This window comes from Ammospiza caudacuta, chromosome 8, assembly GCF_027887145.1.
Source record: "Ammospiza caudacuta isolate bAmmCau1 chromosome 8, bAmmCau1.pri, whole genome shotgun sequence".
Classification (NCBI taxonomy): Eukaryota; Metazoa; Chordata; class Aves; order Passeriformes; family Passerellidae; genus Ammospiza; species Ammospiza caudacuta.
In genome coordinates this window covers 34,839,574-34,960,003 of record NC_080600.1, presented here as the reverse complement: position 1 = coordinate 34,960,003, position 120,430 = coordinate 34,839,574, and the positions used below count along the sequence as shown (strand labels likewise).

The 120,430-nt window shown below is 43.1% G+C and overlaps 3 protein-coding genes across 5 annotated transcripts; 2 read left to right on the top strand and 1 right to left on the bottom strand.

Moving 5' to 3' along the window:
• Positions 1 to 6,955: 6,955 nt before the first annotated feature.
• On the top strand, positions 6,956 to 45,463 carry OSBPL11 (oxysterol binding protein like 11). Its single transcript, XM_058809283.1, has 13 exons — positions 6,956 to 7,166; positions 21,713 to 21,781; positions 22,840 to 23,015; positions 23,803 to 23,882; positions 24,667 to 24,849; positions 28,529 to 28,730; positions 32,508 to 32,653; positions 34,643 to 34,783; positions 36,789 to 37,287; positions 38,744 to 38,930; positions 41,533 to 41,715; positions 42,312 to 42,465; positions 43,793 to 45,463. The coding sequence occupies exons 1-13, from the start codon at positions 7,021 to 7,023 to the stop codon at positions 43,868 to 43,870; spliced, it is 2,244 nt and encodes a 747-aa protein (XP_058665266.1). The 5' UTR covers positions 6,956 to 7,020; the 3' UTR covers positions 43,871 to 45,463.
• Positions 45,464 to 48,828: 3,365 nt separating this feature from the next.
• Positions 48,829 to 78,886, bottom strand: LOC131560739 (TGF-beta receptor type-2-like). Its single transcript, XM_058809670.1, has 7 exons — positions 78,760 to 78,886; positions 60,269 to 60,419; positions 58,333 to 58,535; positions 54,553 to 55,352; positions 54,299 to 54,440; positions 52,992 to 53,119; positions 48,829 to 49,241 (listed from the first exon to the last, which is right to left on the bottom strand). The coding sequence occupies exons 1-7, from the start codon at positions 78,809 to 78,811 to the stop codon at positions 49,029 to 49,031; spliced, it is 1,689 nt and encodes a 562-aa protein (XP_058665653.1). The 5' UTR covers positions 78,812 to 78,886; the 3' UTR covers positions 48,829 to 49,028.
• An 8,475-nt stretch (positions 78,887 to 87,361) lies between these two features.
• SNX4 (sorting nexin 4) lies at positions 87,362 to 120,058 on the top strand. Of its 3 annotated transcripts, none has more exons than XM_058809295.1 (14): positions 87,362 to 87,556; positions 88,511 to 88,626; positions 97,017 to 97,155; positions 97,233 to 97,382; positions 98,366 to 98,413; positions 102,433 to 102,488; positions 107,001 to 107,073; positions 108,574 to 108,635; positions 110,112 to 110,177; positions 114,018 to 114,107; positions 115,329 to 115,428; positions 116,181 to 116,326; positions 117,714 to 117,828; positions 118,171 to 120,058. In XM_058809295.1, exons 1-14 carry the CDS (start codon positions 87,362 to 87,364, stop codon positions 118,216 to 118,218), a joined length of 1,404 nt encoding a protein of 467 aa, XP_058665278.1. In that variant the 3' UTR covers positions 118,219 to 120,058. The 3 variants fall into 3 exon arrangements, with proteins under 3 accessions (XP_058665278.1, XP_058665279.1, XP_058665280.1); XM_058809296.1 differs by having other exon boundaries at positions 87,399 to 87,556; positions 97,254 to 97,382; XM_058809297.1 differs by lacking the exon at positions 87,362 to 87,556 and adding an exon at positions 87,580 to 87,723.
• Positions 120,059 to 120,430: the final 372 nt, after the last annotated feature.

The window sequence follows — 120,430 nt, the reverse complement described above, 5'->3', positions numbered from 1 at the left end:
CAAGGTACTTAGCAGAAAATGAGACTGGAATTTAGCTGTATAGAAATCTACATAATTCCAAGCAATTTAAGGAATTCAAGCAGAACAGAATGAGAGGCCAGTTGTAAACCATCTGTACTCTTCAGGGCTTTCTGTAATCCAAAAGAGAAAGTCTTCAGGGCAAGAAATAGGACTACAGCAGAACTGAAAAATGCATTTGACAGAAGAGAAACAGTATTGGTAACTTAATTTTCTGTAAAACAAATATCAAACCCCAGGCAACAGACCAACAAAGACTTTGCAGAATCCAAGTATACCCACTCTGTAGGCAGCACAGGCTGCAACAAAGAGGAAGGATATAAATTGGAAATTAAGAAGCAAATCAGAATCAGCTAGAGAATGCAGGTAGGAGATCTGGTGGTGAGAACAGCTCAGTATCAGCATCCCTCAAACAGAGCTTAAATGGAAACACAGCAGTCAAATTATTGACTATGTAGGTTTGCCTACAAAAATTACCAAGTGCTTTGGCTTGGTTTCCAAACTGAATTTGTTAACATGATACACCTGGAAATGGCACTTGGGACTGGGATAACAAGCACCTAAATATGATAATGGAGATCTACAGCAGATGGAGAGATACACATGTTGCCATAGAAACTGTGCAGGAAAAGTGTGTAGGAGTAAAGCATGGCACAGAAAAGCATCTGGGGGAGAGGGCTGATGACTGAAGAGCTGAACTTACTCAGCAGCTCTTAAGGTTAGATGACACATTAATGAAAATAGTTATTTTTCAGGATGTAGACAATCAGAGAGGAAAGGAGTCCTAACAATGAGCTGCAGAACGACTGAAGGCTGCAGTGCCATGTTGTGCCATAGCATGGGGCAGAAAAAGCCTCTAGAGAAAGGTTGGAGATGGCCATGAGATGGATGAGAGCTGGGAAGCCCCTCAACCAGAACCTCAGCAGGTGCCCCCTGTGCCTGCTGAGCATACCCAGACCCAAGGGGTGACAAGGGCATGTGCATTCCTTGGACTCCTCTCCCAGCAGCAAGTCCATGGAGGGTGACCCAGCCCGGCTTACTCGGAACCTGCACAGAACCTCTTGGGTGCTCCCACAGAGCTACAGGGCGGACTTCTCTGTGAGGGACTCACATGTGGCTACTTCCTTGAAGAAACCAGGCCCTAAGCAGACAAATGTGTATTTTTGAATTCCAGAATTCCCACACAAAGAGCTTGAGTATGGGGAATATCTGGAGGAAGCTCCTGCTGTACTCCATTGGGGTGAGTGACGTGGCATGAAAGATCTCCTTGAGCTCAGGGAGAGGAGTCAGCTGGGCATTGTTGAGGCAAGGCAGAAGGCAAATCCTCCCATGGAGCAGAAGGACCAGACAGAGGTGACAGGGTCCAGCTGCTGCCCTTTGTGCTAGAACAGCTGCACTCAGCCACAGTGGCCTGTGAGGCAGCACCCCGAGCTCCCTTTCTGCTCACAAGTTGGAGAGAAAAGGGCAGGGAGGCATCCCTGTGTGGCTTGAGCAAGCAGAGGGTTAGCTCTTGGAAAAGACCCAGGACACACATCCAGCTGTCAGCAGCTCCCTCACATGGAAAGCCATGCATGCTGGGAAGTGATTCAAGGGCAGGAAAAGAGATTGAAACACGGGGCTCATCAATGGTGTGCCTGTAGAAATGTCTCAAACTCTGAATGTAACATGGTTATCTCCTGCTGCTGCTGCTGAGCTGCATCTCTAGGACAAGCTTTAGCCTGTGTGGGGAGTTGGGAGTCCTCCAGGACAGGGTAAGTGCTTTGAGGGTCCCAGGTGGTGGGGCTGGGTGGTGGGCAGATGTTTGGGTCTGAAATACGAAAGACAATGTGAACGTGCAGATTGCAGTTTGCTGGGGTGGAGCGGGATGGGGTGGTGTGGGTATCGCTCTTGTGTGGTGGCTGCAGGGCAGTGTTCCTTCTGACACCTCTGCAGCTCCATGGCTGCAGGGCAGTGTTCCTTCTGACACCTCTGCAGCTCCATGGCTGCAGGGCAGCGTTCCTTCTGACACCTCTGCAGCTCCATGGCTGCAGGGCAGTTCCTTCTGACACCTCTGCAGCTCCATGGCTGCAGGGCAGCGTTCCTTCTGACACCTCTGCAGCTCCATGGCTGCAGGGCAGCATTCCTTCCTGAAACTTCTGCAGCTCCATGGCTGCATCATGAGGATGACAGCTCCAAGATGTGGCAAGATGCATTCTCTGCATACAGAAGAATTAAAGAAAAATTACACAGGCAGCAACTCCAAAGAAGCCTCTCCAGAGGGAGATGTGAGGTCCTTCAGTCCTGTTCTTCACTGAGTTCTCAGGGCACAGTCCTTTCTTTGGAGGATGTCTCCCAAAGAGGAAGCTACTGGCATTACGCTCCCAACTTCCAGCCACACCAAGCCTTTGCTGCCCCTGTTTCCATTTCCATGTCAGCATTGTGTGGGGTTGAGGTAATGCTGGACCCTGGAGCATGACTCAGTGCAAAGTCACACTGTGTGCTGCTCTAAATGAAGCCAAATGTGTGAAGAACGTGAGTGGGTTGTGGGCAGGGATGGAAACTTTGTAAGCAATGTAAGCTGCTGACATGTGTGAGTGTGCTGCTTTCAGCTGGACCTGGATTACAGCAGGATATGACACATAGGGGCTGATAGAGAAGAGCAAGGAAATCTGGGGATGGCTGACAGTGATTGAAAAAAGATTTTGACTCCTTAAGACTTCAGAAGATCAGATGTCCAAAGCAGGAATCAAGGCTTCATACATGTTAAATAGCAAAACCAGAGACCCAGGGACTCAGTCATGCCTCTAAAACTCCAAAATTAAGACGTTATGTCAGAATAGATTCACAGTGTGAAGTACTCTGGTGGGTGAAATAGTTTGTGTTTCATTCACCTGACCTTACCAGCCATTTTCACCTACAGTCAGGAGAATACAGACATGTGCTCAATGTGTTGAGGGAGAAAGGCTAAACAGCCTTTTAAACCAAATTTCCTTTCTTGTTCTTGTGTCATGGAATCTACAGTTTTAGGAGGTAGGTATTGTTTATACTTAGCAAGAATAGGAAGTTCTTTCCTGTTTATTATCCAGAAGAGACCAGAAACATTGTTTTCCAGGCCAGTAACACAGTATCAGTTGCCTTGAGAAAGAATTTAACCTCAAGAACAACTGTACGATTAAAAAGTGCAGATATGAAGCTCCATCAGTGCTTTTCTGTCATTTTCTCATTGCTTGGGAGCTCCCCCAGTTCAGCAATGATTATGAAAAGTTGCACTTCTCATGCAGTAAAGGCAGGCTGCATTTCTGGCATTCCTTTCCCAGGACTGATGCCATTCTCCCAGATGCCTGTAGAGGATGTAGTTCCCTTAGCAGACAGGAGCAGTAAGAGTTTTGTCTTCTGTGACCCAGCTACCAGAGGCAGATCCAGATTTAAGACTGTTAAATTTGGTCTGATTCTAAGATACTAACCCAGGGAAAAAAAGTCCTGAATTAGACAAAAAAAGAGAGAGTGATAAAAAACTTGTATAATTTTATATATCTGTTTTTTTAATTTGCACTTTTATTTTAAGCATGCAAACTATGCTGAAATTCAGAGCTTTAACTCTCTGAACCTTGCTCTGAAGACACAATACTCATCTGAAGAAAGCTAAGCTAAGCATGTTTAGTGGCTTTAAACTGAAAGAGAATAAGTTTAGATTAGATATTAGAAAGAAGTTCTTGACTGAGAGAGTAGTGAGGCACTGGCACAGGCTGCCCAGAGAAGCTGTGGATGCTCCATCCCTGAAAGTGTCCAAGGTCAGGTTGGAGCAACCTGATCTAATGGAAAGTGTCCCTGCCCATGGCAGTGGGGTGGAATAAGATATCTTTAAGGTTGCTTCTAACCCAGGCCATTCTATGATTCCAAACATAGCCAGACTATAAACTTTGAAAGAAATAAACAAGAATTGTTTTAGTGTTGATCCTGGGAAGTCTCCTGAAATTAACAAAACGTTTAGTTGTGGGAAATTTGCTTGAGCTATGATAAAATACAACCTACTTCAGCTACTAACCATATTTGGGCCTACAAGGATTGATTTGACAAATGTCAATAAACATTTGCTATCCTATTCACGTGCTCCTCCTCCAGATGTGCAGCTCTTCCTCATCTCCTCCTCCAGAGCCAGGAATCCCAGGCAGGCAGGGCACAGCTGTGGAGCCCCAGGACTCACCTCTGCTGCTCTCCCCAGGGCCAGGCTGGCATCTGGGTCATTGTGAGCCACGAAATTGTGGCAGGGGAAGGAGACTGAGAGCAGCGAGCTGAGCACAAGCTATAATTAGCAACATCCTAAACTAAGGAGAAAAGGCAGATCACACTGTGTAAGCCCTCAGCAAGCGTGGTGTAGCTGTCAGCCTTTCTGTGCTATTCAGCATTTTGTCAATGCCATCTTACGAGAGCCTCTGGTACTGCACATGCAGCACCTTTTGTAAGACAAAAAAGTAAAGTAATGGGGGGAGCAAACCTGAGCTTACCATGCTCAGGGACCAAACTCTGAGGGGCTGCAGAATTATCACTAAGGATTGCTGGCCTGTCTGGGGTGTTGGAAACGTTCTGGGTGGAGGAACACCATACTAACCACCTGTGATGGTTACAAAGGCCAGGCACAGGGGAAGCTATGTCTCTGCTGGGACTGGTTGTCCTTGAGCAGGAGGGAAATAAAACACACAATTGGAACTCTTGCCTGAGTTACTTTTGCTTCAGAATTTTCCAGGAAAATGTCAGGGTTATAGGCATACATTATGATACCATGCAATTATATATCTTCAATTAAAGTTTCAAGGGATTGCCAGAGCAGGAAGCAATGTGTTTGGAGAGCAGTTTTGGCCATTTTTTTTTTTTTTCTTTGATAGACAATGTTGCTCTGCTGGTCTGCTCACTTGTAGATTCCCACGAAAAAAATGCAGGGGAAACCCAGTTTTTTTTTTTATCTGCAGTGACAAACATGCTCCTAAAAAGGTAGAAGTGGAGAATTCTATGTCTGTGCACTGGTGGTATCTCCTGTCCCTCTAAGAGAGATTCTAGGCATAGATGCAACAGGCAGTCCACACTGGTCTCCTGGAGGAGACTGTGTGTGTGATTGGCAGGGAGGGAGTGATATGGGTTAGTTTAGAACCAGATTAAAGTTTATAAATATATTTTAAAGATATAGTGCTCATAGTGGGCCATCATCATTTGCTGGCCCAAGGTCAAAGTGTTTTGATTGTCATTGGGAAAGCTGAAACATGGTGGTAGGAGGTAGGAAGGCCAGGGCAGCTTTCATGGGGTAAAAAGTTGCTACCACAGGGGTGCTGTAAGTAAATAAACTATTTGTCTGAAAAATGCTCTCCTTTATATTTTTGCTTCTATGTATGATTCTCACACTGGGAATTTTTAGCATCTTTTGCAACACAGTTGTTTACAGTATTGTAAGTGTATAGTAAGAGCTGGAGAGTGGAGGAGGGAGTTTGGATGAGATGAGGATTGGCCTCACTAACCACAGTCATGTCTGGTTCTGCCTTCCTCTTCTTCATATGCAGATTAATTAAAGTCAGAATGAGGATCCTCTGCCCCTGATTTTAAAAAATAATACAGCTGCAGTCAGCGAGGCTGTGATTGACCAAAAGCCATGACTGGTCTGAAAGATTTCACAGAGCCAGACCAAGCTCTCCCAGTTAGATGCTGGCATTCCATGAAAGAAAAATACAGTAATTGGAGGAAGAAAAGGAGGGAAAAAATGTGTTTTCTCTCGAGGATGTGTTGTGGCATTGCTCAGTGCATGAAGTGCTAGGTTTGACCCTGCTCTGTGGGTCTCAAGCAGGATCCCAGCTGTCACATCCCTTCTTGTGTATGGCACAGCTTGGATCCCTCACTCAGCCCACTCTTATTTTGCAGGGAGAATTCCTGCAGCCCTTATGTGGGAAGATGACTGGAGGTAAGAAGATCACTGTATGGAAATTATAGTGGAAAATAAGGTTGCTGCTTGCTGGGTGGAATGTGGTGAGCATCCCACACACAATCTAAGGAGGTCTTAGCAGAGGTTGGAGGGGGCTGGAGACACTGCAGCCAGGCTCTGGCAAAACCCTTGCAGAGGAGGGAACTCGGTGTTACTTTCTAGCTGATAATCCACACAACAGCTGAAAACCAAGGGAGAAAAAGGAAGATGTGCCATTGTTGAATCAGCACCTGTGGTAAAATCACTCTCCTTGGACTGAAACAGATCTCTATCGCTGGCACTATTGTGATACCCACCCAAAGGTGCGAGCACCTCTCGTTGAGGTGTATGACTAAAGTCACTCGTGCTCCACCTGAATGTGGAGAAATAGTGAAAAGTTATATAAGGTAGGAATATAAAGAAAATAATATGGAAGTATGTAAGTTAAGAAATGGAGAGAAGTTAGGGAAGACTCCATTGTGACTTCTGGGATGAGATGGTGGGTGAACCTGCTTTCTCCCCCTCAGGGAAGCCTATAAGGTAAGAACCGATATGATTTTCTCAACCTAACTTTCGTGAGCGATTAGAGCTTGTTAGTATGTTGCTCTGAATTCGCGTACTGCTTTGAACACGTTTGTGCGGTCAGATACTATCACCGGCAATCCTTGACCCTTAACCCGCCACAATTTTACTGTTACTCCGTAACCTGTTAACGGGAGTCCTCTCGGAGCGCTGACAGCCTGATCACTTATTAACGCTTTGAGGAAATCTCTCCTTTTTGGCGTCAAACGCGAGTTTCATTCCGCTCCGAGGGTGTGCGAGCGCTGCCCGCACTAAAGATGGCGGCGGCGCTGACCCGGAAGGGGCGGTGGGGCCGGGCCGGGTGAGGGAGCGGGAGGGCGGGATCGCCCATCCCGGCGCGGCCGTGCGGGAGCCCGGCCAGCCCAGCGCGGCCAGCCCGGCCCAGCCGAGCGGGGCGTGGGGGTGCCGGCGGCCGCCGCCATCGCAGCCCGCATGGGGCAGGCTCGCTCCGTGCGCCGGGGCCGGGGGCGCCGCTGAGGGGCGGCAGCCGCGGCGCCATGCAGGGCGCGGACCCGGCGGCGGCCATGAAGGGGCCGGAGGGCGAGGGCAAGACGGAGCCGCTGCCGGCGGCGGCGGGGCAGAGCAGCGGCGGCGGCGGCAGGAGCGGCGGCGGCCGCGGCGCCAACAAGGGCTGGCAGTACAGGTGGGCGTGAGGCGCGGTGAGGGGCGGCGGGCCCGGAGCTGCCCAGCCGGGTGGGCGGCGTGGCTGCCCCGGCTGCGGCAGCAATGGAACCCCCCCGGCACCGCCGGGGCGCGGCACGGGGGACGCGGCTGCCTCGGTCCCTGTGCCCACCATCGCTGGGGTGCCCGTGGGCGGGCGGCTCCCGCTCTCCATCCGCACGGAGCTGCCGGGGGATGATGTGCCTTTGCTTCTGCCTCTCAGATCCTCTTTTCCCCTCGCAGAACGTGGAGACCTGTTTAAAGTTGCTGGAGGCGCTTCACCCCTTTCCAGTCTTTCCAAAAAACGCCAAACTTTGTGCCGAGTTTTAGATGTTTTTAAAGAACTTAATGGCAGTCATTAATTTTTTTAATTGATGATCTCTGTTAGTTGCTGAGTGTGCACGGAGTTTCATTCTTATCTAACTTGTTTTAAGAACGGCGTTGCTTAGCATAAATCAGAGTGATTACTCAGGTTCAGCAAGTCAGCAGAAGGGAGCAGGGAAAGCCGGAGAAGCTGAGCTCACGGCTTTAGTTTGAATTATTTGCCTGTGTGTTCGGAGACTTGAGGGTTTCCATATGCTTTTTTCCTGCTGTGCTTTCTGTTTGAACACGTTCCCCCTCACACGCTGGTAGCGGGCTCCACAGCATCACCCGCGAGGTTCCCGGCTCTCTCCGCCTTGGCTGGAGTTCTGCCATGTTGCTGTTGAAAATGCTGCTGTTGTGTGAAGTTCGCACACTTCTCCTTCAAATGGAGACTCTCCAGAGCCGTCATCTGCCAGCCCAGATGGACTGGCTCGCTGTTTGCTGCGTGTGGGGACCGCAGAGCCGGAGCGTGCTGCAGCCGGACGGAGGGACCGGGGTGACCCCGGGACACGGGCACCCAGGGCCGGGATGGGCAGGCACCGAGCGCCCCGGAGCTTTGGGAACAGCGCGGTCATCGCTGAGAATCTGGGTCATGAGTATTTCACTTTTCTGGTGACTAGTGCCGGAAAGAGAAGTGGTGATTTCAGGGTGAATATTTCAGGCTGTTAAGTCCGGAAAACTAATTATTAGATGTAGCTATTGGCTGTTTTAAGCACTGTTTTTCCGGTTGCTTTTTAAAGTCTGTGTTCGAGTAGAACTGAATTTTCTAATGGAAATTGCTGTTACTATAATCAAGCACACACTATGAGACACAGGAGTTAGTTTATGCAATCACAATGGAAATATTTTATATTTTTATGTGGAATTGGAGGCAGTGGAAGGGATGAGATGCCTGATTTGCCTGGATGTCTTTTTAGCTATACTTTTTAGCTATACTAGTGTTTTTGATGGTGGTCACTGGTCAGTGCTGTCCAGTGAAATTCCACTTTATAAAATTATCCATCCAATTGCTTTGTTTCTTCCTTCAGTGCTACGGCTTGTATGGCAAAAATTGAACTGACCCCAAGTATTAGCCATTTTCATGGCTTGACAGCTCTAAGTGGGATACTTTTCCTTGTAGCTATCAATATCTGGTTTAATTTGCTCTAAAACTTTAGTGCAGTTTATTTTTTCATTCTAGATCATTTGGAGAAACTTAGTGTACTAATTCTATTACTGTGGACACTTGAGATACCTCACTGTTAATCTCTGCTGTGTTTGGGATCAATTATTTACTCCTACATTTGTCTCTCTATCTAATTACCCTCAAAATATCACCTTTTCCCCCTGTCTCCTAGAAAGCCCTCCTGAATGAGATGCTGTAGCTTAGTTTTCACTTTATAAATTACTTTTGTGCTAAAATATATTTGACAAAAGACAAACTCCCCAGTGATAAATCAGTGTCTAACATACAGGTTTCAGAAACAGATTTTCTGGGAACTTTTGGTGGAAGTTTGGTATTTTAACTTTCCTAGCACAGAGTTTGGGCAATGTGTGGTCTCACAGATTGGCAGGAGTAGGATCATGGGGTACTTGCTCTCCACAGACCACATCTGGTGCAGAAGTTTAGCTGTTTGGTGAAGCAGCTGGTCAAAACAGCTGTAGCAGAGTTGTCAGACAGTGGGACAACAGGTACTTGGTACTCCAGTGCTCCAAGTGGGAAATTGAGACTATGGATAAAAAATAAACCTCCAAGACTGCTGGAACCTTAAATAATGAAAACTGAATTTCTCAGAGAGGTGCAAGGTCACGTATACTTGGCATAAATTGAGTATCTAGAAAATGAAAAAAAATTAAGCAGGAAGCCTGACTTTATATTTCTGTAGGGGAATAATAGGGAGATTTTTAAATAGCTGTGGTAGAGCTAGATCAGATATTTATCATAGTGGAGAAGTGGCAACCAGAGGCTGCCAGACACTTCAGATGATGTGGAGATGGAGCTGGATCTCCTGTCAAACTTCATGCTTGTAGCCTGTGCATTGGTGAGTTTGGGCAGCCAGCATAGCAGTGGCTCTTCTGAAATTTGTGAGGGGTTGGTTTCTGCTGAGGATAGGAAGATGATTTTTTTTATTTTTAATTTACTTAGTAGAAGTTAAGAGTTCTTGAGAAACTGCTCTTTCAGCCATCTGACAGGAAGTGATCTTGTTTTCTTGTGAATGTATGATCAGGTCAGAGTGTGTCTGAGAACAACCAACCATTGGCTTCATTTTCCTGACAGGGGCAGGAACAGCCTGAGTGTAAACTTGCATTTCAGTGGATAAAGAGAGCCCCAGAGGCTCTGCTACACACTAAATTCTTTAACCCTGTCTTCATTTAGAGAAACAATTACCAGGAGGTAAGACTTCTGAATATCTTCAGATTGCTGTAAGATTACTTGATGAAGTAGTTTAAGATGATATTATTTTCTGTATTTTCAGCAGTAACCAAGCTGTGAAGTAAGTACAGCCTCACCCACAGAATTACTTGCACTCAGCAGTTCTGCCTTACCTTATGACCATGTTCATTTGGTTTTGCCTTGCTCTGGGTTAAATGAACAAGAGTGCTTTCAAAGCAGTGAGGGAAAGGAGGCAGGTTGGGCTGGTACTTCTGCAACATGTGATTTGTAATCATTCAAATAACATAAAAATTTCACAATCAGAATGCAGAATCTTCTATGAGCTGAAGGGAGAGCTGATCAGAACATGTGCCAGGGAAGTGTAACCAGTCCTGTCAGCCTGGCTTGAGGGGCTTTCAGATTTTAATAATTTTGAGAGAAGTGAGTGGCAATCACATGTTCTTATTTATCTACAAAATGAAATGTTCAAAGCACTGTAGTTGACTAGAGAAACAAGATTGTCTTTCCCACTTGGAGACATGATAATATGCTGTCCTCTTATGCTTTTCTTAGTGGTTCTGCTCTCAAATATGTAGATCAATTCTGCTATTAAAACTATTCCCAGCATTTCTTCCCCTGCTATTAGAAATACAGGTAAAGTTTTCATGAATTTCCCAAATTATTGCTGATTTTGAAGCTTACAAGTTATATTATATTTAAAACCTATTTGCTTTTTCACTTCTGCTTGTATTTTTTAGATAGCTGTCTCTGTTCCTTATTTTTCAAATGGTTTTAGCATCTCTTTGCTATGGATTTAGCCATGTATAGTTATAAAATGCTGCAGATTGTGTCTTTTGCTCTTTGTTTAAGGAAGTGAGTTGCCTTTTTTTAGTTGTTTCTGAGAGTTTGCCTGAGTGCTGCAAGGTTACTCACAATTGTCAGTTAGTTTAGAAAACCATTTGGATGAAAGTAGCTTCAAGGAGTAAATTTCCTAGACTAATAGTAATTTTTTTACTTTTTTTTTTTCTTGCTAGGTGTGACAATGGCCAGTAAGAGGATTCCTCATGCTGGGTGGCTTCTGCTTGTCATTAATTAATTTATTAAGTTAGACAGATTCTCTTGCAGAATTACTCCGTGTGGCTTTGGGCTGGAGTAGGAGGCTGAGAAAAAGAGCAGAGAGAAACTTTTGCCAAAGGGTAACACTAAATGTTTTTTGGATGCAAATGGATAACAAATTTTAAACAAGTAAAATGGTTGCCAGTCTTTTTTTTTTTTGTGGGTTTTAGGGCTTTTTCAGTTGACACTATGCAAATCTCTTCATAAATCCTAAAAAAAGGGGAGTAAACAGTTACTGACCTTAATTCAGTCTACTGTGCTTGAGCAGGCCAGCATGTGACAATGTAGCAGAAGAACTGGTAACTGAAACAAGTGAATATATTTTAATTCTGCGTTTTGAGATGATCATGAACACTTTTTCATAAAATCATCCAGTAGGAAATGTGTTTTAAAGGCAGTGCTCATTTTTCTAAGTTTGATCCCAGTTCCTGTTGAGGATGACTAACAAGGCTTTGCACTTCAAACACACGTGCAATGAAAGAAGCAAAGCATGTGAAGCTGAGCTAGGCTGTGGAAGCATTTGGTTCTCATTTGTGCTGTCTTGCAAAAATGATCTAATTAGTAATAGTAAAGGGAAAAGTATCTTGAAACTGACACAGTACTGATCCTTGTGTTGGGGGTGTCCCAGTGTCAGTCTTAGTTGCAAGGAGATGTACTGAGTGTTCCTAGTTTCTCTGTGTTTCTTGTTCAAGAAGTTTTGATCTTGGGAGGATAAATTTCATCTGTTTGGTCATTAAAGCTGGAACCAGCTTGGTAGAAGCAGATGCAGGAGGTGATGGCAGCTCAGTGTTCAACAACATTTGCAAACCTCTCCCTTGCTGGTCCTCTGTTCTTGTCTGGGAATCAAGTCCTTGCTTAGGCTGCAGGAGGGTGCTGTGTGCTGACCTCATCAACTGGCTCCTGAGAGCAGGCCAGAATTTAGGCTATGCTCCCTGTTGCTTGCTAAGTAGAAGAAATGTCCCAAACCTTCATGAAAATGTTAGTGTCATCCCAGGACAGTTCTCTCTAACACTGGTACCCCAAGTGCTTCCTTTTTATTACCCATCTCCCTTGTTCTGGCTTTTATTTTTACATTGCTTGAAACAAAATTCTTTGGGATTCTAGGTGGAGTTTGTGTATATTTGCTGGAATCAATTGCTGTAACTCCCTTCTTTGTGGTGCACAGCTGCAGAGGGACAGAGGCTGTAATTTTGTGGTGTCACTCCCAGATGGGAGGCCTGGCAAGGCCTGCTCCTGTTTTGATTTTCCCCTGCTCTTGCAGCTCACTTCCTCAGTATCTCACTGTTGTAAGAACCTACTGGCATTGTCACATTGGGGTGCCACCTCCCAAGGGAGATGATATTTGTAGTGGCATCTTTTGGCTTGGCTGGTGGCTCTGATGCCTGTGTCAAAGTGAGTCATGACCTTCCTTATTTCTGTTTCTGGTGATGTGTGGAGATACCTCAGCACTGCAGGACCTTCACAAAGCCCATGCTGCTCTCTTTGTTACTGGTCCTTTGAGGTGTGGTTTGGAGTGCTGAAAAGATGATTTTCTCAAGTGGTTGCTGTGAAATTCAGAATTTATTTTTGCAATTTTGTATGTTCCTTTTATTACTAAAACTCAGATTAGGAGTGCTGTCACATTTGTTTGATATGCTGGAGGGAGCTGGCTGAAAAATCTGGTGCCTGAATTTCTTTATCCTCATTTGACTCTTTGCTTAAAGAGTATATCGTGCTCCTAACACTAATTTAGAAATTCTGCACTTCACATAATTTGCTCATTAGAATAGACAAGAAGCTCATATTGAAAATGATCAGGCAGTTACATCCATCTCAGGATGCATTCTGTGTTATTAAAATATTAAGGTCATCTTTTACCAAACTGATTTTACAGTTGCTAAAGCCCCAGGCACTTTTTAAAAGGCAGGTGAGCCCTTCATGTTCACACATGTATTTAAACTTGGATAATTGGTGTTGGAGCAGATGTGTCATAAATTCAGAGAAGCAAATCTTGATGTGAGGGGTAGTCAGTGGATACAGTTGGGGAAACAAGTTTGGGTAATTTAAGCAGCTTCATGTTGGCTGATGTTCTAGTAGGGAATGTGAGCCCAATTCCTGAGCCAGGTGGCAAGGTCTGGGGTTCCTTCTCCAGCCCTGTGGCTCCTCAATGAGTGACTATCAAGAGTCCTTCTCTTGCTTCTCACAGCCTCTCCATGTTGGACAGACAGGGGTGTCACATGTGGGAGTTGGTTCTGGCATCCAGTGTACTTATCTTCATAGTGGGATGTTCACTTAGAGTTCAAATTAAGCTAAAATGGAGAAGCACCAATTTTTGGGTAGTGTCTAAATACCAACTAATTTGTGCTGTCCATGGAGTAGATTTCTGCAGGGATTAATGGCTGTTACAAATATCTATCTTTCACTAAGTGCAAAGAGTATTTTTCAACTTCACCTTTTCTAATGTAATTATGTAGCAGCCAGTTAATTAACCACAGTACAACATTAACATCCTGCTGTGCCACACGCTTTCTCTCCCCAGAGAAAAGATGGAAAACAAACTGCCTGTGCATGACCTGATCACATTGCTTACTGCAGAAGCAGAAAGCAGCAGCTGCTGCTGTTACCTTATCCTGGGAAGGCTCCTGAGCTGTACTCATCGTTCTGTGGAAATCAAGGCACAAGTGCAGTGAGCCCTGTTTACTCACAGACCTTGGTGCCCTCTGATCACCTGCCAGCACTGGTGAATTCTTGTGGGGTCTGGCTGTCCCCTGGCCGTGCTGCCAGACAACTTTCTGCTTAGGGTGCTTTCAAAGCTTGCACCTTTTCAGATTTTCTCTCCTGTGTGTGTTAATGCTAAAATGGGAGGGGAGGGCAGGCTGAAGCTGGGTAGGAGAAATGCTGCTCCTTTGGGTGTGTTAAGCTGCCAATCTTGTATTTGTCAGCTTGCTCTGGAGCTTTTTGCTGTGGGTAAGCATTTTTCCCTTTTTGCTTTCAGTTGTGAATTCCAGAGTTTTCAAGGAGGCTGGAAATCTTTGAAGTCTTGGTTAATATTTAGATAGTGTCAAATTAGTTTCCCAAAGAGCCTGTTTTGCCCTGAGAAAGTTGGTTGCTTTCATTGCACATTGTTGTATCAGAAAGCAAGAGATCAGCTGGGCAGAACTGCAGGATGCTGCATAAAGGAGCTGGTTTCTGACCCTGGCTCTGACTTCCTTTGTGGTAATAGTCATATATTATTCAAACTGCTTTTCCCTGGTGATCACTAACTGTGTTCCCCTTTTTCTTGGAGGACTATTTTTGGAACAGTTTGCTCTGATTTTGCAAAACTTTTGCAGGGTCACAGTTGCAGCTGAAATCAGCAGAACCCATGATTTGAATGTACGAATAAAATAAAAATTGGACTTAATCTGTTTCAAAATTAGGCAGAAAATTCATTGTGCTTCAGTTCCCTATATCCAAATGGAATTATAATATTTTTGTCCTCTTACTGTTCAGTGCACAAGTCCTTCATAAATGTCCATAGCAAGCACAAGAAAACCACGAGGGAACTCATTATTAGAGCTTGAGTGCCAAATGCATAGTACCTCCTACTCATTGCACCATGAAAAGGAGCACTTTTGAATAATTCCTTGTCTGGGAATCACCCTTCCCTTCAAGCACCAAACAAGAAAGTAGCCCTGCTCTCTTTATATATGGTGATAGTCATAGGTGGTTAATGTGTATGCTTTCTTATTTAGAGTTTAAATCTTCCTGGTGTCCTCCACCTCAATTTTAATGTAAGAGTATTTTTGCTTAATTTCTCTGTGTTCAAGATTTATGGAATAATTTGTGTTGAGATGGGCCTCTGGGAAATCTCTCATTCTCCTGCTCAGAGCTTCAGAGTTAGAAGATGTATTTCAGTGTTGCTTTTAATTGTTTGCCAGCTAGACTTTAAACTACTGGCCATTGCTTCTTGAGTCTGGTGGTCCACACAGGCTTTTGCTTATATTTATGAATATTTAGATAACATCAATTGACAATAGGCTATTTAAGTGTGTGCTTATTTACTTGGAAAGTGATAATAATTATTATCCTCAGTATTTAACCTGAAATGTTGCAAATAATATTTCAAAAATAATTGCAAAGCAAGAGGCTCATCTGAGGTAGCTGATCCTATTTACCTTCCATTTCAGAGTTTTATTGCTGCAGAGTCCAGAATGGCAATGTGTAATTGTTAATATAATCTTTTAAAAATGCATACTCACAAATACTCACATCTCAAGACTGCAAGGGCATATATGACATTTCTGGTAGGATAAGAACTGCTAGACTAGAAGAGAGCAGAATGCCTTGGGATGGAAGGTGTAGTAAGCTGAACCATGTTGGACTGTGCCAAAGAATGACTGAAGATACAGAGGTTTGCTCCACCAGTCTCTGTGGATGTGTTTACCAGGATCCACTGCTTTGCCAGGTATCACAGGCAGCACATTGTCCAAAACTGCAAAGGTGCTCACCCATCACTGTTTGCCTTGTATATATTATATCAGCATTGTTCAATGGGCAGAGCAGTTTTAATTTGACTGATTGAGCTTTCTGAAGCTAGATTTTGTGAGAATTTTGGGTTTGGTAACAGTAATGTGTGAAACTGCATTATAAATGGTAGCAAAGCTGCAGACAACCTCTCCAGAGGCATTAAGGGGAGAGCTCAGACCTTTTGAGGTCCTTGTTTTTTGTATGCTCCAGCTCTAAAATGATACTGGCTAAATCTACAGTTTGTTTTCCACTGATATCATTGCAGCAAAATCTTCTGGATTGGCTACTGACTCTTTGGTGCAGCTTCAGTTCTGTTCTGCTGATGCAAATCCACAAATAAATTGTCCATAAGTGGAGTTCTTGCTGACTTGGGGTGTTCACCTGTGTGTGAGACGAACTGCTGAGCTGAATGTCACTGCAATTTTTTCTAGGCAGATGTATTGTAAGAGATAGAGAGCTCTGTAAATTATAAAGTAGCTAAACAATCAGTTTTATAGTCATTATGTGAGAACAATTTTGCTACTTATTAATTAAATATTGTCTCTCTTCTTCTTCTTGCTGGACCACAAAAGTGTTACAGTAGTTTGATTTGTATGTATTAATGCTGAAAAGAGGAGAATGGAATACAAATTTAGTTAAGATTATTTGAAAAAAAACCAAAAACTGTTAGCTTGATTTATCATTCTCCTTGAGAGCTAGTATTGATAGAGGTTGAGGTGCCAGAACAAGTGTTGAGAGCAAGGGTTGGGGTTGGGGAGGAGCCCCTCACCCCAGGGTGGGGAGGCTGGGCTGCACTATGGGAATCAAGGACAGCTGATGGCTCATTTTGGCTCTGCCACACGTTTTCTTTGTGGAAACCCCATGCTGCTCTTCCAATGCTTGTCTGTATTCCCAAGGATTTACAGGAGTGCATGTGGAGAGAAGTTTTTATATCTAATGAGGGGGTGTGCGTTGCTGCATACTTGGAGCCAAGTGGTGTTCTGAAGTATCCTCATGGTCTGCTGTTGATGTTCTTGTCATGGTGTTGGACCTCTTTTCCTTGCACTTGTTTCTGGTCTCTAAATTTCTAATTGAGTAGTCAAACACATGAGCTGAAGAGCAGGAGCTTTGCTGCCACTTCACAGCTCACTATAGAGCACTGCTGGTGAGTTGCACAGCAAGGATGGTTGGTTTTCCTTTCTTCCAGAAGCTGTTTGGAAAAGCAGAGGTAATTGATTGATGCTTCTGCCTTACCTTGGGTTTACTGGGGAGCATTCTCCTGCACCACAGAGCTGTGGAGTTGGAGTGTGCTGAACTGGGTGGTGGTTTCTTGCAGTTGCAGAAGATATGCCTGCAGTGTTCAATGCTGACATAGCTGTTGGGATTTTTTTCCCCTTCTCCACTGCCTACCCCTCTGTGTAAGGAAAAGGGAAATCAGTGCACTGTAGATAAGCACTTTGCAGTGCCCAGTGAGGAAAAAGCAAGCCATTGCCAACAGTGAACCTGTGAGCAAACAGAGATGAGCAAGTTCAGTGAAAATGGTCACTTTTTCCAAACTGTAATTGAAATCACTCATTGGTTTGCACTGTTACAAGCCTCATTTCTTTTTTTTTTTTTTTTAATGCTTTGCCAGCTTTTAATATGAAGACACTCTTGCACCAGGGGTTTGCATCTTGCTGTGAGCTCAGTAGAAAGGAGCATCTTCCCTTGGCCAAGATCCAAAGGCACTGTCATAACAATGGTCGTGGCAGCTCTGGAGGCAGGATCAAAATCTTCTGGAGGCTGGATCCGCCTTCAGGAGCCCTCCCTGACATCTTCATGGGCTCCAGAGTCCTGGCCATCCTTCCTGCTGGCAGCAAATCCACACATACTCAGCTGCTGCTTGAAGTCAGGCCTTACGCACGTCAGTGGGGAAGCCTTTGGCCGCTGTGTTTGCTCTTCAGGCAGCTGTTGGGTCTGGAGAGACTTGGCTGCTCAAAGCATCCCACGTGGTGCTGTCTGGGTCCCAGCAGAATTGAAATCATCTGAAGGGCAGTCTTGGAACTGTTCTGTAGCTGCTTTGCTGTTGGGTGTAATTTTTGTGCCACTGTGAGGTTTTTTTTCCTGTGGGGCTTTCATGGCAACCTGCCCATGAAGGGTATGGAAAAAGGTTGGCAAAGCCTTTTGCATTTTTTTTTAATTGCTGCTGCTTCTCAGAGAAAATGTTGGCCCAGGTGTGAGCCTGAGTGTCTTGGCAGAAGCTCCTGAAAGACGTCATTGTGGGACTACTGTTCCTCTGTATCTGCGTCCAAAGCTCGGGTGCTGCACATAAACAGGATGCAGGGGAATTTGGCCTGATTGTCACTGTCTTCTTTCTTCCCTGGGACAGGAGACCACCCTGCAAGGCACTGTCAGCTGCTGCAACTTAGGAAAGGACAAGTAAAACCAGAGAAGGATAAATAAGCTAACAGTGATCCTTTGTGAATCTTTTGTTCCTATTATTTTTTTTAGTAGCATGTAGATATGTAGAAATCTGGCTTGTGGTAAACATCCCTTTGATGTAAGGGATGGATAATTTTGTGGGAAGAATATGAACTGATGTGTAATTGTTCACAGATGTCTGTCATTTGCTTAAATGGACAGTCTCAGTCCATCTCACAGTGTTTATAAACTAAAATATTGTGATAAATGGACAGTCAAGTTCAATGGTGTTCAGCCTTTGGGAAAAAACCCCAGATTTTGGGAGGTGGTAGATGTTGCTGGGCTAGAGTTCAGATGTTGTTCTGAACTGAAAAGTATGTGTTCTGCATACCTCTTTTCTGGATTGTAATTTGTATAATACCCTCACTTAAAGTAGTCCAGAAAAAGTTAATCTTTTTTTTTTTCATGTCCTTAAGACTGTGATCCGTCTGTTGCAACATTTCCTTTCTTTGACAGGACATGTGAATTTCAACAGAACTAGGCCCTTTAGGGATTGTTGACTCATGGTGCTGAGCTGTTGCTATTCCTCTGACAATCTGAGACTGTGGTGAGCATTTTAAATAGCAACAACAGCATCTTGGCTATGGAAAGACACACGTAGCCACAGGTACAGGTACGTGCATGTAGGCAGCAGTGTGACTGCAGAGGGATTCTGAAAATCAGGAAAGATCCCAAGGGAGCCAGCCCTCACTGTCAGCCTTAAGCTGCTCAGTGTTGTGTGCCAAGTTCACTTTTGAAATCTGTTTTCTAGAAGTCAAAAACCCATATGTTGGGAATTTTGGAGGCTTTTGAAGTAGACTGGTGACTTTGAGACAGGTTTGCCAGCACTATTACCATGAAACAGCAGTAGGAGCTTACTCATATTTTATGAACTGTGGTTTTCTGTGAGCAGAGCCAGTGCTTGAACCTCAACCTCTTGTTCTCAAGTCTACCATTTTACAAGGATTCTGCAGTGCTCTGTAGAGCTTGGCTGTGAGTTCCATACTAGTGAAATGTTACTGGGTTTTCTTTGGGTTGGGTGTGCTTTTGTATTTTTTTTTAGTGCTAACTGCCTTACATCACTGCTTTAGGAACAACAAATATCTTGGTTTAACTCTTGCTGTGGAGGCACTAACCTTAAAATTCTTGAAGAAGTGCTTTAGTTACAATCCCTGGCCTTGTTCATAAATAATACTGAGAATATTTTTCTGTATTCACACATGCAGAAGATTAGGAGGTTAACTGTAGTTCTGTCATCTGTTTATGTATAGAATTTATAGAAAAGTAAATTTATAGAATTTACTTTTTTGTTGATTGCAGTTTGCAGAGTGGGTTTAGATTTGTTCAGTGTATATAATTTTCACTTATTTAAAAATAAGCCTTTGTTCAAATGGTGGAATATTAATTCTCAGTCACTTTCTTGGACTTCCATGGGGCAGTGTTTTCAAAGCCTTGCAGCTGAGCCCTCTGGGACTGATGAGGCTAGAGATATAAATTACTGAAGAGGAGGCATTTGGAGATGTTTGGGTCCAGACAAAGTGAAAATCCAAGTGGAAAGGAACATGCAGATGATGGGAAAATGTATTGGTAATTTAATGTGGAACTACATCCCCAGAAGAGCTGCACTCCCTTCTCCAGTGTGTTTTTCTGCATGACAAAGTCAGCTATTTTATCTGTCACACCCAAAAAACCAACCCAGAGGTCAAATTATTTTAATCAAAGGCTATTTAATTTACCCTTGTCAGATGAATGGACTTCCATAAGTCATACATAAAGTCCTGCTGCATTCACTGCAGTCTGAATTTACCTTTCTGATGTTTCTTGGATTCTTTAGAGGTACCTGTGATTTGGGGAACATTGGTTAATGGGGGTGCAGTGGCTGTACCCTGAATGTGCAGGGCTGTGTGCAGTGTGTCACTGAAAAGCAAGGGTGTAGCTTGCATTCACTGGAGCTGAAAAACAATTATCTGTGACTAGGGACAATTTTCAGATGAGTAAAACCCAAGCTCATGCATTTTTATGACTATGCAATCTCATAATTTTCAGCTAAATGAAGACAGTGAGCAAGTCTAAACTGTACTTCCCTTGTTTGCCAATAATAACAAATAAGAGGCATCTGCAGAGGATGAGTTTGATTATGTCTCCTTTAGCTTCTCTGTACATTTAAAATATACAACACCCTCTGCTCTCCTTGGTTTTATTTTAATCTCTAGTACCACTTAATGAGCTATTAGAAATTAAATTCCTAGATAGTCCTGCTGGCTGCTCTCCATTGCAGGATATGACTGCAATACTGATTGTTGCTGTAATAGCTAGGACGCATATTTTTTGCTTTTAAAAGTAACATTTAAAATCAGCACCTTGTTTTTTTTCTTTAAAAAATGTATATTCTTGTATCTCTTGGCTTGTGTTATATCACTGAATGGCAGTGATTTACTGTGTGGCTGTTTTCATTAGTGTCACTCTAAATGACTTCTTTGAAACAGTGTAACATGTTATATTTATCAAACTGTCAGATTTCTAATTAATCTGCTGTCTATAAATGAGGTATAGGCAGCAGCTTCAGCTGTTACTTAGAATTTACCCCAGTACTTAGCCCAGTTATCTTTGCAACTAAAACCCACTAAGGGAGATGATCCCTTGGCTCTCATAGTCCTGTTTTCCCCACTTTTCCCCTTTTGCTGACATGGGGCTACTTTATCCATTTAACAACTAAGAGAGATTGCTGCTGCTCCAATGGACTCTGAATAATTTCATTTACTCTTCAACCTACTACAGCCTACAGAAAATTTAAATAAGATTAGAAACAAATTTATTTTGGAGAAGCAAATAGTGTCTGATATTTGGGTCATTGTTTCAATTCTTCTTTGTAATAATAGGAGCTTTTTTCTCAGGCTGGATCTGAGTTGTCTATCAAGAGTGTGTTCTTAAGTGTGGGGTTATGTCCTATTGTGGGGTGAGGGCATTGAGGTGGCATTTCTAGATTTTTGGGAACATACAGCATAAAGTGGGTCTTAAAACTGTGGTCTTAAATTGAGTAATTTGTAGTCATGGCACTTGTAAGCCTTATTTAGGGCAATTGATTTTCAGAAATGGAAATGTATTTTGCCCATAGTGATATTATATCTCCATGTCAAGTGCCTTTGGTGGACTCTCATTTTTGGTGGGTGTTGCAAGTCAAATCTTTGAAGGAGAAACTGCTGGATTTTCCTGTCAGGCCCAAGGAGATGTTTTGGCTTCTGGTTTAGGTCTCAGAGTGTGTTGATGTGACCTGCACTTGCATGTTGTGTTCTGTAGGACATCTGTTCCGGAGCATGGCTGTGTAGGGGAAGGACACAAGGGATTAATAACACCACACTGATGTAGGAGTAGCTACAGACTGTTTAGCTTGGTGGCTGCAGTCCAGGGCTCTGTTAATAAACTAGTGAAAGTTAATTTTGTCTAGGAGTCCAAAAGTATAAAATCTGTTGTGAAGAGATAGCAGGAGCCAGAAGCAGCATGGGTACAAAGTCTTTAATTACCTGAAACTTGTAAAAATGTGCCTAGAAGTGCCTGTTGAATTGGTGCAGCTAATTATGGTTTGAAATTATTTGGGATTCAATATGTCTGGTTAAATTGTCATAAGAAACTATTTTAGGAACAATGCTGGAAAATCTTTAAAGTATAGCTATTAAATTGATAGTGCTATTCTAAAAATGAACATTAAAATTCATCTCCTGAGAATAAAGATGGTCAGAAGGATCTAAAATACATTTAGCATTGTCTGATTGCTTTTCTGTCTCTTTTTATAGTGATCACATGGAAAATATTTGTGGCTACTTAATGAAATACACCAACCTTGTCACTGGCTGGCAATATCGGTAAGTCTTTTATGGTGCTTTTTAGTGATGGTGGTGTCTGCAGCATCCAAATGAACATGTTTCAGATTTTTTAAATAATACTTAGAATTCCCTTTTTCTAGTAGGAAAACTTTATGCAAGAATCTTATGCTTTTCTCAATATAGATTAAGCTAATGTGTAGATGAATAATATTTGTATTAAGGCATGAGTATAAAAAAGGCATAGGCAATATAAAGCAGTAACTCATTTAGTGGCTTATAACTATGTTTGTATGTGTAAAAAGCATTAGGTTTTTTCTCCTTTTCCATTAAAAACATTGTCTTTGTGTTTTCTGCTGAGTCTTCACCTTTGTGCCAAATAATGCTATCGCTTAAAAAAAATAAGACTTCATTATTGTAAATTCTAATTCAAGCAGGCTTTTCTCTTTGCTGAGGATGTCGTCTCCCCTGGAATAACTTGATTTTCTGTGTCAGGTGAAATTCTCTGGTCAGGTATCATGCTGTTCCTAGAGTAGCACAGTGCAACCAAATTAATGTTGGAGAGAAAAGTCCTTAGTGTACCACACTGTGCCACCTGTGCTGCCCCTGGCATGGAGTGACTCATGTCAATGTACTCAGCATTAAACTCAAGTGAAAGTTGAAGCATAATGTCCAGTTCCATTAAAAAAAAATAAAAATCTGGCATTGCTTCAGTTTCATGGTTTTGCATCTCAGCTCCTTTGTATCTGGGGCTGTTTTACTTTTAATGTATGTAGTTTAAAGATTTATTAAGCCCTAATGCTTTGGGATATAATTTTTGATTCCTTTATTTATGATAATGTTCTTCTGTGAGTATGTTGTTCTGTTGTGCAATCCCTGTGCTGTAAGAGAAAAAATGCCAAGAAATTAATTTTTCTGCCATCTTGGGGACAAAATTCACAGGTTTAGGGTTTTTCTGACACAAGTCTTTTAGTCCCAATCTCATCTGTGCAAATTGTGATGAGAGTATTGACTTTTCCCAGTACCACCACCTGCACATAAAAAAGAAAAAGGAAAAGGAACTGTTTTTATTTAGTGTATTTGCTTTGCTATCCTTGCAGGTATTTTGTGTTAAACAATGATGCTGGCCTGCTGGAGTACTTTGTGAATGAGCAGTCTAGACACCTGAAGCCCAGAGGCACCCTGCAGCTGGCTGGAGCTGTCATCTCCCCCAGTGATGAAGACTCTCACACCTTCACAGTCAATGCAGCCAGTGGGGAGCAGTACAAACTAAGAGGTAGGACCTGGATGCTTGGGCAGGGCATCCTTCCTCTAGGGGACAGTCCTGGCTCTCACCTGGGGCTGCTTGGCTGCAGGGCCAAAGAGAGAGGGCCTGGTTGGCAAAGTGCTGCCATGAAAATCATGTGCAAGACTTCCATCCCACTGTTGAGCTAGAAATGGTCTGTATTTATTAGCTAGAAATGGTCTGTCTTTATGGATAACTCCATAATGTTTGGGTTTCATGACCTTCAGAAGATTTCATATGTGTAGAATGGAGTTTAATCTTCATGTGTACTGTCCTTTCATTGCACTGATTCAAAGTTTTCTAAATCATTGTAGGCAGCAATACTGTGGTGATGCTCACAGAAAATCTAATTATTCAGATTGTGAGCCACCTTATGGTGGTTATAAAAGCCTGTTCTCTGATTTTGAAAACTGCAGAAATCTAGGCTAATAACTTTGAGTATTTCTTCCCTTGAGGACTTGCTGTAATTTTCTAATTTGGAGTACCTTACTCTTATTGCAGGAAAATGTTTCATGTTGTTAGATTACAATATTTGTGAGGGTAGTTGTGGTTTGTTGATGTTTTAAAATTAATTTTGTAACACTAAAAATAGCATAAAGAAAAAAGAAAGCATATACTATTTATGTTAAACTTAACATTATAATTATTACAGGCAAATGAGTTTTAGATTAAAATTACTTTGCACTTAGTCTTGTGATTTTTAAGAATGAAGCAGGTTTTCTTGCCCATACTTTGAAATATCTTCATTTAACAGAATCCTTTTGGTTTGCTTTATTAGCTACAGATGCTAAAGAGCGGCAGCACTGGGTTAGCAGGCTACAGATATGCACCCAGCATCACACAGAGGCCATTGGAAAGGTATGACTGGTGCTCTCATGGGCAAAAATCTGCCTGGTGGTAGGAGTATTGCAAATACAACTTCAGTGTTATTGAAGCCCTTCCTTTTTGGGAATGGTTCCTTTTTTTTTGGTTTTTTTTTTTTTTTTTTTTTTTTTTTTTTTTTTTTTTTTTTTCCCAACCCCTTACTTTTTTTTTTTCTAAAAACCACTCAGCAGCCCACAGATAAATTTAGGGTGAATTCCCATGTTTGAGAAAAAAGTCCTCAGCACTTTGTCTGAGTACTGTAGTTTCCCTTTGCTAACCATGTATGGATATATGTATAGTGTATTTTACAGAACCTCCTGATTGCCATAACACCTGTTCTGATACCTGAATAAAATCTTGCTTTTAAGTTACAATCAGCTGATTTTGTTGTAAGAGATAAGTAGAACTAATAGCTCTGAATGAAATTCCATTCTTTTAAATGTCAGCTCTATCCCGCAGGATCTATTAGGAGTCATTTTCTGGTGCTGTTGCAGATCAAGGACTGATTTTCAAGTCAGAGAAGTGATAGTTACTGATCCATCTCGTTTCACAGATTGTTCTTAATTAGACTATAAAAGAGGGCAGCTAGAAGCAGACAGCGGAAAATATTTAGCATTTGCTACTAATGCATTATTAGGGCTGTGACATCTTTCTTTACTGTATAAAAAAATTAAACATTTATTATTATAAATGTTCTGCTGTATCTTTCACGTTAGAACATTTGCTGGTTATTAGGATTAATTGTAAATGTTTCTCAATATGCTTGTTTATTCACTAGAACAACCCTCCTCTGAAATCTCGCAGCTTCTCTCTTGCATCCCAAGGAAGTGCCAACTCTCCTGGTGTGCAGAGAAGACCCAGTCAAAATGCAGTTTCCTTCTTCAATGTTGGACATCACAGATTGCCAACAGGAAAAAGAGTTCCCATTATGCAGCCAGATCACCTTGTGGATGTTAGAGAGGTTTGTATGCTTTAAATTCCCTTGCAGTTTTTTGAGAGTGCTGTGGTGTTATTTCTAAGTTTGTGAAGAAACCTGCTGTTCTTAGTTGGATATATTGTCAGTAGCATGTCCTAAGCTATTATTGCACAGCTGTGTGAGGATAAATAGCTGATCCTAGCTAATTGTAGAAGTAAAGGGTGAATATTTGATGTATATTTTTTATTTTGTACTTTGCAATGGGATCCAGATGCTGAAGGTAGAACCACATTCTCGTCTTTGCAAGTCCTAGCACTACAAGTGACAAGGGAATATCCTTATGGGATATAACATCACATACTATGATTCTATTGTACACTTTTCTTCCCTTGTCCAGCTATAGAAGAGCTGACTAAGCTTGTATCTCTTATGACCAGGGAGAAGTTGGTAATGATTGATATTTCAAAATGCTAATACCATTTTCTGCTATGCTGATTCATTTAGACAAATTTTCTAGGGATGGGTGTGACTAAACACAGAGCAATTCAGATGCCTGGGTTTTTTTCACCATATGTTTAGGTGTAGTGTATTTTGGGAGAAAAATCCAGAAATAATTACCTTTCCATCTTGGCTGACAGAACAGACTGATACTGGCTGATTTTAACTTGTGAATATATCCAGGGTGGATCTTGCCTATCTAAAGATAATGCATTGCAAGCCTGTGTTACTTAGTGGTGGTATTAATGTTAATAAGTATTTTAATGTTAACTGTAGTTAGTGTGGTGTGACATATTTCTAGGCAAAAATAAATTTCTAATGGAGAGCTTTTTAATTTAGCAAATAAAGATACAGGAAGCAGGAATAGCTAGAAATTGAACTTAGAAAAATTGGAATAGAAGAATACTGTATAATATGAGCCTCATTAACCTTAAAATATGTGGCTGAACACTGTGGTAAGTTCCCCAGTAACTGGGCGTTGCAGGTACTTTCGTTGGTATGGCATGCTGTCATTGTGCCTTGATTTATATCAGCTATTGTGGTGTAATTATTCAGGAGTTTACACAAGGTGATTGCCTCTTTAAACCTTGGGGTCTGTGAATCTCTCTCCACAGCAGATTGTTCTTGCAGATGCCTTGCAAAAGGGTAATTGCTACCATCCTGTTTTTATCCTCTTAGAGCACTAAAGTCTCCTATAGTGCTAATGCAGAGACGTGTGAAGTGCTGCTAGGTACTCAGGAAAATCAAAATGTTTCCAAAATGGCTTTTTTACTTTTTGAATTTTCCAACATCATTATGGCATACAAAATTTCAGGGAGGAAAGAGGAGTATGTGTGAACTGGAGCACTGAAGCAGTGGCTTGTGTCCTGTAACTGGAATAAAGTGGAATGACTTTTCTTGGCATTGCAAAGAGCGCAGGAAGCTCTTCATGCTCTCCTGATTGCTACTGAATTTGGTGGCACAGCATTACTATTTATCAACTTAAAAACTTTAGACTTGTACAGATGAAGAATCCTCAGTAGTGCTGACTCTTCTGAGTGTTAGTTTGCTTTCCTTTTTTAAGCTAAAATGCTTCTTGGATACAATGCCTACTTTTTTTGTAGATATTATTAAAATACTGAAGGGCAGGTGTGTGCCTGTTACCCCTGAGCATGGTACAGCTTGAGCACTTAGAAATTAATTTTGAAAAGCTGTGGGAAGAGCAACTTCTTTCAAAGAATATACTACAATTTTACCTTCTTTCATTTCCCCATGAATGGCACTATATCTGAGTCTCCCTTGGCAGTCCCTTTCCCTTTACCTGCCCCTTGTTCTTGGCTGAATGTCATGATGCTGACATGGTTACTGTGCAAAGCAGGAGGTTTAAGAAGGTCTTTTTGCTAACTTGCACTAAATGCAGGTGTCTGTGTGTTTGCAAATGAAAACAATGGCCTTGTATTTTTCCAAGATTTTGACTTTTTAGTCACTGTGCTTTTATTTTCCTGCGCTATTTTTTTTCCCAGTGCTGAGTGTAGAACTAAGAAAAACCTTAAGACTGTTCAAAGTGTGTCCTTTGAAAGGGAAGATGTGCCTTTTTAAACTTCATAGTTAAGCATAGCATGGTTTGTCCTATTGTCTGGTCCTGGAATGAAGTGCTTGGGGCCTGCCACATGGTGAATTACTAACAGTAAAGGTCACCAGAAGGATTGTGGTGATTTGTCAACTGATTATCTGTGGGGTTTTTGTGGGAGTTTCTTTTTAAGCCAGCACACTTTTTCAGAGTTGGAAAAAAAGTGCACAGAAAGGCTTTTATCACACTTGTGACTGGAGAAAAATGAGACACATGTTGTGATAGCAGCTGGTGTGTTTGCATAGGCAAAGCTATCTATAACTAAATGTTTTAGTAGCTTTCTGCCCTGCTGCTCTTGGTATATGCTAAGGCTGACTCTGCACAGTTAACACCAGTTTTAAAGAGCCACTGCTTTGTAAATTCACACCTTGGAATGCTATGGAGCCAAGCCCTTAAAAGTTCCAAAGATCATGTACTATGAACTTGGGTGAATACACGTTCCTTAAGTATTGCATAAAATCTTAAAGCAGTTCCTGGAAGGGATTGCAGGTAGTAGTACTGAAAAAAAAGTCAGTCAGATAGTGATTAGGAATTAAATAATTGGAGTGAAAAAGCTACCTAGTGGCATAGCAGTTAAATGCATTTCTTTAAAGGCTTTTTAAAGGAATTCTGCTGCTGCTCTGCTAAATCAATCTGTCCTTGCATTTACCTTCACTACCAGAACACACAATGATTGCAGGCAGTGCTTGTTCCTCCACAGAAAGGGGACTAGCATGTGTAAGATGTTGTTTTCATCCCTGGGATTCAAAATCAGGTAATATTTTGTTTCTGTGAAAATAGAGAGGGAAGTGCTGCTTGATGGCTGGTGTGCTTTGCCCCTGTACCTCATGAGGGCAGATTCTGTGATTTAGGTGTGTGGACTTCTGTGATTCAGGTGTGTGAAGGAGGAAAGGAGCTTGGGAAGAGAGCAAGGGGAACAATGACAACAGCACAGGACAGCTGCAATTTGAACACTGAATGAAGGTGAAAATCCTGCTGGCTTTTCTTCCCTCCTTGCAAAGTTAATGCTGAGATGGTGATAATCAGTGTGGTGTCAATGCAGGCAATAAATGAAGATCCTTTTTGGTTTGAGCCAAAATGAGGAATACAGATCTTCTCTGTTAAAATACTGCACCTCTGATTGCAGGGAGTGAAAAAAGTCTTTGATGCCCGCAGACAGTAGATCCTATTCCAGGCTGTGCAGAGCACAGAGCTTAATTACTTCTCACACAGAGTGCATGTGGGTGATGCCTTAGGATTTTAGCTTTCATATTTTTCATATATTTGTAATCCTGCAATTCCCCTCTCACCCCCATCCCTATCAACTGGGCATGAAAGTGTTTGATATTTACTGCAACAAGTGTCTTATTCAAATTCATCTTTGCCTTTCTTTTTAAAGTCACTTTGATATTCTTTTGCTTGTTAATAAAGTGCCATGTATTTTTGTGAGTAGATTCACCATGCATTTAATGACTCTGTAGTAGTAGTTCTCAGAGTCAAGAGGAAAAAGTACAGGTAATTTTACACATATCTGTTACCTTGTAGTTTTATTATCGTCCCAAAACCTGTGTGAGCACAGCTGAGCAGGTATCACACAACACTTCTACCACCTGATAAGTGACTTGTTTTGTTTGACAGATGATGTCTCAGGCTGAGGGCCAGCAGAGAGACTTGATCAGGAGCATAGAATGCCTTCCTGCCTCCGGTCACCTTACATCCTTGGATCAGGACCTATTGATGCTCAAAGCAACTTCCATGGCAACCATGAACTGCTTAAATGACTGTTTCCATATTCTCCAGTTACAGCATGCTTCTCAACAAAAGGGCTCCTTACCAGCAGGTGGGTATAGGTGCTCACAGAGAGCAGAACTCTGGTTCAAGTACAGCAAATACAAATCCTTTCCTGGCAGAAGTGTTCATTCCACTAACACATGGGCAAAGGAAACTGCCGACTGTCTGGTTTCTTGTGTATTTTTCCAGACCCCAGCTTGTGTTGGGTGGAACTCTGTGCATGTTGAATATATATTTTTTAAGCATTTGTTCTGTCAGGAAGTCTGTGGCAGCAGCTGCATCGATGTAACATCTAATTGTTGTACAACATCTCACAACACAAACTATGTAAGGCACCCCAACACAGAGACTGCCCTTGGGATATAATTGTAATAGTGGAGAGGGAATTTGATGACATTGCAGATTCTGCAATGTGTTCGCTACATCTCTGCCAAATGCCATGCTTTTTTAATTCTTTTTTTGCACACTGAATACCTGTTATTGGTATTTACATGTGTGTAGCTTCCATTTCCAGTTAAGCATTAAAATGCAAAACTCTAAATTTGCACTGATTTTTACTGTTACTATTTAAATATCAGTATTCTTGTTTTGAGTTACTGCCTTAGTCTAAGCCATGGTCTAAGGAGAAGTGTTGTATTCTATTCTGAGGCCAGAATGGACTTGTAAGTAAATGAAAACTGCTTAAAGGTTGGGAAAAAATAGAAAATCTCTTCTAATAAACTACTCAATAAACTACCTCAATAAGCAAACAAAAACCCCCTAAACCCTACTGCTCATCAGTGTGGAATATGTGCATTCAGGCAGCAGACAAATATGTTGCCATGTCTGCACAATTGATCACTTCAATGCAAGTAAGAGCTTAATGGAATTGTTCTACCTGATTCATGTGCTGTGTATGGAATTGAATGTGGTTGTGGTTGTTTGTAAGTTCTTCTGCATCTTATTGTGCCTTTTTTCATGTGTTTGCTTTGTGGCTTTTTGTGAGGTTTGTAGGATTTTCAAATGCTTCTCTTGCACAACAGATCAGTAGATGTAGTAAGTGTCTAACAAAGAACACACATAAATTGTCTCTCTCCTTATCTATCCCATATTCCTCTGATATTTGTGGTGCCTACTTTGCCTTGGCATATTATTTCTGAGCTGTAATTAATTTAATTTCCAAGATTAAAAAAATACTACACAAAAGTATTAAAACTATATTAAAAGTGTTTCTGATTCTGAAATCACCAGTGGCATTAAAAGAGAATATATGAATAGATTGATTTAGTTTTTTTGCTGTATTTCAGTTCAAAGTTTCATTTTAAACCCAAAAAACTGGATGGCAATTCTTGAGATATTTGTCTGAACTCTGAAGTTATGCTGGAAGAACTCTTCCTGTTCTCTGTGAATTTTTTCACTGTTGATGCGTAACTGTGGGAGATGCACATCAGAAGTATTTTTATTTTGGCATTTTCACATATGCACTACTAAAGTGGTTTTTTGACTTGTATTTGGGGACATAAGTAGGGTCCTATGAGGACCACTGTAATAATTTAAGAAGATAATTTTGGTTTGGGGATTTTTTGACAAGTGATGTAGGTTTTTAATTTTTTAAACCATGCAGGGAAAAGCTTTAATTCACTGTCTGCTATTCAGCTGGTATCTGCCTGTTATGGCTGAATCTAAAAATACTGCTTGAACATGTCCAAATCTTGAAGATTTCCAGTGATATCCTGGGGGGATGGATGGAGAAGAGAGGATCAGCAGATTGGATGATGCATTACTGGGGCCAGAGTTAAAAGAGACCATTAAAAGAATGCATGTGTCTTTCTGCAGCCTTCCATCTCCCTCCTGCTGTGGCCTTTCTCAAGACACTGCAATACATTTGTTCCTTTCAAGGATTGCCAAGAACTTTTAAAAATTATGTATTTTTAAATCCATTTAGCTTAGATTTCTCCTCTTGACTAAGGAGGGATACTTCTGGTTCAACTGATGCAACCAGGCTTAAAAATCAAGGACTAGAAATACTGTAAGAATGCCAGTTTACTATAGATTATTAGATGACAAAAAAAGAACAACCAACAAACAAAAAAATAAAGCAATCAAAAGACTGAAAATACTGCCCCAACACATCAAAGTGTGTTCCGAATCACAAACTTAAAGATGAACAAGAAAGTTCCACCTATTAGCTTTTGTGCAACAGCAATTTGCAACTCTTGAAGAAAAATGTAGGAAGTGAAAACTCAAGAGGTCTGCAGTGTGCCAGGGAGGAAGTGCTGACAACTGTTTGAAAAGCAATTGGTGAGGACTGTAGGGGGAGGAGGATGTCACAAGTAAGGAGAATGGCTTGTGCCTATGCAAAACAGCTGAGAGCAGATTTGTATATGCTGTTCCAGTGGAAGAGAAGTCTTAAGGTGGTATCTTGTCCATTCACAAGGATTCAGACACAGGTAGTAGCTCAAATCTTTCAAAAAACCCCTCCTAACAGCAAAAAATAAAGAGAAAATGTAACAAATAAGGTTATTTTAGGTGTAGCTGATAGAAAATATTAAAGGGAGGCTGTTGGGTAAATTCAAGCTAATACAGAGGCAGAGAGTGTGGATGAAATGCAGCCTAGAACATGCAGTTAGAGATTAGCATGTTGAAAGTTACAGCTTAGAAAGCAGATGTCATGGAGAGGTTTTTAAGACAAGTAAAATCTTTTCAAAAAGATATGATAGCAGCACTTTGAGCATCTTATTTTTTTTTTACTTTGAAACTTCTCTTTAAATAACTTTAATTTGGTATGGTCAGGAATTCTTGTTTCTTGTGATGTAGTGGATTAATGAGTGACGGATGATGAAAATAAGCTGCCTGGCTGTGGAAAAGTTGTCTCATATAGCAAAGCTGGACTTTTTTCCTGTGTTTTCCTGGTGGAAATGCTGCTGTTAATCTGAATTAAGCTTACTCTGCCTGTTTTGGTTGAGGATGTGACCTAGTTGCAGGTAGCAGGGATCTGGAAATAAAGGATTGTGTATCATATGGGAAGAGACAACAGACACCTTAGGTGTCTTACTATAGCACAGGGAACTGCTATCTCGTGGTAGAAATTCAGGTTTCCTGGTAATTTCTGTGTTTGCAACCCTGCCAAGATGGTTTGTCAGTTTGTGTATTCTTGAGTAAAAACTGATTGGAATCACCTGTACATTTATTGCCCTTTGAAAAAGAATGGAACATTTGTATTATTAATGAGGAACCCGACCCGTTCTGATAAATTAACTGGGAGTAACTAGAGATGCTGGAATCATCAGGTGGGTAATAGCTTTCCAAGCCCTGCAGGTTTGTTTTTTTCTTTTTTTTTTTGACAGCTATTATTTATTCAACAGTGTGTGCCTGCCTTCTCTGCAGCTGAGAAAAGGCAAGCACCCTCTCCAGAGAAAACAGTGGCAACAAAACTTCTGCTTTTGGTCTTTTTAGTGTATGACAGAGCTGGGTTTTAGAAGCTGATAAGTGGAAAGCTGTTTTTAATTTTGGTACCAGCTAAAGAGAAGTGTAAGGGCTGCTTAACATTCCCATGATACCAGGCTCCTCCTGTAGTGTCTGATTACGCCTTTCATGACACCAACTAGTTTCTCCAGTCCAAGTTGCATGTATTACAGCTCGCCAATCCCAGTGTTTGTGCTAATGATCACTGAAGGTGGTGTCTCATTGCACCACCTTTGTTTCGTGGCTGCTGGAGGCATTGGCTGCAGGAGGAATTGGCTGCTTTTGGCTTATTCCACAAGAAATAGTTCTTTTGTTGGAAAGTGCTGTTTGCTGACCTTGCAGAGGATGAGCAAGCTTCAGCGCAAACTTTCCTTTGCTTCAGGAACGACAATCAGTTGGTTGGAACCGAAGATATCCCTGGCAAACCACTTCAAAAATGGAGCAGCTCAGAATTTCCCAGCAGAGATAAACAAGGCAGCATCTGTCAGAGAAGAGCAGTCCATTGCAGAGCCCTGCCAGCTAACAAGGGTAAGGTAATGTGACATCCCATTTCTGCGGGGAATTATTTGGAGGAATACCTGTAAATGTTTCAGTTGTGTTATGTGGAAGCGATTTAACGGCAGCTGCTCTCATACTTAAGGTTAGTTGTGTAGGAGGAGGAGTGAGGACAGTTGCAGTAAGTGAAACTCTCTACCTTGTTTATTCAACAGATTTTTGCTGCTTTATGTAACTTGTTGTCAAGTGGAGGGAGCCAGTTGGGGTGGTAATGCAAGGCAATGAAATAGGGTTTTTGCACTTCATTATTTACTTGTTTTAGATGAAATGCAAGGGAATACTGCCTAAATAAAATTCGTGACACTCTCAAAATAGTCCCAAGAAGAACTGCCTAAGCAGACAAAAGACAAAATTGCTGGTCTTCAGCTATTACGTTTCCCTTTCTTTTCTAGGTCTTGTTGCATCTGTTTTTCTTAATCTGAGCAACTCTCATCATTTGACTGTGGGGTGTCTTAGTACATTTGAAATACAGTTACAGTCTGTATCATTTTCAGCTACAGTCTGTATCATTATAACTGACAAAATGGATTTGAATTGCAAAACAGTGAAGTAAAAAACCAGCAGGGATTATGAAGACGAGCATGTTTTCCTAACTAAGCTAGAAAATCATAATTACATCCTCTTTATGCTAGTTGGTTTCACACAGTTGTTTGGCTGAGACTGTGTAACTGTGAAAAGATAATGTGCTGTTTTATATCTCTGCAATAGCACTGGGCTGTCTTAAAGCAAAATTGAAATGGAAAGAATTATTATCAATTGCTATAGTTTATAGATTTTTAAATGGGTCAGAGTAGTTTCTACTAAGTTAAAAAAAGAAAAGATGAAACAAAACTAGGAGCTTTCAACTAAATCACTTAATTCCTTCCTTTCAGTAATTAAGGCAGTCACAGTTTGAGTACGTCATGTATCTGAGGTGTGACAGGTGTTATCACTCCCTGTAGGTATTTTCAACTCCCTTATTTCTGAGGGCAGAACAGCATTCTTGCAAAGGAGTCACCTGTGTGATACTGCACTTGTCATCAGGATTTGAGCCCTGTGTGAGGGCTTGGCCCCATGCTTTTGGTGATTGACTGTTGATAAATCTGCCTTGAGCCAGGGCAGCTGCTCCAGGACAAAGGCTTTGCTTAGGCAAAGGCAAATTGCTGCCTTCCCGTGGCATCCAGTGCCTCTCCCCTCTGCATTTGCCTCCCTCCAGCTGTTTGTCCAGGAGGATGCAGCTCAGAGCCCTAGCAGTGCCAGCATCCCTCCTGCCTGAAGTGCTTGGCTTTCTGCTTGTGCTGTGGTGGTTGTTAAAACAGTGCAGATATAATTTCTAGTCTGCCTGCTTTAGTTACACAGACAGGAGCGCCTGCAGTGTGTGTGTATGCCTGGAGTTTTGTAATTTTATTGATGCTGCTTTTAAAAAGTTACTTTTTTTCTTTCACTTTTACATATTTCCCCTCACTGCAACATGATAATGCTTGTGCAGCCCAGCTTGCAGATGCCAAGTGTGATGGTAGTCAGGGAACTCAGAACTACAGTCTGATACAGCCCTTGGAGTAGTGAGGGGCAGCACTGGAAAGGCTGAAGTGGTGTGGAGGTGGAGGGGGTTGTTGAGGTAGTTGGAATTGCTGCTAGCTTTTGGTTTGCTGTTTCTGTATGTGTGTTACATGCTTGACATTCTGTGAAGTCACAAAACTTACAGGAATTTCTTTTAAGCTTTTTTCTTTTTTCCATGACCCATATGAGAGAGGGTGAGAAATCTGAGCCTGAATCCTCCAGATGGAATCTGCATTGAGTTATCTTCATATCCATTCAAATTCTTCAGCTGTTTATCTTGGGTGTAGATTCCATTGTGTACCTCTCTGCAGGGGTTTATTTAGCCTTTTTTCGTATATAGATAGTTAAATACAATATGAAGTCCTTTTTGAATACTGTCTGGCCAGTCACATCTTTGAGCAAAGTTTATGGCTCTTATTCCAGGAACCTGAAGAAATAAATCCAGATGAGGAGCTGGAGGATATCTGTGATGATAAGGAAGATGACCTAGGAGCAGTGGAAGAGCAGCGCAGCGTTATCTTGCATCTTTTGTCTCAGCTGAAACTTGGCATGGACTTAACAAGAGTAAGTAACTGAAGTGTGAGAATTGGCTGCAGTAAAAGTGAGGCATCATTTAAAACTCAACTCCTGTATTGAGCAGTATTGAGTTCAATGTGAAACTGTGGCCAGTAGCAACATCAGGTCCCAATATCTGATGTCCCAGGTTGAGACAGGTTTAGGTGAAATGTGCTGACTCTATCTTTTTTATTACCTTCTCCTTGTGTTTTCTACTGTGCTTCTGCTGCCTTTCCTGTGATGGCCTGTCTTCTTTCCAGTGTTTGAACCTTAGTCTTTTCATGCTGTTTTCTTCAGCCTTCTTATATTTCTTTCTGCTTTCTTTCCATGATCTCTTTTCTATCTTGATAATGCTTTTTCACACAACATGTATAACCCTACACCTGTGTCCATGCTGCTTCTGAAAAGAAGTTTTCTTTTGGTTCCCCCATCTATCTTTGGATGCCTGTTTAAACCTCTTTCCTATTCTCATTTCTGTGTTTGCTCACAAGCAGGCAAGAACAAAGTTATGCTGGAGGGAATTGGATTTAACACTTGAGTGCAGATCTCAAAAGCAAGCAGCTTGGAAAAATTAACACTCAGGTGCTGTTAGACAACTTGGGCAGCAAATCTGGGAAAATCAGGCTGCTACCAGCTTATGTTCAATTCATTCTTGTAAAGACTTCTTGCCATAAGCACTAAGCACTTTGAAATAAAAAAATGGATTTTACAGTAGCATGGAATGAAGAAAACACTCTATTTCAGAGTTACGGATTATTGGGGTTTTTTTAAACCTATGATTTTTAAGCACTAGCTACATAGCCCCTAGAAACACTTGTATTGTGCAGCTTATGTTTCACAACTTGGGAGGCAAAATGAAAAGATGGTTTGAGCAGGCCCTGCTGTCTGTGGGTCAGACATAAACCCCTGCTGCTTAACAAGGCTCTCATGAAGTCACTCTATCACTTACATTGAAGATTGGATTTAGGGTATCTTTTGCTCTTAGTTGAAATAAATTGTCAAGCCTGTCTCCCAGGTGACTTTTGGCTGTGTAGGGAGAATTATGTGTATTTCAGAGGAGGCAAACACTGAAGTTAATAAATCTGACTTCAAAGCAGGTAATGAAGTTGTTAGAATTGTACTTGATTCAATTATCAGGGTGCTGTAGTGAAAAGTCACTTAATACTCAAGGTTAGTGTTGTAACAGCATGGCAAGTATATTCAGTTTAACTTGAATGGCTATGAAGTCTTACATCTGTGCTTTTTCTCTTTGAAAAAGATATTTAAATAGATTTAAATCTGATTTCAATGGATTGTCTTGATCCCATGGTTGGGATTCTCTGTGCTGCTGTTTACAACAGTTAGTTATGTCAGTTATGTAAGTTTAGCTATGTGGGACTTGTTCCTACTGCAGAGAAGGAAAACACTGATGATACCCACAGCCTTTCACCCCAGGGAGTTGCCCTTGGCTCAGGAAGGACAGGGTTGAATGTAACTGTGAAAGTATAAGGTACCTCTGGTCAGAGGCACAGGATCACCCCATCCTATGCTCCTTCTCATGGATGCTTGTCCCATTTGCTGTGTGAAGAGAGATTCTGCAAGCTCTCCAGAGCTGGCATAGCTTCCCTGCTTTCCTCTCCATTAGACCATACCTTTCCTAAATTCTGCTCTGAACCTTCTTTGCTGTAGTTTGAGTTCCTTCATGCTTGTTTTCTCTTTCACACATATATGGGACACATTATCTCTTTGCAGCTCTTTCATGTCTTAGGGTATTTTTACCTGATGCTCAGTTCCTTTCAACCTCTTTAGTACCACTTGTACTCACTGGGCTTTTTTTCCCATGTAAATTGCTTTTCTGGAGCTTCAGATCACTGGATTTTGCTCACATCTTACAAGAGGAACAAGAAAGTGCACTCTGAAAGTGTGGTGTCCCAAGCAGGACAGCATCCTCCTGCCAAGTCCTTCTCTTATAAAACACTTGTCTCTGTTTTCCTTACTAGATAATTTTGGCTTATGGTTTTTCTTTCATTTTCAGGTGGTTCTTCCCACATTCATTCTAGAGAAGCGCTCGTTGCTGGAGATGTACGCGGACTTCATGTCGCACCCCGATCTCTTTGTGGCCATCACCAACGGCGGCGGCCCTGAGGAGAGGATGATCCGTTTTGTGGAGTATTACCTCACCTCCTTCCACGAGGGCCGCAAGGGAGCCATCGCCAAGAAGCCCTACAACCCCATCATCGGGGAGACCTTCCACTGCTCCTGGAGATTGCCCAAGAGCAGCGTGGCCACCGAGGCTGGCACCAACTGCTCTGCTCACTCCGCCTCGGAGCAGGTCGCTCCGCCCAAAGATGCGGAAGCGCAAGCGGAGCCGGACTGCTACACGGTGAAATTCGTGGCTGAGCAGGTGTCCCACCATCCCCCTGTCTCAGGGTTTTATGCTGAGTGTGTGGAGAGGAACATGTGTGTCAACGCCCACGTCTGGACAAAAAGTAAATTCCTAGGAATGTCAATAGGAGTGACGATGGTTGGCGAGGGTGAGTGTAAATTCTGCCCTTTGTTCATTTTAGAGGGTTGTTAAAATACAAATTTGTTAGCAATGTTAGTATTGTTAAATAAAATTTTAAATAAAATTTTAAATAAAATTTTAAATAAAATTTAAAAAAAAAATTTAACAATTTTGTTTCTTAAAATATCAAATTTGATGGGAAATTTGATACTATTTTCAAGATATACAAATCGTCACTGTATACAGCAAATTTTCATACGGCAGGAAAAAATGGTTTATGCTTTGCCAAAAATCAGGATTATATTTGGAAATAAAATATTGCCTTTTAAGCAAAGGTCAGTTAGTGCAATGCAAACTGATATTTATGATTTGTAAATTAATTTGTATCAGACATTTATTAGATTGAAGTGTTGTTGCATTTCTGTGTATTGCTCTTAATATTCATGTGTATTGCACATTTTGATTTTCTTTAACTAGAAAGATTGGATCTTTTAGGGACAGTGAAGGATAACTGCCCTCAAATTGTAATTTTCCGTTAGTTATTAGTATTTACTGAACAAGATGAGACAGCCTCTCCCACCCTATGTGTATTTTGGCCAGTACCTAGAGATTCCAGGCACTTGCATATAAATTACACTCTGGGCAAGGGAATGACCAAGGGAATGCCGGGGTATGTGAAAGGCACATCTTTGAGTGTACAGATAATTTCTGAAGTTGATATCTCTTTATCAAATCAGAACTTTTTTCAGGATTTCCCATGTTGTTTGTGCTGATGCCGGACACCCAGAGGTACTGTGCTTCAGAGTTGTGGGCTGGGGCAGGCAGCAGTTAGGTGTTGTCTGTTTCCTTGTAAGGGTAAGAGGGAGATCTTATGCTTTTAGTTTCTTTATAGCAATCAAACTCACTAATCTTTAAACACAAAGAAAAATGGTAGTATTTAATGAGATTCTTGGCATTTATTGCGAAGGTTGCCGTCAGGAAGAAGTTGGGTTTGTCTTGGCAGAGAGGTGCAGTAAGGAGAATTGTCTCTGCTTCCTGCCCTCACGTTGGGTAAGGTGGATTATAGAAAGGGAAAGCAGGAGTATTAGCCTTCCTCAGGATCTGCAGTTCAGGGAATTCTTTTGTTACTTCCTTTTGTCAGTGTAAGTCTTGCTGTGCTCCAGAGCCGTCAGTAAGAGAGTGACCATCCCTTATATACACTACTGAAAAGTGTGTGCATACTATGGGATTGTATTTTATGGGACAGTATTAGTGAGATAAATGTCTTTTCCCAAAAGAGACCAAAATGCACATTGCTCAAATTAGTGCTTCCAGGAAAATGTTTGTATGGAGAATCTAATAAATGTCAGTCTTATGTGAGTTTTTTAATTTTCTTTTTTTGTATGAGGGGCTAGCAGATGTAATATTGACTGTTTATTTCAACAACTTGTTTGGCCTTTTCTGAAATGGTAGTGGTTTACAGATTGTTGTATTTCTTCACACAGGTGTCTTACATCTCCTGGAACACGGGGAAGAATACACCTTCTCTCTGCCCTGTGCATATGCCCGCTCAATTTTAACTGTTCCTTGGGTAGAGCTGGGAGGAAAAGTCAACATTAACTGTGCAAAAACTGGGTATTCTGCAAGCATTAACTTTCATACCAAGCCCTTCTATGGTGGCAAGTTGCATCGGTGAGAACATTTTGTTTGTTTGAAATGAGACTGATCTCACTTTTGAAGAACTGAAGCTTACATGTAGTTCTGTTTCACTTGGTGCTATTTGAAAGTGACACATCATTTGGAGCTTTTTCCCTGGCTCACAATGTATTTTCCACTTTGCAATAGCTACTCTTGTGTCATAAGAGATAAGTTAGAGGATGTACTTTTACTTCAGTGATTTAATTTGGAAACTGTTTTGTTATTTGTCTCTCTGAAGTTAGCCATAGATACAGAGGCTTTTTAAAGAGAGATCTGTTCAAGGTACTGTAACTATTGAAAATTTGACATGGTGATGATTGGACATTGCCAAAAGAATCTCTTGATGGGAAGCAGCAGTGTTGTCATGGTTACTCAGAGCGCACAGGAGTTGCTATGGCAATGATACGGATTTTTTTGTAGAGTGACCCTTGTTCTAAGGCCTTAGCTGGATGTTGGCTCCTTGGTCCTGTACCTCTTTAGCTGGATGAAATAGAGGATAATGATAATGGACAGCTAGACATGTATCAGCCATGCCAAGATTACACATAAGTGCCAGCAGTTTTTTATCACAAGTGCAGGTTCAGGCAGATACTGTGGTCTGTGGTGGTTGTGTGTCAGAGCAATGCAACCCAGAGAAATACAGGGAGTTTAATGGAGCTGTTCAATTCTGCACCTCAGTAGTGAGGGATGTAACTTTGTTTACTTTCAGCTGAGAAGAGGCAGTAATATCATTTTGAGAATGATATTAAAATACTGGATGTCAGTATTGTCTTATCTCACAATGCTTGGAAAAAGTCAAGCTGTTATAGTTGTGAAGAAATAACTGCAGTCTGACCAGGCTGATTTCTGACATCATGTGGATTCAGGCTTTCAGAGATCTCTTGGGAGGAGGACAGCAAGCCCACCATGTGTAAGAGCTTTGGTGAGGTGTGGAAGTCACAGGATGAGAAGCAGCACAAAATTAAGGCTGCTTGCTTGTCAGCTGCTCTTTCTGCTGTTTTCAGTAATTGTTAGTACTACTTAACTTCCACAGAGAAAAAAAATATTGTAAATGTGCTTTTATTGCTCATGTTTTTTTTTTCAACAAATCTTAAATTTTTGTAATTTAAAAAAGAAAACTGTGTAAATAAAAACCAACTGTGTGAGCAGCACATACTTACCAGTCTGGGTTTTTAAAGATATTTCTCATGAGATTAATTTAGGTTTGAGCTGCTGGACCATGGTATGATGGAAGTCTCACCAGCTGCCTCCTGTTGTGAGCTGGCTGTGAGCCTTCCCCCCTTGCCCTGGAGATTCCCTGCAGGTCTGCTTTGGCTGGCATCCAGTCTCCCTGTGCTGGGAGGTCTGACCTGTGATGCTCATGTCATTGCTTGAGAGATGAATTTCTCTATTTTGATGCTACAGCTGGAGAGGATGGGTAGGTGCAGGCACAGTGGGAAGTGACCAGTGTGTGTGGAAGAAGGGAAGTGGCACTTGTGTCCTGTGCTCCCATTTGCTCTGAGTGTGGGAGCACAGAAGTGCTGCTTTCCTCTCTCTGGGATGCAGTTGTTCAAAGTGTTCAAAGGACATCAGAGGAAGGTGGTGGTGTGCAAGTTGGCTGTCCTCAGCTGCACACAATGGAAGTGTGGAAGGAGATGTAGCCTGTGCTTTGTGTGAGCACTGATGCAATGCAGGAGGGCTGGAAAGTGGTGAGTTTTGGGGAGGTTATGTACAGGTAACTGCAGTTTAATTGGAGCTAGAGGTGATATCCTTTGTGAATCCTGCAGCACATTACAAGTGAGAATGTCTCAAGACTGGTTTGCATAGTGCACAGACCCTTTTATTTGTTTGTAGGAGAGAAGTTCTGTTTGAGACTGGCAATTTGCTTGCCAAGCAATGCTCAAAAACTGGGTCAGGATGAAGTGGATGTCAGGAGGTCTTTGTATAGGTCTTGAAGATGAGAAGAAAAATATGTGTAATTATGGTGATACTTCAGAATTATGCAACACTTTGAATGAAGCACTGCATGTTAGAAAGACACTTTCCTTATCTTGTTATTGGCAGAGGTTTCTGTGGAAGACACAGGGAACAAAAGCAGTTCTCCTGATTCCTAGTTTCCTACCTTGCTTCTACCTTTGTGTGTCTGCTGCTTATGTGATCAACATGAAAATCAGACCACCTATGTAAGAAGGTTGAAGTGTAAAGATGTGAGATGAAGTGCCAGCAGGTAGTGAGATATATTCTTGCTAGAAAGTTTAGTTTTAATTTTTTAAGTCTGAGCTATGTATCTGATGTGATACTTCAAGTGGAAATTATCAACTGCTTGTTCTATGTGAATCAGCCTGTGTTAGTTTCTTTTTTATTTTCAATTTCCTGAAGAGGCTTGAAACAAGCTGAAGCCAAAAATGGAGTTTCCTGGGTAAGATGAGGAGAACTAGAGCAGTGAGTGAAAGTCACTTTGCTCTTTGAGCTTCTCCACACAAATGCAATTCAAATAACTAACCTTTTTCAAGGCAGTGTGACAAGTTTGAAACTCATTCAGGATTGAGTGATTATGCAAGGAATAGTCCTCAGGTTTTTTCAGCCATGGCTTTTTAAAAATAAATTTCTCTCCTAGAGTCACAGGTGAAGTGAAGCAGAACGTGACGAACACGGTGGTGTGCAGAGTGCAGGGGGAGTGGAACAGCGTGCTTGAGTTCACCTACAGCAACGGGGAGACCAAATATGTGGACTTGACAAAGCTCTCTGTGACAAGGAAACGAGTCCGGCCCCTGGAGAAGCAAGGCCCCTTTGAATCTAGGTAGAGTATGTGTTTGCTCTTGTCTGACCCTTTTGTCCTAAGCAGTCTGGTGAGTGCCTTAGGAAAAGCTGGAAATGTAGATTTGTAGATTGTGCTTAACAGCAGTCATCCTAATATTTTTATGTTTTCTAAAAATAAAAATCAAGGGAAAATGCAAAACCCTAGTGCAGGCGCATGGTTGTTTATTTTGCCTCCTATTTATGAGCAAAGGTTTTTTTGAGTACACAAAGTGTTTACCAGAGAATAGTATCTCCCTATTAGTTTTGTTTTTACCCATCAGCTACACAGCAGGGCAGCTCCTGACATCCTCACAAGAAGCTGCTTGTTGAATAACACTTCCAATAGCAGCTTTAAAGGGTTTGCAAACAGACATTAGTTTGGCACCGCCAGAACCTCAGAGCCCTTCCTACCTGCTCCCAGCTGCTGATGTAGGTCTAAGACTTGGCCATGAGCCCTCACTTGCACTGCAGTGCTCTGACCTGGGCTGGTTTGTCACGTGTAAGTGGGGAGAGTGCTCCTGTTCCACAGTGATCCTGCAGTGTGAGGTGCTGCCTGGGAAGCCTTTGGAGCAGTGCAGTGACCAGCTGATGTTGCAGGAGGCTGTGGCAGCATGTGACAGAGTCTCTGCGGGATGGAGACATCGACAAGGCCACGGAGCACAAGCGAGCCCTGGAGGAGCGGCAGAGGAACGAAGAGAGGCTTCGTGCTGAAACAGAAACTCCTTGGTGTACTAAATACTTCCTTAAAGATGTAAGTTTCCAAGCAGTCACCTGCTATTGATGAGGATAGAAGCAGAGCTGTTATGCAAGCAAGGGCACGTATGGGTCTGTGTCCTATCAGAATAGAGTATTTGGCCTTAGGTCTTACAGTTTAGCTTTGTGGGATCCACAGGAGTAAGATGACATAAGAATTCCTAAGCTTGGTTCATTCTCCACTTGGTAAATGCTTGGATTTTGTATCAAAATGTTTTCCAGTTTCCTAGTCCCATTTCTTTTACCAAGCACTTCCTCAATGGCACATGGAAAATTGTTTTGTGTATACACATGTGAGCAGACTGTAACAGTAAATACCCACAGGATATAATCAGTAGTACTAATTTTGCTGAGGTTGTGTGTTTATGTACCCAACATATTATTGTTAGCAAGAAGGAATTCATTCTTAACTTACCACTTCTTTTGTTCTTCTACATTACATTTTGGATAGAGCTTATTTGTTCAGTGTCTTAACCTGTACTTCAGTAATAGTAGTAGTAATAATATAGTAAGGCTTGCAGCAAGGGCAAATGCAGCCTGCCCAAGAGGATTGGTGAATGCTGGTATAATAAGTTTGGAATAGGCTTTTCTTATGATCCATGTGGTGAGACCTTGCTTGTGTAGAGACCATTGCAACGGGAGAGTTCTTGAATTAAATTAATGCTGTAGTAGTTTAGATTCTCCTTACAGTGAAAGCTTTATCTATTACACTGCAGTAATGTAATTCCCCCTTTTCTTCCCATAGCTGTGATCTAATAAGGGTTTAGAACATAGGCTAAAAGGGTTCTTTCTCTTGGATGTATTCCAGGTTTGTTTTGTCAAGTTCAGGACTAACTCTCATGAAGGTTTTTATTCTCTAAAGCTGTGTTAGTATGATTAGCTCAAAATTAGATAGTTGTATTGTTAGATCTGAAAAAGATGAAATTCTGTTGCTAGTCCAGGATACGAATGTACTCAGAAAACATTTAAACATGATCCTGAGCACTGCATTTCCAGGTAAGCAGTTGGGCTGAGGTAGAGCTGATAATCCTGGGTGTCTGCCTCTCTGCTGGCTGCTTATTTGGCTTCTGAAAGTGATTTGGACCACACAGTTGAGAAGAGTGGCTTTTTGGCAGGGTTAATTACAAGTCCAGCCTGCTCCCAGAGAGCTGGAGGCTGGGAGGAGCCTGCAGGTGTGTGAGCAGCCTGCAGTGCCTCAGTCTGCAGGAGTTAAAGATACCAGCTCTGTCCCTCTGCTGTTCACAGCCATCAGTCTCATAGTTGTGTGAGGCATTTCTGCCAAGGCTGTGTCTTTATGCTAACCATGCTTTCTCTTTAAATTGCAGGGAGATGGCTGGGTTTACCATAAACCCCTCTGGAAAACAATCTCTGCCGCACAAACTCAACAAACAGACAGTAACTAGAAAAAAGCTGCTTTAAGATGAGTTTTCTGGTTTTCCTCTCCTTTTCCTCTGTCTCTCAGAACACAGTAATCACACTGAGTGTCCCCTTTTTATGTAATTGTGCAAGTTTAAACGAGCATAAAGAAATAACTATACTAGGGCACTTTAAAGCTATTTAAAAAAAAAAAGGTAAAAATCCAAGTTGTAGAGACAAACCTGCCAGGTACATTCAACCAACTTGTATTTTGTATGATCCAAGAGATTTTATCTGCATTGTGTAAGATTCTTCCAAGTAGATCTGATTGCAAAAGCTGCCTGAGAGAAGAAGGAGCCGGTTGGATTTTAGAGTGACATAGGAACTCTTTTGGAATCTGTGTCAAGCTCTTTAATCACTGAAACCTCCTCAGTACACATGTAGACAACAGCAACAGAAAATTGCTGCTTTTATGCCCAGTAATTAACCTTCTTGGCAAAAACTGGAAGGGTGTTTGGAAGATGTGCCTGAAATCAGTATTAAGAAACAACTGGATCATGACGACCTTTTCTTCGGAGAGAGCGTGTGCATGCATTGGAGGAATATGGGATGTATGTAGAGACTACTTTTCTTTTTTATGGATTTATAAAAGCAATTAGAAGTGTAACCATGGAGAAATTTTTCCTCTGAAACGTTTTAATATACTTGAAATAGTTGACTTGAATTGGAAAAGTAATTTGAACACTTTTCAACTCTAATTTTATTAAATCTCTTTGAGTGACTGGTTTTTCTCAAGTTATAATATAATGAGATCTGGCCTGTTTTTTCTCCTCCAACTTCTCTTCCTGAGGACTAAGGCTTTCAAAATGAACAGAAAACATGCAGTTTTGTATTTAAATTTCTCTGCCCATCTAATAGTTTCAGAGATGAAGTATCAGTGTTACAAACTGTCCTTTGGGTTTTTTTGTTTTTTCTCCTGTGGTGTTGTTCAGAACAAAGCAGTGAAATGTGACCTTGAATACATGGACTGTAGGTCCTGGTTTTTCATCTTTCCATAAAAAAACCCAAACAAACATCTGATTATGCTGAGGACTGAGTATTGATTTGAAACGCAATCAGATATCAGGAAACTGTATTCAGGTACAAACATCCTTTTTTTTTCTCCTTTTTATAACTATTTTATTGAAGTCTAAGAATTGCTGGCAATTAAGAATAGTACTTACTATGGCTTTCGTTATTGTTGTAACTACAAGCTACCTTAATTTTTCCAACAGTGGTGCCTTAATCTGTTTTTTCTTCTGATGTAGTCTTCCAATCAGTGTATATAACATTATCAGCCACTTCCCAGCCATGGCAATGGCTGCCCCTGATCCAGCATCATAAATACTCACAACTGTGTGATCTGGTAAGATGTTTTCCATAGAGAAGATGCAATTGTAAGAATGCATCAGAAGGTTTAAATAACCATGTTAACTTTCAACACAAACTGAAAATCATGCAAAAAAAAAGAGTTGGGTTTATGCACAACTGTTTTGATCCTCTTGTACATTTTTTTTTTGCTGTGAAATGCACTGAGATCTCAATGCAAGTCATAGTCCGTTTGTGAGAAGTGGGGGGGGGATAATAAAGCTACAAAATGATTCATTTGTTCTGTCTGCTTTCCTAGAGATCAGGTGACCAGGAAAGAGTAGGTGGTTGTTTTCTTTCATGCTGGAGATCTGTCTGGGCTTTCCTTGGTCCCAAAAGTGGGATATTTTGGCACTATGTGCTTGAGTGGTAACTATTCTCCAGCAGAAGAATGTTTTAGGCCCTACTTGTCTTGTTTGTGATATTCTATACAACCATCTTGTTGTGATAGTTTTGGATATCCATTGGGCATTTTCATGCTTAACTGGGAATAAAAATAAAAGTTAAAATAGTGGGATTAGTTCCTCCTTGTTTCTGGGTCTGCGGCACATTTGGCTCCTTGGCCAATTCCAGGATTTGGGGTGGGAATTGTGGTGGCAATGTGTGAAATTCTTCCATGGTTTGTCAGCACCTGCACCAAAATGGCGCTGGTAGAGAAACAGATTAGCTCTGTATACATTTCATAGTTGTTTTATCCATGTCACATGGCACATTTGCTTAAAATGACCAGCAAGGGCTGTGGTGCAAGGCCCAGCTTTTAATATTGCAGTGATCAGAGCAAAACCAAACCTCTTCCAGCTGAGCACACTCCAGGGATCAAACTTAAGCTAACTGAAATATAGACTTACAACTCAGTCACTAAACTCAGCTTAAAATTTTGATTTGGGATTTGTCAAGGTGATGGCTATAAATGAGACTGAAAAGCTCCCATGTTGACCATAAACCCATTTGTGTTCCTTATATAATGCTATTAGTCAAGTTATTTCTCTTCCTTCCTCATCTGGTATGCTTGTAGTTTCTCACTAAGAGAGCTGTTACTAATTTTATTGTGTAAAAATAGACCTAATGCTGAAGAAATACTTGGATAAAATACATGAAGTGATTTCTTTTAACATGGGAATGTTTCTAGGAAAAAAGAAGGTAAAGCCTTCCTTTACTCAAGTCATCATGAGAACTGGAATGATTCCTGATATGGATTTAGTTATGATGCAAATTTCTGCTTCCAGAAACGAAGGACATAGTTGAAAACCATTTAAAAAGAAAAAATCTAGCCACTGAATATCCAGCTTAAATTGTAATTGTGATTCTTCTGAGAATGGCAAACACCCTGCGGAGTAATGGATGTATTTTTAACTCTGGCCAGATTTGATTCTCTTGCGTAACTGATGTTGTTTCCATCCTGTACCTTCTGGAGCAAAGGGAAGGGCTCAGTGCTGCTTCCTGTGTAGATGCTTGCTAGAAAGAACCACAGTGTGTTCCAAGAGGGAACATGGCAAAGTGGGACACTGGCTTAGGTTACTGTCTGCCTTCTTGGCTTGATTGGGCCCCACTGAAGTTAAGAGCAGAGTTTTCATTGGTCTCATTGGTTTTAGGCCCCCTAAATCATAACTCTTGGATCTTAAATAAGTGCCTGTCTTTAGAGGTGCTGTGCAGCCTGCTGCTGCTCATAGAAAACAGAGTGCACCAAATCAGCCCTATTTAACACAGGCATTCAGGTGTGTAATCCTGATGGATTTGTGTTGTATGAAAAAAATTCACTATGCAAATTAGGTTGTTCAAGATTTTGGGCATGGGTACGGGAAAAGCTGAAGTTTTTCAGCATATTTATAGTATGAACTGTCAAGCCTAGGATGAAGACTGTCTTCCCAGGAGAATTTGGATTTCAGCCACCAAAATCAGAGATGCAGCCTTCGATGTCTAGTTTGCACAGGCTGATCCCCCTCTGTCCCTGTCACCTGTGGGAAGAACAGGTCAGAGTGTCTTTTAAATCCTTTTGAGCTTGAAAGAACAAGTGAATGCATTCATCAGTGTGTTCAAACAACTTGGTGCAGAACTTGGTATGGAAATTCTGCACAAAATACTATGGGAAGGCAAGACTGGACAGTCTGGGGGGGGAAGTTAGGTGTGTTTCTGTAGTTTTTAATCTCCATGACAGGAAAGCTGCCCCTGCTCTGTTTCTCTTGTGCTAGACCAGTGGTTAATATATTAAAGAAATGATGCTGAAGTCAGGTGGGATGGAAAAGATGTATTTGTGGGTAACTGGGGAGGGTGTGCTTGAAGAGAAAAGCGTTAACTTGAAAAATTTTAAGGTGTCAAGAGGCAGCAGCCAGGTGAAGATTAGTGAGAATGACAGGTGTGGTCACAGTTGCAGATGGTATAAGTGGTAGCTAAGCAAATTTTTTGTTATTTAGATTTGGTGCAACCTAATTCATTCCCCTTCTGTTCTTATTTGAAGTGTTTAGAGGTAATTTGTTTCTAGGTTTTTAATTTAGCAGCTGTAAAAACAGTCCAGGAAGATGGAAACAATAGCTAGAGAAGAAAAGGTTTTTATAATGGTTAATGCTGTCATAGCCGAGCACTTTAGAGAACCAAACCAGCCCTGCAGATCTGTGTCCCTGCTCCACATGAGGAGCCTCAGCTGCAGAAAACTTGTGGCTGTTGCATGGTTTGCTCCCTTCCCCTCTTTCTGGGCTGATCCATGCAGCTGTGTGGTGGCAAGAAGTGTATTCCTCTCGGGTGCTATCCCAAAAAATACACCTCTGTGTAGGTGTCAGGTATGGGCTTGCAGGACTTTGGGGCACCTGAGGTCTTTGCTCCCAAGGGCGCAGGGATTGCACAGTACCAGGGTTTAGAGTGAGGTGTGCCTTACCTTTCCTCAATTGCTGTCCAGAACAGAGGCAGCCTGGGTTGATGTGGTGATCGTGGGGATAAAGGTCTCGGTTCAGTCTGATCCTGTTTCCCCAGGTGGGGTAACCCAGCAGGGGGTGTGAGAGTTTCCAGAGGAATTGGCCAACACCCTCGTGTTGGCGCTGTTACTGTGGCACAGATCTGGCCAGAGGTGGCTGGAAACTGGTCTGATGGGGGAAAGGCTTGTCTAGATAACCTGCATGGAAAATTTTTAGGGTGAAGCAGCCATGTCTACACTGGTGACTTCCATTTTCTCTCTCAAAGAAGCTTCACACACCCACCTGAGCTATCAACCCAGGAATTCCCCAGTGAGGAAAGGTATGTTGGAGTTTCATCACATCAGGCTTTTACATACTGGATTATTGTGGATCTTTGGACAGTGTTGCATGAGTGATTTTCTTGGATGTCAGCATTTCTTCCACAGAGGGTGTGGTACATCTCATGATGCCTTTTTTTCCTGCTACAACAGATTTTGTGTGTGTATGTTTAGGCCTTTAAAAAGAGGAAAATTGTTTTAATCACTGCAGAATAAACTAGAAAAAGAAACTCATGATGACAATATGGAAGGACTTAAAAAAGAGAGACGTGGAATTCAGCTGCTTATTAATAAAAGATTAAACATTATTATTTTAAAAAATAATAAAAGGAATGCTTTGCATCATTATACATTTTAAGTAAGTACAAAGTCAGTTCACATAATAATGTTTCACTTTAACCAAAATATTGATTCCTCAGTTCGTTGTATCTGTGGGAGGAAACAGATCTTATAAATAATTTATGTACTAGATCTTAGTTCCATTTTGAAAAACAGTGAGGTTTTTTTTCCCCCATGAGCTGAATGCTTCTCCCTTATCCTCTTGTTCCTCGCGCTGAGGACTTCTGCCTGCTGCATCACTGAATGTTTCTGCTGCCATCGCTGTCCTGGAGCTCCCCACCTGGAGCAGCTGTTTTGCTGGCCTCGTTGTCCGTGTTGTTGTTGAGGATGTCATCACAATCCATCTGTGCCATCAGGTTGAAGCGCTCAGCCACGCAGTGGGCGGTGAGCCGGGCCTCGGGGTCGTGGTCCCAGCACTCCGTGATGGTGTCGCACAGGAAGCGCATTCCCTGCAGTCAGAGGGGATGAAATTAGGATCAGAAGGCAGGAAGAAGAGGATCTAACACAGTTTTAGTGGTTTACCACACTTCTGACAGCCTCCTGCCTCAAGGCTGTTTTTGGCCAAGCTTAAGCACAAGAGGAATCAGCCTCGGTAAGTTGTGGAAGTGCTGATGCTTCCACTGGCACTGCTTGTGTTAGAGAAAGCCTCAGCTCACACAGCATCTGCTCCCAAACATTCCCCATGCTCCCTGGAAACTGGCTGGTGTTGGCTGTGAGACTTAGAGCCTGTTTCCTTCCAGCCTGTATTTGTTTCCTGTCTCAGTTTTGCCCATTTGGATCAGAGCACCCTAAAATCAGGAGGGACAGGAGGGGTGTGCACAGTGACCTGTAGGCTGCTGGCTGAGCCCAGGCCTCTGGGTTTGAGCTGCACCCTGCCTGTTACACCTGGTTGGGGAGGGGAGGAGGTGGTTTTCAAAGGTAGTTTTGGAAATAATTCCTTAAATCTGACTTCTTGTTTTAGTGGCATTCTGAAAGGATGTGCTGTGCCAAACACTCATTTCAGTGTGCAGCTGAACCTTGTTCTCTTATCACAAAGCAGTGTTTTGGTTGAGATAGGCTGAGGTGCTTCCCAGTTTACTCCAGAGCACACGGAGTTCCTCTCAGCTACAGTGCTTACATCTCCCAGAAAGCTGGGGTTTTTTGTCCAATTGTGTAGGGCTCTGAAAAGAGTCACAATATTTTGGGCCTAGGAACAAAATAAATGGTAATATTCAGCTGGTGCTTCCCCCAGCCTTTAGCTAGTAACACAGCTAGCACCAGAAGCTGTGTTGAACCTTCCCTCGCCCATGTAATTCCATCATGTGCTATTGCTCTTGGCATCGTTGTCAACTAAAGTTGGAACACAGTGGAAAAATCATTATTCTAAATAAAGCTTCGTGGTTTTCAGTGGGTTTTATGTATTTTTTAATTTGCAATTAAGAGAACCCTAAAGTTTCATATGGACCCACGTAAGAGGAAAATCCAAGTCCTACGGAGATATAGGGTGAGTTCCATCTGCCCTTCTGCACCTTACTCAGAACTCACTGCTCTCTGCTAAGACTCATTGTGCTAAGTCTTCCATAATAGACACAGATTGGAGAGAACAGGATTGTACAGCAAAACTGACAGATGGTGTGTTTCAGCACCTCTGACGTCACTTATTTATTAGCTTAGTTGAAAGGATTTGAGGGTAATTGATTACATGCAGAAATGAGCTAGCTTAGGTGAAGCTTTTAAAGTCACCAGGTTCTCAAACAGGACATGCAAGATTTTCTGTACTTATTTTTCCCTGAAATCATAACATTTGTTTGCAGTTTGCCTTGTAGTGATTATGTTCTTTTGAATGGTGTAACTGAAACATCTTGTTTGTGGCTTACAAAATGAACTTAGTTTGGCTTTTATATTTGATATCTGTTTTTTTAAGATTCTAAAGAACACTGAGTTGTACAAGTGTATTTTTAGTGGCAATATTGACTTAAGCTTCCATTGTTCCTTCCTATCCTGCACCAGCCTCTGGTTGTGCCAGTACATCAGTCTGTTCAGCTGCTTCCTGAACCAGATTCAGGAATTTACCTGGCCTAAGAAACCTTTTTTTCCCTTTTTTTAGTATGCTGGGCTGTGAAACAAGGTAGAAGCACACACCTAAGGGGTGTGTAAGTTATCTGGGAAAGTGGGGGTGAATTTCTTCAGCTGACTTTGTTGTAGGGCCTTGCAAGCAGTTGCCCTCAAGCTGCTGTTGGGTGAGTCAGCCCTGTCAGGGAAATTAGTGCTGACACTTGCTGAAAATTAAACCATGGTCTTCACTTGACTGAGAACAGTCCTGACAGTTGAAATGTGGAAGCTTTTATGACTTACTGTCATTGGTGGGAGCATCTATCAGAGCCTCATATTCAGAGTGACTTGTCACCCTTTCTGGATGCCACCCGACACCTCCTCCCACGGGAAGCCAGCCTGGACCCCCGGAGTGGCACAACCCGGTGGCTTTCTGCTGCCTCCCAGCAGATGGTGCTGCCCAATTCCTCATCCTAGGGAGAGCTGTTGCAAAATGCCCAGAAAATGCTGTGAGGCCAGGCTTGTAAGGAGATGTTTATTAGACCAGCAGAGATTAATCAGAGAAAAACTTTCAGCAACATGAGATGGCTCTTCTGTTCCTCTTCCCCAGTGGCCATCAGATAGTCCAATAAAAGTTCCCACCTTATAAGCCTTGCTCTGTTTGCCTGCTACACCAACATTATTTCTGGGAGCTGACTGCAGTCAGCCTCCCTTCAGCCCTGGGAACAGCACAGTTATGCTCACACTCCATCAAAGTGTGATTTTTGACAACCCAAGCCTCTGTATATTTTTTCTGTGGTTTCAAAGTTTATCAGAGACCCTGTGAGGTGAATGTCTGAGCTGAATACTCAAAGGCTTCAAACATGTGGCACTGCTGATTGAAGTTGCTGTGTTTGCCTTTGTCAATGAAAAAGGTTGGGTGAGCTCCAGAAATGAACTCACCAACTGATGAACTCCCCAGGGGTCCCACAGAAGCCACAGATTCATTTGATCCTGTTTGCAGTTTTGGTCAGTCAGGTCAGCTGTGAGTCTTTGGACAAACGTGGTTTTGAGAGGAGACTTTGTAGGGAACATGTGGCCTCCTAAGGTTGAGAAATCTCCTCTTTCCTCTTGCAGAGCCTGCCTCTGTGTGCCAGCAGGGCAGAGTGGGAGCAGAGGCAGTGTGTTTTATGGGTGGATATTGCAAAATGATGCACTGAGCACTGCAAGGCTCTGAAAGCCAGCAGGCTCAATGTTCCAGCTTGATTTGCAGGTGAATGGGAGTGTTGATCAGCAGATGGTGTTTTTCCACAAGACATGTGAAATTCAAGAAGTACCAAAGTCAGGCAAGGTGTGGAAGTCACAATCAGCATGCCTGTTACCCCTTGTGTCCTTTGTGTGTGGCAGAAAGCACTGGCCTGGGGCAGAGGACCCTGTCAGGGCCAGGAGGGAGCTCTGCTTCTGTAGCTGCCTGATCTGGGTGTGCTTGTGGGTGGTGTTAACAGAGCACATTTTGTCACTGACATGTTCCTGTTCTAGAACACTGGGTTGTGCCCTCTGTGCTGATACATTTGTTTTCAGAAGGCTGGTGAAAGACTCCCCTCGACAAGCCCTGAGCCTTGTGGAGCCCCTGCTCTCAGCTTCACTCACTTTTCCTGAGTGTTTCACATGAAGGAGATGCTTCCTGGTTTGTTCTTCCATGTAGTAATGGAAATTTCTCTCATGTTGAAGGGAATTTTGAGCTTGAAAAACCCAGGCAGAAGGCTGGATGTGCCTCCCTTCCCCTCTGTCCCTGCTGTGAATGGCTGTGTGTGCGGGACTGTGTGTTTCCTGAGCCTTCCAGACAAGGTGCTAAGGGGAGAAAGGGGGCAAAATCCAATTATTTACTGTTTCATGGGAAGAGCTGTATTTTGCTGTTATTCTCAGGGTAACTGAAGCCATCACCTGCCATGCACAACTTCCTGATCATGGCTATTGATCAACACATTCTGCTGTGTCTGTGGCTGGTGGCTTTTGTGCAGCAAGGAAATGAGTCCAGTGGGATTGTGTGGGCCCAGCCATCCACAGTGGAGCTGAAAGTAAACCCCAGGAGTTCTGCCCACTTTTCCTTTGACTATAAATTTAATTTTTCTGGCTGGTTTAATGAGGTTTAATGTGTATTGCTGTTTTCTGAGTTGCTCCCAGCTTACCTGGTGCACCAGCCAGCTGTTTGGGATCTCGGGCCGGCCTCTGCCATGCAGCACGATGTCCCTCATGGTGTCCACACAAGGCTGCTCCTGGACTTTCGACCCAAAGGGCAGCTCATAATTCTTCACCTCTGCAAGGAAGCAACAGCAGCGTTACAGGATGTTTCTAATGCATTCCCTGCTTTGTTTTGGTATGGCCCACTGGATGAGAATGGATTTGTTTTTAACAGTCTGCAAAAAAAATAAGCAGATCTGGAAACAATTGAGAATTTGAACACAGAAATGTAGTGCTGGGTTTTCACATAGAGGTTCTTTACAGAGACAGCACAGAGGAACCATCTGACCTCCTCCCTGAACCCAAAAGATGCAGTATAAAGGACCTGGTTTGTCTTTGGATGAGACAATTTGAGCAGGCAGAAAGTACTGTGCTGGTGCGGGATGGGAGAGGTGACTATGAAGTGAGAATTTCCAGATTTCTTCTATAGGCAGGGAATGGGTTGGAGAAGAAATGGCCCTTCCAGAAGAGCAACCCCATGTCATGGAAGACCAAGGAGAAACTGGCTGTGAGAGGCCACCCTGGTTTCTGCCCACTCTCACTTGGATGTGAAGGCAGGTGAGATATGATTGGGGAAAGATGGCTTTGGGAATGCTGGCCTGGGAACAAAGGATGCATGGGGCATCCAAACCAGGCAAGGGCCTCCCACTGCCGGCCATGGGACTTGCAGGGCAGTCAGAGCAGCTTCGTGGCCAAGGGCTGAGGGTTCCTGCAGTTCTATGGGCTTGTATTGTGAGTAGGTGGGATAGGGAAGGAAGGTAGACGGGAGCAGGCAGAAGGTATGCAGGGCTAACTCCAGTGCAGTTAATGTTTTGCTACACACAATTGTAGATGCCAGGACGTGACTCTGGGAAGTGACAGGATCTGTCATACTGTCAGAGGCTGGGGTTTGTGAGTCCCCATTGCAACAGAAGCTCTGGTGTTGTCTGAAGGAAAAAATTGTTGAGTAGGGGAAGGCACCTTTGGCTCTTCCTGCTTGGTTTGCTTTGCATCACCAGCACAGGCTCCATGGGACTTGGGAGCTCATCAGCTTTGAGCAGGGGCTGGACCAGATGTCCCCATGGGTTCCTGGCCTGCTCCTTGACCACTGAGCTACCTCCCTTAAGCCATGGCACACAGAGCAGGGGAATTTGTCACTAACTCTTGGCAGCCCTGCAGAGACCTGGACCACCCCAAGTCACGTCTTGAGCCATCAGTTGGGATGTGGAGTAAGGGAGCAAAAAGGCACATAGCAACCTGGGTGTGATGCTCCTACCTCCTACCACTTCACATCTGGAGGCCATTTCCCACAAAACGAGGGCCATGGAGTAGACATCCATCTGCTTGAAAGACTCCAGGTCTTCCAGGTTCACTCTGGACTCCAGGACCTCCGGGGCCATGTACCTGGCGGTGCCCACCTGGCCACAGGGAGGAGAGAGGCATTAGCAGGGGTGGGCAAGGATTATGGCCACGGGACATGGGGGTGGCTGGCAAAGGCTCCTCCAGAGAGGGCTGGTGGGTCATACTCGCCTGCCCGCTGTTGGCAAAGTCATCCACGGTGAGGGAGGGGTCGAGGCGGATGGCGATGCCGAAGTCGCAGAGCACGCACTCCTGCTCGCTCTTCACCAGCACGTTGGTGCTCTTGATGTCGCGGTGCGCGATGGGGATTTTGGGGCGCCCGCAGGCGGTGTAGTCGCTGTGCAGGTGGGCCACCCCGCTCACCAGGGACCCGGCCATCTTCTGCAGCTCCATCCAGCTCAGCACGTGGTGGGACAGGTAGTCCTTGAGGTTGCCGCGGCTGTGGTAGGCGGTGATGAGCCAGTACTCGCGGCGGGGCCCCGTGCCCCGGTCCTCGGCCGTGAGGAACTGCAGGACGCTGTCGTGCCTGAGGCTGGTGTCGGTGAAGATCTGGCTTTCATTCTTCCAGGAGGAATATTCCTCGCAGGGGAAGATCTTCACGGCCACAGTCTCGTACTGCCCCGAGCGGCTGTGGCTCAGCTTGGCCCTCCACACCTCGGCGAACTGCCCCTTGCCCACCATCTCATCCAGCTCGATGGGGAGCAGCTCCGCGGGGCGGCTGCCGGGGCTGGTGCTGGCCGGGCTCTCGTCCATCAGCACCGACAGCTTCTCCTCCCGCTCGCTCGCCTTCCCCTGCTCCGGCAGCACCGGCGGCTGGCCCTGCTTCCCGCCCCACGCCTTGGCTCTCTTGCGGCGCTTCTGCGTGCGGCAGAGGTAAAATATCACCGTGATCATCACCGCCACCAGCAGCGGGGGCAGGAGGCTGATGGCAGCCACTGGGATCACCTCTTTGCTCTGCAGCATGGAGTAGCCTGAGGGGAGGAAAGCGAAGGCGAGGTTGCTGCTGCGGGTCTGCCACAGCTCGTTTTCATCGCGCGGAGGAGGGAAATATGCAAAGCTGTTAATGGAGCGCAGCCCTTACGGGGCCGCGCAAGGGCTCATCCCGACACAGAACCCAGATGGAGGCACTTAGCAAGGGGGATGATCGGCTGTGGTCTCAAATTTAGCTCCATTTATCAACAGAATACACGGACCAGCATCACTTGGATGGGACAGTGTGGCACAAGAGACTGCAAAGGGCATTTTGGGAGTCCTAAGCTCTGTTTGTGCTCATGGCAAGGGGAGCTTGGCTGGAAATAGCAATGATAAATCCGAGGCAAGGCTCAAACACAGCAAATCTCTGAGGGGGCTTGGAGCTGGAGCTTTGCTGGGCCCCTGTGGAACACAGGGAGTCAGGAGTGATGCTGGGGGTGGGCAGTGTGCAGGACCACCCAGCGCAGGGGAGTGCAGGATAATTAGCACACGGGAGCATCATTTCAGCACTTTTGTCTGCCAGTGCTGGCATCTCCTTCCTCAGCCCATTACAGCAGCAACCCCAGCAATTGCCAGGGCATGGCTGCATTTGTTTTATTTCTTTTAAACCCTCTGTTGGCCTTCAGATTGAGAGGGGGAGGACACGCACACAAAGCCATAACCCTCACACAACATATAATTGTCTGATCCTTTGATGTTCGTGATTCCTGGAATAAACATGCTGACTTCAGTAGAGATATTCAAGTAAAATCTTACTCAGAGGTTTTTATGCCAAGTATAATAACCCAGGGGAAAAGGGATAAGAATCATTCCATAAGCAAAACTCTTGCTGCTTGACCTCAGTGTGTGCAGATCATAATTCAGGTTCTGGAAAAACAGAGCATTTAGCTATTTTCCTTGGCAAATTTCAAAAAAATGTGCTGCAGCTAATTTCTGCAAGGCTGTGAAAGCGTTTCTAAAATAGGCATCAGGTTTAAACCACAAGATCAACCCAAACTGATATAAATCAATAACTAACTCAAGAATATGTTTATTTTGGAAAGTATTGGGCTTGGATATCACCTACTGCTTTAATGGATTTACCCGATGCTTTGGATCCCATCTTTGAAACTCTGAAGAAAGAGAAGATATTTTTAAGGGAGTTGCATGCCCAAGTCCCGAAAAGGGGAAGTTAACACAACTTCAGGAAATTCCTACGTGAGGATGCCCCTTCCTGATGGAAGTCTTTGGATACACAGGGGCTGCAGCAGGGCTTAGACCCCTTCTGTGGGGAACAAATGTTGTTGATCTGGCAGTAACCACAGGTCTGTAAACCCACACCTTGTCAAGCATTGCTGTGTGGGTCTGTCCATCCCTGCTGAGGGGATATGGACCTCCAGGGATGGGCTCAGCTGGAGCACAGGTGGAAAGGACTTGTCATGTTCTACCCTAGCCAGCATCTTCCTGAGGTCTCACCTGGGCTTCTGCATGCACAGCTTTAGGAAATGATGGCTCTGTGTGCTCATTAGCGTGTTGTCTGAGCTCTGATGGACACCCCTGCACCCCTAGTGCAAGGGCAATGCCACCCAGCAGCCCAGACCTGAAAGCAAAGCTTAAGGAATCGAGAACCAGGAAAAATATCTGCCTGCTTCAGCTGCTGGAGAAGCGCTCCTGTCTCTGCTCAGGAGTTGTCTAGACCATTGAATGTGACAATAATTTAATATTTAGAATGCAAATCATCCCTTAAAGCAGAAGGAAAGGACGTAAAGAAGGGGGTCTGCAAGCCTGGGGTTTGAGGAGGGAGTTGTTGAAGAGCTGCATTGGTCTTGCTCCGGCTTCCAGTGCTTTCCGTGCTGGCTGCCAGGAGGAGCTGGTTATGGAGCCTTTGCTGGGGGCGGCATTTCCAATGAGCCAGTTGTCATTTTTGTGTGAAATTGCATATCCCAGCATCAGCTTTGGGATTTGACTATCTCTCCCTGGAAGTGTGTGTACCTGTTATGTTTGGCTGGGGAAGCAGCAAAGAGCCGCCAAATTTAGCATCAGTTGCCTCCATTAAAGTGGCCTGTTTGTTCAGAGAATTTGCATTTCATGTGATGTTTTTCTTTTTTCCTTATGTTGCAGGGGAAGCTATGCCACTGGCTTGCAAGTTCTGCTTAGGCTTATTTTCAGCATCTCCTTGTTCTGTGATTATGGAAAATTGGAGGCATTTCACTTTGCTTTTGTTACAGGTTAGATTCTTGATGGACTCTTGGATAAACCTGGTCCAGTTGGAGTTGGGGAGGTTTAGACAAGCCCCCAAAGGCTCTGGTTGGAAACATTTCCAAAGTATACAACCCTCCTGAGGTACAGAAATAAGCTGCCTCCTAGTTTTCCCTCCTGTGGATTTACAGCTCCCGTTGGATCTCCAGCCATGTGCAGCAGCGTGCCAGGCCACACTCACATGTGTGCTCAGCACCTGGCTGGCTCCAGCTGTCCCTTCCCGGGACAACACTGCTGCAGGAATTCCCAGGAGAGCAGCAGGGGAGGCATTCCTGTGTGCCCAGCCCTGCACCCCTGCATCTGCATCCACCTCTCTGGGTTACAGCTGTGAGGGATGGCAGCAGCTCCTCTGGGTGTGTTCTGGGGTAGGATTTGCTCCAACATGATTTATTTAAGGCTTTCAGGGCTTTTGACTCACATTATGTTACCCCAGCTCCTGGGTTCCCCAGTTGATTCAACCTGTGCTGAAGGCACAGCATTGAGAGATATGGTGGATTTTCCATCCTGGATGTTTCCAGACCAAGGCTGGAGGCATTGCTGTGAGGAATGCTTTGGTCACACACAAAATGCTGGGCTCAGTAACAGGGTAGAGCTTTTAACTGGCTTTTACACAGGGAGGTCAAAGAAGATGGCAAAAGAGCCTCTTCTGCCATTGCACCTCCTACTCTGAAGGAAATGCAAGGGATTTATCATTGATGCTGGGTGCTGCTGCCCCATAAACAACATTACAAAAGCCCTCACCATTGGTGTGGTTTTCAAAGATGAGTTTGTCGTTGCACTCCTGCTCATCCACGCAGCCACAGATGTAGATGATGCTGTCCTCGCTGGGCTGGAGGCTCATGATGCAGCGCGAGGTGTTGTAGTTGGGCACCATGAGGTTCTCGATGGGGCGCTGGGGGTTGTGGCACAGCGTGCTGATCCTGATGCTCTCGTTGTCCTGTCTCCTGCGTGTGACAAATGAACCAACACAGCATCAGCCTGGCCCTTGTGCCACCTGTGTGTCACCTTAAACCCGGTCCTAAGATCATTTCTTTCAAGCTGTGTAGGGAATGACTCCTTGCAGTGGCTGTGGTATAATTCTACTTCCATGTACTTATAGGACCAGTGATGGGCATGACTGGCCCTGCACAGCATTGCAGCAACTCCTGGGTGCATCCAAAGAAATGACAACCATTCATTACTTTTCCAGGGGCAGCCTCTGCCTCCTGACCTGGTGGTGCAAAGTGGGGGGATGAAGGTATGGGGAGATTTCACAGTGTCTTTGAGGTCAACTGGTAAATCAGACATAATAACCAAGGAAAGAACCTAAATTCATCACCCTCTCCCTGGTGAAGTCCCCCAGTTTCAGCACTCCCCACATTTTTTTGTGGTTACCAGACAGAGGAGCTACCAGATGAAGAGTCCTAGGAGGGTGAGATCCCTTCTGCTAAGGCTGCAGGAGGTGAGCATGAGGCCAAAGCTGCTGCTGTGACTGAGATACCCACTCAGGACAAGTCTGGATGATCCACATATGCCTCTGCAATGAGCAGCAAGGCTGGCCTGGAGGTGAGCCCTGCCTGCAGGACGTTATTCCCTGGCTGAATCCTAGAGTGGGATGGGAGGTGCTGGGAGGGCTTGGCAGGGTATTTGTGGCTGTGTAGCTGCCTCATCCCATCCAATACACATTGCAGGATGCAGCTCCATCCTGTGCAGTGGGATTTCTTCCCTGCCTTGGGGATTCCTGCTGCAGGGCCCTGGCTTTTTCCTGTACGTGTAAGCTGTAAATGGGAAAAACCCAGCCACACACTGGATTGCCTAGGCAGGATTTAAGGTGGCTTCTCCACGAGTGCGTAGGGGAATTTGGGGCAGGGGGTGGATTTTGTTATTTGTTTGTTTGGGTTTCTTGTTGTGTTTTGCTTTTTAAAAGTCCATAATGCAACAATTAGGTTGAGGCAAACTCCCACTGAAAGCTGGCATGCAGCATTCACTCTAATTAGCAGGTTGAGATAAAGCCTAGCGATAAGTGCTTGGCTGGCTTTCACTTTGGCAGCCAAATTAAAAGGGAAAGTGGAGGAAAATCACTCTGGGCAGACCCAAAATGGATCCTTTTTTAGTTTTGCTCATGGGGACCAGAAAGCTGGGGGAGGCATCTTCCAGGCCAAACCATGCAATATGTGCTTGGCCTGAAATGCAAGATTGTATTTCCTGTCCAAACACCTCTCTCAGGAGCAGAAAAGAGCTTTTTCCAGAGGATGGGAAGGAGGTGGGTTAAACCCAGTGGGTTAACCCCAGTGTTGTGCCTGCTCAGTTGTCCATGTGCTGGATGGGGACTGACCTTGGCTGCACCCCAGCATGTGAACTGAGGTTTCACCCTGATGCAAGAGGACATCATAGGTTTGGAGGTCAGGGCTGCTGGTTTGCCCTTGAGTTCAGCTTGTAAAGCTAAATTCAGAGGTTTATGGGAGTTTATAGGTCCTGCAGCAAGCTTGCCATGCTTTGTGTCAGGCACTCAAAAGCTGAATTTATTTAGAAAATAAACTGGTACTAATTGCAGGGCAGACCAAATGAATTTTTTTTTACTGTGCATTGTAATTTCAATTCTAATGGAGTCAAGGAGAAAGGAAGCCCTGAGTTACTGCAACAGGCACTAACACAAGCACAGGGGCGCACACACCCTTCCTTGCCCTGTCTCCCTTACCATATGGCCACGCAGATCTCGTGGGGGTGCTCGCAGTAGGAGTTGAGGTTGCAGTTGCTGTAGCACACCTTGTCCTGGCACGCCGGGGCCGTGGACTCGCACCACTTGCACAGGTTGGTCTTGAGGCTGCGGCGGGCGCCGGCCCCGAGGGCTGCGGGCACAGAGGGGCTGCGGTGAGCGGGACGGACAGACAGACAGACACCGTGCCCGGGCAGGCACACGGACAGGGACAAGGAGCCCCCGCTGACCCCCTTTCTCCGTGCATTTTTTAAAAGCCTTTGTCAGGCTCTCCATTGCCCGGTCAGTTGTGCTCTGTGTTATCCCAAAGCCTCGAGCAGGTGGGAGAATGCTTTCCCAGAAGCCTGGAAAACCTCAGGGAATCACGTTTGCCTCTGCTTTCCCCGTACCATTCATCACCAAGGGGCACTTCCCCTCATCCCGGCTACATGCCAAAAGGGACATCTCGGGTCGCTGTGTGCCCCAAGGCTTCATTTATTCCCTCTCAGCAGGAGAGAGGGGCAGGGGAGGGATGTACGGCCAGGCTGGGACAGCTCCTGCCTCTGCTGCTGCCTCCTCATCCTCCCCCTTCCTATTCACTGAGGCCAAGCTGGGAAATGTGTTTGCTACCCCCTGCCCAAGTGTCTGCTGAGAATTCCCGAGCTCTGGGGCAGCAGGGGCTGCTCTCTCCAGGGCTCCATGCCCACTGTGCCCATCCCAGCAGGAGATGTTCTCCCATCCCCTGAGCCTCAGATCTGCCCCAGCAGCAGGAATGACTGCTGCCTGTGGGGAGCTGCTCTGCCTCTATCTCACAGGCATAACATTATCTCTATTTTTATAGAAAGGGTGCATGAACTATGCTTGGTTAAGGGATAAGTCCCAGCTAAATTTAAACTTCCTGTCTTAAGGCTGCTAAATGTCTTTTTAAAAATGCCACTGAGTGGCTTATGTAGAAATATTTATTTATACATTTTTTTAAAACTTAAATAAATGCACTCCAAAGTGTTCAGGTATGAACCTGAACTACAGCAGCTAATTTTTTGGAGCTGTGGGCCATCCATGATTCTCTGGCTGCCATGTCCCTGACCCACCCAGCAGTGTTGGGTGCTCCCAGCCCCTATGGAAAAGGCAGTCATAGCTCACTGTGCTGCCACAGCCCTCACAGGGATTTTCATCACCAGCTGTAAGTCTGAAGAAAAAAAATTTGCAAAATTCCTGACTATGGCTCAGGGAGCCTCAGCCCCTGCCAGCACAGCCATGGGCACCCCCAGGTCTGGCAGTGACATGCAGGAACTCCTGCATTCTTTGTGGACACCTCTGAGACCTGTCTGTGTGCCCAGCTGAGCCCATGGACCCTTTTTAAGCATATACTGTCCCAGCAGCAAAAAGGGGTTTTCAACCTCCCTGCTCCCCAAATCCAGGGCATGCAGCCTGCTCTGACAGCATCCCACGTGCCTGCTCTGCTTCCCTCACCAGCCCAGACCCCCTCCCTGCAGCAGTCATAAAGAACTGCTGGAAGGCTCCCACACAGAAATAAACCATTTACAAGCTCCCATGGCCTTGTATTTAGGGCCAAGGTTAATGGTGAGGGGAAAATCTGGGAGCAGAGGAAAAGACTGTTGGATCTGAAGGGTGGAAGGAGGAAATTTTGGCTTTAATGGCCCATGCCAGGCTTAAAATGCAGCTCAGCAGGGATTGTGTTGTGCCAGGTTTTGGGGGAGCAGGGAGCAGGGTAGGTGAAGATGCTGCCCACAGGCTCTTGCTCAGCATTCCCCCATCCATGACGCTGCTCTGGCCCTGCTGGGGCACCATGGGATTTTGTGGAAGACCTCAAGAGATCCAGTTACCCACATCCGTTTGAGGGTGAGCTACCAAAACTCAGCTTCAGCTGGGATTTGGAGCACCTGCAGCCAGCATGAGCGACCCTCACCTCCCTGCCTTGCTCTGCCAGAGCAGGGCTTGTAGAATCTGAGCCAAAACTCCACTGGAGATGAGAATTTCGGATGAGGAACAGAAATCAAGCCCAGCATTTGTGTGCAGCCTTCAACTTACAGCAACAGCCACTGCACCCTCCAGACTCCCTTTGGGTAATTTTATGGGAACAGAGAATTGAAGGCAAGCTGGTTTCTCACCCCAAACCCCAGCCCTGCCAGGCCCAGGCCTGAGCTCTGGTGGTGTCACTGCCTCAGCTCCTGTGCCACCCTTCAGCTCAGCCCACCCATGGCTCATGCTGTGCTCTCAGCATCTGCTATGGGACTGGCTCAGCACCAGCACCCAGGGACGCCTGCAGCCTCTGCAGAGAGTAACAACATCACAAATCCAGGTCGTGGATGCTGCTGGTGCAGGATGAGGTTGGTTATTTATGTATTTATGCCCACCAGGTATGTTATTTACTTATTTATATCGAGGGTTTGCTTGGGATCTCAGGGCAGAACAGTGCACTGGTGTGTGTGCTGGGGATCTTGGCTTGGCTGTGCCATGCAGAGGGGAAGCCAGGGCAGATGAAGGAGTTAAATATGGAAACAAGAGCCAGAAATACAGCAGTAACTGGACAAAACCCTTTGGAGACAAATTGTTCTAAACTAACTCAGGCTGTGATTCTGTTATCTGCTCTGCAAGAAAGAGCAGGGATATCTCTTTTTTCTCCCCCCCTCCCTCTTGTCCTAGGAAGCTCAAAAGAGCCCAAAGCCCACTGCAAAGCTCTTCAGGACTGTGTGTCCTTCCACCATTAGCTGGTAGGTACAATTTAACTGCCACATCACTCATCTTGGCCCTGATTAGACCCAGATGAACACTTTCAATATTAATAGTCAGATGATTTAATAAAGCTGCACAAGCAGTAAAAGTAACAATACACTTCCATAAACGGGTTCCAGATGTTGCCAAGGCAAATGCTAAACATCAAAATACACACTTCAAAAAAAAAAAAAAAAAAAGTTGGGGGGAAAAAAGAAAGCTGGATAAGCAAAACTTGGAACAAACTATAAACTAATTAAATGTGGGTTGAGTTTTCCAAAAATAAATTGAAGCCATAAGGATGTGATGTGAGCCAATAAATAGTACAGTTAGTCAAAGTTATTGTAGAAGGACAGTTGGAGGGATGGTTTGGAGTCACTGATAGGTGGGCTCACAGCAAGCTTGGCTTCCCATCAATAGGGAGCCTTGTTCTCCTGTGCACGAGAGCAGGATCAAATCTGCTGGTATCTGTAACTGGGACCCCAGAGAGGTTACTGAGAGAATATGAGATGATTTTCTAGTCAGGGAATAATGGAAAAACAATGCCAGAAGTGCCTGTGTCTCTCCTGCAAGAGCAGCAGGGGTGACACCAACACCCAAGGACACCGGGATATTTTTCCTGCGTGTTGGGGCAGCCTTCCAGGCTCTCATTGCCCACAGGGCATCCACAGACTCTGCTTGGCCACCTGCAAAGCCCATGCAAACGCCACTGCTGTAGTCAATAACCCACCCTCTTCCCCATATCCCCGTAGAGGAGCCATCGAAAACAGCTCCCTGAGAGAATTCCACCCCAGTCCCACTGCTGCTGTCACAGAAGCAGCCACCCACAGCAGCTGAGATTTCTGCCAGCAGGACCTGCACCTGTGAGAACATGGAGGGGATTTTGTGAGCCCCTCTCCACCACTGCAGCCCCAGAGAGCAGGTGGGTCACCCAGGAGCTCACTCTGGCTCCAGGTTTCCCCACACTGTGCTCCCCAAGGAGGAGGAACCCCTAAGGAGCAAGCTGGGGGTGCCTGGGGGTGCAGGCACAGCACTTTAGTTACAGGCAAGGAGAAAGCTCCTCACAGCCCAGCAAGGGCAGGAAATGCATTTTCACTGAGGGGCAGAATGAACGCTTTCAGTTCTCAAGTCTTCTCCCTGACATGGTGCTTTGGGACTGCTGAACACCAAGATGGGGTTAAGGGAATGTGTTTGGAGTGAGGTGCTAGGGCACTTACCCCTGTTCCCAGCTCTTCCCTTCCCAAGGTGGAAGGAGACCAAGGCTTTTGTTACACAGGGCCTCCCCTATGGGACCTTCAGATCATGCTCTGTCTTGCAGTGACAACTATCCTTAGATTGATTGTATTTCTCAAGGACAAAGAAAATTTGTTAATTCTTAGGTTGTAAATGTTGTACAGTGAGGTCTATCCCCCCTTTTCTGCATATCTCAAAGCACCCCAGGAGGGGCTGACACTGTTTCAGCAGTCACAGAGGGCTGCCCAGCTTGCTGCTGCTATAGGGGCTCTGGAGGCCCCTGCATCATCTTTTCCATGCAAACCAGTCAACCTGTAATCCCCAGGCTTTGCCCTGGGAGAGACCAAGGCTGGGGAGATTAGCTGAGATGCTCTTTGCTTTCTCTAATGAGCACTCAAGCACAGGACTGGGGAGCAGCTCTAACCCAACCCTGTTCTCCCTGGAAGCCCCCAGAGAGGTGCCCTGGTGGAAATACCACCTGCACTGGGACCTGCTTCCCCACCTGGGTGAGCCTGGGCTCTGCGGTGAGTCCTGCGTCTCTGCCAAGCTCAGGATTAGGTTTTGCTTTGGGCTTTTATCCATGGTTAATGACACAAGTATGCAATAACAGAGCCTCATAAAATTATTATGAGAACAAACAAATTCCTTCCCTTTTATATGCAGCACTTTGTTTTTAAGATTAATCCAGCAGCAGAGCTGATGGGCTCTGCTCTCTTGCTGACCCATGTGAGAGCACCAGGTGTTCCCCATCACCAGATTACTCCTGAGCTGCCTCCTCCATGATGCAGCAGCCAGTGCCACAGATGGGCACCAGGGCAATTCCTGTGCCCTGATTTCCAGGAGATTCTGTGCAGGGTAAGGAGTTCCCATGGAAGTTGTTCAGCATGATCTGTGTAACAGTGATCCCAGATTTCTTGCAGTCTTGCCTGATCTTGTTGCAGCATCCTGCTGTGCTGCAGAAACTCCCCAGAACCAGACCTCAAAGTGTTGTACTTCTATTTTGGATGCAGCTCAGTTTCCTCCCGTTCTCCATGGTGGGGTCTGGTGCTGCTTTCAGATGCTGAGCCAAAGAGGTTTTGAGTGTCAGGCTGCTCTTCTCCATCCATGTGTTTTACACTGCATCTTTATCTTTGTAGGAGAGGTAGAACAGGCCAAATGGAGCTGGAAAATCTTAATATCACAGTTTTTGCCTCTGCAAGGCACAAGCCACTGGATCTCCCAGGAAATCCATCAGTGCTGCATTCGGATCAGGGCTCCACCCTCAGGTATGTGATTGCACATGGTCCTGCATAATAAATACTGCATTTGGCAGAGTACAGTGTGGAGCAAGGAATGAGGCAGAAATGTTTCCTGGTGCATAAAAAAGGACTGATTTTGATTGTGTTAGACACCAGTTCTTCCGGTGCCAGGAGGACATGCAGTATGCATTTCTGGTTCACTTGGACCTTCTTCAAAGGGGCTGGTAACTGACTTACTCTACCACTTATTTTTCTTTTGTGAAAATATCCCTTTAAACTCAGTGTTTAGCAAATACTGCTTAGTCCCATCACAAAGTAAATTGGGTATGGATCATAACAGCAGGCTCCTCCAGTCTCTTTCAGATGCTTAAATTACATCATGATCTAACTTCACCCAGGGGAGGGATGAGCTCTGCAGATTGCTGTCTGTCCTTCTGCTTTGGTAATCTCCGGTGTTTCTCGGGTGCCTTTCACAAGTTTTCTGTGTATCAGCACAATGACTCTGCCTTTGGGGTGTGAGGATGTTTGTGCTCAGGTACCCCAGCATCCAGCAGCATCCAGGCAGGCTGCAGTGCCAGGGGCCAGCGAGGAGATGCCAGCAGAGAGAATTTGGCCAGAGCAGTTTCTCTTTGATTGTGGTGGGTTGATGTCTGGGTGCGGACAGGGGAGTGCACCTGGCCCTGCACTCCCCACCTGCCCCCGCAGCCACTTGTCTCCTCCACCCACTCTGACCGGGTCTCGAATTTCTTTCGCAGATTTCACTCTGTCCCCCAAAGCTGCTCCTGCTGGGACAGCCCTGCTCCAGCCCTGTGTCCCTGGGTCGGTGTCCAGCCTGGGGCTGGCAGGGCAGCCTGTGCCACAGCCTGGGATGGCTGTGCCAGCAGGGATGCCGGTGGCGGGGGGGCTGCAGGGGCAATTATTTGCCATATTGTGCTCTCGCTTGTGTTTAAAAACAACAACAGCTCAACTGACTCATAGGTCCTACGGCCTCTGAGTCATTTTTTATTTCTGGATTTCACTGCTCTGCCCTTTGCAATGAAGGGAGTTGCATGCTCACACATACACACATACACACACACACATCAAGTTCACATTTGTTTTTCCCCTATAAAAACAAAACGATTTCCATACCATTAATGAAACAGAAATGATTTGACTTCGCGTACTCTGGCTTTTATTTTCCATTGTATAAACTCTGCAGATGAAATAATGATGGTTGTAAAGTAAACCTCTCTCTCTCTCTCTTTTTTTTTTCCTTTCCCTTTCCAGGCAGCCTCTTTTCGAAATAGCAATAGGGAGTCACTTACAGACTTGGCTTGTGCTGTGCCTGTAGTAATTAACCCCTTCATGCCCGGCTTTTCCTCTGTTGGAAGTCAGCCACGGCGTGGGTGAAGGCATCGGCAGGGCTCCTCTGGGACCAGGAGCAAAGCGGGGGAGCAGAGCAGGCAGGAAAATGTGGGAAAGGAGGCCAAGGGCTGCTCCAGGCAGAGCAGTGGTGAGTGCCTGGAGCAATACACCCGTGGGCTGGGCAGCTTTCCTGGGAGAGCCAGAGTGCTGGCACTGCAGGGCCAGAGGCACCTCCAGTCTTCCTACACCCCCCACTTCTTTTGGGTTTAAATCAGCACTACTGTTTTGTGTCCAGCCTGGCAGCCCCGTCCTGGGTCACCTCCCTTCCTCCCCACTCCCCAGGGACCACCAGCGAAACGCTCTCTCTCCTCCCCACACACTGCAGGATAATCTGTGGTAAATAATTAATCACCTAATCTTGCTCTTTTTGTTTGCAGGGCCGTTGTGATTTTAGGAAGCCCTCGGGGGAGCGTTCCTGGGGTGAGGTAACACCTTACACAGCAGCAGAGCCAGCTGGAGCTGGGTGTGCCAGCACCCCAGGACGGGCTGAGCTGCCCTCCCCACAAGGCTGTGACCTCTCCTGGTGGACCCTCACCATCACACACAATCTGTCTGTCCTCAAGGCCTCCACATGTGCCACAAGCATTTTTCCTGATCACATTTATCCTGCAGCAGCACAACCTTGCATCCCCCCAGCATTGGTTCAGATGCTTCCCTGCTGCCTGGCCTGGGTGTGTTGGTGACACTGACTTACTGCTCCTCTTCCCAGACTGGGTGATGTGTTTTATATTATTTCTCTTGGATTTATTAAGCATTATGTAACTGGCTAATCAATCCCGCATGCGATGCAATCGTGGCTGATTTCATGTCAGTGGAAAGTAAACAAAAAAATTGCTCTGAAGTGGCTAAACTGAAATTCATTTCCACATGCAGAGCAATTCCTGGAGGATCTTTCCCATCTCCTCGTGGTTAATTTGCATACAGGCTCTCATGCAATCCATTAGAAAAGAGTTATGGAAAAATTGCACATAGATCATGACAGTGTGTTACGAGGAAAAAGTATTAAGATGAAGTTTATTTTACTTAAATATTTTTAAGTAAGTTTTTTGATTTCTCCTGTGCCTTGAAATGTGTGACACTTGCCTATTTTTTTTTTTGTCTTTCAGCTGAGGAACTCAAAATGTGAAAGTTACTCCCAAAGAAAGTTTGGGATTAAAGTTTGAAAAACCAGGCAAGCCAACCCTGCAGCCCTGAGGTCCTGAAGCCCAGCAGGACCCAGCCCAACATGACAAGGAGAATGTTCTGCCCTTGCTGAGCTTTGGAAGCACTGTAAATATCAGGTGAGGCAAAAACTATACCCCCATTAGACTCTGGACTCAAGCTCTTTCAGGAGAACCTGCTTTCTGGTGTCATGGACAACGTCTTTCCCATTAACACCAGTTTACATCCAGAGACATTGAGCTGAGGATGAGGGAACGTGGAGTGGATAAAACAATAGTGGCTTTGCACTATTTCATTTGTTTTTCTCAGTGTCTTTGAAACCTTCAGCAATGTCTGAAAATGATGTGTGTATTTCTGGATCCACTTCACTGAAATATCAGTAAAGCTGGTGGTTGGGCTTACCTGGTTGCATGTTATTTGCATTACTTTTCAGTCAGTCCCTGAGGCAGCCAAGCACTGCTTCACCTGGGCAAGAAGCTCAGTCCAATTAGGCTGAAATGCTGTATTAGACCTGGCTGGGCTCTTGGACCATGTGACATCATTTGCCAGTTTCTGGGCTGGAATTTGAACACAAAGGTGACTCAGCTGTGATCCAGGGACAGATGAGGGGGGTGAAGGGGCAGGAAGGGACAGCCCTGAAGGCAATGCTGGTGGGCAAGCTCACAGCTCCATGTGGGTGTCACCACTGCACCTACCCTTGTGCTGACTTGCTGGACGAGGAAAGCTGTCCTGAAACAAGGAGAAAACTCAAAACTTAGGGGTTGTCCCCTGTGCTGGAGGCTAGTTTATTCCTTTGTGAGATGAGCAGTGATGCTCTGCATCCTTCTTTGAAAAGAGACCTCAAAGGAGGGTTGAGGATTAGAACAGAAGGTTCTAATCCTCACAGGAATCCCTCACATTGCCCAGAAAGCAGCTTAAGAGTAGGGTTTTTTTACTCCCTACCTGCTGGGTATTGTGGGACATTGTGTAATTATGGTCAGTACCTCCAGAGCCATGACCAGGCCAGGCCAAAGCTTCCCTGGCAGACAAAAGCAGGTATGAATTTGCCTGGTAATACCTGTACTCACCCATTTAGGCATTTGTCAGCCACTGGGCTATGACTGTCACATGAGGGGAGCTATAACACAGACCAAGTTTTGCAGCCATCCTTGTCTGAAGGTGCAACCTTGTTTGACAGCAATTCCCTTTCATTGCACCTCTGTCCCCATTTCTTTCTTGTTCCTATATTCTGCTGTCCTTTCCACCCTGTTGTATTGGAAAACCCTAGAGAGAGCAAGCCAAGCCAGCAGCACAGCCTGAAGTGCCTAGGAGGGAAAAAACCCCACAGCCAGGGGTCAGCCCAAGAGAAAACTACCATGGATATCCACACCATGGATACATGTGGGACCTTCACCAGCATCACAGCACAGCCCCAGTGCCACGGCAACTCCCACCAGCCCTGACAGCACACCAGGGGACCGTGCCACCCCTCCTTGACAGATGGAAAGCAAAGCAACATATTCAGGATCTGAGGAGGTGGGGAGATGCTGAGTTTCAGCAGCTCATAAGTAATTTTAGCAGCTCTGCCAGCACCTCTGCTTATCTGGTCCTGCAGGGTGAGGCAATGCATTATCAGCACATCACAGCCTGGGGCATGTGGGCTGCCAGTGGGGTTTGCAGGGGGCTGAGCTGGCACATCCCCAGTGGAAGTTGCCTTCTAATGATTGGGGATTTGCCTGCCATATTTTCAGAGCCTTTCCAAGATTTCAGCCCTTTGAAGAGCCCTTTGCAGTGATTCTGTCCTGACTAAATTCTTGCCTTGAAAATAAGTCCATTCTGCCACCTCCCACACTGCTGGGGAGCAGGAGTCACTGCCTGGCCACGCTCGGGTGGTTTGAGCTCATCCTTGCAAGTTGCTGCAGAAACTGCTGAGGGTTTTAGAGCACTTTTAGGACCAAGAGCTGCCTGGCAGAATGCAACAGTCAACCAAACCCACTCTGCTGTTGCCACCATTTTTATTGCTCCTGTTTCTGCAGAGGCACCAACAGTCTATCCTATATCCCAATCAACTGCAACTTCTGCAGCTCATTCTCAGATGCAGCAGTCATGAGTTCCCCCTTTTACACAGAACAAGCAGCAGCAATCAACCAAGAAGCAAAAACATGTGAGCTGCCAGTCGGTAGCAGACATTGCTCTGCCTAAACTAATGCCATTCAAGTAAAACTTCTGTGCAGCAGTCAGTGTTTTTTTATAATTATCATCATATTATGCTCTGGAATTCAATTTTCTGTGTGTTTTTCAGGCTCTGCACGAATCCTGGATTTCTGTGAATAGATGGAATTGAAATGGAAGGATACCATGCAAATAGGTAAACACGTCAGAAACTTTATCTGGGTCACATTTGGGCACCAGGGTTTGCTCTGTTTTAAGTGCAAATGGGTTGCTGGTGATTCAGATGAACTTCCTGAGGAGTGTTTGAAATTCCTGGCACACATTTGGCATCCCATCTGCTGGAAGGTCTTTGATGAGCCCACAAAGTGACATTGGACTGGAGCTGCTGCTCTTCATCTCTGGTTGGACTTTTATGATTGACCAGTTTGCATTTTTTGCATTTGTATGACTTTGATTCCCAAGGAGAAAAAGGGCTTGCAAGGGACTGTGTCACAAGCTGCTGGGGCAGAGGTGTTCTGTGAACTCTCCATCCATGTGCTGTCATCAGCTTGTTCCAACACTGCCAGCTCTTTATGTCTGCTGAAATCATTACATAGAGTAGAATTTTGCCCTCGTTTAAGCCAGCTCTAACAGTAATTAACTAATTTGTTCTGGCAGAGGGAACTTGAGGCTAGCTTGGGTTACAGATGCTAAAAACCTTCTGCCTTCTCCTGAAGTGTCCCACGTTTAGCACATAAATAGATGGTGTGTTCTTCTCTTTCATGCCCTTCTTCACCTGTGAAAAATATCTTTTAAGGAGCTTGTGTTCTAACTTACCAAAACTGCCCAGTAGGGTTGAATTGAAATTGAGTATTTTCCATTTTTTAAAGCAGAAGAGAGCTATGGCATGAGGGCAGGGGGACCAGGGCTGGAAAGGAATTTTTTGCAGGAATGGAACTGAGAGTCCTGTTGACAGAACCTGAAGTGCTTTTTCTTTGCACATAGAAGTAACAGGAGCTTGTGTATCTGTGCAATGCCTCTCAAGAGATTCCCCTTGCAGGGGAAGGAGAAGGTTCCCACAATCCCAGCCCCTGGGCAGAGCTGCAGCACAGCTCCAGGGAGATGAGGTTCAGGAGGCAGAGCCGCTCTTCCAGCATGGAAGAAATGACAAAGCAGGGAATGTTCTCTGTTCCCCATCTCCTGCTCCACAATCTCATCACTTTGCAGGAGTGCCTTGTCTTTTCAACTCAATAGCCTGCCTCTGGGTACCTCCTTAGACATGCCACAATCTCAATATGCTGAACAGTGCTTCTGCCCAAGAGCTGCCTCCCAAGCCACAGCCTGTTACAGAGCTGATAGCCCTGGCAAGGGTGAAAGGAAGGCACAGATGTGATGGTGATGTTCTACAAACAGGTGAGCACAGGGCACATATACAAAACCACAATAAATATTTGCTGAGACCTCACCCCCAAGCTAATATCTTCTGCCTTTGGTGGGAATGTCTGCATTTTCTCCCACTGAGTGCCTTTTGGCATATTAAAGACATGGCAGGAACTGAGATCCCAGGGGATCCATTGGTCTTATTTCTGTGGATGCTTGTACCCGGGGTCTATTGGAAGAAGGATGATTCATTCAACTGCTTGAGCTTACGGGTCTGTGTGTCACTTCCCACTGCAAGAAGAAGGGTCTCTTTGCTATCATGGACTGGTTGGGGCTAATTTTGGGATAGATCTAGCATGGAAAAAATGCTTTACGCAGCAAGACAGCAGCTGATTCAGTTTCTTCCATGCTGGATGCTGGGGTTTAGAGTCTCCAAGGCAGGAAGTTTTATCAAGCAACATCAAACAGATGTTCCTCATCGTGTTCCAGCTGCATTGACTGGCAACCTGCTCAGTCAAACACTCGAAGGGGACACAGGCATTCATTCTGCATGGACAGCAGTTTATTTAACAACCCACCTGGAAGCAGCAAAGGATCTTTTAAAGGAAATGTCTGTACCAGTGTTCATTGTAAATGCACCAGAAGCTCTAGTAGTCACAGCAGTCACAAGAAACATTTCCAGGAAGGGGCCTGAGTTATCCTCCTGATTTTGCAGGAAAAGTGAAGGAATTTTTCTCGGGATTTTCACACCTGCTGGTCACGGTTTGGATCCACATTGGCAACATCATCTTTTGATGGGGTGCACAATGAACTATGGCAATGCAGGATACAGCTAAGCATTCTGGTTTGGGATGGCTGAAGGGAGAATGGATCAGTATCAAAATCCCATTACTGATCTAAAGAAAAGGCCCCTCTTAGTGGCCAGGAACTCCTGCAGATATTTCTGAACCTTCCAGATGCAAGGATGTGTGTTGTTCCCAGAGGGAACATCTTCCTAAGGATGTTGCAGGAACTGAAGAGATTAGGAGAGATTTATTTGGATAGTGGGGCAATATCAGACATCAGTGGGTGTCAGCTCAGGTGATTGCTTTAGGGCTCTGGTCTGCCTGGATCCCAAGGCAGGGCAATAACCCAGCCCTGTTTGCTGGCAGCCGTGGCTGTGCTGGTTCCCTTGGCTGGCACAGGCACATCTGTGCTGCTTGGTGTGCAGGGTGTGCATTCGGGGGTGTGTGATGGTCCTGGAGGTCTGGACTCTCCAGCTCCAAAGCATGGCTAGAGGACTTGCCATTGAGTGCTGCATGGGCAGGACAGCAGCTCTTTGGAGGCTGAGTGAAGGCAGTCTGGAATTTCCTCCAGAAACTTCACAGCTCACCAGCACTGTCTGCAGCCAAGGAGGAAGCTGCTGGGGAAGCTTTCTTTGGACACCTACTTATCCAGAAAGACTGGAGTTTTGGGTTCATTGGAGAGTAACTGACATGGAGATAAAGGGGGCATCTCCATCCACAGTGTGGGAAGGTGAGAGGTCTTCCTGCCACCAAAACGCATCCAATATGATGCTGCTTCAGCTACTTTGAGAGTTGTGGCCACTTCGAGAGAGGCACAGGTGTAACTGGAGCACAGGACCTGCAAAGTGACCCTCTGCAGCTGCCACTGCTGGGACATCCCTCAGCCCTCCACTACAGCTGGAACTGCCCACCAGCCCCCCACATACACCATGCCCAGGCTGAGTGCTTCAAATCACTCAGCTCAAATGGTGATAACGTCCTTAAAAAACAAAAAATCTTGAATCCAGATAGCCATGTGCAGGGTCTAGGGTAACTCTTGGGTTTAGGCATGTTCTTGGGCTGCTGGAGTCCACATGGGCCACAGCCCTGTGTCCAGCACAGCCTGGCAGGCTGTGGTCACATTAATGACCCACATGCCACAATGAATTTGCTGTACTATAAATCAGCTGTCGTTTGTTCCTGGCTTATCAATGGGAAGGAAAACACTGCAGTGCAACAGCTCCATGAAAGTTTAAGTCTTGGAGCCTTATAATTAGTAGGAACATGGGCTGCAGAGGGGATAGCACGATAAGAAGGCTCTCCCACTTCTCCTAAAATTTTGACAGTTACCAGAAGCTGGCAGCAGAGTTTCAACCCTACATGGGATGTAACAAAAAGATGAACCAACAGAAGAAGAAGAAATACGACTCTGATGGATGCTACACATAATTTCCAGAGGCAGAATCACACGAGTTGGCTCTGAATTCAGGGATGTGCATGCAAGCAGGGCCAAGACAGCTTTCAGCCACTCCTTCACTTCCCACTGAAGATCCCTAAGGAAATGTTATCCCACAGTTGGGGTCCAGCACGGACATAGTGTAGGTTTGATAGGGCAGGCAGCCATCAGTGGTGTTATCTCCCTTCTGCATGGAGGCCCCTTCCAGAGCAAGGCTTTCACTTGGCACACGGCGCTGAACTCGGGATGTGAAAGGAGCAGAGTGTGTGGGAGCTGCTGATTTTGTCTCCTTGGTGGGACTGTTTTTTTTTAATAAAAGTATCAGATGTTGCGCTTCCTTGAAAACATGACAGCCTATGGGAGAGTTCATTAGTTTATGGCAAGTTGCAGCACTGTGGAGCCTGGCTGAAAGCAAATGTTATTGCAAAGAGTTATCACTAAGGGGAGAGGAAAACAATGTCCTGAGGAAATAAACTCGACAGAGCAAATCACAGAGCAATATAAAGCTGTGCATACAGGCAGTAGAGTGGAATTCTTTCTCAGAATAAAAGGCCCCAGTCACCTGTTTTTAATGCCAGTGTTTACTTTCTGAATATTCAGTGAATACGTGGGATACATCTGTGCAGAACTCTGCCTCTAATGGGAGTAACAAGTATCATGATTGCAGCTGGCTGAACTTATTTACTGCTAGTACACAAAAATGTCTTTGGGGCCATCATTAAACAGTGATAACACCAGTAAAATACCAGGAAACATCCGTTTTGCGTTGGTTGTTGGGATCTTTTGGTTAGAAAATTGTGTGTTTTAATTTCAAGTTGTACTGAATGTTTCAGAAAGTATTTCTTTCCTCAAAGGCCCCTATCAAAATGCAAAGTGAAGCTTTAGTGATGGTCAACTATACCAATGACCAGCCTGTCTCAAGTCTGAGCAAAGCTGGAGGTGCAAGGGGAGAGGAAATACCAGTTTTCATTCATCTCACATAGCTGTACACTGCCACTCTTCTTGACCTTCAGTTAATCTAATTCACACCAAGGACTGAAACCGTAGCATCAGATTTGGAGGTGTGTAAAGGTGAATTGAAAATAAGCCATCACTTTCCTTGCTGAGTCTCATAGCACTTGCAACATTGCAGTGCACTCCAGTTCTGCATTGTCAGGGTTTTTCTTGTGTCTTCCATTTTTATTTCCTAACTGGAGAATTTGCTGCAGCTTTGTTTTTATTTAGCCTCATGGTAGGATGCACAAGTTTCTCCTTCAGGCAGTGGGATCCTGTGCCTGCTCCCAATCCAGCTCCCTACACCGAGCCAATGTGGGGCTCTGGTAGCCCTCAGAGCTTTCTGAGGGTGGTAATTTTGGCTGTATTAAATCAATATGACATGGATTGTCACAACCAGCCCTGCAGCCCTGTGTCCTGGGGTGGGCAGTGCTGCTTAGCCTGGGAGGAGAGGTTTGCTCTGCTGCTCTGGCTTGCCCTTGGACCTGCACAGCTCCTTTCTGTAAATGCCTGTGAAATGGAGGGTGACTCTTCATTTGTCTTTTTCCTTCCCTCATCCTCTCACTGTTTGACCCAGTGTTGCTAAATTTTGCATGCATTGGTGTTGGGCTGCAATCCCAACAGAGCTCCTGCCTGAGGAGTGGGCTGGCATTTTGGTGGCACTACAACCTCTGGCTTTAGCTCTGGTGACCTCAGAAATAAGAGGCCAACTTCTTGAACAAGCTGCCTGAGGAGCCTGGGATAGGTCAGAGATTTCTTGGGCAGATCAAAAGCCAGAGATGCTTTTCTGACAGCCCTGGAGCTCCCTGTCCTGATTTATGAATTCTATATGCTCTATATATTTAGCTGAAGAGGCTCACTGGGGGAACAGTTTTTGCAAGCAGGAAAGAGAATGCGGCTTCAGAAAGCCACCATCTATCAGGAGATTACCCTCAAATGCACTCTCTGTAGAGCCATCAACCATGGCAAAAGAAGCCCAGGAGACTTGGCAAAAAAAAGGGTATTTCAGTGGACCAACATTTTTAACAGGAGACCTAGTTATGGGGAAGCACACTCAAACCCCAGGAACTGGGAGCTCTGGACTTGGGGTGGCAGACCTGCAACCTCACCTCATTTCAAAAATCTTCTTTCTCTTTCTTTGGAACCTCATCACAGCCCAAGGAGTACAGTTTGCTCTCCCTTGGTAAGTGCTATGTGCCTTGGCAGATTTGGAGTTTCACATCCTCTTCTGGAGGCTGGATGCACAAAGGCTCTGCCAGGCTCCTGGGGCTCTTACAGCCCTGAGAGCTGCTGTCACACCAGTGACACTTAGCCCATGTTCTTGAGGCAGTCTCCACGGGTTAGAGGTTGTGATGCTCTGCTGTCCCCTCTGTGAGATGAGACTGAGCTCAGCCCCTTGCCTGTTTGGATGTGAGCCCTGTTCCTGACAGATGGAGCACAGGGGATAATTTCCCAATATTCATAGAAAACAGGGCAGGAAAACTCCCAGTTCCTACTTCTGAGGGCAGAGTGTTTCCATGTGCAAAATACAGTAATCCTGATATCAAACCTGTAGTTTCTGTATAGCTTATGGACTTCCAAGGTGGTAGTCTTGCAGTCTTGAAGGCTTTGAGCAACAAATATCCACCACTATAACTATCTGCTGGAACAACTTTGCTGTGTTGTGCCCCATTTTATCTTCCAGTGTGCACATCTTGTTTTATCTCTGTTCCACAGAAGAGGAAGCCCTCTGTCAGAAAAGGTTTTCCCAGGACCTGGCTGTAGATGACCAGCTCACCTCCCAGCTCTCTCCTGGCCAACCTAAAGACACTGAAAGCCTCCAGCTCCACCCCCTCTATGACAGTTTTCCATTCTGAATGATCCTCATATTTTTTTTGTGCAGTTAAGTCCAGCTCTCTGTTCTGGAAGGATTTTCTGCCCACCTCTGTGAGGGTTTGTGTTTGCAGTGGTAAAACTACAGCTCCCGTCTTCATCTCCTGCTGAGAAAGCCATGTAAAATTGCTGCCCTCCAGCAGGCACTGCCATTGAGGAGAAGTTTAAGGGTGGATATCCAGGGTGAATATCCAGAGATATCCATTAAGGGTGGATATTTTGAAGCCTTGGTAGGGCTGGCCATGGAGAATTAAGGAAATCCAGTAGCTGAATTTCAGTGTTCTGGGCCATGTTCTCTATGGCAAGTCTTAAATCTCTGTGCTAAGAGGATCAACTTTGCTGCTGCCACCAAGCCAGAGCTGTCACTCTTCAAAGAGAGGCTTGATGAGTGGTATGATTTATTGCTTGAAGAACAGCTGATTGTGCATGTTCTGTCAATCTGGGGAATTTGAGGACCTAGCTCTTCCCTTCTCTTTTAATGTCAATGTGAAGTGGCCTCCTTGGGTACTTTTACTCTCTCAGAATGACTGTAGGGTCAATCTAACACTAAATGCAGAGGAAGTGGATGTAGTCCCAGAAAACATCTATCACTGGTGAGCTGAATCACAGATAACAAGCCTTGGCTTATTTTTTTTACCCTGTGCAGACGCAAATTTTGTCATCATATCACTCATATAACCTTTCCGATGAACTTAGTAATGGTGATATGTTTTGGTTTGGCTTCTTTCAGATTAAAACCTTGCCTTTTAGAAAAAGGAAACCATAAGTTAAATGACTCCAAAATTAGGTACTTCTGAAGTATAGTTAGTGGTCTTCTTTCTTACCAAAAACAACCTAAGACTGTGCTTTAAATAATAACTTGTAGTAACTCCTGCTCCAAATGTGATTAAGTTAGCAGGATGTTATCAGTATAGCATCCTACATTTCAAACCACACTTTGGGGTATTATCTACAAAAATTAATACTATAGATCTCCATAACTTTGAAAAATCAATCAGATACTATGTCCTAAATGTCCCCATCTGGTTCTCTCTGCTTCAACAGTTGCACCCATGGTTTTGTTTGCCTATACACAAATTACTGACCAATAATTCTTTTATTCCCTGGTCTTGTAGATAGGGGGATGCATGTAAAGTGAACACAGATACAGATCCCTGCCCCCAGTGATTTCATTTGGATGCAAAAATACTGGAATTATAATCCTCCTCCTTCATCACTTTGACCAAAAAGTGATTTTGGTTGCATTGGAATTTCTACATCAAGGGCAACAGGTCTGTGTTTGTAAGAGTTCACTTTTTAAAGTAGTGTCCATGCAAATATATAAATATAAGCTTTGTAGGGATATATGCCTGTGTACACATACACAGACTCTGTATATACAGAAAGACACACACACACATACTTAGGAGATGTGTATGTAACACTCACTTATATACAAATCCATTCCCTGTTATGAAACAATCATCAAGATATAAACAAGAAAAAGTTAAACCTCGGATGGGCACATTTTCAAGTGCTGCTGGAGAATTTTATCTACAGTACTGAAGAAGTGCTATCAAAACTGAAACAGGGCACTTGTTACAAAGAGATCTTTACGTAAGTGCTGGAAAGGTTTGCCGAATAACCAGATGTTGTTGCAAAGACACTTCTCCTCCCCCTCTCCCACTTCTTTCCTCCTTTAATAGTTCGATTAATTCTGCACATAAACCAGGGCTGATAAAAGTTCTAAGCTGCAAACTTCACCACATCTGGACGCTGTCGGAGCCAGATCGTTCAGCGATCGTGCACTTCAGTTGCTTTTCATCTCCCTCAATAAAATAAAAACTTCCAACAAGTAATGCTGACCTATATATATTTTTGCACTGTAAACACTGACATCTGCGAGCTGCTCCAAGCCAGCACACAGCACTTTCCACCAGGCAACCGCTCGCCCCTCGCCATAGGAGAAATACACAGTTGTAGCAGAGTATTCAGCTAAACTCTCTGCTATTTCCAATCCTCTGGCTAATTGCTGTCAGGGGAGAAATCAAAGATTAGCTGTTTTGCTGGAGGAAGGAAAAATAAATGACCTCTCTGAGTACGTTGCTTAAAACATTGCCTGACCAGAAAGACTTTTCTACTCACACAAGGAGAGCAGCAGCAGGGGAAGCAGACCGGGTCTCCTCCAGTGCCCCATTTCTGGACAGCCCTGGCCAGCAGCAGCCAGGCTCACGGCGGTGACCGGCTCATCCTCCTCGGGGCAGCGGTCCGTGCGAGGCTCCGGCTGCCAGCCCCAGCCCCTCTCTGCGAGGCTGCGGCTCGGGAAGGCGGATCCAGCGCTGAGCCCAGCTGTGCGTGGGGTCCGCCCAGGAACTGCAGTTTATGAACAAGCTGAGCCCGGCTCTCCTCTCGGAATATATACAAATATGAGCGGGGGGGGCTGGGGGAAGGAGCCGGGCTCTGAGAAAAGGAGTTTGATTTTTTTTTTTGCTCCCCCGATGTCAATGCAGAGCTGCTCCTGGCTCCGTACCAAGGATCTTTGAAGGGTTCCTAAAGCCTGCTGCATGCATCTAATCAGAAAGGCATGGGTACTCCTGCACGAGTCTTTCATCCGAGCAAAGCACGAAAGGTAATGCCTCAATATGCTGAGCTGCCATCAATTCACTACTTTCCTCCTGTATTTTAGAAATTATCTTTTAAATAAGCTTCAACGGGCTATATTTATAATAGGGATAATTAAAAGTTTTAGGGCAGCTTTTTCAGAAAGACCACATCAATGTGAGCTTAGCCTAAAATAGGTGCTTGCAACCCATTAAAGCAGCAGGATTTAAACGTATATGTTTTCCTGAATCAGGGCCTAAAATAATAACATAGGGCATTTAAATATCTGCTTTCTCCCCAAGATCTCCAACTGCTCAGTAAAAACCAGTAAGAAATATTATCCCACTTACAAAAGGGAAACTGTGAAATGTAGCAGAATTCTGACTTACATTAGTTGTTTACACAATCGATCAGTGGCAAAAGGAAGAGTAAAATCCTCAAACTCTCACCCTGTGATCTACCCCAATCCTTCAGATCAATGTATTTGAGTGTGGCAAAGAGAGATGCTGTTATTAAGGCTTTTTAGCCAAAAAAATAATATCTTATAGTTACTGAAAATACATTGATTAATTCTAATGCATACACTGTATTCTAATTCAGTGAATCTCCAGCTTTTTATTTATTCATTTTACAATTATTTTTTGATTCATTAATCAGTTTGAGGTGCATATGTAGTGTACCTATTGTGTGTGTATTCATTATGGTGAATATTTTCCTCCATTGGACTTGAAGGCCCTTTCTTTGTATCCATCTTGCTGATGATTTGCGCCCAGTTGTTTTGTAAACTATTTATTTAAATTATTCTGTTAGGGTGTTAAGTAATGGTGTCTCTTTTCCCATCTTCTGGGTTTAAAAAGGAAGAAGAGGAGATGTTAGATGTGGTTCAGGCACAGCTGTGATACACAGAGTGCATCTCAGATGCACAAAGTGCATCTCCTGTGCCATGGTGACACACACATGCCTCTGCCAAGGGTTCTTGGTCTGCTCTGACTTGCTCCAGGGTGCCCAGATGCAGGTCAGCTCAGCCTGACCATGGGGAAATCCCTGCATGTCCCTGGTGCAAGCTACACAGATCAAACACAGCCTCTGAGGACTAAGAATGAGCAAACTTTCAGCAAACTTTCAGAAATATGTCATTTTCCAACAAACATACTGGAACTGTTCATACTGGAACTGCTTTGTGCACGGTGGTCTCTTAGGGTGACCTGCCAAGCCTCCTCTCTCAGATTCAGAACATTTCAAAATGCCCATGGATTTCTCAGCCAGTTGGATTTTCAGATGTGAACTCTTGTGTGTGTTACAGGACAACTGGGTAAGGCTTGTGTTAGCAACATCACAGGTTATTCATGATCCATGGGAGCCCCCTTTAAAACCAGGAAGAAACCCCTGCTGCCTATGAAACTTGGAGAGAAATAATGTCCCCAGCAGGAGTCCAGAGGGCTTTAAACAATGGTGGACATTGACAAAACATGCTGTAGGATTTGGAAGTGCAGGAGAAGCATGGGGTATTATTTTTTCTAGCAGCAGAACCTGGGAAGGCAGCAGGATGCCTGCACAATATCACTGCAGCCAGAGACCCTGAGCTGCAGGATCTGCATTTTCCAAAATTCCAGGCAATCCCAAACAACTTCTGAGCCAAACTGAACCCTATAAAATGCTTTGTCCTGTCTGCAAAATAATCTTAGGGAGAGACTTGGGGCCAGATCTCACTGAAATGAAAGCAAAGGCAGAAGCTGTCCCATGCAATGGCATCTTTACAAGGCAGTTGGATATCTACAGGAAGCTTTGCAAGAGAAAATTTTTGGGGAGCAATGCGTGTCCTGCTCTTCCTAAACAGTTAGACATATTTTTAGATGGTGTTAGACCTTCTGCTTGGCAAAGCAAGCTGCCATGATGACATGGGCAGAGGTTTTCTTTCCTAAACTGGCCACTGGGCGTTGCCAGCTGCTTTCTGTGCAGGGGAAACCTGCCTGTCTGTTCCGCCCTTGTGTGAGATTGCAGGGAGCTGGGTGTACCCTCCTGCAACCTGCGCTTTTAGTCCACTGAGCTGAGGCTATTGCAGGCAAACTTTGTCTGAAGAAGAGGAGGGAAGAGAGGCTGGCACTATGCCATGAGTCACCCCAGATCAACAGGGGAGCCCCTCAGCACAAGCTCCACTGGCCTGACTATCTGCTCTGTTCTGGAGAACCTGGTTATTTCTTAGACCTTATCCAAGGAAAAAAAAAAAAAAGAGCTAAAAATCCACCAAAGTTACTTGGGGGAAAGTGAGTACTCTGGGGTTTAGCCTAAAGTGCCTAAATTCACATTACAGAGCTTTGCTTCTGTGAAAGAACACAGTGACCTTTTGAGTAAGACACTGGGGAGGAAGAAGAGATAAATGGCTATTTTTATTGTTGGCTTGTTTATTCCTTTTGGTGTAAATTCCCCTGCTCCTCTATTAGTGGTCTGGACAGCCTCATAACTCAAGACACACTGAAGGCTGGATTTAAGCTGAGGAACGTAGGGTCTCTGCAGGGTGATTTTTAAGTTGCATTGTGGGAGCAGATTTCCCAAAGTTCTCATTTAGGAGCTGGAAGATATTTACTAGAGAAGTAAAATAAAACTTTGGACACCTGAAACAATATAGCATATGTTTAAAAGAGGGTTTCAAACAGCCTGGGCTCCCACTGTGGGAGGCAAGGCTCGGCAATCAAGCAATAGATTTGAAGCTGCCAACGTGGGCACAAAATACCCCTGCACAGGGTAACCTCAGGGTGGACATGCGCCAGACCAAGGGACTCAAACCTGTTATTATTGCCAGGGGTGAAAGTCACTTTCTTGTGGCAGGAAATGTGAAGGGAGAGAAAGAAGGGAGCATGTAACCATGCCCCAGACAGTGCTAATGAAAGGGCCAATGCTCCTGAGCTCCTCTGGACCTCCTTCATGCTTTTCAGGGCCCAGAGATCCTAGCAGGGTTTAAAATGACCGATTACAACAAAAGATGTTAGGTTTACTTGTGCAATCAGGATATATCCTTCTGGCCCTCTTGATTGCCTGCACATTGCACTACTGGACTGATATCCCTTGCATCTGCATTGCTCTTTTTAATCTGTTTATATCAACAGTGATTTTGGGCTTCAGAAGAGGTCTGTGGGTGTCTTTGTTGTTAACAGAACATGTTCTATACTTTGAAGTATTAAAAGACATCAAGGAACAAGACTTAACTTCTACTAATGAGCACAAATCCACAGTATGTATTGGTTTTTATGTTGTGTGCTCATATTGTACTACCCCCAACTTGTCCAGGCAGTTAATTTGACCCCAGAAATGTCATCACTTCTGCATTTTATAAGCATGACCTTGGTTTCACTGTGCCATCAGCAGTGGCTCCCTGAGAAAGATGTGCACCTTGCAGCGTGGATCCAATCCAGCCTCTGTCTCCACCCTGCATTCACAAGGACACTGGCCCCAGTCCTGGGAGTGTCGACTAAATTTAAATGTCTTTGCCTGGTGGCACTGAGGGTGCACATCAGTCCCTGGGAAAAGTTCTCATTACCTTGCACTGTCTCAGTTTCACAGGATTTTGATGTTTGGGATCTTGGATGAGTTGCTATGGCTTGTGGTCCCTGCTACCACCTAAGGAAAAACACCATGATGGCCTTTGACATTTCCCATTCCCTTGCTACAGCTTGTCCCAGCAGTGGTGTGGTAACCTTTGATGATCCAGTTGCACAAGGAATCAATCAAAGCCAGCACTGCATCCTGAGGGACACAGCCATTCCACCTTTGGGCACAGGTGGCCTTGTCCTTCTCCCCTTCTCCTTAGCCCTGCTCACATCCCTGTGCTCCAGCCTCTCAGCTAATGCTCGTTTTGGTAGCCACACAGGATAATTGCATTTTCTTAGTGATGTCTGACTTTCATTGGAGGCTTTGAATACTCCAGATGCACTGGCCTAAGTTCTAACTTCTCACAGACTGTATGTAACATCTTCCTTGACTGCTTCCAAGCTGCACCAATATTAAGCAGAGGTCTACCCATTTACAGGTCTCTACCACTTACAATGTTATTGAGGTGGCTTGGTTTTTTTTTCCGCTTCAATTCTGTCACACATCATCTGGCTTTCTTCCTTTGAAGTTTTCTCATGGCTTACTTTGAGCTGCTTTTGAAGCCACTCTCAATACATTTTCATTCATACTGTTGATGTGTTTGTACATGTTCTTTCTAAAATGTGGGCTAGTTTTGGTTTTCTTGTTTTTATTTGTGTACTGAGATATGCTGTTGCTGAAGGGGATGGAAACCACTGCCACCAATTTTAGACTGAGTGAAATTGAATGATTTTCCCCACCCCAAGAGTGACCCATATCTCTTTTCCACTCTTTCTCTGGAAAATTAACAAAATGCTGATTTTCCTACACCTTAGTACTCATTTCACTCAGATATTTAGATGATGGAAATACATCAATGAGGAGCCTGAACTCACCTACTTTTCTGCCTGCACTCTGCCATGCTGAAGCAGCTACTTGTGCCTTTTACTGACAGTTCCTTGACATTAATTCCTCTTGTGTATTTTCTTAGGGATCTTAAGCAATCAGTGTTTTCTGCTGCATCCATCACACCCCAAGGACATCACACACAGACAGATGCCAGGCTCTTCAGTGGGGATCAGCCTTTGAAGACCAACAGCACAGCCTGGCATCACTTGGGCTGCCGGGTGCCTCTGGAGAGCAAAACCTTCAGTTCTGGAGGAATTACTGTGTAGAGGGAAATAGGAGCAGTTTGACAGCCTGACTCATGATCTTTGTATTATTATTACTGGTAGTGAAACTATGATAGGATCCAGGAGCCTGAACCACGGATCAGGAATGTGCTTTTGAAGAGAAACTCCTGGCCTTGCTGCTTTGGCTTGTGTTACAAGGCAGTCCTAAGGCAGGCACACATAGGGTTTTTTTTCAATAGCAGCTAAACTGGAAGTTGTGAAGAGTGGCCAGTCCCTGGGAGTGGGCTAGAGGCACCCTAAAAATTATCAGCTAAAATATGTGTGGTGGATGGTGGGTTCTCAGCTCCAGAGTGTTGCTCCATGAATCCATTCTGTCCTGAACCTCCCTGCTTTGGAACACTGGCACAGCCAGTTCCTGCACAGGATGCGCAGTCAGCAGGAATATTGGCTGGTTTGCTCTCTCTTCCTGAGGTTACTGAAAGGCTGAGGGTGTTGCAGGATAGATGCAAAGCAGAGCCTCTGCTTTAGGTGTTTTCATTCTGGTTCTCAGGAGCATGATGGTTGTTGTTAGTAGTTTTATTATCTTTTAAATCTAATTACTTCTAAGTTGAAAGATGAGGAACTCAAAATGAAGATACTGATAAATAATGTTGTGACAAAGGGGAAAATATCTGAAATATTTCTCATTAATATGGCTTTTTTCTGAGGTGTTATTTGCTAGAGCAACACAGGCTGTCGAAAAATCCAATAACACATAAAACAAAAAACACCAGGAAACCAGTTTATAAGGTAATATAGCTTTCTTCCATCAAAAAGCAGATTATCCAGTATAACAGTAGGATTAAAACAAATAGATTTACAGAATAGAAAAGATGGAGTTCCCTGTTTTCCAGAGACTGTGATGGGGGTCAGGGCAGCTTCAGAAGGGACTTGTAGGTAGGAAGTTGAGTAGAGTTTGCCTTCTTTTAGTTGATGAACAAGGGACCTGCTGCCTAGTGAAGATGCTGAACAGCGGGAGAGTGTCCTGGTTAGATTGACTTGCAGGAGTTGGATTCACATCCTGACAAGAGGGGATGCAGGGGGACGCTGGGTGCACGAGTGGTTGCGCCCAGTCAGGGGGGAAGCACTAGAGCTTATTTTGACCAAAGTAGCACAAGTCCTGGAAGTTCTCTTGAGAGCAGCACTGTGCTGTGAGAAAATACTGTTATCCCACTTTGCAGGCTGAGGTAGGGAAATGTGGCTCAGGAAGAGGACTTTGGTGTTTCTGGAAGATCTCTCCATTGCACATTGGTTTTTTTAGAGACATCTCGCTCTCCTCTGAACTCTCCAGGTTGTAATGTACGCGAGGGCTGCCCAGGCTCCCAGTCATCTTGATTTAGGCACTTCTATCACTACCCTCATCCTATTTATGTAATGTTTTAACTCTTCTCCACATCTTTTAGTGTATGAATAAAATTCAAAGGTGAAAATAGTTTTTGAAATGCAAGACCTACAATATATTACTGTACTTTATTGATGATTTTTTTTCCATAATAAAAATATTTAGTACAAAGTATGATATCCTGCATGAGTTTCATATAAATATTTCCATTATATAACTGATAGGGATCAGAAAAATTTAAGCATGCACATGCTGCAAATGCAAGTGTAATTGATACAAGGTATGTATCTTGATGTACATCTTGAATAAACATAAGAAAACCATAGCTTAATGAAAAACAGACTGTGTCTTACAACATGCAGTCGTGCTTTTACATCTGAACTGGACCTTGGGTTTAGAAAACAAATCTTAAATCAGTCCTATTCAGAGGACAAATCACAGTTCACACACTTGTAAAAACTTTTGTTTTAGGAAAGCCTTCTGTGGAAAAGCTTGGGAAACTCCATCCAGCTATGGTGGTGGAGGGGTGGGAAAGGATAGATTGAGGTATCAGTTCAAAAAATCTGAGGAAAAAGTTGCATAAACATTGAAGACAACAGAATAGAAACCAGACGCCAAATATTAATTCATGGGGTCTTCAAAGGGGATTTTGAGATTTATTTTAATTGTTGTTGAAAGAAAAAGATTAATTTTTGGATGAAAAATGTATGCAAATTCATCTCTGGTCAACACTACAAAAACCCCATTTCCTACACAAAGCAGAAAAAAGCAAAGAAACCCATAATATCAACTCTGTAATCCCCCAAAGTGGCCTTTAACCTGGGTTTGAAAAGAGTAGAAAAAGAAAAAAAAAGCTACATAAGAATAATAAAGAATGTAGTGCCTGAATCAAAGGACATGAATCTGGTGCAAGAATGGGAAATCTCAGAGGCTGATGTGATATGTAAACCAGGGAACAATGACACTGTTCCTGAGTGTCCAAAATGGTATTTGGAGAATGAGGAATAAATAGGAACAACTCCTTCATCCAGTTTGCCAGTCCCACGGGGACTGTGCAGTCACCAGAGATCATGAGGTAATAAACCCAATAGTGAGACCCAATAGCGATGGTATATACCAGGGAATTACAGAAATGCACAGCGGGGGGTTTCCTGCTCCATGAGAAGAGATGGGATGGCTGGGGCTTCCCCAGAGCTGAACTTGGCAGGTTTTACCTACTCCAATCCCTCCTGAGGAAGTGTGGCAGGATGGGCCATCCTTGGGTGTTCCTCAGCAGAGATGGTGGGCAGCAGAAAGCATCTCTGCACGTCCAGCACTGTTGGAAAGGAGCTGATGGAAAAGGCTGGCAGCCAGGAGGGTGAGGCAAAAGGAACACAGCACGACCGAGCCCTTCACTCCTACCAAAGGCGTGAGTAGGGAAATAACAGACTGGTGGGCTTTAAAAAAACAACCTGCCTAATGCTAACAAACATCCTGTGGGAAAGTTAATGGCTGCTGAAAGAGACTGAGTAAAAGAAAATGACGAATCTTGCTATAGATGAAAGATGAGAAAATATCTGAAATATTTCCCATTAGTATGGAATTTAATTTTTGTTTAAGGTGTGTTACTTGCTGTAATAGAACAGGGGATCAAAAAGCCCCAACCAACCAACCAACCAACTAACCAACCAACGAAAAAACAAACAGGAAAGGTGTGTGAAGCATGGCATGAGAAACTCTTCAGTGACCTGAGGACTAAAAGGGGAACAACGACACAAGCAAATTTTAGAAATAAACATTTACAGCTGTAAGACTGCGGTTGAAGGAAGCTTTGTCCCGGCCAGGGACAGGAGGCTCAAGGCTGCCTGTGGGCGAGCGGAGCACGGTCCCAGCGAGGGGTGCCTGTGCACCGGGGCACGAAGGAGCCCCTTCTGGGCACCAGGGCGGGCAGGACGCCCTCAGCGCCCCCGGATCGAGCCTGTACACGGGCACGGGCGGCGGCGAGGGCGGTGAGGGCCGTGCCCGCCGGGCTCGCCCCCGCCCGCAGCCCGCAGACACACCCCGGCCCGGCCCGGCTCCGGGAGCGGCCATGGCTCGGCCGGAGCCCGGCTCAGCGCCTGCGCGCAGCGCCGCGGCCGAGCCCCCGAGCCCCATGGAGAGCACCGAGCCCGAGCCGAGCGGCAGCCGCCCGGAGGAGGAGGAAGAGGAGGAGGAAGAGGAGGAAGAAGAAGAAGAGGAGGAAGACGAGGGCGCCCTGCCGGGCCCGGAGCAGCCCTTGGCCGCGGTGAGGGTGCGGAGGGCGGTGGCGGAGGGGCAGCGTCCCCCTCCCCGCGCTCTCGGCCTGCTCCGCCGGGCGAGCACCGGGCTTTCCTGAGCGCGCTGCCCGCGCCGGGCGGGGAGGGTGGCGGGGCTCGAGGGGCCGGGCCACCCCGCGGCAGGAAGGGGCTACAGGTGGGTCCAGCCCTTCCTTCGCTGCCTGGGGCCGAGCCCTGCTCGGCGGAGCGCGGGGCAGAGCTGTGCAGCATGACCCTCTGAGCTGCGGGGTTCTCTTCGCAGCCCCGTCCTGGCCGCTGTGAGAGAGCTTTATGCACCCTCTGCCCTCGTCCCTAATGTCAGATTATTGTTTATTATTATCAGTTATGTTTTTGTCTCCCCCTCCCCCCGTAATTTCACAAGTGACTCCCCCTCCCTGCTCAGTGCAGCTCTGCCTTTCCATGGTGGGCGTGTGGTCCTTACTGATTTCTGGCGGCCAGTGTGTAAAAGATAACGATCTTCCTCTGAGAGATTAAAAGAAAAACATCTTGGTCCGGATATATTCTATTTCCTTTGAAAGGGGAGAGGTGGCTACATGTGTCCCGAGTGTCCTGAAGAGGAATTCACTGGTAGCTGGGAAGTGTTTGGATAGAAAATACTGGGGTTAGCGTAAAAAAAAAGGGTTACTTTGTTACCTGTAAAGAAAAAATATTTCTCGTTTCTGTATCCTCCTGGCTCAGGGTGGTTTTTGGTACCCGAAGTTGTCAGTTTGTTGACTTTTCTGTTTTCTCCCTAAAGGAGGTTTCCATCACTTGCAAATGTGATACAGAACGTAGGTATAAAGCAAAGCCCTGTCAAAGCCTTTATTCCACAGAGGCTCGTCTTATTTGAACAAATGTGGTGTAGGAGAAGGGGAGGCAAGGTTAGTAGCCTTTGCCTTGTGTGGTTAATGTTACATGAATCTTTATTTTCCTCTTCTCAAAAGATGGAAGACTGTTTGGCAAAGAAAATGGAAATCACGGTTTCAGAAGCTGAAAAACGGACTGGGAGGAATGCCATGAACATACAAGAAACATACACTGCTTACCTCATTGAGACTAGGTGGGTGATGAGAGCTCAGTCTCAAGTGTACATGGATGTGGCATTCTAAACAGATTTTCCCTCCTTCCACCCCTAAAAATAATCAGGTACAGTTGATGAGAGGATTTAGCTGTTTTGTGCTTTGTTATGTGGTTATCAACCCACTCTGGAGGATCTTTTCCTGTGAAAATTTGGCTGCTGATCTCCAGTTCAGGACTAGTGCTGGTTTTGTGTAACTGTGTACTGTTATTCTTCATTTGGAATTAGGTGGAAAAATGTGTGTTTGAAAGTTTGAAAGTGCATTAAAATGGTGCCAGCAACTACTTGGTTATTTTGTGGACGTAAGTTGGACACATTTATACATGTTTTTGTGAGATTGTATGTGAGAGAGGTCTAAAGTAACTGTTAGGCTTGCCTGAGATGACAAGAAAGAGAGAAGTCTCATGACTTATGTCACGTGGTCAAAATGTATTGCTCAGCTTATATTTGAAGTGTTTTGCTTGATCTGATTACCACATACTCCTTGTAGATGGTTTAAGGGTTAGAGTTAGCTAACTATTTCCTTTCTTCATACTAGCTTGAACTTTCACTGGGGAACTTACTGCTCTTAATCTCCTTGTGTTAACAAGAGGAACACTACTGGTGTCATAAACATTCTCAGTACCACAAGCACAAAATTTCAAGTATTGAGTAGTAGCAAAACTTTAAAATCTCTTCTAATTTACCCTTACTTCCCAAACAGTAACAGAAGACTCCTTTTAAGTGGGGTCATGTTACTCAGCTGAAGCAAGAATTTCAAAGTTAGACTTTGTTACCAGTTTTGTTTAGCTCTTCTTTATACTACCAGTTCTAACCTTTAGGCCTTGCCTTTGGAATTATCTGCTGTACAAAGAAAACCTTCTGAAACAAAGCAGTTGCGTTTTGCAAAGGCTCTGAAGAGTTCAAACAGTAAAACTGACACATAAGCCTTCTATCTGCTGGCTGAAAGGCTTCTTAGCTTGTTCAGCTGATGGACACACCAGTCACACTGATTGCAGGCCTGCTGGGATGAGTTTGCTATATTTTTGCTAAACTTAAAGAACAAAGTCCAAAACAGACATACATTTTTCAAATATTGTAGCCCTTTGACAGTTGCTCAGATGCTTAAAATACCTTTGCAGTGTATTGATATTAAAGATCACACCTTCTCATGTAAGTAGTGTTGTTTTTATTGTAATGATATTTCTGAAGAAAAATGGAATCATTGGGGCCTGACAGTGATATGAAGTGTACTCTGGGGGCAGATTTATGCAGCCCCAGAACATGCTGACTGCATCTCCTTTTCCAGTCATCCTTGCATTACTTTAGAGTTGCTCCCACTGCTCTTTCCCAGTTGTTCTTTCATAGTGGCAAAGCTGTACTTTGCTGGCCAGATTGTGTTCTTTCATTAGGATTTATTTTACTCTGTGGTCAGCAAATACCGAGACCAATTACATGTTTGTCACAGAGCGATTGAAAATGTGTGTTTGTCACATCTCTAATAAAATAGGTTCTCTATTCCTTTTGCTGAGAAGGCAGAACTTCTTGCATAAATATAATTGGTGGCTATTAAATGTGCTTCCTGCTGAGCCTGTAGCTGTAGGTGGGCTTCACAGTAATTTGTCTAGGTAATAAGATATTTTGTAGCTGAAGAATAAAACTGTTTATAGTAATGTAAAGGGAAGATCACTTAATAATAGTTGCATTATGTATATGTGAATTGGGGTTCCACCATTACTGCTATCTAGGATTTAATTTCAGTTTGAATTGAGGAATTCTATCTGGGTGAATTAGAGATGCAAGATGGATACAATTTTGACAATTTGTTATAGAACAGGAGCTGAGTGTTTAAACCTTTAACATGTAAGTTTCACTGGTGCTGGTGAAAATGTTTTCAAAATGCAAGTTGTGGTGTTACTTAGTTTTTCTTTTTAAATGAAATTTTTTATTACTATGCTCACATTTTTATGTGACTTTTGTTGATTTTTAATTAATGTGCTATTATATTTTGATGTAGATATATTTTTTAAGACAAAACCAACTCCATTGCTGTAGACTGCAGAACGTTAACAAATTCCAGGGGTTGTGTTTCCTGAAAACATCTTCTTGCTTTAGACCTTTCTGCATTACCTAATTCAATTTTTTATGATGAGCTATTTCCATTCAATTAGTCATAATGTCGGTTTGTTTCACAGCTTCTGTTAAACTATACAGTTATTTAAAAATAAATAAATTTTTATATTCTCTCTGTGAGAACAGCAGTCACTTCTGCCTATTTGTGGGAAATGGCATTAAGGCAAGTACATGTTCTTAAGATGTGCTGCTAAATATTCCTTCTTGAGATGTGTTCAGCATATCACTAGCTTTCTGTAAGGGAAGTAGCAAATATCCAGGATCTTACTTAAATCCAGAATTTTAAATTCTTACTTAAATTTAGAATTTTAAGCAGCTGTGTCTTACATCAGAGTCTGCATGAAACTACAAGAACTCAGGTGGAATAAACCCCTGAGTCTGACTCCTGGCTTTGTACCTGTTATTTCCATGACAGAGCTGAAAGTTAATCAGAATGCAGAGCACCTCTAAAGTGCTCTGTGGTGTTGCACTTTTAATTATAGGACATACAGGGAAAACTATTTCTTCTGTAGTAGTAGGACACTTCCATTTAGTTCACTTTCCTTTCATCCCTGCTGACTAAAAGATTTCTATCCTGACCTTCCCAATCAAACAATATGATGACTAGCATGTATTTTTTTTTGTTCTGTTTTAAATGTGGCTTTAGGAAAAAGTAGCACAAGTTTGTGCAGCCTGCTCTCCAGCCACTTAACAGCAGATTTCCTGGTTTCCAGTCCTACTAGTCTTCACTTTCTCTTGCAGTAATTTGGCAAGGGGGCTCATTTTATTTCCTTTTTACTCCCACAGTATGGCTGGGAAGTTACTATCCTTATTTCTGGTTACAGTATTTGGAAAGTTTTTCACTAGTTAAATAGTGATATGAGTGTTACCTGCTTCTCTGTTAAGACCTTGGATTGCCCATCTTAAGTGTGAGAACTTCTAAAGAAAGTTTCTGTGAGAGAAATGGACTTGGAAATCAGTAGCTGGCCAGGCCACAGTTCAGTGATAGCAGTGCTGCATTGTGGCATTTCAGGAGTTTTTCCTTTGTTACATTTTGTTTAGTACTCTTATCAAAGTTTCCTTTTTCACACTGGGCTAGGTGCAAAGCCCAGGCATGGGTTTCCTGAGAAGAGGCACAGGATGAATGCCCACAAAGGACAAATGTTGTCTTCTGATAGAACAGTAAAGGGCAGAGTTTGGCCAATGGGAGTCAGGAAGACTTGTCCAAAGTACTCCAAAGGAGGTGTGAGGGAAAAAGTCTAAATTCAGCATGAGCTTTAAACAGGGGAGAGTTGGGAGCTGAAAGAAGACAGAGGATTTGAGAACTAAGTTTTCTGATGATTTTTACTTGATAGAAACTATGAATCATTCATCTTCCTGACAAATGTATGTTTTATTTAAATACAGTAAACTGGGTGACAGTACAAAAAAACCAAAGAATCACCTGGCTGTGGAAAACCTTCTGGCAAGAGAAATGCTTCCTTGTCATACAGCTTGCCAGGTAGAAGAGCAATTATTAAACATCAGCTGTCTGAGAGGCCTAAATGCAGAGACAATTCCTAAGTAGCTGTTGGAAAAAGTTGCCCATCCCTCTAAAATGGTGTTCCTCTGCACAGGGAGTGAACCTTGCCCACTACAGGGAGTGGAAGTGTCACTTCTCTTACACTGGAAGGTCAAAGGTTGAAAGCAGAGTTACTGCTTCTGCCATTGAGGAGATGATTGCTTTTACAAGGAAATAAACCTGTGTATTTCCTTCTTGTCTGATTTAATACTTCACAGCCATTCGTCTTTATTGCATTCAGAATTATTTAATGGCTCATTTAAGATAATTAGTTTTAAATGGGAAGTGAGAAGAGGTTAATTAGATGGACTAAAGTTTTCACATTGACACTTTGAATTAAGGCAAATAAATGAGACATGGAGTAATGTAATCTTTGAATTGGTTATGATAACATCAGTTATAAATGTAAAAGCTGAAGGCTTTAATTTTGTCTTTTTAATTTTTTCAGGCAGGTTGGTTGGTTTGATGAATAACTTGCATTGTTAAAAGTGTCCTTAAAGGGAAAACATATGGTTTTCCTGCCTGAAGATTGTACAAGTATTATATTGTGTTTTTAGAACCAAAACAAATTGAGAAGTTTGACTGAATGTCAACAAGTGATTATAATCTTAATTGAAACTGGTCTGCAATACTTGCATTAATGGGGAAGTTCATAACGTGGTCTGAAAAATTAGATGGTAGTGAAGGTATTAAGTCTAATGAGTACCTTTGTGGATTTCAACTTCCTTTCTGAAATGGTGTTCCTGGGGAGGAAATGCTCTTGTAATTGGTGATATTTTATGACCTCATATGTAACCAGGCAGAGACATTTTTGGTGTGATTAAAAAAAAAATTCTCTCATCTTGGTTGCCTGTCCTGAATCCATCCCTGCAGTTTCAAGCTCTTATTGCCTCATTTAAAAGCCTGTCTCAGTTAGAACACAGGCTCCTAACTGAGGGCTGTGCAGTGCCTGCCCACCACAGCTTTGCAAAGAACTTTGCTGCTCCCGTCCTTTGCCCAACTCTGCAGCACTGTGTGCTCTAGAGAGCACAGCCTGGGGGATTGCTCTAAGCTGGGTGTAAGCCTGGGGGGTGCAACTGATAGTAATAATTTCAAAATGTCTTAAATGTATTCAAATCAATTAATTAAAGAAGCATGGCTTCTTTGTTAGGTGCTTTATAGGTGCTCTCCTGATGAAGATAAAAGCAGCTGTAAAAGGCAGTGTTTGCACTCCTGAGACATGGAGAATAAATGCATGTTAGAATAAAAGAAGCAAGTATGATCTGAGATGAGAATAATGTCAGGCTGCCAAACTCACACTACAGTGAGGTGCTTGTATCAGCTGCTGCCTAGTTAAGAAAGAATTAACTACACAGGCAGGTTTGACCTTCAAGATTCTCTGGTAGTAATTTAATCTTTTTCTTCAGGGTATAGTGTGAGGTTTTTGTGTCCCTCACAAGGGTTGTAAATCTTGATTAACTGAGACTGGGGGAAGCCTAACTGTTGTCCACAGATCTGCTCTGTCAGAATAAATTGACAGTAGGCTTTAGATGTAGTAAACTTCCTTAGTGTCTTCAGTGTGGGCAGGGTAGGTGCAGTGAGTGTATGAACTGGTCTGGTAGTTTGCTTCCTTCTTCCTGGAGTTCTTGAGGCCCTGTGTGGGCATAAAACTTCAAGTAATGAGGAAGTTGTTTGTGCTGATGTAGGACTAGGCTTCTCTGTAAAGCTGTGGTCTTTTTCTGCTGAAGTGTTATGCTCCCAAATGACCTTTTAAAATTTTTGATTAATATTTAGTTTTCTGCTTAATGTGTGTGGACTGAGATGTTACTACTATGTTTTTTTCAAATAACTGATGGGTTCTTATTAATTGTAGGAAATACAAAGTTGATTAGCAGGCATGTTCAAAAGGGCTTTTCTTTTTTTTCCCCACAGTTAAGGCTCAGCCTGGCCTTTGCTGCTCCTACTTTCTAATTAACTCTGCAAAACAATTATGGAGCATTATAAGCATGATTGAGATGCTTACAGAGATGGACCATTCTCCTGTCAGAAGGCTGGCACAGCAGCATCTGTATCTGCAGCACAGTTGTGTCCTCCTGGCATGTGCCTGGGTTCTCAGGGCAATCCTGACCCATGTTTTTCTTGCCTCCCTATTTATGCTTGCTTGTGCAGTCTGTTCTCAGGCAGGACCCCCATAATACTATCATGTACTGATGGTAGCAGTCTTTCTTAAGGGGTGACAATAACCCATGTGGAAGTCTTGAATCCCATGGTGTAAGTCAGTGCAGCTGGTTGGTAAGCTACTGAAGCTAAAAAGGATCTGTAATTCTGAAGTACTTTTATGTGAGTGTCTTGAATGGCCAGATTGTTTACCAAACCCTGCTGGGAGTTTTTCCTCCAGGAATGCAATGTTTGTGCCTTCAGCTTTTGACTAAACAATTAATATTTTGAGGCACAGTATCTCAATTCCTTGTCTATTCAAATTTACCTCTTACTCATCAATAGTTCAATCACTAGATACCTGCTTTGAGCTGAAGTGTTCTTGTAATATTTGAATGGTGCAGCAGTTAGTGTGGGGAGGAATGCTGCACAGCCTGTCAGTCCAGGCTAGGCTGAGCTTACCCTCTTCAGAACTCAGTATTTGCAGGTGCAGTTCATTGAATTTAAATACTCTAATGGGGAAGAATTCTGTGGGATGCTGGCAGTGTGAATAGTGGCTGTCAGTAGTGTACTTGCCTTTTCCTTTTGAGTCACTCTCAAATAGTTTTGGTCTGCAGCAGTTTATTTTGAATGCTATGAATTTATCCTTTTTTCTTCTTACTTGTGAAGTTTTTTTCCCCCTACAAATTCAGTTACCTGGAATGAATGTCCTTTCTGCAGGGCACGGGTCGATACATAAAAATTGTTCCACCTTGCTAAGTTAAAAAAGTATCTTTTGCATTCTTCTGTATGACATTATTCCACCTTAAGATGTAACTAAACTAAAGTATATAGCAAGCCTCTAATGAGGGTTCACAAATAGAGGCACCTTGTATTTTGTTTAAATGTATCAAAAAACTGGGGCGGCTTTGGAATGGGATTGTTTGTTTTTCAGTAAGATCATTAAAAATCTGACCTTGTAGGTTAAAAACAGCTTTAAAAATTATCAATAATTTGTGTGCTTCTTAGATGTTTTAAAACTTCACAAAGTTCTTATGAATTCAAGAACTGTAAAGCCTGACTTTTGCTGGAAAGAATAATGTAGCAGTCTTTTCTACTAAATACTGTATAAGTAACTACTTTTAGCTCATAATTTATTGTTGCCAGTTGTGAGTTCTCCAGCACCAGAAGGATGTGGACTTACTTAAGCAAGTCCAGTGAAGGGCTGGGATGATGATAATGGGTTTGGATTGTCTGACCTGTAGGGAGAGGCTGAAAGAGATGTAATTGTTCAGCTTGTGCAAGAGACAGCTGATTTTAGCAGCTGTGGATCAGTACCTGGTGGGGAGGTAAAGAAGATAGAGTCAGACTCGTGTGATGCTGAGAGAGGGCAAAAGGCAGTGCCCACAAATTCAAACATGGGAATTCCAGGTAAAAGTAAGAAAACCTCTTTATTGTGAGGTTTGTCAAACATGGGAGTGGGTTGCTCAGTGTGGTGGTAGAGTCTCAGTCCTTGGAGATACTCAAAACCCAGGTGAACGTGGCTCAGAACATTCTGCTCTGAGCAAGGAGCTGCTGGATCACAGACATGCAGAGGTCCCTTCCAAACTCAGCAGTCAATACTGTTCCTTGTAGGTTTATGCCAGTGCTTTGTGTGCTAGTTAGTCATTTCAGTGAAGAATAAAGTAGATGTAGAAATCACCACTGTTTTATTTAAACTCCCTTGTGTGAATTCTCTCTGTGTTTATTCTGGCATATGCTAACTGCTGGAAGTGTTGCTACCCAATGCTTGTTTTATATTGCAAAGTATTTCTATTACTTTGAATGTCTTGTATGAAAAACTATTCTTCTCATCAAGTATTTGTATTACTTTCCAATCCTGTATTCAATGATTTCTCCTTTTATAGTAACATAAAATCCTTTTTTACCTTGCTAGGCCATGCTGGTTTTAAGTCTTCAACAAATTTTTCAGACACATAAATTTTGTACCTGCCTGCTCTAGGTAGTTTGTTCATTTTTAGTCCATAAATATAAAAACATGTCACTTTGAACAAAAAAAGAAAATTGGAAGTACTTTGAAATTTGCTCTTTTTCTAAAAATATCCTTTAAAATAGCTTAATATTTTTAAAGTTGTATTTGTCACTGTATCAACTGTTGTATGCAAGACCATTTTTGTCCTCTGAAGTGAAGGCTTTGCCTCTGAATAGTAAATTTCTTCTTACAATATTCTGTATCATTCAGGTACTCAGGAAGTTTTACTGACTTTGAACTTAACACTGTTCCAGGAGAAATAGGGCTATTTCTATAAGGGTGTGGAATAAGCCACATGAATCTCTTTACTTGATTGTGACCTGTTTGTTTTTGACGTGTAAGTGCATTGAGTTTTCCTGTGTTCCTAGCAAATTCAAGTGCTATCATGCAGAAATTATAAATATTTTTAAATTAAGTATGTAGATATGAAATTAATTAAGGTTGCTTTAGGTTATGGGCAAGTCATGCAGTAATCACTACTATACTTGGGGCCTTTGGTCTAATTGCACTGATGGTTTTTGAGGGAGCAGGTGATGGCTCACTGATGTTCAGATTTGCTGCTTTGTCTTTCAGAGCTGTTGAGTCCCAGAGTGAGGGACAGTGTGCCCCAGTGGAGTCCCTGTGGCGACGTTACAGTGAATTTGAGTTGTTGAGGAATTATTTGTCAGTCACCTACCCACATATTGTTGTTCCTCCTTTGCCAGAAAAAAGGGTAAGGAAACCAAAACTGTGGCTTGCTTTGTCTTGTTTGTTTTTTAATTTACTGTTGACACTCTTCTGTTTAACTAGGCTGACTTTGTTTGGCATAAGCTATCAGCAGATAACATGGATCCAGATTTTGTGGAAAGAAGAAGAATTGGTCTGGAAAACTTCTTGTTACGTGTGGCTTCACATCCTGTTCTTTGCCAAGACAAAATCTTTTATGCATTTTTAATGCAGGTAAAGTTATTTCTACATACATTATTTAGTGATTATTTAATTAAGATAATGTCCTTTTGATCTTTTCTATTGACCCATGGCTTGTCCAGCTAAAAGCTTCTTAAGAGCAGCCTGCAGTTGTACAGTTGCCCTTCTAATCTACCTTATGATTTTTTTCTAGTCAAGTTGTAAGGCTCATAAGAGAGAATTTCCACCTCTTGGAGCAGCCCCTTGGGAGCTTAATGCATGTTGGTTGGGAGCTGTTCCATAGGGCTAAAGCTGAACTAATCACCATGCTATACTGATGACTGCAGGGACAGCACTGGCTTCCTGCTCACCCTTTGGATATCCATGGTTTCTTTAGCCTTGTGGTTTGGATCATCCATTCCTGTGTTGTGGTCCAAAACTGCTACAATACATTGTCACAGAAGTTATGGTCCAATTGTCAGCTTAAGCATTGATTCTGCAGCTTTCAACTTTAGATGTTGGATAGTTCTTTTTTCTGTGCTTTGAGAGATTCCCAAATACTGGACTGAACAGCTATGTTTGCCACAGTACAGTATGTGGGTGAACTGATATATGGGAGCTGAAAACAGTGGAAAACCAGCAGTACATCTGAGCCAGGTGATGGCATGTGGACTGCAAACTGTTGTCACCTGTGTGCTCTCTGCTCTCTGCCTTGAGATGCAAAGGCCCTTGGAGATGCTAGTAATCTCAGAGGCAAAATATGTTAGCTGCTCTTCTTTAGGCAAAGCAGTATGGCTCCTGCTCCCAGCTGATAGATTGAGGTAATTGAGAAGAGGGTTTTTTGGGGGAGGTTAGTATTTAAGCACAATGTAATGATTGATTATTCTTACCCCAGATTCTTGAAAAGATGTGGGGAGGTTAGCTGAGGCAGAAGCCAGGCATACTGGAGAAGCTCCTTTGGTATAGGCTGTTATGGGGACTTGCAAAAGCTGTAGCATCCTTAAATCTAACTGAACATTCTTCTCTTGTATATTTAGGAAGGTGGATGGAAAGAAATGGTGAATGAGACTGGATTTCAGCTGAAGGTAATTACTGTAATTGTTTGTCTTGTGATTGCTGTGATATGACATAGACATATTCCAGCAAATGATTTTTAGGCTATTTATGAAAGGATGTTTGCTGTAAGAATGAGTTAAAGGCATTGCTTCATGAATACTTGTTATTACAAGAAACAGTGATGTTCTTGGCATGTGATAGTTAGGACTGCAGTTAAGTTCTCTAGCAGGCTTGTTCCATGCCTGTGTAATTCTGCTGCTAACGTAGAATCCTTAGAAGCTTTAAAAGTAATGAACTTGAGGCCACAGCAATGAGGTTTTGTGTTTTCTGTTTAGTTTAGCATTTTGAAAGGTGGGTGTCAAATTTAGTCTGGTAAGAGGTGCAAGGTGTCAAAAAAAGGTAAGCAAAGAGGTCTGAATTGTAGGACTTCTTTGCAAGGAGCAGTTGGTGAAAGGGACTAAGACAGATGGATTTGGTGCCCCTTAACTGTTGAACAGAATGTGTCTTGGAGTAACACTATCCTCATTGACATCAGCGAGTTCATGGCTGGGTAAACTGGTGGAAGACTTGCAGGAATAAATGGTCTGAGGTCATGTGTCTGTACAGGTCAAGAATCTGAGAAGCTGATAGATTGCTGGGCTGTGTCTGGAAGAATTACTGTATGGGGACAATAGTGAGCTTTTTGTTTCATTGTAATGTGATCTGCTCTCATGAAATCACAACTGAAAATGGGATGGATTATGAAGAATTATTCTAAATAGTGAGAGCTAAAGGAAACCCCTGGTGCTCTTATCCTCAGTGTCCACGGGGCTTTGATACTGACACTTACTGTTGATAACTTAAATTGACAATAATTCTCTTCCATTGCAGTTGGGTTTGCATACTACTGGTGTTCAAAAGGCAAACAATGTAAAGCTCTGGAGCTGCATACACTCATAGGAGTTCAGAAAGTTTGTACTGGCAGGATGTGTTCAGGAGAACACACAGTGGTGTGTTTATGGAAGAAAACTCATAGCAGAATGCTGAGAATATTTGCCTCCCTGAAACCACATTGTAGATTAAATGAGAGACTAGCAAGTCTTGTTTTCCCTCTAGAATTGATTGTGTATGTTTTCCCTTTCATGGTTCCAGTTTCCTTAGGAAAGAAAAATAACTTTTTCAGAAGCCTGGTAAAAAGCATCTTCCCTTTATTCTACATCCAAAGTATAAGCTCTCAATATTTAGCACTACACTGGAAGGAAAACCTCTATTCAGTGCATGTTTTAGACTCAAATTAGACCATTTGTTTATGTTTCTGCTGCCTCTGCTGCGTTTAAGCAGGATGTGTTTTTTGTCTGAGAGGATTTGAACTCTAACTAAACCTTAAATTAGGTATTAATACAGTGTAGCATGCTATAGCTGAATGTTGATGTTGGAGACTTTGTTTATTCTGCCAGCTGTATCATTAAATCATGCCTTTCCTCCCTCCCAACCCCAGCACTTATTTTTTAAGGGATTTTTAATTTAAGGCATTTGTCACTTGGGATTTTAACCCTTCCTGTAGGAAAGAGAAAATTCCCATCTCTCTTTAGTTTACAGAAATGATTATTGGATCATAGTAGGTGTTAACTCTGAAAACTCCTCAGTTGTACCTCATTTGTTGGGTGGTTCATCTCTAAAATGATTGTGCATGTCACTCTTAAATCAATTTTAAGACTGGACTGATGTTTCTCTAGAAGTCTAACTCTGGTGTAAATGCTCAAAAGTGATGTGTGAGAGTTACTGTGCTGCAAATGGCAAAAAGGAAATAGCCCTACTGAGATGGCTGAGCACTGGCAGGATTGTGCTTCCTGCCTGACAGTGCTTGTATGGACCTACTGAACTCTTCCTTCAGAGCACTACATGTGCATGTGACAAAAGACAAAAACTTGCCCTGGAACTGTAGGGTAGGAAGTTGTCCTTTCTAAGTGTAAAGCTGCTCTCTGTGCCTTCTGCCCCAATAGACTCAAATGGCTTTGGTGCCTGCTGTTTGAACATAAATACAGGGTTCTGGGAAATAGCTGCTCAGAGGGAAGGACTCTGATAGTGTCGGTGTATCTAGGTGATGTTTGTACTGAGAGGGTGTGAGGAGCACCTGCAGGTGTGTGTGAACAGCCCAAAACATAACTTCTTGTGTGTTGATTTGTTGGGGTATGGCATTGGAGATCCAAGACTTTACAAGCCTCAGAAATGCTCTGAATAAGCATAAAGGCTGGGACTTGGAGCTCCTGCAGTGTTTTGTGTTCCTTGTGCTATCTGGGACATGCTTCCCCATGCTGCCTTGTCTTCCCTTTGCAAGACATTCTTAGAGAAGTGTCACACACAGTTGTGACAATGAACCTGCTTTCTCCCAGTGTGAGTCAGTCTTAGTCTGGAGGGTTTTGTTCCCTTACCTTTCAGCTTGTGGGTTATGCTTTGTTTTGGTGGTTTGGGCATTGGAAGAACGGCTGCAGTTAACCTGACTCTGCCACCATGTCCCTGAGTGCCACATCATCATATCTTTGAAACACATTGAGGGATGGTGACTCCATAACTTGTGTGGGCAGCCTGATCCCGTGTCTGACAATCCTTTTGGTAAAGAAATGTTTCCTAGTATCCAATTTGAACTTCGCCTGAAGCAACTTGAGGCAGGTTCCTCTTGTCCTAGTGCTTGTTATGTGGGAGAAGAGACCAACCTCCACTTCACTACACCCTCCTTCCAGGAAATTGTGGAGAGCAGTAAGGTTCCCCTGAGCCTCCTTTTCTCTAGGCTATGTATGGGGGTTCTTCTGCTCAGCCCAAATGTAGTGGGAGGTGAAACAGTCTCAGACTGTGCCTGTCTTGTCTGTAGATGCTATTACAAGGTCCCTAAAGGATGGGCTCTGTTCTTGTTTTGGGAAGACACTGTGTTCCCTTCACTGAAAAATTCAAAATAGCTCTTCAGGCTCTGAGTTTCCTGTAACAGGGCACAAAATAATCTTTTGTCACATACCAGCACTAAGAAGTACTACTGAAGCAACTTACTGCTTGCAGCTGTGGCACAGCCTGTTAGCTAAAGGAGTACACTACAGGAAATCTATACACCTTGCAAGGTGTGCTGATTTATTTTCCTTTTACTGAAGAGAAGGATGTTTTGATCAAAAATAAACTCCAGCCATTTACCCACAATTGGCATTTTTCTTTGGAGAGAAAAATAGATGAGCCCTGAGCTGTGTGTAAAATGCATTGTAGGAATGAGGAGTTGTAATGATGTGGATCTCAGGGATGAGGCTGGGATCTGTCATCTGTGTTGGTATCTAATTAGGAGTAAATACTCATTGCACAGTTTAAAATTCAATAAATTGGAAAAAAACCCCTCCATCTCCTTAGAAATATTCGATACTACTGTTGCAGAAATTGGTAAGCCAACATCTCAAAAACAGTCAAAGCAGTCAATTACCTTTTTAATTAGGTATTGAATTTTCATCTGTAGAGATTTATATATGCTCTACTATAGAGAAGAACATTGCATTAAAAAGGGCTCTTTTCTGATACACAAATTACATATTTTCTGTATAGCAAGTCATAAAAAGTAAGAGAACAACATATATAAGATTTTGATTTCACTGGGGAACTGTTCCTGGTAATAAAGAGCATATAGAGGTCACTCTACCACTGGTTTTATTTGGTTTGAGAAATATAAAATAGCTTGTCCATATGGTCTTAAGTTACCTAATTGCTTCATCTAAAAAGAATGTGGGGTTGTGTATCTTAAATCCATGATTTGTGCAGCATTTTAAGAAGGGACTATTTCTGTGGGACTTGGATTATACCAGCTTTATTTTAGTGGTTACTGTTTACATCATATTCACAAAAATAGCATAGTTTTTTGACTTTTTAATAAAATATCTGACATTCAGGGCAGCTGGTGTCAACTTGTTCAATGTTGGAAGACTTAAATATGCCATGAAGGCAGGACGTTTTTCTAATGGTGCTGCCAGAAGGCTGAGATTTTTTTGTCACTGAAATTTAATTGCATTAAATTAACAAAGCTTTTTTTCCCCTTTTTCAGGCAGATTCCAGATTAAAAGCTCTTAATGCAACATTCAGAGTGAAAAACCCAGACAAGTAAGATTCCACATCCTTCTTCCCTCCCTTTCCCTTTTTCAGTTATAACTTCAGGTGACAGAATATTCTATCTCTTTAGTATAAATTCAGAAAAGAAAAATTATCTTTCTGCACTTCAAATCTTTTCAGGAGCCCAGTAAAGAGGTAGTGTGAAAATATTTGATGAATCCTGCCTCCAGAAGCAGGAAGCATTCAGAAAAATTCCATCACTTTATTTAAAATGAGTATTTCATTTTAGCTAGACTAAAACGAAGGGACAAAAAAAATCCTCAAAACCAGACTCTGAAAAAGAACCTCTTAATATTTGTTTTCAAGAAATCTTTCCAAGCATGAACAGAGTACAGATTGATAGTAGGTCTTTCCAAAAGTCTGCTGGTGTACAGCTCTGGATGCACACACCCTGGAGTTGCAGTTCACGTTCTTTCCAAGCTGCCAATTTTCACAGATGCTTTTGGAAGTCCAGAGGTCAGTTCAGCTCTGTTGCAGTTTACAGAGCTCTGGGACAGGCACTGGAGCAATCTGCTAGATGGAAGAACTGCTCAGAATTTTCAGTGTATATAGTGGGAGGTTCATCACACCCTTGATGGTGTGGGAAGGATAAAATGGGAGTTTCTACTTCTGCAGTGGTTTAGAAGCATCAGTGTGCAGTGACTGGGCCAAGAGATGTTGCTGTTTGCCACGCACAGGCTGTGGAGACCTGTGCAAAGTGCTCTACTGGGTGCTCTTGCTGTCCAGCAGTGGCACCAGGAGATGCTCCTTGTGGAGAGCCCCTGTGCCTGACTGCTGCCTGTGCCATAGAATCTGTGGGTACTGTGTTAAGGATACAATATCTGTGCGTATTGTGGTAAGGATACCTTTCTGAACCTCTTCATAGACTTAGCCTGTGAATTGGTCCAGTCCCTCCTTTTTTACTGTGCTTGTTTTTAGGGCCCTCTGTGGCAGTCAGGAAGCTTGTAGCCAGGGTTTAATGTAAATGATAACATGAATGAATGGGATTGGAAGACAGCAATTCTCTGTATCTGCAGGTGAAAATGGCCCCTTGTTTGAATGCTTCACCCTCAGTCATCTTCCTCTGTGGCCACTAGGAGTTATCTTTTCCTGCTCTCACAGCAGGTAACCTGCCAGAAGTCTGACTGTAGGCACGGGTGGGCAAGACTGTTTAAGGAGCATCCTTGTTAGCTTGTAATAATTGTAACAATCTTTCAGAAAGCAAAGCTGTTTTGAGAAGGATCTTGTTAAAAAGTAGAAAAAGGGTTAATACAAGGAAAACATGAGGAAAGGGCTTGTACCAAAAACAGTGCTGGAGCGTGTGTGCCTTGGTAGAGCTTTCGCAGCACTTGAGAAATGGGCCATGTTTTCTCTTGTATTCTGCCAGCAACCTAAGTTCCAAATTGCACTTGGGGATACAAACTGTTTAATAAATAACTCATGAGCAGAAGTTGTTTGTTTGCCTTTTGCTGCAGCATGTGTGGCTCTGACAGGAGGCCCAGTGCCTTGCTCTGCCCAGCACACTGGTGCTCGAGCTGCCTGCAATGTGATGCCTGGCCCCTCTGCTTTGCCTTTGCTGCTGTTGTGTGGCTGGCTGGTGAGGTGGTTCAGCAAGCTCACCTTGCTGAAACAAAAGGTGTGACCTGAGTGCTGTGTGGAGTGTAGGCTTTCAGGCTCCTGGGCCAGGAGAGGTTCAGGTGAGGAGCAGCTGGGATTGCCATGGAGCTGCAGCCATCAGCTTGGCAACATGAGGAGCTTCATGCAGCTGAAACCAGGCTGCTCTTCGAGGTCAAATGTGGACTGGAAACTAAACCTGCTCCTGTGGGAAGCAATTTGTAGTTTCAATGGTGGAATTAAATGGTGATAAAAATATGGTATTCTGGTACTCAGAGGTAAATTTGTATCTACTGCAGACCTCTCTGATTTGGCCTCATGGCATGCATACTTTCTTTCTCTTTCTGGGCTCTAAGGAAAACCATAGCTTTTGGGTTTTGGTGGAAGATTTATTTAGAAAATACTAAAGCTTTTCCTAAGGCAGGCTTTTACATTTTTTTAAAAGTAGCTCTCTGGGTTTTTTTGTCTGGTTATTCAGATAAGTGGCTTGTTTTTTAGTGAACAGTTCTGTTCTTGTAGTATCTCTCTTCACAAAACAGGACAATAGCACTGCCTGCTCTGATGCAAGGAGAATTACTGCTGAGTAAAATGCACAAAGTAAATAACTTACACTGAAATGCTGTCTACTCTAAAGGAATTTTTTTCTTTCCCAGTATCATAAAAGATATTTTTGAAAGACCTGCTGGTGTTCCTACACCAATGTGACCCAATCAATTCTTCATTTGTGTCTCAAGTTCTATTTAATAGCTCAGATAAGTACCTAGACTGTTCCTAATGTTGCAGAACCAGTAAAACCAAGTGAAAAGTGCTAGTTTAAAAAGCCTCAGTTGCTGAGTGCCAAAACTATCTCTTGTTTTACACTTCTGCTGTTAGGTTATACTGGAAAGTAAACATCCCTTTGTGTGCCTCACTGAGCCCTGCATGGAAATTACTTTATAATTATGTAACTTTTTTTTTTCACATGAGCAATGAGTAGGACTTGAGCAAGTAGTTGAGAAATAAACTTTTGATCTGCAACACTACTAGTCTCTTAAAACCAGTTTTTCCTGAAAATTATATTTGTAAAATTTTCAGTCTTCACAGAAGATTGGGGAAAAAATAGCAGCACTTTGGTTTATGCTTTTATGAGACAAAATAGAAGACAGCTTGATTCTGAAGTAGTAATTTTAAATTATTTTCTTTTAACTGAGGAAGAATTGCTCTGAGAGATGTATTGCTGCTGAAGGCCAGGATACTGAAAGTCCTCCTCGGCTCCTGACTCTGGCCTTCAGGGAATACAGCATTCCTAAAAGATTTCTTGTGGCAAAATGGGATAAATAAAACTTTACGTTATAAATTTCTGTAGTGGAAAGGGGAGTCTTCCTGAGCTGCAGGCATGCTTTTTAATCTTTTGTTTTTAGTTCAATTATTTCAAATATCTTCACTGTGCATGTCTACAGCTGTCTGACATGCAGCCCTGGTGCATATTTTATAAAGTGTAAACTGAAAAGATTGCTCTCTAAATCCCACTGTGCAGATCAGTGACTACATTTCTTTTTCCCCATACAGCTTCTCTGCTAACTTTTAAATCTTTTTATATACTTTAACCCTGTGTGTGTCATAATGCTATAAAAAATGCTTCTTGGAAATCAAAAGTATTGGAAGTCATAATAAAGCTTTTACTTCCTGAATGTAAGGATGGGAATATTTTTGGGGAAGACTTCCTGGCAGGGGAGGAAGAGGTGTTAAATGAAAAACCCTGGAATTTCATACTTGGTCACCCAAAACAAGTGACCCAACTCATTTCAGTAAGACCTCTTGGGTACAAGCTATTCTGAAATACAAAGCCTGACTGTGTGCCTGTGGTGGGAGGAGGGATGAAGTTTTTTTTTAATTCTTGAACATCAGCCTGGAACACTAATCTCAGTCTCCTATTCCTTAATTTTAGTTGCATTCTTCTGTATGTATTTTCAATAATTGTTTAGTAATTTAGGTAAAGCTGTTTCTGGCTTCCCATCTGGATGAAATAAATACATTCTTGTGTACCAAAGTAGGTCATGAGCTAGACTTGTGTGTAGTAGGGAGGGTTTATGTGTACACAAGAGGCTGTAGCTGTGGTTTAATTGGTTACCTGTCACTGGCAAAGCTGTGGCAAATGATTCACCTTTGTTATTAGCAAGAGCTAAAGGTATCAGCTTAAGTTGCCTCTGAAGCCTGACTGGGCTGGCTGATAAAATGCCTCTTTGCCAGAAGTGACAAGCCACAGTGTACACAAGTCACTCATGCAATGGCTTGCCTGTCTGGTACCTTGTTGAGATGTAGTGATTTGATGGTCTTCAGCCATATGTGGCTCCTGTGCAGGTACAAGTCTCAGTAGGATTTCATATGTTACAGTAACTGTACAGATTGGCCTTAGGGAAAATGTAATTGTGAATGTTTCCTTGAACCCCTGAAAAACTGTGCCCAAAATTGGATAGAGGCAGCTTGAAAGTAAAGTATCTTTGTCAGGTCAGAAATGTAAACATGCTTTTATTGAGAAATATGCTTCAGCAGATTTTGGCTTTCTATTTGTTTGAAGCTTTCCTATTCACTTACCCTTGCTTTTACAAATCCCATTAAAAAACCCTAACAACAAAACAGTGATGTAATAACTTCAGCTAACTACTCTTACTTCATAAAATTTTATCTCTTAATTTGATCTGAGCCTTCAACATTTGCACTTAAAAACCAGCAATCATGCAAGTGTTGGGATGTTTGTTCACTTGAGGGAAATAAAACTCAGCAGTCACTTCTTTAGGAGTCTTCAGCTAATTCCACTCCAGCACAATCCAGGCTCTGCTTGCTGGCTGCAGGGTTGTGGCTCTATTGTGCATGCTGTGAAATCTTGCTTTCATGATGGCTAATGATGTACTATCTGTTTCCTGCTCCCAGGAGATTTACTGAGCTAAAACACTACAGCGATGAACTGCAGTCTGTCATATCACACCTTCTGCGCGTCAGAGCTGTAAGTATTTCCCATGTGTGTCGTGACAAATAGTATGATTTATTTATAAGGCTGTATTTCTTGTTTAGTCAAGAGCAGTGGTATATGTGTTCTAGAATAAGGGCAGTTTAGCCTGAGGGAGTCTGTCTCTGGAGTGTGGAGCAGGAGACAGCAAGAGGTGAGGGCACTGACTGTACAGAGCTGGGAGGGGGAAGAGTTGCAGATCTGATGGTTGGGTTTGACAGGGCTAATCTGCCCTGTGCTGTGATAGTCACGTATCACAGGGAGATGCTCTAAACAGAGGCGAGGTGTCTGCTTCTCTCTACTCAGCAGACAAGTTGCTTTTGCTGAATGTTTGGGAAGGCCTCAAAACACAGTTTTCTGGTCAGACATATAATGAGCTTCTAGTATGAATCCTTTATGCTTCCCACTATGTATTTTCTTTTTTTGGCTCGTTCATTGATATCTGCAGTGAATAATAGCCTTTCTAATGATGATAACAATTATGTAATGTATGGGTTGAGAGTGGAAGGTTGTTATTTTTTTAAAGACACAAAAAGGAAATAAGAAATTGCAATTCCAATAGTAAGAGCATGATACTTCTTTTTAGTATGTTCAACAGTGATTTAATTTTCAGTGGGCCTGTGTGGCAGAGGGGACAGTAATGGATTGCTCTGCTAAACTCAGTTTCTTGAGAGAATTAATCACTCCCAAAAGTGGTGTTCTACAGACAGTCCTGGTTTTTCAGGGTTGTGTGTGTGAGATCTGTTGGGCAATTTGTTACTGTTTCCTTTTTCCTACTGCTGTGACAGACATCATAATAACAATGGTAGCTCTTGCAGAACTTTAATCTCATTCATTGGTACATCATAATTCCAAGGGCATTATCTGGATTACAACTCACACTTCAGAGTGTACACATGTCTTTTCTTCTGAGGTTTTGCCAGCACTGTAGTGCTGGCTGCAGCAGGTACTGGCACTCCAAACAGCTGAAATGACCTCTAGCTCAAGCAATGAGTTCTGCAATGGATAGTTCATTTCCTTTCCCTCACTTCACACAGCTGGTGGAAAAACCAAGTCACTTGTTAGACTTTTACTGAAGGTTTCCCTACATTATTGATGTCAAGATGGACTTCTAACTTGCCAGCTATAAATTAAGTAAACGAGTGTGTGCATAAATTTGGCATTATTCAGATAAAGAATGTCTTATATTTGGTTATCAAAAACCGAAGGGAGCTTGATTATGGTCTCCACAGACATATCCTATCATTGAGCACTTCCAAAGATAGACTTGAAATGCTACTTTTCAACATAGCATTGATTGTGACTTCAGTCTTCCAGGACTTAACGCTGTTGATTTTTTTTTTTTTCTTTCAGTTGTGGCTTGTGTTAGATTTAGGCCTAATCTAGAGTTTACCTGTGTAAGAACATTAAGGCTTTAGCTTGGAGTATGTATGTGGGTTTTCACAAAGCAATTGCAGTTAATGTTGATGACCAAAACCTGTCTCTAAAATGTTTTAGAGGGTAGCAGACCGGCTTTATGGTGTCTATAAAGTCCATGGCAACTATGGAAGAGTATTCAGGTAAGAGTTCATCCAGTGTTTAAATACATACATAGTTATGTGGAGAGAGAAGGGAATTTCTTGGTTGTGCTATGCTTTTGAAAAGTATATTTGAAACATTGCATTGTCTATCTTGAAAACCTCTGTATTGCAGTGCTAATGAGATTTCTGTGCTGTGTGCAGAGATTGCCTGATCTGCTGAGCTTAGTTTCCAGTACAAGACTACAGCTTTTTGCTTTGTGTACCAGATCTTTGGGCCTCCTTCTGCTGCACTGGCATTTTGTTTCTTCAGAAAGTAACTCACTATTCTTCATGCAGTTGTCTCTGAAAAAGCTTCTAGGTTCTTTTAATGGATAAAAATCAACAATTAAATCTATCCAATTTTAGTAGCTTTTAGAAGTGCATTTGCCAATCGTTTTTTTTGATTTATATGAGGGAATTGCATGCTCAAGTTTTCCATCTCACTGGAGAATTCAAGAATCTAAACTTCTGGTTAAGGGAAACCTCCTGCTTCTACACACTGTTCAAGTGCTAAATTTAATTCTCTGGGTTAATGGATTGCAGATGTCTTTCTCATTGGGGGTTTTAAAATGAAATTAGGTGTAGTTCTGTAATAACACAAAGACAAATATCAACATCAGCAGAGTGGAATGTTTATGAAAAAGTGAAGGACAGAATAGATGCATTGCACATAAATTATGTGAAATATAAGGAGAACCTCTTTTTTCCTTGTAAAAAGAGTTGTGGGTGTAATTTTTGTAACTAAGAACTCTCATAAGGTTTATCAAAGCTGAGAACACAATTAAAATGGCAGAGTACATACCAGGATGTCCAGAACAAGTAACTTGCTATCTTTTTTTGTAGGTCTGTTTCTTTCTTTATCTAAATAATATCTCTGATATAAATAGGTGGTTGAGACAATTGCAAGTTGGAATTTTTTTTTTATTAATAGAACTAAACAAGAGTCTGCAATGAAACATAAAGCTATATACATCACATAGTTTCAGGAAAAATAAAATGCTTACAAAAGTCAAATTCACCATTTGGTTTTTGGAATGAGAGGCTTCTGTCTTGTACCCTGTAAGTCTGGAAAGCTTAGTATATTCTTGGTGAGCCCAGAATGTATTTCAGAAAGTTGACCATTGTTGTAGTCCCTTGTCCCATTCACATTAAATGCTTGGTGATTTGGTTTTTTTTGTTTGATTTTGTTTTAAATTGAGTTTCAGCAATTTAAACAAGGTTATGTTCCAAACCTATCCCAAACTAACTATATTTGTGACTTTGAGTTTAGGGACAGTTGTTTTACAGAGTGCCATAAACGGCCTTCTCACATTGTCAGTGGTGTTCCTTAAAGAAAAAAAACCAATTTGACCAAGTCTAATTTTGAGGCAGTTTCCATTCAGGTGTCACCTGGAAAGAAACTATATACAGGATGCAGCTTATTAACTTCCCTTACCCTTCATGTGTGATGTTGTTTCTCGTTTGTTTTTCCTACAGTGAGTGGAGTGCAATAGAGAAGGAGATGGGGGATGGGTTGCAGAGTGCTGGCCACCACATGGATGTGTAAGTACTGACTGAATATCTGATAGTTTGATGTAAGCCAGATGTGGAAACTCTCCCTCTTTCCTCTCTTTTCCCTCAACCCCAAAGTACATATGAGTACCAAGAAAGATGGGGGTGCATTGTTTTTAGGTATACAGTGTTTCTGTGCCTTGGATGCAGGCACAGTTTTAGCATCCATATACTGTATTAAGTAGCTCAAAAAGCCTCAGGAGAACCAGAGGGGTTTCTTTTTTTATTATTATTTTGAAATCGTAGAAGTGTTTGGAATCCTTCCAGTTTTTCTTTTAAGCTACTATGCCAGAAACTGGAATACAACTTTAATGTACTACAGACCTGATGAGATCCATTTGGTTTTGATAGCAGCATTTTGTACCATGCAGTAGATGGTACACAGATTTGGACTTAATTACAGAGAGTTAAGAAATTTAATTAATCGGCACCAAAACTCCAGTGGATTCTTGAAACAAACACTGACTGGATATATTAAAGTAAAGAATCCTCTCTCTTTGCATCTTTAGAGTCATTTGGCAGAGTATGTGAAGCACAGCCTTCAAAATAAGAGTCTGGCACTTGGGAGTGCTCACAGAAAGGATATTCTAAGCTCATGGCTTCTGCTTTTCAGGTAGTCACATACAGAAAGTGAAACAGCATTTCTTACCACTCTGATTCCTCTTCTGTAATCCCACACAACAGATAAATAACAACTCCAGCAAGAGATGGAAGCTGTTTGGCACTTCATGCAATATTTTTACCAATAAAGTGTAATTCCTGTGGAAATAAATTCTCAGGTTTAGTTTATAGGGCAGATTTACATACTACTGCCTGATTGTTATTGGTGGTGTCAAGTTAACAGGTTAATTGTTACTGGCCTTGCCAAGTGGAAGGGTTTCAAGAGCCATGCCCTCAGCTTTTTTAGAGTAATTCTGCTTTTGGAAAATCTTTAAGAATTGGACCACTTCTGAATAATTTATTCACAGTTCTGTGTTTTGTCTAATGGGGTTGTTTCCATACAAGAAAAGCTGTAATATTTTCATGGTGGAGGGCTCTGGTGAGAACAAAGAATGGAGAAAGCATTCTGTTTTCAGAAGAAAAGTAATTGAAGGAGGGGTGGAATACAATGGTAAGCACCTGCTGTGGTAGGCAGGAGTTGAAGAGGTTGTGAAAACATGGTATGATGTAGTGGAATTAAGGAATCACACAAAGATTTTCAGTGGTTCAGATACACCACACCAAAATGTCAAACACCTGCAGATGCATAACCAATTAAAAGAAGTTTGTCTCACTTCTTAATCAGGAGGCTGAACCCTCTCACACATCCATAACATTTAATATTTCTGTCTGCAACACAGGGCTAAAGATCTAGAGTAATGGCAGTGGGTAACTGCTGTTGTAGGTAATTTTACTCACTGCATGAAGTCTGAGGTAGCTTTCATCGTCTGTCATCTCTTGTGCTCTGGCACTCTTGTACAGCAGCAATCCCTCAGTGATGACAATCAAGCAAGAAGCAGCAGTTGTGAGGTTCAGGAACTCATTCAGTGACCCATGTGGTCTCCTAGCACTAAGGTTCATATCTATGATCTCTTTAAAGTATAACTTACCAGTTCAGTTACCATTCCCATGACATCAGGTGGAAATTTATTGCAACAAAAAGCTACTTCTAGAAGGTTGCCTAATATAGATGTTAAACTTCAAAATTAATTTAATTATTCTCTATCTACCCCATATGCTGTGGTCTTAACTAGATGTTTATTTAAGCTTTTGAGTTGTTATTGGTTAGTATGATCTGTAACTGCTAAAAGTTTGCAGAAGACACCCCAAAGCTTCTCTGGGTGTGTGCTTTATTACAAGATGAGGCTTGCTAAAGTGAGAGAGAATGCTGAGAAAGTTGGAGTGAGTGGCTATAGTTAGCATTTTAAAGATGAAAGAAAAAAGTGCCAGACCTTTGATTTCTGTCCTTTATTCCATTAATGAGTGACCCTTTATCTCTGTATCAGCTAGACTGTCATTATATATTGAACCAGTCTAAACTAAACAAGGGTTTAGTTGACAGCTTACACAAAGAGACCATATCAGGTACCTTTAGAACTTGCTGCAATGTTTCTCCTTAACACTTCCTCTAGTTTGCCCAAGTTTAGGCAGTCAGAAATGTAACTTATTACATTTCTTTCCGTCCCAAATCAAACTCAGTATAAAAACCTGCCTAGGTAAGGTGGGATTTTGTTTGGTGAGATTTTTTGGTTGTTTGTTGTTGAAGTTCTTTTCTGAGAGTTGATCTGCCACAGATGAGCTCTAGCACTGCTCTAAACTTAGATCTTACTTGAAAATGAAATGTGGTCCATCTGCTGCCCTGAGAAATCTAACCACTATACTAAAATTATTGCACTGCAGAACTTAAAATAGGGTAAGCCATTTATGACCTTTGTGGCTGCAAGATTTTTTTCAGAACAAGTGCATTTTTCAACAGTTTTAACTTAATCCTTACACTGCCTCATAATATGAATTCTTGCTCTCCCTTTTCTTTAATCCCTTCTACTTAAAGTGGTCTGCTGTTGCTGACCACTTCACATGTTATATTTATTCATCACCAAGAGCCTTGGTAGGGCTTTTCCTGAGTGAGCCATGTCTTTGATTTCACAGAGCATCAAAACAACTCATCATACTTGCAAACTTGCCAGATTCATGTTACTGATTCCCTTTCAGCTTGAGACTCTGCCACTTCTTCCACAGAGCCAATTACTGGAGAGGCATAGGGAGAAAAGGGAAAACAGAAAGATTCTGCAAAATCTGCAAAGCCAAGAGGTGCTATAATTAGCATTTGGGTCGCATTGTGCTGGTTGCTAGAGAAGAATGGACATATGCTCACTTCAGAGAGCCTGCAGGTGTGTGAGATTGCCACATAGCTGAGAATCCAACCTGAGTTAGCAGAATAGATGAAGGTATTAGTGTGGGATCTCATTCATCCTGGTTATCCCCAGTGGCACGTGCCCTGAGTGCCAGGCTACAGAGGAATCTGATTTCTGTGCCTGTGCCAAATGGGATGTGCAGATAGCTCTAGGCCTGTCCCTGCAAATCTGTCCAAGACAGTCACCTTGGCTGGCAAGAACACACTAAATACTGTCAAATAAGCAGTATCAACTAGAAAAATAAAGTGCTTTTTGCCACTTGTAGCCTACACAACAAAACTCTTACTGAATGCAAGAGCTGCAGATTTGGTCCAAGCCCTTGTACTTCAGATTTCTCCCTAAAAGGAGGGTTAAACTTCCTGTTGCTGTGAATTAATATGCCTGACTTACACAGCAGATAAAGCTACAGACTTTGAAGGAGCTGGAGGGACCAAATGTGGTGTTCAGGGCACCCCTGTGAGTTATCTTGTATTCACACTGAATAACAGGCCATGAAAGCAGCCTCTGCTTTTCAGAAGGTGTGATGTTCACATTCCTGGCTCTTAATGCTTTAAGCCTTGAAGGATTTCTTTTGCACTGTGTCTTTTTTTTTTTTTCTTTTTTGTCTTGGTGCTGCCTATTGACATCCCACTGAAGAAAAGGAATAAATTGGGTTTTTTTCCTGTAAGAAAAACTGTCTCATCTTCAGCAGGAGAGTTATGATAGGTTTTGTACTTGTCAAAAGATTCATTGTACAATGAATCAATGTAACAACCAAAGAAGGAGGCCCACAGGAATGTTGACATTAGCTGATTCAGAGTTTAATTAAAAACAAAAAAAACCCTTTTTCAAAGTGCTTTTTGCTGTTTATCATGGGTGTTCTCTCTTGTTACTGGATGTGTATCCTTAAAGGTTAAATTAATCAGCTTTACATTTAACTGTGGCTGTTTTTCACTAGATATGCAGCTTCTATTGATGACATACTGGAAGAAGAGGAGCACTATGCAGATCAGCTGAAGGAGTATCTCTTCTATGCTGAAGCACTGCGGTATGTACAGAAGTCTAGAGCTCAAAAGGAAGCTGTAGGCATTTTCTCTAATGTGATGTTGATGTTTAATTTAATCTGGTATCCTCTTGTGTTCTCTGAGAAGAAGAAATTCCAGTGTAGTGGAGTCTCTGTGTTCTTGTTTCTTATTCTGCTTACTTGTACTTGATTGCCGTGTGAGTGGCAAACAAATTAGAGCTGATCTGACCAGTAGAGAAAAGGCAGAAATGTTAAGAGTCTGTATACTATAGAAGAAAATGCTGTTTATTCCTCTGGTTCCACTGTTACCTTGGCTTTTGGTGTAATAATGCCCCAATGTGTTGAAAGCTCCATCTTTCAAATGAGATAGGCCAAACAGAGCTGTTACAGCCATTACAAATCCCAGGAACTTTCAACATGCCCAGCATAATGTTCATCTGCTGCACAGTCTTGTGCACTTAAATACCAACTTTTTGTTTTGTTTCACGTCAGTCTTTGTCAGTCACTCCTAACAAGCATGGACACAAAAACAGATTGTTTTATGCTGCAAGGCTGTGCCTAAAGCTCTTGTGCTTTACAAGGGTTGGCTCTGACCCTCTTGGAGAGGCCCAGTATGAATGGGTTGGTGAATGCAGGGGCTGCTGTGTGGGAGCCTCTCCTGGGACACCCTTGTGCATCCGGCTGTGCAGGATGGATGGAGCATCATCAGCCCACACAGGACTGGGAGTTACTGCAGGTGGTCAGAGGAAACTCCTCTTTTCCAGATGAAAGGCACTGTATGAGTCTAGAAGCAGTTTCTTGTTTCATTGTTTAAGAAAGAAAATGTGATGAATTTTATGATGGATTGATAGATTGCTGCTGTGACAGGCACCATCTCCAGGTATCTTTTGTCAAAGCTGTGATATTTCTGTAATGTGTTTTGAATTAAATTGTTTTACAGTGGTGTCCTTAAGGAGGTGGTAGGGCTTGTATTGCTGAATGTATCTTGGAATGAGTCTATAAAGAGAAGCAGAATGCAGTTGTACTAAGAACTTTATTTATGCTTTGATGCAAGCTTGCTTAACTACAGCACTTGCAGAGTTATGCAGTCTGTGATAGGGCTGTTGAATTTGGGCTAGATGAATAATTAGAGGTGCTTCCTGTCAAAAGGCAAACAAAACATGATGCTATTTGTAAGGTGTAAATGGAGGGAAACGTAGCAGAACAAAGTATTTCATGACAGATCTTTCATTACTTACTTTTCAGGGCAGTTTGCAGGAAGCATGAACTAATGCAATATGATTTGGAAATGGCTGCACAGGACTTAACATCTAAGAAACAGCAGTGTGAGGAGCTGGCAACAGGAGTGAGTCTTTTTCCACTTTCTTCTCCAAGATACCTCTTTCTGAATTTATTTTTTACTTGAGCCAAGTTACTTAGAATGATATTTAAATGGCACCAGCATGCTGGCTGCTGCTTTTGAGAAGTGGTATCATATGAGCTGGAGACATGTGAGGTTTAAAGTAACTTGGTTCTTGGAGACTTAAACTGTTTGTGCCAAATGTCTTTTATTGAATACTGAGCAAGTAGAAGATTGCAGTAAATATGACTGGAGCAGAATAACACTCTATCTATAGACAACTCTATCCTAAAAATGAAAATGTTGGGAATTCTGGAAGGTTTCCTTTGCCTTTTGAACAGTGGGTGTTATTGATATGTTGTGTTAGTCTATTTTATGTAGGAGATAAGATTACCTAAAATATTATCTGAAAATGGTAACTGACAGTTTTAGAATTGTTAATGTTGCTCTTGGATCTATTGATGTTCTTTATGGAATGCCTTTATGGCTTTTGGTTCTCTTAATTTCTTTCCTACTTCACTAGGAAAGCTGCTCTGAAAGTTCACCCTTGTCAGCCTTAAAGTGTTTGAACATCAAATTATCTCCTCCCCGCTTTACTTAGTCTAGCCTGAGTCATCAGAGCTACTTATCAAATAATGAAGTGGAAATTAAAGCAAAAAAATCAGCCAAATAATAAGCACAAATGGCAATGAAGTCACCTGATGTCCTGTGGCTGTGCTCAGGACATGCCAAACCTAGAGTATCCTTGTTTTTTGTAGACTGTGAGAACCTTCTCCCTGAAGGGGATGACCAGCAAGCTCTTTGGGCAAGAAACCCCTGAGCAGAGGGAAGCCAAGATAAAGGTTCTAGAGGAGCAGATACAGGAAGGAGAAGAACAACTGAAGTCTAAAAATCTGGAGGGCAGGTAAATGGACTTGGCTGTTTCAAAGAAAACACAGGGCTTGTTTTAGCAAAAGTCCTTGACTGGATGCTCTTGAAGGTGTTTGCATTTTATAAGTGTTTTTAATATATTCTTGGTGTTTATGAGCTGTCTATAAAAGCTCCTGTCAGCTGCAAGTTGTGAAATAAAGTGCAGTACATGCAGTTAGCTTCTGGTCTGAGTGTATGGCTTTTGTAAAACCTGATGACTTTCCCAGTCACTGAGCCCACTCTAATGGCTGACTTGCATGCTTTTATGTTCCACTAGTAATATATTTAGCAGGTGGGCTTGGAGGTCTGCAGCTGAATAGGCTGAGACTCAAAGGCTGATTTGCTTCAAATACAGTATTTAGTTTGGTTTGTGTGTAAGGGTGCTGAGCCCATATTCAGCAACTTCTCCTATGGGGGACACCTTACTCCTGTTTGAAAGAGATTAGAAGGTCTGGGGAGTTGTGTTTGGGTAACTGCTTCTTGGTGCTCTAATGAAATTTTCTTCAGGTGTGCAAAAATTAAAAAGAGGAAACAACATTCTTAAAGCAATGGGATTTTGTAAAAGCATGTCTGTCACATAACATAAGGGGTAAACATGGTATCCTCTGATATGTTAACATTAGAGCTGGAAAGGTAAGACTAGTTCATGAATAGTTCAAAGCAACAAGAGACTCAGTAAATGCAATATCTTAATAATTTTGGCAGATGTACTTGAGATGTGCTTTTGTAGCTCTGGAAGCAATTTTTGAGTGAATGCTAGTCCAGCACAAATGAAAGTAGGAATTACAGATATGTGCCTCCATTTTAGCTAAGGTGACCTCACTACACCAAAATCAACAAAATTAATCAACAAATCACCAAACCAACAAAATTAATTTCTGAAGTGAATTGTCCAAGTTAAATTTGCATTGCAAATGTTTATTGTACTTGACTGTCTCACATCCTGACAAAAAGTGAGTTTTCATGCTGAAGAGATAAAGATTCTGACTTGACAATTGAAAAAGAAACATGCAGTGTTGTGTGCTGAATGTTGGCGTAAAGATAATTAATTACCCCAACACAATCTGAAGGAAAAAAATTATATTCTGACTTATTCTGGTTCCATGGCAGTGATACTTCCTGGGGAAAAAACACCAAGCCAAACAAACATCCTAATGTATCCTGTGAAGCTCTAGGTTAAAAACCTTCAAAAGAAGGTGGAGAATTACATAGTGGTGCCAGTTGTAAAATGAGGACACTGAGGGATGCATTGTATTTGCAGGACTTGCTTTACTGACTGAAAGATGGAGCACTGTCATACACAGCTTCTCTGCTGAGTGTCCAGAACTGAGGGTAGAACATGTAAAACACTTTCTAACAGAAATCATTGCTTTAAATTTCAGAGACTTTGTGAAAAGTGCCTGGGCTGACATTGAACGGTTTAAAGAGCAGAAGAATCATGATTTGAAGGAGGCACTTATAAGCTATGCTGTAATGCAGATTAGCATGTGCAAAAAGGTATGTGTGGCTTGGGAAGGGCTGGCCCAGTGTGTTTGTCCTGTCAGCAGGGGGGCAGATGCACACTGTCAGTGACTGGGAACAGGGCAGTCACAGAAGATTGGAAATCACCACCATAAAACCTCCCACATAGTCTGTCCTCTTGAACTCAGTGACATGTTAATGTTGAGATAGATATAAAATATAGATATAAAATAGTGTGATCCAATTTCAATGTGGTCTCTGCCTTCTGTGAAGTTCTATGGGACTTCTTTGTAGAGTCTTCTGTTGAAGAAAGCTGTGGATGAGGTTTGCAAATAGAGTATATTCCCACCTATTGATTTTTAACTGTTCTTTTAAAAGGGAATTCAGGTTTGGACCAATGCAAAGGAATGCTTCAGCAAGATGTGACTATCTGGAAATGAATTCCTCCTCCAAGTGCCAGAGAACGGAAGCACAGTGTATAACACCAATGTTATATTGCTACATGACTTACATACAAATCATGAAATAAATGTAATTGTTAATAAAGGATGAAAAGGACATGTTGTTAAATGTTTAGGCCTGACTGCCACTTCTGTGGCACGTTTTATATGTGGTAGCAAAGAATGCAGGGGTAAAAGAGTTACTGAAAACTACAGCTCTGTATTGGGACAAAGGTATTGGGAAAGTTATCCCAGAAAGTATGAACTAAACTGTTCAGAGACTTGTGAAACGCCATGCTCTGTAATGTGTAGATCACTTCCAGATGCCCTTCTTTCCAACCCTTGCTGTTTAGAACTTTTAATGCTCAAGGGTGCTTTGGTTTTATAATGGGGCACACAGTTGTGTTCTCGAGGTCTATGCCATAAGAGGACAAAAATGAAATATTGTAATGCCTAGAGTTCATATTTAAATGCCTTTGCATGTCCATAGAGAAATATGTTTTTCCAGAGTTCAGGTTAAGCAGTCTCAAGCTCCTGAGATGTTTGAAACTCTCTACAGTAGAGGTGTTGTACAGTGGTTTGATAACAATATTCTGCATTTACTGGTTCCCACTTCAGTTTTGATATGGGCATTGATTTCTTACTAAACTTCTTCCTGCAAGTAAAGGTGACTGGTGATCCAGCTGAGCAGAAAAACCAAAGTCAAAGCTGGTAAGAAGCAGATGCAACTTCTCTTTGGTTGTTTGGAACCTGTTTACACTTGGTGTGAATCTGGCCTGAGGCACCTGTAACTGAAGTTGTTTGGTTCTTAAACAAATAGTTCTTAATGAAGGTGCTGAAATAATAAACCTGGTGCAGCTTCTGTCATACTTCAGAGCAGTGATGTGCAGAACCCACAGTGATCCAAGGTGTCTGTTTGGCCCTTGTAATGATGTTTCTGTGTGTGTGTGTGTGAATGTGTGTAATATACACACCTGTATAAAATGATTTGCAGTTATGGGATTTGCATTAAATGTTTCCAATTATGAAAATCTCTTACCACTGTCTAATACTGGGCTTTTTCTACATCCTTTCTGAAAATTCCTGAAGTCTTGTGGAATTTGTCAGACTTGATTGGTAGTCCTGAAGGAAGCTTTGTAATAATCTGTTGAAAAGTGTATTTAATTATTTTGGATTATAACACTATTCAGATTTTTTTTTTGTAAGAGATACTCCCAAAAGTCCTTAAATGTTCTTTTGATAAAACTATCTAAATGTATTTACTGGTATGTCCCATGTTGCTTTTGTCTCTTCAACCTTTCTTTTCTATAAAACCATTGTAAAGAATGCATAGATCTGGTGCACAGTACAGCTTAAAACTCTGAAGTACAGTGCTGGTACTCTGAAAACCTGTGTTGGCTTTCCCAAAGCATGTGACAGTGACATGCCTGGCTGAGGGGTGATGTTGGGCACCAAGAGCTCTCTTCCTCTAAACATTGGAGAAACATTGTTCCATTCAGAGGTTGCAGTGTCCGGTTCTGATGCAGGCTGAAGGACTCTCACATTCCAAACCAAGAAGTTGCACACTTGATGTATTCAGTAAACCTTCTAAAGGAGTGGTGCCTTAATACAATACCATGAGGCGCTCAGAGTAGGTATTTTTCATGCACTTTGATTTTTGGTAGATCTTTCTGGTGCCTCCTTCCACGTGTCACTTGCTGTACAGCTCATTAAATGTATTAGTATGCCTTTTTTTTCCTTGCTAGTTGTACTAAAATTTAAGAAGGGAACAAAACAGTTCTTGTAAGTTTTGTGCCAAATAAGAGAAATAAAATTGCTCTTTGATATTTTTGTTATGTTGGTTTTTTTGTAAAAAACTGTCTTTCCTATTCTGAAAACTGCTATTTGGTTTCTTGAAAGTGGTTCTTGTCCATCTTAGCTCTCAAGTGGCCTCCAAATTTGGGTTTAAAATTTGGTGAATTGTGCACAGCTTTCCCTTTAGGTAGGAACATAGTGCTAAGGCCAAAATTAGATGCTTGCTACAAGTCAGCTGTCTGAATTTCATGTGTCTCCATCTAGTTAAGAGAAGATGCTTTTGAAGACATTTTGCATTATTTGTGAAATTATGTGACAGGCAAATTAAGTGTCATTTGCAATAACTTTGTTTCTTTTACTTCTGTCTTTCCAGGAAAGCATTGCATGTGATCTGTGTATGGGGG

Bases quoted from the DNA above. Each gene is read 5' to 3' on its own strand.
- LOC131560739 (XM_058809670.1), bottom strand. From the start codon at position 78,811: ATGGGGCACTGGAGGAGACCCGGTCTGCTTCCCCTGCTGCTGCTCTCC. The intron at 54,441-54,552 runs GCGAGTATGACC...CCCTGTGGCCAG, and splicing joins ACTTTGCCAACAGCGGGCAG to GTGGGCACCGCCAGGTACAT. The intron at 49,242-52,991 runs GTAAGCTGGGAG...CTCTGACTGCAG, and splicing joins ACAGCTGGCTGGTGCACCAG to GGAATGCGCTTCCTGTGCGA.
- SNX4 (XM_058809295.1), top strand. From the start codon at position 87,362: ATGGCTCGGCCGGAGCCCGGCTCAGCGCCTGCGCGCAGCGCCGCGGCC. The intron at 87,557-88,510 runs GTGAGGGTGCGG...TCTTCTCAAAAG, and splicing joins CGGAGCAGCCCTTGGCCGCG to ATGGAAGACTGTTTGGCAAA. The intron at 110,178-114,017 runs GTAAGTACTGAC...GTTTTTCACTAG, and splicing joins GCTGGCCACCACATGGATGT to ATATGCAGCTTCTATTGATG.
- OSBPL11 (XM_058809283.1), top strand. From the start codon at position 7,021: ATGCAGGGCGCGGACCCGGCGGCGGCCATGAAGGGGCCGGAGGGCGAG. The intron at 23,883-24,666 runs GTATGACTGGTG...TTTATTCACTAG, and splicing joins ACACAGAGGCCATTGGAAAG to AACAACCCTCCTCTGAAATC. The intron at 37,288-38,743 runs GTGAGTGTAAAT...TTCTTCACACAG, and splicing joins AGTGACGATGGTTGGCGAGG to GTGTCTTACATCTCCTGGAA.